This window comes from Oryzias latipes, chromosome 12 (genome assembly GCF_002234675.1).
Source record: "Oryzias latipes chromosome 12, ASM223467v1".
NCBI lineage: Eukaryota > Metazoa > Chordata > Actinopteri > Beloniformes > Adrianichthyidae > Oryzias > Oryzias latipes.
Window position 1 is genome coordinate 3,565,112 of NC_019870.2, and position 112,220 is coordinate 3,677,331.

At 40.5% G+C, this 112,220-nt stretch overlaps 1 protein-coding gene across 3 annotated transcripts; it reads right to left on the reverse strand.

Moving 5' to 3' along the window:
• Positions 1 to 28,959: 28,959 nt before the first annotated feature.
• ap3b1 (adaptor related protein complex 3 beta 1 subunit) lies at positions 28,960 to 111,726 on the reverse strand. Of its 3 annotated transcripts, none has more exons than XM_011481458.3 (27): positions 102,131 to 102,621; positions 99,994 to 100,069; positions 99,500 to 99,574; positions 96,013 to 96,108; positions 94,308 to 94,468; positions 92,216 to 92,282; positions 83,896 to 84,078; positions 82,336 to 82,491; positions 80,533 to 80,630; positions 80,395 to 80,449; positions 80,210 to 80,281; positions 78,184 to 78,246; positions 77,974 to 78,106; positions 77,791 to 77,900; positions 76,774 to 76,950; positions 74,078 to 74,264; positions 70,517 to 70,647; positions 70,018 to 70,168; positions 68,381 to 68,549; positions 63,539 to 63,671; positions 60,945 to 60,993; positions 60,585 to 60,688; positions 47,092 to 47,320; positions 41,252 to 41,336; positions 39,827 to 39,924; positions 38,025 to 38,163; positions 28,960 to 29,657 (listed from the first exon to the last, which is right to left on the reverse strand). In XM_011481458.3, the coding sequence occupies exons 1-27, from the start codon at positions 102,292 to 102,294 to the stop codon at positions 29,504 to 29,506; spliced, it is 3,315 nt and encodes a 1,104-aa protein (XP_011479760.1). In that variant the 5' UTR covers positions 102,295 to 102,621; the 3' UTR covers positions 28,960 to 29,503. The 3 variants fall into 3 exon arrangements, with proteins under 3 accessions (XP_011479760.1, XP_011479761.1, XP_020563141.1); XM_011481459.3 differs by lacking the exon at positions 102,131 to 102,621 and adding an exon at positions 111,420 to 111,726 and having other exon boundaries at positions 29,256 to 29,657; XM_020707482.2 differs by lacking the exons at positions 28,960 to 29,657; positions 38,025 to 38,163; positions 39,827 to 39,924; positions 41,252 to 41,336; positions 47,092 to 47,320 and adding an exon at positions 59,661 to 60,212 and having other exon boundaries at positions 102,131 to 102,630.
• Between the last annotated feature and the right edge of the window lie 494 nt (positions 111,727 to 112,220).

Sequence of the window (112,220 nt, forward strand, 5' to 3'; positions counted from 1 at the left end):
GGCTGTCTGTCTGTGCGCGTCCCGGAGGAGGGCGGGAAACAAACAAAACGGAGACACGGGAGACAGAACGGGGGGGGCTGAGAAGTGACCAGACAGGTGAAGGAGAAGCTCAGCTTGCAAGTGAAATTAAAATGAGGCAGAGGGACGGTGGTGGTGGTGGGGAGAAATCAAAGTTGGGGAAAAAGAAAAGCAGGAATGATCCTGCTTTTCTTTTTCCTCCTCCACGCAAAAGCCGTAATTCACTTTGGGTCGAGTGCAGAACGCTTTAGATTTGCATTAGTTTCACTTTTTCTTCACCAATCTGTGAACTCCTTGTAGCACAATTCCACCCTTTATTCCTCTTTTGCCACCCAGGGGTAGGGAGGGGGGGGGGGTGGATTTGCAGACTCTTCTGAGCACAAATCTGTTTCCGCTCCGGCTCCGTTTATCCCTGTCACTCCGCCTCAGTGACAAAGCTGCGAGACGAGCTGTAAAACATGCTTTTGACACGATGCAGAGGCGCCCCCCCCTCGCCAGGCTGACAGACAGTTCAAAGGGTCGTCAGGCTGACAGTAAACACACCACGGCTGTCGCAATTAGCAGCGGGGCCTTGGATTCGCGGCTCAGCCTCAAAGATGGCGCTCATTGCGTTAAGTGTGCGTCAATCACCCGGAGCAGCAGCAAACATGGTTGAAGCCCACTGTAAAAACGGGACAGTCAGAAACAAGTCAAAACCTGGAAAACCCATGAGCAGATTTGCTTTGAATAAGGAAAAAAACATCTGCAAAGAAATGGAGTAAAAAAACAAAACAAATCCCAGACATGTTTTAATAGTGGTGTAACTTAATTGATGTATAAATTGGCATTCCTGTGATCCAACCAGATCCACCTATCTGCCATTTACTAGTTTGTTTGCACATGTATTTAATTTACACTTGATTATATTGCAAGAAATCCAAGGAATCTGAGAACTTCACCTGTCAGTAGGTATTTCTCTCTGAGTCCAACTGGTTGAAGGTCGGTCAAGCGGATCCTTCAAAATGAACCAAAATTGACTGTGAAGTGTCTTATCAACAACAAATTATGATGTGAATCAAACCATTCTGAAAATAAATTCTTACACCACTAAAAACGATATTTTTCTTGCCAAACAGATAATAGGATTTTTTGTCTTGAAACGAGGTTCTTTTCATTTTCATTTTCAAGACTCTGATCATCATTTTGATCAAAGCGTTCCCAGACCCTTTTTTAAAAGCATTTTTTGTTGTCTGCTCCTGATTCACAACGATTTGAATAAATAATTACTCAGAAATGCAATCTTAAGCTTAATTTTGTTTCCATGTGTCCTCCATCGTGAGAGAGATGCCACAAAAACACCATTTGTGTTGGACTGGGTCTTTACATTTTGGCAGTGCAAGTTCCAATGAAGCAGCAAAAGTTTGAGAACAGCCACAATGATTGGATCACAGATGGATATTTCTCCATAGACGGGCATTAGCACTGACCCCCCTCCCCCCACACCTCCACCTGCTCAGCTCCACACCACCACCCCCTCTCCAATCTATCCGCCTAATGAATTTTTACCTGGCACAGACTGTTTTAAACTCCATTTGGACTTGTGCCTACAATTACCTCCTCAGAGTCTCCAAAGTAACCGCGCTCAGCCTAATTAGTATGCATTATCAATTAACAAACTTAATAGCTGGCAGATTGATTGGATCCTCGGTAGAAGGGAGCAGACCTGGGCAGAGTGAAACTCAAAATGAAAAATCATCTCCCTACGCGCCGCTCCCGCTCACAGCGTTCAGATATTTCTGCCTGCGGAACGTTTTTACTCGCAGCGAGGTGTTTTTTAGCTTCTGAGGAAGAGGATGTGAGCGTGGAAAAGGATGTGAAACGAGCGTTCAACCTCTTTTTAGTTTTATTAGTTATCGTTTTTACTGTTCAGTGTCACAATTGAGCCTGTTGACACAAACGCAAAGTCTCCTTATGATCAGATTTCTTGAGTTATCGCATTATTAAAGTGATCATGTAAACAAGATAATCGGATTATCTGAGCCTACAGAAAGAGCCCAAAGTGGAGCCGCTGCTCCTCCACATCCAGTTGGGCTTCTTCTGGACGCCTCCCTGCATGGGGAGGAGTTCCGGGCACGTCCCGCTGACCCAGGACGCTCTGGAGGGTGTAGAGCTGAATCCGAACTGCTTCTCTCTATCCTTACATTTATCCATGCAGGGGGAGAGATATGGAAAAAATTGTGTTTTCAAATTTGGACGTTAAGACTGTTTGATGACATCATCAATAGGCGCCGGCTCATCTCAAGCTCAACTCAGTGTAAACGCAAACTAATGCGATGTCTGAATTCCTTCACCACTCACTACTTTGTGGACTATGTAGCACGCTCGCCATTTAGTGGTGCTGTCTGAATCTACAAAAATGTAGAAATTTCCCAGAAGTCTCTGCGAAAAACCAGTGTGCATCAATGCTCACTATATAGGGGAATATAGACCACGAAAAAATCTATGTACATATTCTGTCATGGTGCCTCTGTCAGTTCTCCTCCCCCTCCCCTCTCTGCTTGGCCACTGATTCATCCCAGCTGCGTCCACTCAACTCATCACCCTGCCAGACCTTCTTAAGGAGCTCCAGGACCAGTATTCATCGCCAGTTCCCTGATGGTGCTAGTCTGGTCTTCTCACAGTTTTCATGCTATGTACCTCCTGCTCTCGCCTTACATATGTTTATCCTGTTTCCAGGACCTTCATGCCCACGAGTGGACGCCTGAATCCGTGACTACCCAAGCTGAACATCATCCGAAGCTACCTACCTCTCCGCGGAGCTTCGTCATACTTACAGCCACGCCACAAGCCTTTGCCGAACCTCAAGTCTCTCTCCGGACCCACGGCGACTCTCCAGCCTCGCTGCCTCCCTGCCACAGCATAAAAATATCATCGGAGCAATAAACCTTTTACTTAACCTTTACTCATCTCCTGTATTCCTTCCGGGTTCCAGCATCTGGGTCTGCCTAGCGTAGCTAGCCATGCCATGTTTCAAAAACCATCAATGTTTTCATCTTCAGACCTCAGTGGATTCATAAATAGTCGTCTCAAAATGCTCATATCAATTATATTTTCTCTTCGTTAAATAAAAAAAAAAGTAGTGAGCACGGTGTCCGAATCGCTTTTAAAATCCAGGACACTAGATGGTTTTTTAGTAGGTGGGAATTCAGACAGAGCCTAAATGTAAATATAGGTGCTTTAGCCCTTGTGCTATCTTAGATGACCCCACCCTTACATTGAGGTGTTCTCCCTACCATGACAAAGGTGGATAAAGGTGGAAAGATTTCATGTAATCCATGGACACCAGTGAAGATCACAAATCATTGAAGAAAAAAGGTTTAGCGCACTGTCTTGTAGGCTCCACATGACCCCATTCCCAACGTTAAAGTGTCTTGGATAGCACAAGGGTTAGAGCACACCCACGTGAAGGATGCTGGGAAACCCAGTCCTGAGTCGCTATGGCTCCTCCTTAAACTTTCGGACACCACTACAGCTTCAAATACTCCTACAATTGGAGCAATAGCGAGGAGCCAGAGGGGTAGGGAATTTCTGACTCAGGCTAGCCTGGGAACGTCTCGGGGTCCCCCCCCCCCAGAGGAGCTGGAGGAAGTGGCCAGGTAGAAGGAAGTCTGCTCATCTTTGGATCGATGGATGGATGAATGGATAACCAAAAACATCTGAAACCTGAGAGGAACCACATCAGATTTGTAACTGGTCTCCATGCTTCTATTCTGAGGTTTATTTCAGTGAATCTGCACATTTAGAAACTTAAGACTGTTTGTGTTTTTACACATCTTTAAACATATTTTCCTCTATTTAACTCGCATATGAAAAGCCAATTCCCTCCAAGAAATTCTCTCAAGTCGCCACGCAAAAAAAAAACTTTAAATGGAGCAAAATTAACCTTTGATGCCTGAATTCATTTGCAGCTATGAAAAAAATAGCTTTCATGAAAAAGCAGTTTGGTGCATATTTGCATCAACAGGCAGAAGAACACTAATAAGGTTTATGTTATTTTTTTCAAATCCAAGTTTAATTTGAAACGTGAAGTTTTAAGAACCAAAAAACATTGAAAAGTTTAATTTCATTTCCATAAAATTGATGGATTTTCTTTTTTTGGGGGGGGGGGCACCTAAGAAATGTTCTAATAATTGGGGATAAACTTCATAATCTTCAGTAAATAAAAAAACAGACTCTTCTGTATGGGGTGACAGTGAAGAGGAAAGACTGTCCTCTCACAGAAATACAGAAGAACCAATCAAGGTTTTTGAAACATTATTTGGTGAGAAAAATCTGACAAAAGGGGACTTTTCTGCATTAAAGTACGTCAACAGTAGTTTTATTCTATATTTGGACAGTTCAATATGTCATGAATGAGAAAACGTGAGCAAAAACCCTAATAATTCTGTCTGAATGTTACAGAACTGCGACCACCTGACCTCCTGATTTGCGTGCTAGGTGCGGTGCTTGGATTTAACGAGCTCACGTGTTGTTTGGAAAGGTTGCCCAGCCGCCTCCAATTGCACGATGGGGTTTCGTCACGTATGTCCGTTCATTAACGCGAGGCCTTGCTCCCTAATGGGCCTGCGCTCGTGAAAGAACATTTCCTGTAATTTAACATCAGGAGCTTGATGAAGAGGAGAGCCGGATGATGGATGCCGCCTGGAGAAAAAATGAAAAACACAGCTCCCGGGGAGACGGAAGCAGCGGCCATGGATGGGAGGAAACGGCAACCAATTTGTCAAGAGGATGAAGATGGTGGTGAAAGCCAGCTCTCATCCTCTGGACGTTCACGTCGCCATCAAACGGGTCTGTGTGACATTAGGGTGGCAGAATGGACGCCTGCCCTCCTGTTAAAACAAACTAATGAAGGGTTTGGGGTTTCTGAACTTACATTTAAGTATTCAGTTTGTGTTCACACTCGTCTCAGTCCTCCCCCCGCTGCAGCGTTCAGCCGTTTCCCTGCCAGCATAACATTCATAAACGAGTCACCAAAACATGTTTGACAGAGTTGCTTTAGATGCAAATTGGCCGATCCGTCCTCAGCTTTAGGAGCATCATAACGAATCCAAACACTCACCTGATTCCAATGCTCTAATAAACAAAGATGCTTATTTACATAAATATCAATAAGAAGACATTATGACAATTACCCGCCCTATTGGTCACCAACTTTATATGCTTGAAAATATACTTTATTTTCATTAGGAGGCATGAAATGCAGTCATTAGAGTATTAATTAGGGCCACTATAAACAATTATCTGGGTTAGTTTTTCAGTTATCCTGTAATGGGTCATTGCTGTGATGAAATCAACACCACTGTGACACAAATTGCAACACAATGCCACTTAGGACACATCAAACTGGGCGAGTTTCTGTAGCAAGAGAATGTACAAATAGAATAATGTTTGGGCTTTTATGCGGGGCTCCTGCAGCAGAAACGGCCCCCCAGCACAGCAGCAGAGGATAAAAATAAAACAATCCATTACCTGCTGCAAACACGGGCTCGTCCGGACGGTTCACAGCGCAGCCGTGCCGCGGCAGAAATCCGCTGTAAATGCAGGGAAGCAGCGAAATTGAGGAGTCACATGCAATAAGTGTCACCTCAAAGTGATGGGTTTTAAGGGGGGGGGGGGGGGGGGGGGGGTACGGTGGCCTGAGGGAGCAAAGTGGGGCAGATTCAGCAAAATACTGCAGCAACTTTGAAGAAATGAGAAAAAAAAATCTATCCTTTAAAGTAAAAAAACAGGTTGTTAAAATGTTGACTTTAGCGGGGGGGAAAAACAAAGAAAAGTAGGGAAATAAGGAAGTCCTAAGGGGCAAAACTCAATCAAAATTCCTTAGGAATTCACAGATTTTCAAGGAAAATGTGTTAATGTAAAATAAAAAATAAAAAACCTTTTTAGTGTAGAAATCATTTCAGAATAAAAGAAACGTTTCTTTGTTTTTGTGATGGCATTATGATGTACTTTGCTTTCCATATTACATTAGCTTTAGATTCCCGGCCACCAATTACCTCAATTTTACTTTGATTTTAGAAGCTCAGTCCAAAGTTTTAGAATTCCTGTCGTGGGGGTGTTGGTTTGGCGTTGTAGAAGGTTTTAACGCGTTTTGGAGACTGAACGCTGTTGTCTTTACGACAGATAGATTCTTGGATCAGTCCATTGTTTCAACAAAAATGTGCTTTTATGGTCATGTGGCATTTTTCTGAGGATGGAGGACAAATATAAAGAAAAATTAAGCCTAAAATTGCATTTCTGAGTATTGTTTTAATTCAAATTGTTGTGAATCAGGAACAGATGTAAACATATAGTTTGAAAAAGATCCTATTTTTGACAGAAAATATGCTGGACTGTTTCACCGCTAATGTTAGATTGGAGGTGTGAGCGGCTTTAAGCTGGGGCGATGGGAAGTGGGGGCGGAGTTGATCAGTGCCAACGGTCCCGCCCACAACATAGAGGCGAATTTCTAGTGAACGCCTGCCGCTCTGCAGAAACTATGTCCAAAAGAACAGCTCAGATTTTTATATTTGAGATTAAACGGCAGAATCCTAATTAAATGGCCACTGGGAACGTTTTGAATGGAATAGATCAAAAGATGATCAGAGGAAATAAACATTTCTTTTTGTTTGCCGATCCAAAAGGACATTTTTTTTAACTTTGTGGCAAAAAACCTTCTAAAGCTACAAATTGGATCTGCGCTCAACATGTCAGGTTCCCAAGATAATATTTTTTAGAGATTTTTTTCACTTTGTTTTCAAAAAAGTTTGTTTTTTAGGCATTTTTAAATATTTTTATGCTGATTTTGCTTTTACTTTTTTCAAATATTCTTTAGATTTAACAGCTAAGTCTCCCATCATACCTTGAAGTACTTCTCTTTTTACTCAAACCAAACGATGAAGAAAAACAGAAAGAAACCGATCTTAAAAAACGTATTATTCCAAATATTTTTGCAGAAAAACATTCAATAATTCCTCCCTTGTTTGTCTTTTTTGGGTCGCTAGGCAGACACAGTTTCAGGGCCCCAAAATAAATCTGTTTTTGGCACTTTTTAAGAAATATTTGCTGACTTTTTCAGTCAAATTCAGCATTAAATGATCCGTGAGCGATAATGCCCGATGAGGTGTCCATTATCAGAAAGCAGAGGACGGTTCTGTTGATGGACACTTCAAAGGGCATAATCCTGCATATACCATGCTCATTTACAAACAAAATAAGTATTAAATCCATTATTAGTACTTTAATCTAGTTTTTTTTTAAGTTTAAATTGCTTTTTCACAAAATGAGCACTAATTGATATGTGGTTTGATGCGTCGTCATGGTAACGGCCTAGACTACAGCAGCAAAGGAAAGCGATGTACGCTGCCCGTCACGACACGTAAAAAACAAAACAAAAAAAAAGGATCATTTCAGAGAGATATCTCACGTCTTAGCAAAACTTCATTTCAAAGAAAAAAAGTCTTCAATTGTTTGATTCATCCCAACGTCTTTATTCCATCTTCTTATATTCTCTTCTCTCTTTCTCTTTAAAAATCATCAAATTAACTAAACAGGTCAAAGTTAAGCACAAAATCACGTCTTTTTACTGTCTTGCTGTAGTAATATAGTGTTAAACAAGGTATGACGACCTAAGCTTGCTTTTTATTATTATTATTTTTTTAAATGTTAACAATTGTAAGACCAACTGGCGTTTAAGCTAGTGTAGTGATCAGCTCTGTGACCGGACCTTTGTGGTAAATCACTTTTTAATCCTGCAGCCAATCAGAATCGAGTACTCACCTGGACCATGGGATGTATAAGTAAGGGTTAATGGCCGACGAAGTGTGCGGTTATTACTTTTAAACGCACGCCTCGCGAAGTGCGTTAAAAAGTAATAACGCACGCTTCGAAGGCCATTAACCCGCTTATACCATGGTCAGTTACAAAAGCAATATGTATTAACCGGGTTTTAGTCCTTAATTCTTGTTTTTTTTCCCGATTTGGATCGCTTTTCTCACAAAAAGCGGGATATGTTACATGATGTGGTGCGATGCGCCGCATCACGTAACATATAGTCCGCGTCACGCAGCACCACCGCTGCAGTCAAGATTGGGCGATATATATATGCTGATCATCCCGATGGGTTGAATAAAGCATCAGTTCAGAGAGAAAGTTCATCTCTTACCGCTTGTTTTTGTCCAGATGATGAAGCTAAAGGTTGTTTTAAAGAAGCCGGCGCAGTGATACAAAACATTTCAGCTGGGTGACCGGAACTTCTTTTTTTACCTTGCGGTTATCAGGTTTTAATGCACACCCAGCAGCCAATCAGAATCGAGTATTCAACCAGACCATAACAGAGTTTTATCTATGTATTTATTTTGTCTGGGTGGATCATCCGCATCGGACGGATCAGGCTTCCGCGTCGTCCGTTGGTTTCTGATCATGGACACCTCGTCGGGCTTTATCCCCTACAAATAATACAAACTCCTTCTGTTTCTAAAGCAACAACAAACGAAAACAAACAGTTTAACAGCAGATTCCTGTTGTATAAAGAGAGAAACGACCTTTAAGCTTCACTAAAACTGAAACAGAAAAACAGTTTGATCAAAAAAAAAGTTAAAATACTCCAGTATCCCATAGGTAACAGCAAATAAAGAAGTTGCCAAAATCAGCTTTTTCACGTTTCCACATTTTTTGTTTTTATCTGACATCCTAATGGACTTTCTACATTTTTAATTTAGGTTTTCTTTTGCTTTGGTTGAAAATCAGTTTTTTGTTAGAATAAAAAGTGATTTATAAATAAAGTTTGTTGTGATAAAACATTTATCCAATGATTTATTTTAGCACATGAAGAATCAATATAGTTTTCAATGGCTTAATTGGAATACTTGAAGGGGTTTGATGATTTTGAACTCAATATTTTTGCTTAAAAATGTGTGATGACGTAAATTTTATTTTAAATTTGTGTTTTTTTGTTTTTTATTCTTATATTGTTAACAAAAAACTTTCAAAAATCTGATTTAGTTTCCATTTTCTGTTTTGGAGTCGAGCGATGATGACAGCAGAATTGAAAAAAACAAAGAAAAGACATAAGAAGATATTACAAGGTTATTGTTTAGAGTGTTTCAGTCTCTTTTTTTTTGTGCCTGGTGTGGGAAAAGGGACATTTCTGGACATTTACATTCAGCCTGATCAACTTTTCCCAGAACAGAATTGGCTCTGATGAAGTTTTCTTAGGATCAAACTTTGTGTCCTTTAGAACAAAAACCTTCAAGAATAAACACGGGATGATAAAAGCAGTGAGGCGCGTGAAGAAGTCTAAGCTGAGGGCCACGTGGGGAGGGCGCGCGCCGCAGTGTTATTACGGGCTCCTTTCCCCCCGCTCACTGATGTATATGTCGTTGTCCGCCGACTTAATTTTGATTTATAGTCCGTCCATAAATTAGAAAAATATGTTTTGAATTCCCTCCCGCGGAAACGCAGCCGTGATGTCATCAGGGGAGCGGCTGAGATTTAAGATGTCAGGAATACATATTGGATTAGCGCGCTTTGTTCCCCCGCAAAAAGCAGGTGTTTAATCACGGCTGATGGCTGCGGGGAAATGCGTTCGGACGCGCCAAGCACAAAAAAAGGAAAAAAGAAAACGCGCAATAAATCATGTGGGCCGCACTGTGCGCGCGCGCACCTCTGCACATGCGCGTTAAAGCAGCGGATCAGCCGAAAACTGATGAGTGAGGAGCGTTTCGGGAAGTTTGGGTTTTTTATTTTTTATTTTAGAAGCGCAGGTGAAACGAGGCGCGTGCGCTTGCTTCATGGAAAACGATCTGAGAACTTTGCGCATGGAGGTCATATTGCGCGCATCTTCTTGCTCCCCCTTTGCGCCCATCATCATCCTCGTCCAGAGAAGCGCACGCGCGGTGGTGGTGGTGGAGGGGCGTTAGGGAGAGCAAACATTTTCAAGGTCACCCGGTGAAGTGGAACCAGGGAGGAGAGATGCATGGAGAAAATAGTGCGTCTTGACACCAGTGCGGCGGTTGATTAAAAGCCAAAGTAATGGCTTTAAACGCACGCGGCGAGGCTCCGCGAGGCTTTTCCCCCCTTCTCCCTTCAGCAAATTACTTAACGGTGCAGTGATGGAAATAAGGCTGTAATGTTTGGTAATGGAAAAGAAACCCCCCCCTTTTTTTCTTCTTTTTTTTGCTCCTCTTGTTTTCAGACATACACAAAATAAATTGGCCGAGCTGACAACCGTGGCGCGCGGGTTTTTTTTCTCTTGTACCGTGGGAATGTTTTTTTTCCTTCTTCCTGAAAGCTGCAGCACGAGCTGTGGAATTATGGAGCACAAACACATTCAGCAGAAACTAAGTGCGCGCGTGCGCGGGTGGCTCAACAGCCTGCAGCACATTATATCCCGAAAAAAGTGCCAACCATGCGTGCGCGCCCGTGGGAACGCCGCGACCACACAGAGTCTTTCTTTCTAAATATTGGCTGTATTGGAAATGGAAATTCAATCACTAAAAACAACAAAAAGGCCTTAATGATTCCGCGCGCCCCCCAGCATTGCTGAGCTCAACGACACGCGCCAAGTTGTGTTTAACAAATGAGCTTATTGGTTCCATGACCGGATGTGACGCGCGGTGTTTCCTCTGCTTAAGACCGACACTCGCGCCTCAGGAGCATGCGAGCGCGCGCGTCCACAGAGGTGACCTTTTGGGCCATCAATCCGCTTCATCCTCCTCTCCTGAGCACGTGATCTGCCCGTGTTCAGACCCCACGACAAGCCTTTATTATGTTTTTGGTCGCGCAAAACAATCTCATCGGACATCATTGATGTTACAGATGTTCCAGTAATCAAATTATTGGCCTGTGAAGGGCCCCGCTGTCAGCGCGCGCCTGATGAATTACGGGAAAGGTCACTGCGCGCGTGCCGTCTTCGCTCAGGTGGAGATTCAGGAATCCTACCCCCCCCCCCCTCTTCCATGTAACTTTCTATCTGCAAATAACACGATTTTGTGCTCCCATGAGCCTTTGCGGCTCCAGGGAGAACAGCAGTGAAGCAGCTGAAGGAAAAATTGATGCAGAAATGTTGATTTGGATGAAAAAATGAAAGAAGAAAATGTCTCTTCTCCTGGGATTGGAAGGCTGACATAACGGGCTTCTCTGTGTCTTCAGTCTCTATTGTTGTCCAAAATCTAATAAAGAATAAAAAAAGTCATCAATATCTTTGGATTTATTTTTTTAAAGTTAATTTATTAGAAAAGAGGAATAAAAACCTGTACAGGTCTCAGATTTAAAGGATGGACTGAGCTGAAGCAAAGCTGATCTGTTTAGCTTCTTGTTTTGAAGAAAATTTGACTTTTTACATCTGGATTTAGCTGCATAAACTAAAACTGACCATAAAAAAACATGACCTTTTTAAATGTCACCAGTCTGCAAAATCTGAACTATTTCATTGGTGGAAGGTTTAAACTTTTTGAATTACACATCATCATAGCAACGGTTCATTTAAAAAAATAATATGCTAATAGGATTCATTTATGCATTTTAGTTATTATATAGAAAGATAAAAAAGATTTAACTTCAGTTTAAAAACTGCAACCTAAGGCTCCATGAAGACACATAAATGTAATAGAACTAAAATGGTTGCATATAGAAATTAGAAACATTGTTAATTTTTGTAAGAATTTAAAAGCCAGATTTTGGCTAATTCGCCACAAAAGCATAAATAACAAACATTAAAGTGAGACTTTGGGATTCTGGCTGGGTTTTGGTCCGTCAGCCCAAACGGCTCCTTCAACACTAACGGCTACAGAAAACTTGAAAACTTTTGGTCTGATCTGTTTTTCTCTGATTTCTTTCAGTTGATATCAATGTTTGTTTACATTAAATAAGTGAAATGTTAAAATTTACAAACGTGATGAGAAGGGAATTGCTTTAAATTGTCCTTTTACACCACTTCAGTTGTAAAGTGTTGCTAAATTTTATAAGTAAATGCACATAAAAAGCTCGCTGAGCTCATTTTAACTGCTTTTGCAAAAAAAACCAAAAAAAACTCTGATCCACGTTTTATTCGACATCAACAGAGAAGCTGTTTGGTGCTGAAAATCTATTTAATTATGACAAAATGAAAAAAATAAAAAAACACCAAAGGAAATGTAGTTCAGCCACCAAAAACAATTCCTTCAGACAAAATCCTATAAATGAAAACACACTTTCCACAAAATATAAAAACATCAATGGTTCTAAAAAGGGCAGCAAAATGCAATAAATAAATGAAATTTAAGAAAAGCAAAAAGATTTAGGAAGATCTATAGAGCAGTGTTTCCTGTCTTTGAAAATACGCTGAGATACTGTAAAACAAAAAATACCGCCAAAATAAAATGTAAAAACATTACTTGTGTAGTTTTACAGTGCATATTGTGATCTCCAGAAAAACAATTAACAGTTGCTAAACTGTTGAGCTATACAGAGATAAATTCACTTCAAACAGGAAAAGTAGCTTAGTTTAAATCAATTAAGGCATCAAAATAAATTATCCCAGGTTTGACCCCTGCAGGCCTCCGTATTTTCTATACCAGCATTAAATGGGTTTAAATGCTTACCTGGATAGAAATGACAACAACACAGAAGTGATGAATTTACACTTTGATGTTTTTACTGAAATAAAGCCTGACAGATTTTTCCTTTATCCATGTGTGAATGATGCACCTTTTATAAACAAATAAATAAGAAATCAATTTTGCGTTAACAAGTTTGTCTTTGTTATCAACTTATTTTACATTTGAATTGTAGATTTAAAAAATGTTCACTCTGCAGAACTCTGTGATCTTATGATGCAAAAACCTTGTATTCATTTTCTATCCTTTCTTAATCTTTTTTAAGATGTTGTTTTTTATTTAAAAGCAGAATATCTGAAAACCCAAGACTGAAACGAAGCGTTTGTGTTCAAATCAGTTAAAAAAAAATCATAAATGACAGAGAACAATGCTATAGCCCCCACTGCAGATAAGAAGCAAATATTAGCGTGAGACCAAAAATAATCATCAACGATTATCTCATATTATCAGGAATCTTTTTATTGCTGCCTAAGGAGTTATTAAAAGCATTTTATGTGAAGCGCTTTGTACTACAAATGTTGAGAATGTACGTTATAAATAAAGTTTAGTTTAGTTTGTTTCCAAGATTTGATTTGATTTGAATTTGATTTGAAATGGTTTATTTCAAGCAAATAAGTAGAAATAATACACAACAGCAATATAAACATCAGTTATACATTCATACAGTAACTAAACATACTTAGGATAATTAGACATTAATAACTATTGCTTGAAAGGGAGTGGAAGGAAGCGAATTTATATAATCCCACCCCGTTATACTGTAACCATTTTATTACATGATTTATCAATATCCGAAAGAAAAGAAAGAGAATCTCAAAAACCACCTTGGAAATAAAAAACTATACTTTTTACAGCATTTAAATGGAGAGAGTGAAAACGTTTAAGTGGTTTTAAAAATGAATTTGGTTTAAGAACAAAGAAATCTCTTTAAATGATTTTACAGAACAGGACTTTTATGCCCAATTGATCTAATTCCTATTAAATTTCTTTTAGTTTTAAAATCTTAAATATTTAGATTATTGATGGACATCAATGCGTTTTATAAGCAACCAAAAGCGAAAAAATGGGCCCCCACTTCCATGTTCTATAATGAAGCTGCTATTTTCTTCCTTTTTATTATTATTTATTTATTATTGTGTCAATCCCTTTCCATTTGTTTTTTTTTTTTAAACAAAATTTCATTTTTTTCTAATTTGTTTGATTTTTTTGTTGTTTTTTTTAATTGTTTTTCTACTTTTTGGCTAGAATTTGAATCAGAACAGAATTTAAATGTTCTTGGGTTCTTAAAAGTTAAAATAAAAATTTAGCTCAATGTTTTCACAAAAAGTAAAAAATAAAATAAACAAATAATAATCAATTTTTTTAACTGTAAATATGAAAAAAAAATGGGGAAAATTGTAGTTTTCATGATCTCGTTTTGATTTTTCACCAACAGTTTATTGTGTCACAGAATAGAACAATAATGTTCAGAGAACACATGTGATCCTGTTCTTAAACAGGTTCTGTGCATCTGTTTGGGTCTAAAGTGTAAGTTTATGGCGGCACAGATGTAACCGTGGAGCCTAAAGGAAATGTCAAAGTGAAGCTCCTGCAGCAAACAACAGCTGTTCATCTGTTCTCAGTTTATTTTTAGGCAGCTTGGTTAATTGCTGCATATCGTTCAGCATCTTTCAACTGAAAGTGTGAATTTTTTACGTCCTGGAGGCTTTCTTTGTCTTTGACACAAGTTTTTACTAACTTGGAGTGCAGTTTAAAAGTTTAGATATGCTAAATATAACCCTGTAAAGCCCACGACATCGAAGAATTGATAGAAAAAAATTGTTTTTTTTCTCTCGGAATTATTACATTTTTTTAAAGCCTTTAATGAAATAAACAATACAATATCATTTTTTATGAGATATAGACAGTATCAGTAAGATCAATTGGATGATTTTGTAAGTTTTTGTTCACAACAACGTTAGTTTGAGATGCAAAAATATTAAGATGAGTGTTCAGGGAAATAAAATTAACCTTAATTACCCACTGTCTCAAATTTGATCCAATGTGGAGTAACTGTATTACAAAGAAATAATTATCGACAAATTCCCCTTACCATTGCTGAGAGCTTTCTGTTTGCATGTTTTCCCGCTAGATTTCTGCCCCTACCACCCAGTCCTGCTCTGAAACCATTTTTTAACATGAACTTGCTAACCCTAATTTTTTTCTGTAGTTTAGGATATTCATGTTGTAAACTGACCAATCCGATGTTGCAATAAAAGTAGGCGGTCCTATGTTGAGCGTTCAAAGTGTTCGGTAAACAGGGTGTGGTCCTCCAACAAGCTCCCTCTCGATTGGCCAGAGTGGTTACCATAGAAACAAACCAATCACGGACAACCAAAAACGTCTGATTCCAACATGGCAATGGTCGAATCGCTATAAAATGGTGACTGAATTGACTTAGTTTGGTTGGAACAGTTTTCTATGGGTGACATCACACTCACTCAGTCCGGTTTCCAGATACAGTCAAGGGTCAGAAGATTTCCCCAAACACCTTCCAGTTGAAAAGCTGGAACGTCATCATCCAATCAGTGATGTCGGATTTCCTTTTTTTTGTTACATTTTTTTAACATTTCATTTTTGAGCTCTGGAAAGAGTTTTTTTTTTTTACGTCACAAACATTTCCTTTTTGTTTTGTTTCATTTTGTGGTAAACTGTATGTGGTTGATTTAGAAAGTTTGTTTTGGTTTAGCTCGTGCTGGTTTGCGGCGCCTTCCGTCCGTGAAACCAGGGTTCGACTCCGGGCTGCTCCCTATTCCCTTCTCTACTTCTGTGCCAGTCCCAAGCCCGGTTGCTTTGAGAGGGTTGCGTCAGGAAGGGCATCCGGCGTAAAACATTGCCAAGTTTACCATGCGACTTGTTCGCTGTGGCGACCCCTGATGGGAAAAGCCGAAAGAGGAAGGAGTTTTGGTTTATGTAACTTTTTGGTTTTTTTGGTCGCTTTTTTTAAAAGTCGTGATCTTTTTTTGCATTGAGCGATTTGTTACTGTGATTTGGAGGTCCGGTCCACTGCTGTTCTCGGCATAAAGTTTTGAAATGAGCGAAAGCGTTTTCTGAGATTTCATGGAAGCAGCCATTTTGAAATGAGCAGGAAAAGCTCTTCTACTGCCCCTAGTGGAGTGATGATGAACTACAGGCCAGATAACATGGACCAGGTTATCTATAATGTGTTTTCAGGGAAAATTTGTATCCTGCTAATGGGATAAGAGTCAGAAATGCATATATTAAATATGATACATATAGTTATGTAGGGTTTTTGTCCATTATGGTCATTCTATTTTTCTTTTTTCAGGAATCGTTTTTGCAGATGGAAGCTTCTCGGAGAGGGAAGGTAAAGGCTTGCAGGGGGGGGTTGCTGTCACTCCAGGCAGCATTAATCCAGACCCAATTAGGTGTCAGAGTGCTGCTGCTCTTTGTTTGATGACAGCCTTGGGCGGAGAAAACCCTAATCAGGAGAGTAAACTCCGTTATATTTCAATTTGGGAGGGCGCTCTTCCGCTCCGGGAGATTGTGGCACCGGTGATAAATAAAACGCCCATTTACTCCCCCATTCGCCCGCCGCCACAGACATCCTAAACGCTTCTCGCCACCGGGCCTGTAATCATGGCCTGCATTTGGACGCCGAACATAAATCACACAATTGGAAACGCCACGATTAGGGGGCCACCGAACAAATGCGGCGTGAAACCCCGTCAGCTTATCCGGTATCATCGCCGATGGAACCAAATGGGACGGCCGCAGCCCCATCCAGACACAAACTCCTCCTAACAAGATTACGGCCTCCTCTGGTGTAATCCCCACACATTATGACACATCTGCTATTAACAAACGGGACAAAGGTGGCCGCCCGAGTGGGCCAGGCCTTCAGCTCCTTTCAAATGTTAACCAGCATGTTCCTGAAGCCGTTTAAAGTGCTAATTGGCTGATTGAGTCCATTTATGTAATCCCCTGGTCCCCCTGCTGCCCTCAAACCCTCCACAGCTCCAGTGGATTTGGGTGAAGTGCGGCGCATGATCTCTATTCAAATATTTCCACATGACAACTGCCCGCAGACCACTCCAATTAAAGGCCAGTCACTCTCCATTTGAGCTGCCTCTATAGATCACTGCCGTGTGCGTGGAGCAAACAAAGGGATTTCCCCCAAGCATTTAGCTCCCCAAGAGTGACCCGGTTCCACCCCCCCAAAAGGTCATCTCTGGGGATTAGATGCTGGATTTGGGAGGAGAATTGAAACTGCCCCTCTCTGTTTCTTTCTCTTCATAGGGGTGTGCGTGCTCGACACTGCTTAAAATGAGATGCGCATTTAAATCTGAGAACGGCGTCCACCGCCTGTGGCCGCACGCTGCCAGGAAACTGGGCCGCCCCGCCCCGCCCCACTTGCCTGGCCTGCCCGGGGTCAATTTCGCGCCCTTCGGAGCTGCTAAGGCAGCAGCAGAGGCCAGCTTTGATTCTCTGCATCTGCGATGTCGGATTCATCCGGTCCACGCCGTGGAAGAGGGACGACTTTAAATGGAAAATTAGCATTCAGACGAGAGGCGAGCGCAGTACAGCGGGACAGAGGAGCAGTTACAGATTATGCATTCTCATATGAGGGAGGGAGAGCTGCAGATCGCTGCACACGACGCCATCTGCATTCAGCAGCAGCAAACACGAGCTGCACTCTGACAGACACACTTCCTCCACAGATCAACTGGGAGTTCAGTTTCTCTTAAAACTTTTGTTTATTGACACAATTTTTTAAATACCCACCAGTTAAAACGCTGTTTTAAACATGTTCTTGCGGCATTTTTCTGACGATGGAGGACATGCATAAAGAAAATTGAGCTTTAAATTGCTTTTCTGGGTATTTCTTCATCCAAATCGTTGTGAATCAGGAGCAGATGAAAAAATGCCATTTGAAAAAGACGTAAAAACTAAGCTGGGCCCCCTGCTCTGCTCCATTCTGATGCATCCACTGTTGGACGACTATGTAGTTCTTTGTTTTCCTCGTCTGAGCGGGAATCTGGATCAAAACTACGACATTGCTCGCCATTTTCTTCGCACCATTAATGTTAGCTCTGGGTTATGAGGGGCTGTAAGCCAGTGGGAGAGCGTGTAAATACATAGCTCTCATTTATGGGTGCGGGATTGCTCCCCGCCATCGGTCCAGCCCACAATTTAGCGGAGAATTCCTAATGAACTACTGCTGCTCTGCAGAAACTATGTCCTGCAGAATGCAAACACGGCCCTGAAACAAAATACGAGCAGTCGCAGCACCTAGAATGAAACTGAACAGGTATTTTTTCGATTGTTGGAGATAGACACACGGATAGATAAACTGATTTGATGATAGCATGGTTTCTGAGGGACACCCCAAACTTTCAGCACCCAGACTCCTCCCACACACCTATATGCACCCCATAGTGGGCGGGGCTAAATCCGGGCCTGGTCTGATGAATCCATCACAAAGTTCGAGGGGCTTGTTTAATACATTGGAGAGAAATAGAGATAGATGGATGGTTATAGATAGATAGATAGATAGATAGATAGATAGATAGATAGATAGATAGATAGATAGATAGATAGATAGATAGATAGATAGATAGATAGATAGATAGATAGATAGATAGATAGATAGATAGATAGATAGATAGATAGATAGATAGATAGATAGATAGATAGATAGATAGATAGATAGATAGATAGATAGATAGATAGATAGATAGATAGATAGATAGATAGATAGATACAAGATATGCCTTTATTTAGTTAATAACTGCAGAAGAAATCATTCTTATTTTGAAAAATGTCTACGTCTTTAATCAGCCTCAATGGTTTCAATTGTTGGCCCATTAAAGAATGACTCAAAGCTGTTTGTTTTTGGTCCTTCTGAGTTTTGAGATATAATAAAACATTTATTTTTACATTGAATATTTGCAGTTTTAAGGCTGTTTTGACATCATTTCCTGGGACTGAAAGTGACTAAAAGACAACACGGAAAGTGATGCTAAAGCAGAAAATCATGGAAAAACTTGACACATAAACTCTGAGGAAAGTCTGGCGCTGAGATGTTTGATCCACCAACATTTAGATGACGAGGATGCAAAGAGTAAACAGCCAAAGACGGAGGTCGCTTATTGTTAGAGCGGCCCCTCTAAACATCATGAATAATTCAGGAAAATAAGAGGCGAACAAACAGCTAAGAAGGAAATGATCAGGTATGCGGGGCCTTGTGAGTAAGCAAATCACGACAAAAGGCAAATTTGATCTTCTAAATGGAGCCAAATTCTTTGAATGAACAATGGCTTCATTGAAAAGAGAAGCTGGAACGCGCTGGAGCACTCTCCCCCTGATTTCCAGCCTCCGCTCGGGCTTTTATGATCATTGAGAGGCTGCTGCAGACGGAGAGCGTCCCTCCGCTCTCGCACAGCTTTATTGTCACACACAGGTCTTCATTAGGAGCATCAAGAGACCCGGCGAGGGGCTTTTTTTTCTGTGTGTGTGCGTGAATCCATGTGGTTTATGCGTCTTTGGCACCACTAATTTGCCAACATGTCAGATGGAGTCTGCTTTAGTGCAAGCCTTTATGGGGGCAAAATGGTGGTGAATGGGACAGTGGAGCACTTTAGCAGCACTCACCTTCTCCTCACCCCTTTTAACTTATTAGCTTATATTAACTCATTTTAACTTGTCAACAGGGCTGCATCTCAGATAAAGCGGCGTGCGGATGGCTGCAAATGTGTTTACCTTTGCAGGAATCCGCACACTCCAGCTTTTCGCCTCGCAGACGCGATTAATGAATCTCCAGTTTGACTGAGTGATCACTTTTTAATGCACTCGAGTGGCTCTTAAAGTGCAATCAAATGTTAATTAAAGGCCAGTGATGTTTTGTTCCGCCTCTAAAAGCAGACCCGTAAATGCCCCCTTTTCTGCTTTTATTTTTGAATCCACCGCAGAGGAAACACAAGCAGGAGTCAATTGTCGCTGCACCTGCAGGGCAGCCCTTTCTGAGCCAAGCTTCTGTGAATAAAACTTAGAAAAAACTGCAGGACAAATCAGTAAAAGCAAGCTTTCATTAAAAAAGGCACAAGGATTTGGGTTCTTGCTCTTTTGCTTAAAGTAGATCAGCGAGTAATCCCATCAAACCGCAGCAGAAAGCCTTTTATTTTGAGGATTTTTTGATTTATACTTCTTTAATTATGGCAAAAGTAGTATTAAAAATGTCTACTGCTATTACAGTTTCCATATTAGGTCAGATCTTTAACATACATATATTTACAGAACAATAAATTCTTTATTATTGATATTAAAAAATACTTAAAAAAAGAGATAAAATGCTAAATAAAATGAAATTCTATTTAATTAGATTTAACTTATGTGTAGAAAACCTTTGGTTTTTACAGTGTATTTCTAAAGTGCATTTTTAGCGGATACAAAGACTAAATGGGTGACAAACTGGAGCCACACAGTGAGAAATAAGCAAAAGGAAATAATTCAAAATAAAATGTCTTTTATGACGATAGAAAGACTGAAACAGTAAAGGGCATGAGTCCGCTGTAGCTCCAGTGAGTGTGTGAGGTGTAGTCTGGGTGCAGGGGAGGTATGGGCTGCCGGTGCCTCACCTGCCACTCTTTCATGCATTGGAACAGGAAATACCTCCTTTTTTAAAAATTCTATAAAGCATTCAACCCATTGTTTTCCTGTTTCTCTTATTTCTTTCTTTATTGTAGTATCTTCCGCCAATTTTTTGGCGCTTAACTCCTTCTAGAATTTTTCAGCTGTTTTAACCATTCAACTATTCAAATGTTCAGCTCTTTCAGCTTTTCCAGCTGTGACTTTTGCTCCTTCAAATCCTTGAACTTTTCAGGATATTCCAGGATTTTTTTTGCCACTATAGAAATACATGGGTAGTCCTTGGTGCAGAAGCTCGCTGGTTCAAGACCCGGGCTCTAACATTTTTCACAAACATATTTTTTTGTTATTGTGCTGTTTTCACTTTATTTATGGTCAACTTTGATCATTTCTTTCTTCTTTTGTTTTGTTTTTGCAAATTACTAATTTTCATTTTCATTCAGCAATATAATATTCCACCCTGCCTTTTCTTTTGGAAATGCAGCTCCTTCTATTTAAAAATGTATATTTATTTTATTAGATTTATGCATTTTTAAGCTGCACATCACTGGATATCACTGACTGGATGGTGATGTTTGAGTTTTTTGAAGAACAGGGAAGCAGAAAGATGTTTTGACTGAACTTTGGTAAAAAGTTGATTTAACTTTGACAGTGGAATGAAATATTGTCTGCTGGAAGAAATCACCATGCCAAGTAACTTCCTGTTGAAAAGGCAAACAATCCAATCAGTGATGTCCTGCAATACCTACTTTTTCCACATTGTTTTTTTTTACATTTTATTTTGATTTATGGAAATTACTTTTGTTTTCTAAAATTTTCCCTTTTTAGTTTGTGTCTTTTTTGGGGGGGCTGTGTTTTTTTCCTTCTGAATTTACGTTTTGGTTTGTAGATTTTTATTTTTGATCTTAAATATGTTTTTGTGTTGAGTGATTTGCCGTTCAGGGCCCCCGTCTCAGCAGGTCAAACTGACTTGGCTCTGTGCCTCATCAGTGACGAGGATCTCTCTTAACCCTAAATAATCCTTTTGTGTTAAACTTCACTAGTGTATTTCTGAGACCTCTGTCTCATTAGCAAGATCCAAACTTTCCCATGGCAGACAACTTGGTCCGTGTTTTCTGCCCCGTAGTTCATCATCACACCACTAGGGGCAGTAGAAGAGATTTTCCTGCTCATTTCAACATGACTGCTCCTATAAAATTTCAAAAACCGTTTACAGCAAATCGATTCTATATGTAATAGTCACACCCTGGTAAAAATGTGTGGATCAAATTCAATGTGTAAATAAAGTCTAATCTCCTCTGAGTGGTACGGTCCGGTATTTTGAGCGTTTCCGTTATAAAACAGACCCATTAAGCCGGAACTGAACCGTACAACTTTTGGGCCACTGTTGGTTGTCAGTCCATAGGAAAATGGAACAAACCGGTTAGGGCGGAGCTACTATGACTATACTATACCCTGATTGGCTGAAGGTCATTACGACGAAATATTAAAATTTTTGCATCTTATCAACTATCATTGTTGAGAGCAAAAACTTGCCAACTCACCCAACAGATCATAACTAATAATATCTATGTTTCAACATACAAAAAAGGATTTGTTGATGTTTGTTGTTCATTTTAATAGTACAAACCCCATTTTTACACCTGGCAGGGAGCAAACATTTTCTAACAACACGACCTGAAATGTGTGATCGATGTTTTTGAACAGGGGTGCGCTTACTTACCCCCCCGTTTCTGCTGCACCTCATGCGGACTGCAGTTTGATAAATGTGGGACACAAAAAGGAACATGACAAATCAAATCAGCACAGTTGAATGTGTCTGTTCCCCTAATGAGGCTTTGATTGAACACTTCAATGTGGGAACATGCAGTCATTAGTCTGCAAGCTCTGCAGAAGAATCTCAAAGAATCTTCTGCCCCCCCCCTGGTCCTAAAAAACTCCTCATAAAACAGGAGATGCAGGAATAGCTGTGAAGCACTAATTTAAGCATAATGGCCACAATTACTGCCCCCAGGGGTCCTGTGCTGGGGTTGTTTTGGGAGCAGACAGCTGACTGGTGCAGGTTTGTCACCTTCTTCCTACATGTCTTCACATCATCTGGCAGCTCTGGGTTTCTCCAGTCATTGAAGGAAACACTACGCAGCTGTGCCAAAGGATTAGCTTCATTAGCGGGGAAATGATCGACTGTGGAATCCGTTTCAACGCTCCAGCTTTTATTAATCGGCCTCGGAAACGAACGAAACGGAGCTGCAGACGCAGAAGATCAGGGAAAAGAAATGATTCACGACTCGAGCCTCTGTACAGGGTTTGGCCCGCACGAACGCCGCAGTTTTGGTTGTCCGAGCCCGTGGAGGGTCGTGGAGAAACCCGACCCCATCGCTGAGAGCTCTCTGTTCACTCGCAGTCCCACTAGCTTACGGCCCCAATCCCAAAGTAACATGACCACTGCAACAAAAATGGTTGAGCAATATGGGAGCTGTCCAGCCAGATGCCACTATGGAGGGGAAAAAACCCAAAGACGTTGGTAGATCTATTTGTCTGCAAGCGGATGCATCAGAATGGAGCGGAGCAGGGAGCTCATGGCCCATGCAGCACTTTTTCTACGTCACAAATGTAATCCTTTTAAAACAGCATTTTTTTCCCGTCTGATTAAGAACGATTTGAATGAAGAAATGCTCAGAAAAACACTTTTCATAACATCCCTCTTTGCAAAAGTTTGGATGGCGTTTGTTTTCGTGGGCGTTAAACGACGAGGCCAACTCTAGGATGACGTAGTAAAATGGGCGGCACCATGAGGCGGAGCCTCAGAGATCCAGTCGTCTTACTTCTGGGTACGAAAAAAAACTTAGAAAGGCTAAAGGGAAAAGCATGACATGGGCCCTTTAAAGGTCATGTGGAGCTACCTAGCTGGCAAGTGCCAGCAAGTGCACGGCAAATGGGTTCAGATTCAGAGTTTTGCACTTTCCCAGCATGGATGTCAGATTGGGGGGGGGGGGGGGGGGGGGGGGCTCTCCATGGTGGGGTCGGACAGCCGTTTCCTCCACCAGAATCTCCGTCTCTCCACCTGAACAGAGGCAGTGATGACTGCCACTGTGCTGCAGCCGAAATCAAGCTGTCACCGCAGAGAATCGAGGAGAGGAGAGAGCCCCCAACCCCCACCCAACAGCGGGGGTGGATCTCTTCCTGTGTTTTCGTCAACTTTCAACCATTTTCTGATGACTTACAGTGACCTTGACGCGAGTCTCCGTGTCACACCGTTACCATGACGCCGTCATCATGACCTCACACTGAGCTGGTCCAGCTGCCACAGACAAAACTACTGCTAACCAAATTCATACGCCAACCAGGAGAGGATTTCCATTGAAGCTCCTTTACAACCGACCGACGACTGTATCTGAGAACTGGACTGAGCGAGTGTGATGTCACAAATAGAAAACTGTTTACATCTGGCTCCAACCAAAGGAAGTTCCGTTTTTTTTAGCGACATGGACGCTGCCATGTCGTAGCCAGTCAGTAAGCAGTGACAGCGTCTGTCTGAGGCAACGTTTCTATGGTAACCACTCCCACCACTCCATCAGGAGTGAGCTTGTTGGAAGGCCACACCCCTAACACTTGAAAATGGGCTACTCAGTATCTGTCTATCAAATGTTTTGAACATTGGACCTGCGGGCCAGAAGGCTCCACCCAGTTTTAATTGAAGCATCTGATTGGTCAACTTATAAGACGAATAACTTGAACTACAGAAAAAAGAAAAAGGAGGATTAGAAAGAACCTGTTAAAGAAAAATGTATCAGAGCAAGAATGGTTCTTCTGACCAATGACTGAGTAACAGCTGTTTCTCTATAGAGAGGATTTGGTGGGTACTTCCTGTTTGGAACGCCAGCAGGGTCGGGGTCACTCAGTCCAGTTTTCATTTACAGTCAATGTTTGCAAAATACCATTTAATTCAGAAAAAAAACCCACAGAAAATATGAAAATGCCTGAAACTAAATTCAGACATGAAGGGGTTAAAACCAAATTTTGGTGACACGTTGTTGATCTACTTTAACTGTTTGTACAAAAATCCACACTCAATTAAACTTCAATGTTTACAATTATAGTAAAACTACAAACGTCTACTTAATGTCTACTTAAATATTTTACTTTATATAAGACTATCAGCTGCTAATGAGACAAAATCTGCTTAAATACTGAGTGGCTAACAGCAGAAACCTGTTCTTTTCCCCTCATTTTAAGGCCCTCTCGTCAAAAAAGGTGAAGCAGATTTAGTTAAGCTTCAAACGCCACAAAGTATCGTCCGCCGAATCGCTTTAAACATCTTTCTATCCACTGCACACATCCAAAATCTGCTCTGGCCAACAGCAAATACCCCAAACCCTAATAGAGATGTTTACATTTCCTGGTTTGCATCAAGCTTTTGTAGTAATTCCCCAAAGCGGTGTTCACAGTGGGAGAAACAGCCGTTCCTCTTTCACTGCAAACATCAGCACTTTCAGTCAAGCGTGAATGCACTTCTGTTGAGTAATGACTTTTTTTCCCCCTGCCTTTTCATTTCCAGGTGATCAGGAGGAGAATTCAGCCGGCCTCTTGGATCTACAAACACCCTTCCGGTTCAATTCCCCTCATTATTACGGATCTCGGCTTAAGAAATGGCTTCTTCCCTTTGTGCAACATGAGCACTTCAGAGCACAAGCTTCGATTTTGACTTTTGTAAAAATCTTTTCAAAACAGCCATAATTGAGAAAGAAAAAAAGGTAACTTTCTGGTGTTTTTCCCTTCTTTGATGTCCTTCGATGGTAGTCTTTCTGCCATCGGGATTTTTTGGATTGAGGGCGAGGCTATGATAATTGTGATTTGTAGCGGGAAATTTCCACAATTTTATTACTTATTAGAACTTCAAAAGATCACATAAATCTCCACACGAATAAATCAGGAAAAAAATAAAGATGGAAAAGGTAAAATAAATAAAAAACAGTTTTATTTTCATGCAAATTTCAATACAAGTCATCCATGTCTCTCATAAAGGACTGTATTAGCGTGTAAACAATCGTACCGTGATTTGACCGCACTAATCACTACCTGACACGTCATCAATCAAATAGTGTGACGTCATCATTAGTCGCAGGCCCCTGAACATTTATTGCAGGTGTAGGTACCATAACCGTTCGGCCTGGAACTTCCGTTCGGGGTCCTGGGACGAATGCTGACGTCACATTATGTGATTGGCTGTCCGTTGGTCAGATGACGTGTCAGACAGTGATTGGTCTGGACAAATTACTAAACCACCATAGAAGACGATATTATGAAGTCTGTTGTAAACAAACAGAGCTCCGACATAGAGCGAGATTGTCTTCCAAACGTGCCTTTATTATTGTTATGATTATTATTGAATGCATGTTCGCTTATAGTTTTTTTAAATCCGTGCGCCCAGTGCTTTATTATTGGCAGAACGGACCCGGAAGAACAACATTTAGCCGTGCTGACAACATTTTCAGCTACGGCTTAACTTAAACTGGAATAACAGGTGGATTGTGGCAAAATGTCTTTATAAAAATGACAAAGAATATTGTCAGACAATTTATGAGGGAAAATAACTTTAGGTTACAAAAGAGAACGTGAAATACAAATTTGTAGAGCCCGAGTAGATCTGGACGCTACGTAGTTTGTCCAAGTGGAGCTACCGTAGTGTGACGGTACCTTCAGTCGAAAGGACCCCCAACGGAAGTTCCAGGCCGAACGGTCATGGTACCTACACCATTCCTCTGTATTATCCTAAATGCTTAATATCAATTTCTTTACTTTGCAATTTTGTGTCGCTGTAGTTTCTTGTTGTTGCACCTGCGCTCTCTTGATCATACACGTGTAACGAATAGTTTGAGTGATTAAATGAAAAATTTCCCGTGGATCGGTCCGAATGCATAAGTATGCGTGGGAACATCAGTTGTATTGTGTACATGTTGTGGTCATTTTTGTGTTGTGGTCATTATTGTGTACATGTTGTGGTCACAAACATACCACAGGTATGTTTGTGACATTTGTGTGGCCCCACCCCCTTTTGGTTTAATCTTACTTATAAACCTGACTGTATTGATTGTAAACATCCAGCAACTTGTTGCCTTATGCTGCTTGACGGTTCTACCCCCCCTCCTCTTTAATCACCCTCCTACTACCCCCCCCCGGGCATCCCTCTCTCTTCTTCCCTTCTTTTCTTTTCCGTCCGGTCCAACAAAAGACTGTTACAGATATGAGTAAGATGAATAAAGTTTGGCCTAAATTACAAAAGGGGTTTATTCAAATATACACCTAGTGTGTCAAATGTTTCATACTCCCTATTGTAACAGTAAAATATGTCCAACACAAGTGGCTTTCAGCTCTCATCTGTCTGCTCTGCTGTTGGACAGGACAAGTTAGAAAAAAAAAAGGAAAAGAATAGAATATAATAAACATTTCCTTTTACGAAGAAGTTGGCGTTGCAGAAATAAACATGTCTTCAAATGTCTTGTAATACGGTCGTCCTCTGCTCCTCATTTGTTTATATCATCATATCCTCACCTATTGAACAATTACTTTTTAATCCAAATCCTCGTTTAATAAGAGGATTTTTTTCTGACAGTTTTTTTTTTGTCGAGTCAGGTGTGAGAGCAACTTGGTGAGGTTTGTATATCTGAAGTGTGCAGCCATGTTTGAGCGGATGCTGTGCGTTTGTGTGCAGCGGGAACAGCTGGCTGAGGGAATGAGTACAGAGGGAGAGGTGATGGATGCGAGCCGAGCTCCTGTGACAGACGAGCTAACAGGTGTTCACCGCGGCCCGCGGAGAGACGCTATTTATGAGGCGGAAAAGACAGCCAGACGCAGAGCTCCGCGCCGCACGTGCAGCTGCCGGGCGTCACGTGACCCCGCAAGGAGCTCCGCAGCAAGGCTGCCGTCAGCAGCACGTCGACTTCCTCAAAACACGCAGTCGACTCCGTATTTCACAGCTTTACGATGCAGCTTTACGTTTATGGTCTCCTGAGGATGAAAACGACGGAAGAAGAGGTTCTAAAACAAACTACGATCAACATAAAACACCTGAGAGGACGAGGAAATCATCCAGACTTTTACGATTTAATGCACCAGCAGGGATGTTTGTGTTGGATGAAACATTAAGTTGTTATAAGTGTTTTTTTGTTATGAATAACTATTTCAATCATGAATAAAACAGTTCTGAGGGAGACGCAAACTCCATTTTCCTCACCTGCTTTATCCCTTTTTAGGGTCGTGGGGTTGCTGGAGCCTATCCTGGCTACGGTAGGGGCGGAGGGGGCACACCCTGCCAATCTGTTGCAGGGCACACAATCACACACACATGCACACTTAGGGCCACTTTAGACCAGGGATGGGCAACTCCTGGCCCTGAAGGGTGGTGTGTCTGCACGACTTCATGATATCCCAGCCCTGCTCGTGACTGCATTACCTGGTTCAGGTGTGTCCAGCCAGTTGGAACATGCCAGGGGATGTTGGAAAACATGCAGGAATGCCATCCTCGAGTTGCCCAAATCCAGGCCTCGAGGGCATCAAAGGTCATTATTGGCTAAAAAACACCTGTTCCGGGTAATCAGCGGCAGATAAGGCGGGATTTCTAGAAAAAGCAGAAGGACACCGGCCCCTCGAGGCCTGGATTTGAGCTTCAAAGCTCATTCACCTATGAAGCACGTTTCTGGACTAAGGTAGGAAGCGTCCAGAGAAAACCCACACACGGACGGGGAGAGCAGGCAAATTACTCACAGTGAGGGTTCAAACCTCCTCGCTGTGAGGCAAGAGGCGCTAACCACTGCACCACTGCGCAGCCCTGAGATGCAAACTGAGATTTAAGGCAAAAACATGTTTTTATTTTTATTTTCTAATGACTTGTCAGACGTCTGCAGCCGGAGGCTCCAGAGTCTCGTGTGGCTTTTCTTCATCCATGGTGGTTCTTTGGTTTAGAAGAAAAATGCTCAGGATTTGAATAAATAATGACTTTGTAGTTTTTTTTTTAAACCTTTATTCAAAGATCAGTCTTTTATGTTTAACAGACAAGCGAGGACAACAGTGCAGGGATGGGCGACTCCAGGGCCGCTGTGTCTCCATAAATCTAAGCTCATCATCTGGTTCAGGTGTCCAGCATGTTGGGAAACAGGCTGCGGCCCCCTCCAGGCCTGGAGTTGCCCGTCCCTCAGAGGCAAAGTCAGTCTGAAAATATAGAATTGCATTTACACGTTGAGATTTAAACAACTTTGATTCCATTTTGTATTTTGTTTCGTCTCATGAGTTCAGTGAGCGTTTAAAGAAACGTCTTCATCTTTCGCCTCAGGAAATCGTCTCGTCTGGGTTTCCGTTTCCTCGGAAACAGCATGTTGCGTCACTTTTTCGGGTTTGATTTTCAGATTGCCGCCAGTGATTGGAAGCGTTTTTTGTTTTTTTCTCCTTTAATAAATGGAAACGTTTGTATTCCACTGATTTGATTTGTCTAAATAAATAAGTATAGAAATAAAAAACGGAAAAACCTCTTCGTGACTTTTGGTTTCCATCGTTCTCTGTAGGTAGAAAGATAGATGACTTTATTAATCCCACAATGAGGAGATTTCATTTATCTGTGGCAGCAGAAACGACATTCAGAAATAATCTATATAATCTATAATATAATAATACAACACAAACTAAATTGCATTTCCAGTTTTGATCAAGTTTATTGTTCAGAAAACACAGATTATAAAAGTGGGTGGAGCCTGTTTTTTTCCAGCCTTGAAGACATTTTTATAGACTTTAAACAAAAGCTTTGCAAAGGAAAATAATTTATTGGAAACTCATGTTTTTCCTTAATAATTAACAGGAAATGTCAATTTGAAAAACCATGAAAGCATCTAATTTCTTGTTTAGATGGATAAACATGCGAAAAAGGTTAATATCAACTCTGTATGTTTTATCAGGTTTTTCTGCGTAATAAAGTAAAGTGGCACGTTGAATTTTGAAATACTTTTACTGGAGTCAAAATGATCATATTTATTCCCACATTTCAGAACTTTTCTTTAAATAAAAATAAGTGTTTAGTTATTTTTTACGCTGCTCTTCAAACCACAGATCATCCCTGCTGGATTCTGGAGGAAACGGTGGTGAAAATCCAGCATCTGGGCTGAAACATGGGAATAAATATGTGAGATCTTCATGTTCAGACTTAAAGCCACTGCAGCGGTTAAAGGCAGCACGCTCTACGCCTGGGCCAGGGCTCGCGTCAGGTCTCGGAGCAACATGGACGCCATGACGGTTTTCTCGGTGTTGATGGTGAGCAGGACGGCGGACGAGTCCTTCAGGTCCAGAGAAACCAGAAGCAGAGCTTTGCTGCTGACTGTCCGTCCGGAGAACCTGGAGAGAGAAGAGTTTCTGTCAGACGGACGGAGGGAGGGAGCTCTGGTGGACACGTCTGCCCTGGTTTCAGGGTTCAAACCCTTAGGGGATGCCGGGAAGTGCAGGTCTGAATGTCACATTTTTAAAGCTTTTCATTCTAACATCAACACGAATGAATCTTAAAAACTATTAAACCCTCATTTTAGATTTAAAGGTTGTAGACTCGTACAGTTTTAACAAAAAATGTCTAAACATTTGACACAAATGTTTTAGAACAAAAGTATTTAAAAGAAAATGAAAGGAAGAACCCTCTTTAGCTGATCTGCATTTCATTTTATAATTTATAAATATATATATATATATATATATATGTAAATAAAGCAAGTCAACTGTTGTTTTCTGTGTGTTCGTTCACAATTCTTCAACAATTTACTATGATTCCCTGAAAGTTTCATTTATGTATTTGTTCACTTCATGAAAATTGTTGATTGTCAAATATGTTTACATGTTTGTTGTACATTATCGTTGTTCTTTAAAGTACAAAAATAAATTAAAAATAGCCTATTCAAATGTCTTCATTTAGAAAGAAAACTCTAAAAAAACGGCTAAAAGTGTCGTTCGTAGTGATGTCGTGCTTCCTAAAACTCATAAATCCACACCCGGGCAAATTCCCCAACACCTCACCTTGTAATTACCCCGAATTAGAGACGGAGGGCAAATGATGTGGCAGGAAATGTGTGGAGTATAGCAGCAGACAGTCTATTATCCTGCAGAGCGGGGCGCCATCGGGGGGCGAACACGCCCACTCCAGCCGCTTTTATGGACTGTCACAGTCCATGAGAGTGTGGGGGTCCTGGGACCAGCAGAGAGGGGGGGGGGGGTGTTTGAGCGCCAGTCCCACCAGCTCCCTGTGGACCACCAGTCCCCCGTTTCCTTGGAAACCTTCCGCGCAGACTGGAGGCAAATCTGGGGCGCACATGGTCCCCATTGAGAGCGCTAACAAGAGGCGGACAGAGGCTACGACCCAGCGTGACCCCCCCCTTATGTGACCCCCCCCCCCTCCTCCAGCCATCTGCCTGCATTTAGCATGACATCCCTGCAACAAAGCCCCCCCCCACTGCCCGTTTAGGCCTGCTGGACGGTCACTGCAGAGGCCTGCGGCGGCGTGCCGTACACGTCCACCAATTAACGCTTAAAGAGCGCGGAGGGGGGGGGGCACACAACGTGTCTGGCTGCATCTCTGGGGAGCTTCTAAATTACCATCAACAGAGAGGAGGGAGTTTATCAGGGAGCTCTCAGGGAGGAAGAGAGAGTCCTCCTCCGGCTTAATTAAAATATTAGCCACTTCAGCAGGAAAACCGCCGCTGCTCCACAAAATGACAAATTTAAAACAGACACAAGAAAAAAACTAGTGGAAGAAACATTTTGTCAGGCTTTTAACAACTTTGGGAGAATAAAAAGCCCCCCCCCCCCCAGCCCCCCTGAGGTGTCTGTGTACTCCCTGTGGCTTCGCTAATGGGTTTAGGATATAAATCTATCATTTAACCGGCGGTTAACACCAGCCTGAGGCTCCTCTACGCCTCTTAGAAGACCTCAGTGAGCGCCCCGCCTCTCCTGTGCCACTAGGGTTTGGATTTGATGTTCCGACGCGGGCGTGGATCCAGCAGGGTCACCGGGTCACCGGCGTCGGGCGCTTCGCACTCACGACCGCATAAAAACGAATCGAAAAGCGGAGCTTGACCCCTGGACTCGCAGCAGGCGGACTGGCATCCGTCGTCGGGGCCGCGGCTCAGCATCGCTCTCCAATTATCCCCGATTCTCCTCAGTGCGCAGACCCTCTGCGTGCCATCTGCCTCCAACCCGCCGCGGCGTCACCTTGACATCCACTCGCACGCAGAGAGGACGTCGGCACCGGGACGTCCGGGTCTCCTCAAATTCACAAAACGCTGCCTCCTGTTGTCCGGATTCCCTCACTAACCCCTGAAACACTAAGTAGGGCGAGACAAAGAATTTAATTCTGTCACTGATAACTAATCCACCTTGTATCTCCTAAATACTCTTCTTCTCATGCTGCCTTTTTATTTTTTTCTGTCTGACTTTATTGCATTTCACAACACTAAGTCACTTTGCTGCACCTCAACTTTAAATTGTGAATTGCAATAACTAAGGTCATTATTTTGCTGACCTCTTGTCCAGGTCACCATTCTTAATCTCTTGATCAGAACAAGGAAGTGAAGAATTTAACCACTTCTGATTGGTCAGACTGATGACGTGTGACTAAGCCTCCAAGAATGATTGGTGGAGACAGTTAAAGGGGCGGGACTTTTCCAAAAACAGCTGATGCTACGGCTAAATCGCGGTACGGTGATTCTTATCAAAGTGTCTTTAATAGAATCAAATAAACACAAAGAAAAAAGTATTTTATGATCTTTCATATTCCTAACTACTCAGTGTTTTATCATGGCCTGTTTGGATGAACACAGAGCTGATATCCTGGAGATGTTAAATGTTTTTAGATGAGTAAATGGGTAATTTCCTACGGCACACCTGACCATCTCCCACGGCACACTAGAGGCACACTGGTTGAAAAACACTGATCTATAGTCCCTATAAAGAGCCTTAAGTAGTGAGTGAGTTCAGACACATGGTTACTACATTTTTTTCCTTTTTTTTTTAAAGCAAATATGACGCCACTCATCAGCCGAAGTAAAAGCCTAATAGATGTGAACATTTTACCAAGACTATTTATGTTCTGATGAGGAAACCTTGAATGATTAATTAAATATATATTTATATTTACATCATATTTCCAAATAACAAATTGTTTGAACGCAATGCATTGTGGTCTATGTTTTTTCCAGACTATTGAGCATTGATGCACACGGGAGGAATTTCCAGGGCTATGAATTTTAGCATCATAGGTCCGGACACCAACTTCTGCTTCTGGTCCAGGTGGACGGGAGGACGAGTCCTTCATGGGGGCGGGGTCAGCGGGGCCCGAACCCAGGCAGATGGCCCAAGCCATTAACCCAAATTAGAAGCAGGAACAGAATGAATCGAAGAAAAGATGAGGAGAGGACGGACTTGAACACGCAACCTTTTTTTTTGGGGGGGGGTCTGCTGGAACAGTCAATGCAGACTAGTGCTTCATTATCTGGAGAATAAATGATTAAACTCAGAACGGAGAGGAAAAAATAATAATTTAATTACAATCTGGTGTAAAAGAGAAAGAATTTTTGCTTATAAATCAACGAGTTCAGTTTTTTTTTAAAGGGGGGGGGTTATGAGGCCCTAACCAGAAAGCCTGGCAGTGCGTTCAGAATCTGATCAAATTTGCTTTCAAACGGACTGAAAAATAGAGCACATTTATTCTATTCCGCCTGTTTAGACATAAACAAGAACAGCGTTTTCTACATTTGCTTTCCTGCTTGATTTATTGCCATCCTCCTTTCCAGCAATCAATTTCTGTGTTTCAGTGGCACAACAACCCCCCTCCCTCACTGCGCACCGCCCCTCCTACCCCACAACCTCCACCCTGTTCCAGTGGCTGGTTGGGAAAAGCAGTGCTGCCCCCTGCTGGCCAATGAGGGAAGAGCGGGGAGTCTCAGTCATAAACCGTTGGCCCTGGTTAAGGCGAGGGGGGGGGAACGTCCCCCACGGCAGAAAAGGATGGAGGTGACATCACCTTTAACGCGGAGTGACCACCACAATCAGCACTCAGTGGGTGTATCCGATGTGATCGATTGCTCTGTTGTCTGCACGGCTCGTGTTCAAACCCATCGGAGAAGCAGGAACTCCATGGTTACTACAAAATAAAAGCACTGAAACTTTTTACTCAACTTTGGCTGGATAAAAGTTTTGTTAGACGCTCTTCTACGGTTTCAGAAACCAGTGGTGGAGATAGAATATTTTATTTGGGAGGGGTGGCAAATGACAACAGCAGAGTGGAAGGCCATTACAAATGCAAGGATCATTTTTATTATTTATTAAAACAGCAGTTTGTAGCTGAGGTGCTGTTACAAAATGTAAAAATACGTAAAAACCCATTCGGGTCGACATGCAGAATAAAGGGGCGTGACAAATAATTTGAGGGGGCTCAAGCTTCCGTTTGACTGCTTTTGTTATCTTCGCAGTGCTTAAAGAAGCGTGTATTAAAGATTCCTTAATCTTTGTCAATAATCATCCTAATAATGGCTTAAAACTTTGCTCAGGGGGCAGCTGTCCCCCCCTTCCCTTTAGCTGCACCCATCCGTCAAAATCCATCATGATGGTTGGAATTCTTTTCTGCACATAAGAAGGTCTAAATATTAAAGGTCTACAGTATCCTACAGACTCTGTATTGTTATTCAGACAAGCGTTTAGTATTTGTTTGAGTTTTTACTGTATCTTATTTATTTTTGTCGTGTTGTTTTTTGCATTTTACTTGTACATTGTAAAGCACTTATATATAAATATATACATTGTTCTCAGTAACCATTTCCAGTGTTGACATTCAACTACCATTACTGCTTAGCTTTAACTCAAATAATGCAACGGCGGGAAATTCTGCGGCGCAAAGACCATAAAAAACGCTGCTTTAACCCGCGAGCGTCAGAATCAGCAGATTCATGTTAAACGGTCGAGGAGTCACGGTTTGTCAAAGGGAGTTATTTAGGGGTGCGTCTCCGGTGTTAAAGGGTCACTAGGTGCATGGATGCTAAGCTTCTGGAAAATTTATAAACACTTGTAAAATACAATGTTTATGATGAGGTAAAAGTTCTGTATAACCAAACCTTTCACTCAGACTGCGGGAAAGGGTACTTGTCTTTTTTATGTCACAGAACGTTTATTTGTCTTTGATCTAAAGTAAATAAGTTAAATAAATAAATCAAATTAAAAAAAAAAATCACTGTAATTTCATAATACATGCTTATTTTAGTGCTTGCACTTTTTTTTAATACACTCTCTAATCTAGGCGTCCATTTATGGCAAAAATCATTTTTTATCCTAAAGCTGTTCTTCCATCTTTCCTTTGCTGTTAGTCAAAAACAAACTGCATCCACTGCTGTCTGGCATATATTTTTTGGAGACGAGAAACCTACTTTCTGTTTGAAATTCTGACATTTCATCATAGAAGAAACCATGGAGTCACTCCTCAGCTTAAGCCTCTAAAGGGGCGGCTGTGGTGCAGAGGTAAAGCAGTTGACCTCTGGATCACAGGTGCGGTTCCCGTCATGTGTCGGAGTGTCCTTGGGCTCGTCTTTTGAAGTCCAGTTGAGCAGGAAATGTTTTCCTGCTAGAGAGAAGTCCTTCCTCCCACACTGCTAACTGGTGTTAGCATTACTATTTGACGTAAATGGGACCCAACGTCTTCTATTAGGCTGAGCCTGTCCCATTATAGTTTACTATATTTAAGTATTTTCTTGTTGGTGAAAACAAACCCTTGTTTTAGGAACAATCCTAAAAACTGGTTAAAAACTGTAAGAACCATTTTTTTTACTCACATTTAAACAAAAACATGCAGACAAAAATCAGGAAAAGCATTTTAAAAGAGCGTTTATCTCTCCTAGCGCCATCTAAAGCTCAAGTTGAACAATTACAGATATGCAGAGTTGAAAAAATCTCCATAAATACTTGTTTTTTATACAAGTTTCTTGCATAAATATTGTTTGATTGATCTGATAACCAATGAAAAACTACCAGCAGTAGTTTCAGGTCATAATATTAATATAATATATAACATAATATAACGCAATTTTGTATGTTTATTATTTTTTATGTATTAATTGTTTTTTGCAGCACATTGTTTTCTGATTGGGTGTTGACCTTGTCAATCAATCTCCTCTGTAACATCTCTGCTGTACAAAATGCTTTCAGTCTGACACATTTTCTATCTCAATCAGATCTTTGTTTTCTTTCTGTAATACTAGACTTATTTTCATGTCTGTCCGAGAAAAATGAATAAAGTGTGTAATAAGGGGTTTTACAGCCTTAAAACATCTAGAATGATTGTAAAAAACATTTATATTCCATCCTATCACGGATGTCTACTTTGCAGATTTCACCAATCGTGGATTTTTTAGAACCCTTTGAGAAATGAGAAAGCTCGGTATTTTATCATCCTCCTCTGTCCAATTTTGCATCCATGTCATAATTTGTGATCACATGGAGGATTTCCTGTGTTTTTCTTTTTGTTTTCAAGGTTTGGGGCCGGGTGTTTTAATCTAAAACCAAAACAGAGATTAATAGCATCAAGGGATTTGAACGGCTGCCTATTCTGATCAAACTATGGGCTTATTGGAGGCAGGCTTCTCCCACCAGCTAACATTGATTTCCACTCGTTCCTCCAAGCTCTTGAGCAAACGCCTCTCTCCCGTTTTCTTTACACTTTTTCACAGATTCTATTTTTTATTTTATTTGACTTTGTGTTGTTGTCCCCCCCCTCCCCCCTCGTTAAGCCTAACTCTACAAAAACAAATAATCAAATGTTCACCCGGTAAGAGTCCAGGGGCAGAGACATGCAGAGACAGACGAAGAGGAAGGGGAAAGAGCTGATGGAGAGACGGATGGAGGTGTGGACACGAAGGAGGAAACAGAGAGAGAGAGAGAGAGAGAGAGAGCGAGCGAGAGGTGTAATTATCCATCAGGTGTCCGGGTGTGCGTGACAGAGGAGGAAGCTCATTAGCACACTCTGTGTACACCAATTACACAGGCAGGCTTCTCAGGGCATTCCCCTGGCATGTCTGTGACGCCGGCGGAGACACACAGACACTTCCACGACACAGGAACACAACTCAACAAAAAAAATTCACACAAGAAGAAAGCCGGGCTCACAAACACCAGACTGTGGCATCCACAACTCCAGTTATCAACACCCCAGAGAACAAACATCTAAAATACGAGTCCAACTATGGCAAGCAAATACGCCCAAAATGGTCGTGCAGTACAGTACAGACCAAAAGTACAGACCTTTGGTCTGTACTGTATAATGGTCGTATTGATATAAAACTGCCAACACTGAATGTTTAAAAAAAAAAAAAGGGAAAAAAAGTCATAACTACCTCAAACATTGTTTTTTAGTTGGGATGCAGACAACCATGAATTTATCTTTAATATCTATCAATATCAAAAATGTACAGAGAGCTTAAATCTACTTTTCTAAACAAAAACACTGCAAAATTGGTCCAGTCCAGTAATTTCTTTCTAATATCACATTAGTAGTCTGATTATTAGAACTGGGGGTGTCAAATTATCGCATTAGCTGCAATACAAATGTTTTTACTGTTTTGATGTGTTAAAATAAAGCCTTCTGGACCTCACGCTTTGTTCTTGTGTTTAGTTTTGTTATTTCATAATTGTTCAAGATTGAAAAAAATACCTCTTGCAGGTGTAAAAGTAAAGGTTGCAAGTCTGTTATATTAGGTATAACTTCATGAAGCCAGTTTGTTTTTAGTTTAATTGTAATTTAAATGAAAATATCTCAAAACGAGGGTTTTTACAGCAATTAAAATTCGATTAATTACATTTCATGATTAATAATCACCAAAAAAAGTTATTAGAATATCTGATATTATATGTGTGTGTTTTAGTCTTTGAAACATCTTAGTGAACAACAAAATAAATATAACATGTATACATTTGTGAGCTGTCAATAGAATGAACTTCTCCTGATAAATAAATGTAAAGTTCAGCTGACACTTTCAATGGAGCTTTTCTTGCACTGAACAGGTTAGTGTTGCATTAAATACAATGCTTTTTTTATTCTTCAATTAAAAATTGAACCATGCAGCCCCAAAACTATAATACTGTCACCGCTGTGTTTAATGCTTATCCCTAAAAGTAGCATTTTAGATCAAAAAGTTACATTAAGGTTATATTCTTAGACATATTTGTTCAGGCCATCTTAAACTATTTCAGATATAACAATCGCTAGATATCTTATATTTATTTAAGATGATTATTTAAGTTTATTTACGGTGAGGTTTCAGGATTCTGTCCTGCCAAAGAATTAAAGAGGGAAATTAGCCTCGATTAAATTAAAACTCTACACATTAAATGTACATATCGACATGACAACTATTGATATATGATATTTATGTTTAAAATATACATTTTAAACATAAATACAAATAAACGTTTGAATCTAAGCATTCAAACTAATGCTTAGATTCAGTTTTACAGTCAAATAGTTGAACTTGATTGTACACAAATATTTTTTTGTTGTTAACATTTTCCCGACCTTTCCACGTGCCTCTGTTTTTAGATGCATCAGTGAAGCTTTGTGGCTTTTAGTAAAAAAATAAAAATAAAATCATTGTAAAACATGACATATCGAAAACTGTGTCATTAACCGACTCAACAGGAAGTAGTAAAAAAAAAACAAAAAAAAAGGAGCGAACGAGTCACCTGAGCATGTTGTCCTGGCTGGATGACACCGCTCCGACATTGGCTACAGACAGCACCTGCTTGCTGATGGCCTGGCGGGGGGTGTTGGCTGTTGCCATGGTGACGGTTGCCGAGGTTTCGTTCATGCCCTGCAGATTTCCTGAGATGCACAGTGTTCACCACATTAGCAGAGGAACGGTGCAAGTTTGAAAGCCGAAGCCGCAGTGAGTTTTTGTGTAAACATGAGGTGGTCGATGTGAACGCAGAGATGAAATGCCTTTAACGGTTGAGAGATGGCGTCCACATACCAGGACATCCCACTGTGGGTTTAATTACCACTGTAGTTCATCCTGTGACTACGAAATTTTAAACAAAAAGGCCTATCAAACAAGAGCTCGGGTCTAGAGAGGTTAAAACATTCCTAAAAGTTTCTTGCATAAATATTGTTTGATTGATCTGATAACCAATGAAAAACTACCAGCAGTAGTTTCAGGTTATAATATTAGAATATATGGCTATTTACAGAGTGACTTTGCTATATACCGGTTCACCGTTTACAGTCTTGCGAATTTCTTTTAACGCAATTTTGTGTTTTTATAATTTATTTATGTATGTATTTATTTGTTTGTTTTTTGCAGCACATTGTGTTCTGATTGGCTGTTGACCTTGTCCACCGGAACTCTTCTTCCGTTTATGCAATCAACATAATTCCAACGGATTCTGACGTAGAGAAAATTGACTCTGCAGCGTAATGCAACACTTTACATTAGGAAAGTACCTAATGTGAAGTAAAGTGTTGCATACTGGGGCAAAGCTGCTTTTCTCTGCATCAGAATTACGTTATTTGTGTAAATGGTTGAAGAGTTTGGTCATTTAAAGACGATGTGTAATTTAGCTGCCCCTGGTGGTGACAGCACATGTGTTAAAGGGTTAAACTAAGAGAAAGGTAAATGAGAAGTTCTCTAATGAGGATTTAGGAGACACTCCAGAGAGCACTGATGGCTGAAACATTGTCTGACATCAAGTTCCTTAAAGTAAACAAAACTTCTTATATTTGTGTTTTAACGTATTCAAAACATACCCACAATCATCTTTTGATCTATTTTCAAAGCGTCCTAAGTGGTCTTTCCATTATGATTGTGACGCTTTTAGCCAAAAATCTGAAAATCTGCGTTGTTTTCTAGGACATAGTTTCTGCATGAGTCCAAGAAATTCACCTCCGAGTTGTCTGTTGAGACTGAGCAACCCCGCCACCTCTTCCCCTCACCATTGCTTAGGGCTCTCTTCTTTACAGGCCTGTCCCGCTAGCTTACAGCTCCCTCACACCCCAAATCTAATATTACAGCTGCAACAAAAACTGCGAGCAATACCGTAGCCATCCAGCCGTAGAGTTTTAATCCAGATTCCGGCTCAGAATGGAGCGGAGCAGGGAGCTTGTGGCCCACCGGGCATATTTTTAACGTCACAAATATGAAATATTTATTAAACGTCTTTTTTCATCTGCTCCGGATTCACAGCAATTTGATAAAAGAAATACCAAGGAATGCAATTTTTCTTTTTAAATAAATGTCTTCTATTATCAGAAAAAGTTCTGGGGTGGGTCTTTAAATCATTAAACTATTAAAAAAAATTTCTTTAGTTGATTTTACTTTGTAAGAAATAAAAATGTATTTTCTTTCCAACAAAGCACAAAATTAACAGTACATTTAAGAAAGAGAGAACTGTAAAAGTATAATGAAGTGAAATAAAATTAGAGCCTGTTTATCCTGGGCTGTGACAAAGATGTCTAACAACTGTAAAACTCTGGGCCAATCAGATCTCACTTTGCTCTCTGCTGAAGTCAGCTTCTGTCATGGTGAAGGGCATCAGCAGCTCTCCCACGGCGGGCTGGATGGACACGCCGAACTGGTCCTCCTTGGTACTAAGCAGAAGAAAAAAACAAACAAGAGATGCTGCAAAAACCATTGAAGTACAATTAAAGGAAGATTTATTTTTTTCTCCTCTTAAAGGAAAGACACTATTGCTAGACCAAACTCAGAAACATCACTTCCATCACAAATAGTGAAAATACTTTTTTTCCATCAGACAATAAACCTGGAAAACCGTATTTTTCTGGACCATCAGGCATCCTTAACTCTTTAAAACTGGAGTTGTTACCAGCGTCGCCTAAATAACACGCAATCTTTGTCTCTGTCTGTTTATGGGATCAATGTGGAGAAAAACCACAGACATCGTGTTTTTACAAGCCGCTTGACGCTTGTCTGAAAGTGTATTTATAAACCTGACGCTCCCGTCACGTGTGGGAGGAGCTGGTGTCAAAGGTTTTTTCTCGCCCTCCTTAGGAAAGACACGGAAGATGCCGAGAGACCCGGTGTCTTTATTTTGAAAAGCACCACAAAGGCGTCAGCAAACTACCGGTGCTCGATGTGACGCCATTTTTAAAGAGCTGGGTGCTGATACTCTGGTGATGGGAAAGGTTTTTAGATCAGTAAGAATTTACCATCTCCCACGACGGTCGAGTGTTATCGTCAGGTCCACGATGTTAAAGTCGGCTTAAATCAACATAAGTTGACCAAAGAGGAGAGAATCCTGATTCCCTGTTTAGATCTAAAACGCTCTTAGAGAATTGCGTCTTCAAGAACTGTTTTCTTAGTTTTAGCATCAAGACTGGTAGTTATGACATAAAACCTATAATGAATAAATATTGTAGTTATAATAATAGAGCTAATGGTAATATTTTCTACCTATTAAAAAACCAAGATGGCTTTTTTGTTTTAACACATTAAAACAGGAGTCATTCTTGCCAGATAAAGAGAACTTCATTCTTTATTTAGATCCTAGTCGGTTTCGCAGGCTTTTCTTCTGTTTTATGGTATGAAATGTTTCTCCTCTGATTGCCTTGCAAACCGAGCTCTGTGGCATTTTGGGCCGGATTGATTCCCCCCCCCCCCATCTCAAACTGATTTTCTGATAAGATTATTGATCGGCTGAGCAGCGGTGCCAATGGCATTCAGCGGGCTGATTTGGGCCGCGGCTGATTACTGGAGGAATAATTGTTATTCCAGGGAGCTCGGATCAATCGTGGCTGATGTCTCGCCCGGGAGTACCGGCACAGAGCGGTTCGGAAAAGGCAAATTAAGAGGTAAAAAAGGAAAAAAAAACAAACAAAAAAAATGAAGGGAGGAGAAAGGAGTGCAAAGATCATGTACAGAAAAAGTGATACCAGGTTGTGCGCTTCGTTGTCTTACCACAGCTGGAAGTTGGCTGCTTGTGTCGAGTCGCTAAAGTCGACACCCATGGAAACCGTTACCGACGCCCCCGGCTCCAGACGCTCTGAAAGAGGAAAAAAAGAAAAGGAAAGAGGAGTGAGTGACAAGGGCACAGCGTGCAGCAGCTACATCACAAAGCAAGGCCGGCGTACGGCAGAAATCCATCCTTCAATCTTACACTCCACAACTCTGTGGCCTCGCTGCAAAATGAAGCCTGTTTCTAAAACAAGACGATCGTCAACAAAGGCATCAGAACAAGGAGAGACGGGGGGGGGGGGAGGCTAACAGAGTGGAGAATGTGCAGGACGGGGAACTTTACAATAAAAAGATGGCAACCCCCCCCCCCCCCCCCCCCCCCCCCCCCAAAACACACATCCCCCTGAGTTTCTCCATCCAGTGAGCAGATCTATTACACTGTTAAACCCTTTGCTTTGGTGGAAGACAGTAAAGACTCCAGAGAAAACCCTGAAAAAGCAGAAACGTCTTTGACTCCATCTGACCGTCTGTTTATCAGGCTCAGTTTACCTCCACGTCCTCCTCCAGTCGTTCAAGTCCCACTCCGATCATCTTATGATCCATTTTCAAAGCCTTCCCGTTTTTTTTATTCTGATTATTTTTTAGTCAAATACGTTTTCTAGGACATAGTTTTGGCAGAGCGGCAGGATTTCATTAGAAATTCAACTCCAAGTTGTTGAAGCAGTGCAATCCCGCCCCTCTTCCCCTCTCCGTTGGCGAGTCTCACACTTTTACACCATCTTTGGCTAGCTTTGGAGCTGCCGATAAGTCTAATCGTGCATGATTTTTATCTAAAAAAACAAAAAATGTGATTAATATTTGTGACAAACATCTTCATTCAAGTAAAAGCTCCAAAAATGAAACATAAACAAGCTTAATACATCAACATTTTTGTTTTCCAGATGGCAGAAAGCCTTGAGTTTGACATTTCGTTACCAAATCGAGCGCGTCATGGTAAGTGCACGGCAGCTCAGTTTCTTACTTGTCAGTCAAAGCAGCTGCACCCTTAACTAAGCACAGGTGTGACCCCTTTCATTTGATTTAAATGGCTGAGTTGAATGAAAAATTGCCCTCTATATGTTGTAATCAGCGGGAGAATTAGCCATCAATCTTAACAGAATGTCAACAGGCTTATTTTTGGTGTTTAACTGAACATTTAAAATGCATCTACAGTACAGACCAAAGGTTTGGACACACCTTCTCATTTAAAGAGTTTTCTTTATTTTCATGACTTTGAAAATTTGTAGATTCACACTGAAGGCATCAAAACTGTTAAAATAACACATGTGGACTTATTTACATAACAAAAAAGTGTAAAACAACTGAAAATATGTCATATTGTTGGTTCTTCATAGTAGCCACCTTTTGCTTTGATTACTTCTTTGCACACTCTTGACATTCTCTTGATGAGCTTCTAGAGGTAGTCACCTGAAATGTTTTTCACTTCACAGGTGTGTCCTTAATAAGTGTGATTTCTTGCCTTTTAAATGGGGTTGAACCATCAGTTGTGTTATGCAGAAGTCAGGTGGACACACAGCTGATAGTTCTACTGATTAGACTGTTAGAATTTGTATTATGGCAAGAAAAAAGCAGCTAAGTACAGAAAAACGAGTGGCCATCATTACTTTAACAAATGAAGGTCAGTCAGTCCGAAAAATTGGGAAAACTTTGAAAGTGTCCCCAAGTGCAGTCACAAAAACCATCAAGTGCTACAAAGAACCTGGCTCACATGGGGACCCCCCAGGACAGGAAGACCAAGAGTCACCTCTGCTGTAGAGGATAAGTTCATCTGAGTCAGAAATGGCAGGTTAACAGCAGCTCAGACTAGAGAGCAGGTCAATGGCACACAGAGTTCTAGCAGCAGACACATCTCTACAACAACTGTTAAAGGAGACTGTGTGAATCAGGCCTTCATGGTAGAATATCTGCTAGGAAACCACTGCTAAAGAAAGGCAACAAGCAGAAGAGACTTGTTTGGGCTAAAGAACACAAGGAATGGACATCAGACCAGTGGACATCTGTGCTTTTGTCTGATGAGTCCAAATTGGAGATTTTTGGTTCCAACCACCGTGTCTTTGTGCGACGCAGAAAAGGTGAACGGATGGACTCTACATGCCTGGTTCCCACCGTGAAGCATGGAGGAGGAGGTGTGATGGTGTGGGGGTGCTTTGTTGGTGACACTGTTGGGGATTTATTCCAAATTGAAGGCATACTGAACCAGCATGGCTACCACAGCATCTTGCAGGCTATTCCATCCGGTTTGCATTTAGTTGGACCATCATTTATTTTTCAACAGGACAATGACCCCAAACACACCTCCAGGCTGTGTGAGGGCTATTTGACCAAGAAGGAGAGTGATGGGGGGCTGCCCCAGATGACCAATCACTGGACATGAACCCAATGGAGATGGTTTGGGGTGAGCTGGACTGCAGAGTGAAGGCACGGGGCCAACAAGTGCTAAGCATTCTGGGAACTCCTTCAAGACTGTTGGAAGACCGTTTCAGGTGACTACCTCTGGAAGCTCATCTAGAGAGTGCCAAGAGTGTGCAAAGCAGTAATCAAAGCAAAAGGTGGCTACTATGAAGAACCAACAATATGAAATATTTACAGTTGTTTCACACTTTTTTGTTAGTTATATAATACCATGCGTGTTAATTCACAGTATCGATGCCTTCAGTGTGACTTTACAATTTTCATAGTCATGAAAATAAAGAAAACTCTTTGAATGAGAAGGTGTGTCCATAACTTTTGGTCTGTACTGACTATTTGTTATGTGGTGTGGCGCGTTGTCCCTGTGACGTGCCAGCACGCCGCTTAGCTGGCTGAGCCAGCTTTTTTTAAGGACGCCAGCGCAGCGATATAGAACATTTAAGCTATGTGACCGGAACATTTTTAGGCGTGCATTATCACTTTTTAATCCACACCCAGCAAAACATCAATGAAACAAAAAGAAAAGATGCAATAAATTAAAGATATTAGTTGGTTTGCGGTGACTGTCAGATTTCAACTGGATATTTTGAAAGATTCATGATTAAAAAGTGAAGAGGAGCAGAAAATACAAACGCCCTGTGGCATCAGTAACATTTTTCTTATGAAACCCAAACCCTGTCGTATATCATCCTTCACCTAACAAACAAAAAACAACACAACATAAAGCTTTGTCTGTATTCATCCCCTGCAGCTGATCAACACTAAATCCAGCCGCCCGCCCGTGGCAGCAGAGCCTGATCGATCCAAATTACCCACCGTTTGGCTGCTTGAGTTCCTTCAATGCCCAATCAATGGCCTGCAATCGACAGTTTTAGCATGCTCCGCCGCACGCCGCCTCTGTCTGACTGGGCTTGTGTGGATGTATGCTCACGCACGCTCAGAGGAATCCTTTGAAGGAGTGCTGTTCGCCCACTGTACTCAGATCCCAATCAAATGCGGCGGGTGGAAAGAAATGGAGAAATATGGCGTCTGTTTGTCTGTGCGGATCAATATTAATAAACGGGGATTAGATGGAGGAATATTGCTTGCTTTCTGCCGGTGTGAATGGGACAAGGCTATTTGCTGAGCCGACGGCTTGAAGGTTTAAAAGATTTTTAGGACTTGATAATCGTTTTATACTCGTCAGAGAAAACCTGGAGTGATTCTGAAGGAGCAGAGGTGACCTCAACTGCTACCCAAGGAGTTTCTATTTGGTTTTTGTTTAATTTTCAATTTTTCTTTGTCTTCATTTATTAGTCTTATGTGCAAATTTGACCAAAACAGTCAAATTATTTATTGTTGAAGCAACAACAGTTAAATATAGAAGCTTCATCAATGGTTTATGTTTATAAAACGACTCAATACACTTCAATTCTCTTACTGATGGAACCACAAAGCAAAAATACGACTATATGATTAAACTTAAGAACATTTTGGTTGATATTTTTTCTTTTTACCACAGAACCTTTTGCTTTTACCGAGCTTTTCTTTCCTAGACCTAAAGTTCCAAACAACTGCTAATCCACAGGAGGACTAAGGGGACAAAGACGATATCATCAACCAAAAAGGTCCTCATTCTGTTGGAGTCTATGTCTGATTTTTCATGAACCTTAAATTTGTTAACCATCATTTGGTGAGCCGGTGAAACAAAAAGGGAAAACAGAGCCAATAGGTTAAACCCAAAGGACAAGGTGCGATCCTTTCCTGGAGGTCACTTCCACCTCAGTGGCGTCAAACAGAGCCGTCAGAGGAATCAACTGTAGTCGGACTGTTGAGATGAAAAAACCAACCAACCCATTTATCACAACATTTCCATCCATTTTCTAAATGTATAGAATCCTTTTTAGGATCCCTGAGTTGCTGGAGCCTATCCCAACCACTGTTGAGATCAAAGGTGAGGTAAGGAGGAGCAACGTTTCTTCTTATTTAAATGTTTTTCCCATTAATGATGATGACCGTTTTGGAATTAAATTAAATAACCACAAAATGAGATTAAAGGCAGATTTTAAAGTTTTAAAGAATTTCTTAGATTCAATCACGTTAAAATTCTGTGATCCTTTATGTCTTAAAGTTATTTTTTTCTGTCTTTTCGTGTTACGTGTGATGTATAACTGAGTCTTATGTGCTGTAGGTTATTTTTTTATGTTTTCCTTTTTATCGAAATCAAATCAAATTGTATAAAATATAGAAGATGTTTTACGTCATGGAAAACTTTTTCCATGAATAATACGCCTTTAATGTTGAAAATGTACTATTATGGGTTTTAACAATATTAAATGTTTTATAACTATTTTTTTAACACAAGAAACTCCTGCTTTACGTTTCTACTTTCTGACAAATATTTAACTCAATAAACAGTTATTTTGTTATCAATCGCAACCTTTTTGAAACGTTTGGTAAATATTTGAATTTTTTTGATAGTTTGCTCATTTTTCTTTACTGTTCTTTTTTTTGTATAAATAAATGGCTAAAAGTGTTGCTGTCTTTGATTTTGCAAAGAAAGCTAAAAACAAGACATGAAAACTGTCCACATCGTGGGTCTTATTGAGACAAATTGCTGTGATTGTTGAAACTTGAGGGATGCAGCAACGTTTGCAAATTATTAACAACTTCTTTGGTCTTGTTTTAAAAAAAAAAGGTAAATAGATAAAGAATAAACTTATTTGCATTTGATATTCTTTTCATGGCAAACTGTTGAGATGCTGGTCATTTTTGACAAACGCTTGAGTGGAAAATCATTGAAAATGTATAAACGATAAGTAAAAATATTATTCTGTGTGTAAAGTATTTTCAAAATAATTGCTTTAGTTTGTTCTGAACAAATGTCCTTTTATGTCTGTGTGTTGAAAGGACAATAAAACATGGCTTCAACCAAACTGTTGTGGATTTTGACTAATTCAATTTGCTTTTCCATTTAATATTTGCTAGAATCGTCTTTAGATTCTGCCTTTTAGTTTAAAAAAAGTGTTTATTTTCCATCTAAAAATGCAGAAAAGATCACTTTTCTTCCAGATTCTGTGACTTACATTGGAATTTAAAGTCACCGCTAATGAATTCTCAGCAGTCTCACCATAAAACCCTTATTAGTTCAAATAAAACCTCTCAATTACAAGATTTTGTAGACAAAATTTGCTTATAAATTAACTTTCATATAATTTCCTATTAATTTATTGGATGATATAATGATGGCATAATCATATTGTGGATTATAACATAATACTTTAATCTATTTCAGTGGAAAACATCTACAACCTCATTTTGAAATCCTGCAGCTCTTTTGCAGACGATGCAGGATCAGCCCCCCACCAAGTTCCAGGTGGAGGAGATCCACTCACCAATGGTGTTAAAGCAGTGGACGTTCAGGCTGGCCGGGCTGCGCTCCCCTATATGGATCTCCTCCAGGGCGTGGTCCGAGTTGTTGGTCAGTATGACCTGCACCGACACCATGCTGGGCTGGTACAAACATGGCTGTCTGGGGAAATGGTACTTGGCCGCCAGCCCTTTTCCCGTCATGTGGTGCAGCAGCTCGTAGGTTTTTACCGGACCGAAAGACGGAGACGTGACCTAAACAGACAAACCAAGAAAAAACACTCAGGACTGCAGGTTAAAGGATGTTTGTTATTCCAACAATCTTTTAAATCAATAATTTATCGTTCAGATAGGTAAAACGCCAACAGGAACCTCCACGTCACCTGCATTAATTATCTAATCATTACCTCTGGTGGGTATAAAATGAAGAAGAGGCAGGAACAGGTTTGAAGCTCATGCGTCACAAACAGCCTCTAATGAACAGAAAGCAGCAGCGCCTGCCCGGACCACGCCGCCTCTATATGGGGGGGCTTTTACCTTTCACTGCATTATCGTTGAGCAAAGACAAAGGAAGCTTTAGTGTCATGTTTTCTCCCGAACATCACACTGCAAACGTGAAAAATATTGGCACTGGTTGGGGGTGAAAGTCTCCTGTCAGTTCTCATTAGCTGGATCACATGGCTCAGACGAACACGACGCTGCGTGCGGCGTGCTGTCGAACACAAACTGTCACATGTGGAAAACAAAACCAAAAAAAATAAATACACACTTCACGTCTTTGTGCCACGAAAAACCCCACAAAAGTAACTTAGAACAGCTTCTGTAGCCTTTAACTAAAGTCAAAGGCCTTCTCTGAGTGACGGCAATAATTGATTAAAGAAGATGATTTCTTTTTCTTTTTAAACATATCTTTACAAAGACTCTTTCTTGATGGACACTTGAGGGCACTACCTGTTATTCTGGGGCAAATAAATAAAAGAAAAAGACAAAAATAACCATGTAACTTTTGAACACATGTCATCGGGCGATCATCATTAAATGCATTTATGTTTGAGCCCCTATTGAAGTAAAAACTGGTGCTCACCGGTTTAATAGACCACATGAAGATGAAATTTACAAATAACATTTTTATTTAAAATAAAACTGTGCAATATTATTAAAAGTCACAAAAGACAAACAGCCCTGAAGGACTTGTGTCCTATGGGTATACATGATCTGAGACAGACAGCAGCGTCTGCTGTGCTCGCCCCATCCTAGCGCTTGTAAGGAGGTCAAGCAAACATTTGCTGTCGTGGCGTGACTCCGCTGAACCCTCACCGGCGCCCGTCACGCCAACGCCAGCCGGCGAATTTATAGGGCCACTTTTGCATGTGTCAGAGCAGTCCGTGTCGATAAAGCTGGCTGTAATGTTTGCCACCCCATCGCAGTAGAGATTTACCTCCCTGACAGAGACATCCTGCCTCAAGGTCCTCTTGCGCCTCGCTCCACACAACAGGACAGGGCATCAAAATGCTTATCATCACCAATTTGACACAGTGGACCGTTAAAAGCCTGACACCGGCGCCCACACGAGTCCCTTCAATCTGCCGCCGTCCTGCGGAGCGCTCCATAACACCTCAAGTGTAAATAAGAGAAGAGGAGGGATGTAACCTTGACTTCTCTGCCTATATTTTTTTCTCCTTCAGGTCCGACTCGCAGCTCAGAGCCCGGACTGGAAGGAGGAAGGTGACAATAAGCGAGGAAGTTGATTGAGAGGCCCTATTATGCATCAACTTAAAGGAAGCTACTGTGATGGATGACTCAGACACCAGTCACCTTCAGAGCCCGGACGCACCGTTCCCATCATCCTCTCTGGCAAATGACCTGAAAATCCAGCTGACATATTCAAAAGGGCTAACCGCCTCGTGCGGAGCACAAGAAGGCCAATTTAAAAGGCAAGAAGTAAGAGATTCATGGGCATATATTAAAAATCCATTTCTGTTTTTCAGACATGAACTCCCTCAGACATCAGCGACAGGGTTTCATTACACTCGACAAGACTTGGGGGAGATTAAAGTAAGGGACATGTGTTTGACTTTAGGTCCTAATTGTTCCCTTCAGTCAGAAGATGACAATTAATTGAGGAGCATCACGAAGACCTTGACTGCAAATTGAGTTAAATAAATGTTAGTAGTGGCGCCTAAAACTCCTTTAATGTAAGAAGAAACCTCTCCAGCACATTCAGCCAGAGGTTAGCAAATTTAGGCCAATTTGTCGGTAAATTAGATATTAAATAAATGAGTCGTTTTGAACATTTTTAAATAAATCCTGTTTGGATTTATAGAAGAAGACTGTTCAAAGACAGCGGTGTAACTCCATGCATGATTGGAGATAAAACTTTTAATATTTCCATTGACCATATTTATGAATGATACTGAAACACTCGTCAATTTGTCCACAGACTGAGATGTTTTTTCCAAACAAACACGCCAATTTTCAGCAGGTAGTTTAGTTTAAAGACGCACAAAATGCTGTTTTGGGGGTTTTGAACACGTTTTTATCATAATGACGAACATGTATAAAATAATTTAGGAATAAAACTGCATTTCTGAGCATTTCTTTAATCATGTTTTAATCGTTAACATTAACATTTTTATTTTCCTCGTCTGAGATGGCATCTGGCTCTAAACTGTGCGGCTTGATACCCCCAATCGCTGTTTTTTTTTTTTTTTTTTTGCAGTGCTAACGTTAGCTTCGGCTTGTGAGGGACTTGTCACTAACGGGAGAGAGAGTAAACAAAGGCATGCTGGGAAATTAGCTAACTTCCGAGCCAACGTTCCCACTCTCAACCCAAAAGCGAATTTCTAATAAGCTCCTGCTGCTCTGAAGAAAATACTTCTTAAATATTACAAAAGCTTTTGGATTTTAGCTAAAGACGGCATAATCATAATTAAGAGACCACTGGGACCGATTTGAAAATACATCAAAAAAAATGATCGGACTTTAAGGAAACTGAACAAATAATGACCTTTAGTAACTGGACGTTGATTTAATTTGATGTATTTCAAGCATTGTGGTCAAAGCAATAAAGAATTTACACATATTTATCAAACTCATTACAGAAATGTTGAAATGCATAGATTAAAAAGACATAAAATAAAACAAAACAAAGAAGTCACTTTAATCCCATTTGCTAAATTAAATACAGTGATCATTAACTAAAGTCAAGTAGAGCTTAATTTGGTGCTTGAAAAGGAGCAGGAAGAAGCCAAATTATATAATCCTGAGTTAATTCATTTTATAATTTTACAGTTTTTGTAATCCGGTTTTTGATCCGATAGATTTCAAGTAACAAAATGATTGATTGTCTTCAGAAAACATTCATGCATGATTTCAGTAAACAGTAATGGTAACCATTATGTAATAATCATTGATTATCATTAGAACACATGATCACATTAAACCAGTAATTATTGCTACACATTGCAGATCAAGTAAAGAAAATCATTAGCTCATTGATTGTAATTTAAACACTTCAGTAATCATTATTGCATATTACAATGTAATACTCATTGATTGTAATTAAAAGAGCTGAATCACAAAGGCTGTAAACTTTTAGAAAATGTTTTGTGTTTGTTCTGTTTAAAGGCTGGGCAACGTTAACTGAAATGTTTACATTTTAACGCAAAAGATTGTTTGTAGAAAAATAATATAATTTTTCTAAAAATAAACAATAAAAATGTGTGTTTTTAATTACTGATGGCCTGGTTATGTTGTTGTTGTTTCTCTTTCGGCTTTTCCCATCAGGGGTCGCCACAGCGAACGAGTCGCATGGTAAACTTGGCAATGTCTTACGCCGGATGCCCTTCCTGACGCAACCCTCTCAAAGCAACCGGGCTTGGGACCGGCACAGAGGTAGAGAAGGGAACAGGGAGCAGCCCGGAGTCAAACCCTGGTTTCACGGACGGAAGGCGCCGTAAACCAGCACGAGCTAAACCGGCTCCCTACCGAAACATTTTTAATGTCAAATTTAAATAAAGCCTGCAAATATCTTCTTTTAATTAACCTTTTTACTTCAAAACTACTATGTTTCTGAAAATTCTGAATCATGTAAAAATAACTTAATAACTTATTTTCAACCTTCAAATCTAAATGGCTGAAATATTTCAAGAATATTTCAGATAAAACAACAAAAACGATAAATCTCTCTTCTGTGCCGTGTTTCCTGTACATAATGCGTTCGGTTCGCCAAATATACACAAATCTTCCATCGTGATCAGATCTTTTTCATTCTAAAATATTAGACTTATTTTTCGATGACTGTTTGAACTTAAGCAAGATCTACAAGTGGCGAAACGAGGCCGGGTCTTGGTTATCGTTATCGTCACAAGGAGGAAACACTGGTGTCTCAGAGATGGAGTTGTCTTACTTCTGGATTGGAAAATATTTCATAAAAAAAGGTGTTATTTTGTGTGCCAAAGGTAATATATTATTATATACATGGTTATTGTTTACCTTAAAAGGCTTTAAGAATGACATGGTTTAGGCACTTGAATACACAAATAAAGACGTTTAACTGGTATAAAACTGATAGAACACACAGATGAATCGTTCATTGAAGCCTAAAACAAACTTAGACCATAAGAAGAAAAATCAAAGATAAGCTTCTGGTCTTCTTTGTACTTTTGCATTTGTTTCCTCTAAGAATCAACTCATGCAGTTTTAATTGCTCCTAATGTGGAAACAACCCGTTTCAACTCAACATGCCAGAGTTCTCACAAACTGTGTTTCCATTGACTATGAAATTGAACAAAATGGGTTTGCAATAATACATTTCCCCAATGGAAACACGACAATAAAAGAAAAAAAAAGAGCTTGGAGGAGGTGGTTTGTGAAGTGATGGAAACTGCGATAGAAACACTTTTTTCCAAGTTAAATGAGTCAAGTGACCAAAACCGGATAGCAAAAATAGTCCGTAGCCGCCGTGTAAGGAGTTCGCCGCTCCACGGCCTGAAGAAGACGCTGACGTCTCCCTTGATAGATGATGATGAGCGCTAGTGCCGTGGCAGAAATTTCAATACAGTAAACCCTTGTTTTTCGCGGGGGTTACGTTCCAAAAAGAGCCCGTGATAGGCAAAATCTGTTAAGTAGAAACCTTTATTTTTTTCTTACCATTAATATACAATTAAATCCTGTATTATACATTGAAAAGAAAGAACAAACCATTTTACAGGCTCTAGCATTTGTTTCACGAATAAAAGTACTTTAGAAACTTTTTTCCAACAAATAACTTCTGCACTGTACTGTCAAATAATAATTTTAATCAGAAATGTGAAAAGAAGGCTTCAAATCGCGGAGATTAGCCCCGCCCACCGCGACCCGAGTATTGGACTAAACGGGAGAAAATTTAAAATGATTATGAAAAAAATACAAAGTAAAGTTGGACAAATAGTGACTCAGGTGTATTTCACTGCTCTACAGACTGAGCCGCTGCATCCCGACTCCGCTCTACAGTGTTTTCTTCTTTTTAGCTGTGTTTGTTCGGGAGAAGAACATAATGATAGGAAGTTGTTGTCGCTCTTTTTTCTATGGGTTTTAGAGAAACTCGAAATTGCAAGATGATTTGCACGTACGTGTTGTAAATTTGGCAAGCTGATTTACTTATGTGTACATATTAAACTGCAACGTTATTGACGCACAGGTAGAGAAGAAGCGGAGTGACTTTTTAGCCAATCAGAATGCAGAACACAATGCACGATGCAAATCCGTGAAGTAGCGAAACCGTGAAAAGTAAACCGCGTTATAGCGAGGGATCACTGTACATCTGATGTCAATCAAAGTACTGCTCACATCCGTCGGTATGTTTTTGAACAACTTATCGCGTAAGTTGGTTCGTGTTCATTTGCATTTATAAATAATTTGTTTTTGGAAACCGTGTAATTACGAAATTGTTTTCTTTTGACATTTCTATATGAATGATTTTGAAACTATTTTGAGTATTTTATGATCATTTGATATTGGAAAGATTGATCCTAGTAAAACAGAAGAGTCAGGAAAAGAACAAAAGGCAAAGTGGACGAATAACTAAGAATGAAAAAAAGGCTGTTTGTCTTTTGGCTGAATTCCTTCATAGAAGGTCAGCAAGGTGAACAGAATGAAGTAAGATGTCTTCACTGTTTCAACCAAAAATAAAACTGCCTAAACCGAATCCTAAAGTATAGGCAATTCCCACTGCATGTATGTGTTGAAATGTTTACATGTGATGCTAGATGTTAAAAAACTGATTTGCATGCCTTAAAAAACATGCAAAAATGTAAATTTTAAATCAAAATCGATATTTTCGACACATGGCTTTGATAAGGCTCTGTCTGTACCACAGACATTTGTATAAGGACGACCCAGACCCAGACATATCACATCGACTTAAACTGAGACAAATTATCTACAATCAATAACTTCATATACATTTTTTTAAATCATAAAGAAATACATATTTTCCTTTATTTTCAAACAAGAAATTATAATATTCATGTAAACTCTAAACATTTTTTGCTAACTACTTAATCCATTTAATACAAAAAATAAAACCAAATAAAACCAATGTATTATAAATTCAAATTGCATGTAAATATTGCAAAATTGGGGACATGATTAGGATGCATTATTGTTAGGAGACGCCTTAATTTGTTTGGTTTCATGTCATCTGCAACCAAAACTTTCAGAAAAGGTTTGATCGCGTTTCCCTCTTAATCATAAAGTATCTCACTTTCCAGCCGGTGTATTGTACCACGTTTAATGTTTTTTATATTTTGAATCCCAGTACTTTGTATTCGCTTTAGGGACAGTTTTGGGTGTCTTGTTTTCTCCGTCTGGCTCAACGTTTCTTTTCATCCTCGTTAAATATTTTGCCTTTCTGAAGTCTTAATTAAATATTTCCCGCCCTCTGTGTTTGGATATCGCAGTCACTGACGTTGTCAGTGTCTTCCGACCGACCATTTAATAACTGACATCAACTGCATGATCCCAGGTAGTCGCCCCCACTATTCGAGAAAAACTGCTAAGCCTTTGTTTCATCTGCCTTTCGGGTGGACATGGGCAGTCTGCCAGCGAAAAATAGGGAAACTTGTACTGAGCACAAAGTAGAGTATAACAAAGTATAACAAAGTAGAGTATAACAAAGTATAACAAAGTAGAGTATAACAAAGTAGAGTATAACAGAGTATAACAAAGTAGAGTATAACAGAGTATAACAAAGTAGAGTATAACAAAGTAGAGTATAACAGAGTGTAACAAAGTAGAGTATAACAAAGTAGAGTATAACAGAGTATAACAAAGTAGAGTATAACAAAGTAGAGTATAACAGAGTATAACAAAGTAGAGTATAACAGAGTATAACAAAGTAGAGTATAACAGAGTGTAACAAAGTAGAGTATAACAAAGTAGAGTATAACAGAGTGTAACAAAGTAGAGTATAACAAAGTAGAGTATAACAGAGTATAACAAAGTAGAGTATAACAGAGTGTAACAAAGTAGAGTATAACAAAGTAGAGTATAACAGAGTATAACAAAGTAGAGTATAACAAAGTAGAGTATAACAGAGTACAACAAAGTAGAGTATAACAAAGTAGAGTATAACAGAGTATAACAAAGTAGAGTATAACAAAGTAGAGTATAATAGAGTGTAACAAAGTAGAGTATAACAAAGTAGAGTATAACAGAGTATAACAAAGTAGAGTATAACAGAGTGTAACAAAGTAGAGTATAACAAAGTAGAGTATAACAGAGTATAACAAAGTAGAGTATAACAAAGTAGAGTATAACAGAGTACAACAAAGTAGAGTATAACAAAGTAGAGTATAACAAAGTAGAGTATAACAGAGTACAGTATAACAAAGTAGAGTATAACAGAGTACAACAAAGTAGAGTATAACAGAGTATAACAAAGTAGAGTATAAGAAGGTGGAGTATAACAGAGTGTAACAAAGTATAACAAAGTAGAGTATAACAAAGTAGAGTATAACGGAGTATAACAAAGTAGAGTAAAACAGAGTATAAAAAAGTAGAGTATAACAAAGTAGAGTATAACAGAGTGTAACAAAGTAGAGTATAACAAAGTAGAGTATAACAGAGTATAACAAAGTATAACAAAGTAGAGTATAACAAAGTATAACAAAGTAGAGTATAACAAAGTAGAGTATAACAAAGTAGAATATAACAGAGTATAACAAAGTAGAGTATAGCGTAAAAGTGCTGTACAACACCATTACCTATACGTCGTAAGTGCGTGCGACTTCCAATAGACTAACAAACACTTAATGATAAATTTGCCACACGCAAAAATGATACGTTCTATTTTTAATGACATCCCTTAAAGTAGCTGTAGGAGCCTTGAAGGGAACTAAAGGCACACCTGCGTTCTTGGAAAGATGCTGCCGCTCGTGTCTACGACCCTTTACAGGCCTGCACAACCCAAACCCCACAGTGACTAAGGTTTTTTTTTATTCGAGTTGGAAATTGTTAGCATCTGTAACCACCTCAGGTTCCTTCTGAAACTAAAAACAATTAAGTGGTATTTTTTTGGGCTGTAAACTTCTGCCCAACTAAATCTATGGCTTTCTCTAATACCATCTTTTTAAAAATGAGCTTTGACAAAACTTCTGCTTCCACTGAAGAAATGGTTTGGTATCAGAGCCATGTAGCTATCGGAGGTGCAGACACGAGCTCATAATTATGTTTAGAAATCTCAAAAATGAAGGGTTATGCCCTCAATTGGAGTGTTTGCATAAATCCACCAGCTTGTTCGAGGCGGGTTCACAGCGTCTCCATCACAAACCACAACAAAAAACCCATCAACAACACGAGACAACCCTGTCATCTGAAAGATGAAATGTAAGCCATGAAATGTAGCGCATAATTAAAAAACCTAATTAATGGCAGACAAAGGTGCATTAAAGCAGCGACGGCGTGCGCTGCCGGCTGGCTGCTCAGACCCCGCCGCTGACTGTCCATTTCCTGGCGGACGTTTATTCCCATTTAAAAAGCAATCTCTGCCGTTTGAGTGGCAGCGGGAGGTTTGGAGGGCAGGAGCCGCTATATTCGTGGCGCTGGAGGTCCTCCTGCTGATTCATAATTAGACGTGAACCCAGAGCGCCCACTCCGGGGGAGGTCACGGGGGGTGAGGAGGGAGACGAGCAGGGAGGAGGGGGTGCGCTGGCGCCCATCTGATGGACACCAAATGAACAAATTATGATGGCCCCCTCTGGGTGTGATGGGGTCAAACGCCCCGCGCCCCGCCACTGACAGTTCAATTTCCCCCCAACGCAGTCCCATTCGCCGACCGCTAATTATGAATGAAAAGTTATCAGCCTGGGCCACCCCGCCGCACACGCGGACAGCGGTCGGGGGAGGTTCGGGGGGGGGGAGGCGGTGGGACTTTAGAAGCATTTGCGAGAGATCCTAATGTCAAAATGTTATTAGAGGGAGCGGCAGCATGCAGAAACGTGGGGGAGAGGAGGGGGAGAGGAGGGGGAGGCGGGTCAAAGACAGTGACCGGGGTTAATCTAAATGCCTTTGATAACCATGCAGTAATTCTCTAAAAGGGCCGAGCGCTCAGCTGAGACAGACTTGCTGCCTCTGTGGGCAGATTGCTGAGAAATAGAAATGACACCAGGGCCAGAGCGTGTTCGTGTGTGCAGGTATGAGCTTCAGTGTAGGCATGAAGGGGGGGGGTTATGTGAATAAAGGTGAGGTTATTTACCCTTGTCTGTGAATCCCCAAACCCCATCGTGTATTTATGCATAGAATTGACTCTAAATCAGATGTTGATGCGCAAAAAAGTTCCCTGTTCTAATCTGCATTTCTATTCCCCATTACCTCCTGGCCTTCGTCTGAAGACGAGAGAACGACTAACAAGACTGGAGCCGCATAAACGCTGGTCTGAGAGCAGATGTCAATCGTGGTGACTGACAGGCGGGCGGACTCCGAACGGAGACCAACGGACGCCACAACAAAGTACAGAAAGCAGACCTTAGAGCCGAAATGTGGAGGGAAAAAACTCACAACTTTGTTGTAACTTTCCTCACTTTGACCTTCTCAGTAACGGAATAGTTCACCCACAAACTGAGAAAAAGGTGCGTTTTTTTGAGGATAACCTGGTTACCAGAGAAATCAGAGTACGGGGTTTCATGCATAACAGGTTTTCTCTGTTATCTTCTAGGGGCATCAATATAGTCTGATTTTGATGAAAACCTGAGAAAAATGATGTTTTGTAGAGTTTTTAACATGTTCTTGTGGCATTTTTCTGGTGATGCAGGACATGAAAGAAAATTGATATGAAATTGCATTTGAGAGTATTTCTTTATGAATCAGGAGGAAATGAAAAATGCCATTGGAAATGGAACGCATTTGTGTCATAGAAAACACTCGGAGCGGGCCACAAGCTCCCTGCTCCGCTCCATTCTGATGCATCCTCTTGAAGACGACTAGATCCATGAACGTCTTTGTTTTCCTCGTCCATTATGGTTTAAGACTCCAGTGACGCTCGCCGTTTTGTTGCACTGGAAATGTTAGGTTGGGGGTGTGAAAGGCTGTAAGTACCGGGAGCTCTCAGCAATGAGGAGGGGAAGGAGGCCTGCCGACAACTGAGAGGGGAATTTCTACGGAACTTTTGTCGCGCTGCAGAAACTATGTCCTAGAAAATGGCAGAGGTTTTTTTTTAATTTTGGCTAAAAACAGCATCATCGGGATTAAAAGATCACAGGGAACGCTTCGACGAAGTGTGTCGTGTGCGTGTAGAGGGTCTGATCAGTTTAGTAATCAATGGAATCCTTTTTATTCCTGTATTAAGATCATTTAAGAAAAAGGAAACCTATAAGTATTTTTTTTTCTTATGATAGAAAGAAAATGTTACATTTAGATATTTTTAAAGGGCCTCCATCATGCTATTAAGCCTTTGATAGTAAACCATTTCCACATGAACGATAATATATGACTTTTTGCACACTAAAGAATGATTTTTTTAATGAAATACGAGTTATTTTTGCAGATCAATTTCCAACCTGGAAGTAAGACGCCTTCTGCTCCTTGTGCATCAACCTAGTGATGGATATGCATATTGTGCTCCTATAATGAAAATGTTTTGTTGATCACCGCTAGCTCCACTGTGAAAGTAGGTGTGTGTGTTAGCTTGGGGGCGGGGCTGGCAGCAGAGACTCTTCCTGGAAGGGGCTGTTCCTCACTTTGTGATGTCACAATGTGAGAACCCGCTTGTTTTTGTGGACTGGATGGGGCTGGTGGTCAGAGAGCAGGTGTTTAGAGAAATCCCTTAGACCAGCAGTCCCAACCCCGGGCCTCGGACTGATACCGGTCCGTGGATCATTTGGTACCGAAAGAATAAACAACTTTCATTACTATCGTTTTATTTATTACGGAATCTGAAAGATGTTTTATTTTGAAAAATTGCCCGATTGTCTGTTACATCCGTCTATGTCACTCTTGACACAGGCCAAGGCGCTTTTCTCATTCACGTGATAGGTAACCGCTAAAATAAAACCCAGGAGCTAGCAAAATGAGTAAAAAACAAACATCGTTGGAAAGTTTCTTTGCCGAGGGGAAAACGCCCAGCCAGGAGACGGAAGAGGAGCCTTCCACTTCCAAAAAAAAAAAAAAAGCTACATTTGATAGACAGTACTTCATTTTTGCAACATTAGTGTGGGAAGGTGAGATGATGACATCTGTGCGATGTACAATGTTGTGCATGTCAAAATAAAAGCTCAGGTTTCGTGTCGTCACGTTTCTTCCTTCTTCATAGTATTGCTACAAATATCCCCCGCCTGCATTCGATCGACCGATCCGTGAAAGTTTGAGTGACGAAAAACCGGTCCGTGGCGTCAAAAAGGTTGGGGACCACTGCCTTAGAGGAATGTGTGAAGTGAGGAATGAACAATCTCATAAAAGCTCAAAAAGTTTATTTTGCACAAGAAAGGCCCTTTAAAAGAATTGATGCATTTTCATTTCCTTAAACTTGAAGTACATTATTTTAATTATGGAGACATGAACAGTAATCATCACGTCAGTGATTTTGTTCTCTGTAAATTCATGTGAGAGTTGGTCCACAGTATTGTGTGTCCATCCAAACACCATTGTCGAGCGCCAAGAACTGCCTTATCCAGGTTTAGTTTGGTCACCATGGTAACGACTAAAAACTAGACAAATTAATAATAATAAAGTAAACATTTTTTTGACTTATTGTAATCTTGAAAATATCTTTTAAATTTTCGTTTCCGTTTAGAGGGTAAAAATAAAACAATAAATGGGTTGTTTTTATTATTATAATTGATTTTTTTAAAGGAATTCTGGAACAACAAAAAGACACAAACTTAGGCGCCAAAGCAGCTGTGTGTTCCGTTTCCATCCTGTTCGATCTGCAGTTTAAGAACTAACCAAATTGCAAGAAAATATAGGAAATCATCAACAAAAGAGGACATTAAATGATCTGTAACAATTTCATCACTGTACGATTAAGGATGCTTGATTAAATTCCTAGTCACTTTACAGTATTAGCAAGTTTTATTGAAAATTTTATTAAAGTTTAAAGAGAATTATTATTTTTATTATTTAGTATTTCATGCCTAAGTGGGTTATCATTAAGATAAAATTGAAAACTGTTACAGGCAAAATCCTTCAAATTTTCCTCTAATTGAAGCAGCTGAACGGTATAATTTAATTTCTTTGACTTTAACAGCTATAATGATGTGATTAAACCCTCAGGAAAACGGGAGCAAGGATAGAACTTGTCAGGAAATGTTACTTTATCAATCAGAAAATAATCTACAGAAACAAGGGGAAAGACACTAAGAAATAAATCGGGAAATAAATTTAAAAAAGAGACTTTTTAAAGAATTACAGGCTTAAAATTGGAGCCATGTTTCTTTCCTTTAAGGTTCAACAGAAACTGCACACAGTCTTCACAACTGACTTTTTCCCCAACAAAATAGACCCAGTAAGAGCAGAAAAATAATGTGGACATTTTCCTCTCAGGGGACGGCGAGAGACGGAAAACACCCGACATGAAGAGGCGATGGCACGGCGAGGAGAGAAAGGAGCCGTCACAGCCGGAAAGGTCAACCATCAGACATAACCCAACATGGAGACACAAGGGACGCTGCTTCTGACAGAGAGAAATGAAAGGTGACACAGAGGAGGAGAGCGATAAGAGGCAGCGAGTGGGTGGACTTACAGATGAGACGCAAAAATAGAGTTCAAGGGTGTGGAGAAGCGCAGGATAGCGAGATGCAAGAAAAGGCAGACTATAAGAGATACAGGAAGAGCGGCTGCAGCGTCCTGACTGGCTATAAATATAACAAGGCAGAAAAGGTCAATAGTTGGTGTCTGGAGCAGAAATGTTCCACGAGGGAAAGGGGCTCATTTCGCCATCCCAGAGTCATGCCAACAAGAACAATCGACTCTGGCCACATGTTGATGAAGGAAGTGTCATCTTCCTCGCCCAACTCTAACAAACACGTGTGAGGCGTTCACTGACCTGCACAGCGGAGGAGACGTTGGAAAGAGAGAGGCCTTCGAGGTCGGACAGCAGGCTGGAGGAGATGACTGAAGGCTTTGGAGCGTTTGTGACTACAGGAGAAACTAAACAACAGGAAGCAGAAAACATTGGAGTTTCTGCTTTCCTCAGAGTCCAACCGATTTGTAAAAATTCCTAAGAACAAGGCTGGTTCAAAAAATGCTCTTTAAGACGGTGCAAATGTGGCCATCGCTTGACGTAAATTACAAAACGCCCCAACAAGTTCAGTTTGATTGGATTGACATCTGTGATATCAATAAAGGAAACCAAATGAGGACAGATTGAAGTTGCAGGTGAGTAAAAAAGAAAAAGAAAACTCACAGTCATCTAGATCCAGTAGAGACACCTCCTTCTTGGACTTTACTGCCATCTACAAAGCAAAAGAAGACAATTAACAGAAAAGGGTTAAAAATAAATAGATAATGTAAAATTCAACTGTGAATTTTTTTTTATTAATACCTTGAATACTCATTTCTGATTGGCTGCAGAATTTCCAATAAGTAAAGGATAATTTATTATTGCCAAAAGGCCAAAACCCATTAATTATGGAAACATTTATGCATTTTTAATTTTATTTTTGAGTCATTTGATCCAGCTGCATTGTGAAAATGAAAAAGCATTTCTGTTAATCCTTTTTATTTGTCAAATTAGACATTTCTAAATGAATTTTGCAACACATTTACTAGAGAACTTTTTGAAAATGAAATGTCAAATACATTTTCTTTATTATTTTAAGTAAGTGATAGAAAGAGTGATGTTGAGGAACAAAAAGAAAAAGCGCTTTGGTGGGTATATTTTTAATTTTAATTTGAAGTCAACGAATCCAGATTCATTTTGAAAATGAAAAAGTATTTGCTGGTATTGACTTATTTTTAGTTATGCTACAGAAACGCTTCCATAATTATTAGGTGAATTCACACACTAAAATAATGAAAATGAAAAAACTTTTCATATTAAAATATGACATTATAATCACTAAATGCATATAATAAAACAGTAAATACAATAAAACAAAAAAAAATTACAGAAAGGTATGTATTCAAAATGTTTGCATGTTTTTGATGGATATTAAAAGACTACATTTAAAAGTGCAGGTGTCAGAGGTAAAAAAGTAGAGATGAGGACAAGAAGAGATCAAAGCGTTTGCTAAAGCACAAATTTGACTAAATAAATAGTATAATAATAAATAAATAAATAAATAAATCACCAAAATGTATAGATACGGAACCAAATTAAGGGCTGGCAGTCATGTGGGTTTATAATGAACCAACATAAAGCCAGGAAGTCTTGTGGGTTTTATCAGAGAACTTCGGTTTCCCCACAGTAATAGTTAGTGATTGGCTAGTGACTGATAAATATCCCCTCCCTGAATCGCCACCTTATCGTGGTGGAGGGGTTTGCGTGCCAGAATGATCCCCGGAGCTGGGTGGTCTTCCAAACCAAACTGGTCCTGGGAGACGGGCCAGACTAAGGGCGATTCAAGTTCAACTATGACCTATCGCCAACCCGGTTGCTTGTGAAGAATGCCCTCTGGATGCTTTCTGCATAGTGAGGTCTTTTGGCGCCTGACTGAAGACTGTGAAGTTCTCGTGTTCTGCACAGCTTCATAAGGTCCAAAGCACGACAGGAACCTGCCGTGATGAGGCTGTGGTAACTGAAGACCAGCCATTGCACGGGAAAAAAGAAATTGGTTGACGCCAACAGAGAGGCTCTCCAGCTGAGAGATTCCTTCATGATCCACTTTCCTGCAGAGGGAGCAGACCCATGGGAGCTCCATATCCAGAATCGGGATTTCTCTCCTCCAAAGACCGACCCACAACGGCTCTTTTGAGAGCCACCCACAAAACCTTAGAGAGCTTGATTCTCTCTTCTTTGTTTTTCTTTTTTTTTTTACACTTTTTACTCAAAACTTTTAAAGTACTACGGGTGCTTCCTCAAAGTCCATTCATTTCAGAGAATGGACACCTCGAAGGGCATTATCCCTCAATTAAATGACATTTAACTGTCCTTGTGACGCATCCATCTGAAAAAAAAAAATAGAATTTTTATGGTCAGTGGGGCACACCGCACTCCTCATTGTTCCTCTTACAGAAGAACCCCAATCAGGAATCAGTTGCATCAGGAACCCCTATAATTGTACTCTTTGTGTTTCACCGTGAAACAGCAAAACAAAGAGCAGCGGGACAGAGAAAACAACAAAAGCACAAACTTTGAGGCTGCGTCTCGTCAGATTCTCACTGATTGAGACTGGGAGGAGGAGTATACGTAGAAGCCAGGTAAGCAAAGGGCAGCCTGAAAAGCCACGCAGAGGAAAAAGTAAGATGCATAATTCATAGGTCACTCACAGATGACACAGTGTATAAATGAGAATTTCATAGCCCAGACATGCAAAGTCAGTTGGAGAAACAATGTGATGAGCACAACGGGTAGAACATAATTATGAGGAAACAAAAGGCTGAAGGAGGACAAAAAGAGGAGACGACAAGAAGCCGAATGATGTCCCAGAATTCTGATTCAACATCAACCTCTTGATACTCTGGAGTTTATCTGGAAAAATGTCAATCACAACTGCAACCAAAGGCTGATTGGTGTCCATTCCTCCTTTTTTTTTTTTTAGAGAAATTGATCAATTCTGATTATTGGAACATCATATTTTCCTAAGAAAAATACTTGGACAGTTGTAGTAGAAGGATCTCTGGTTTAGACTTTTTGCACAGTTTTTAAACAAAAGCTTTTAAAAGTTTTCCGACAACATTTTTCTCTATATTTTAGTGTTCATGGTAGTTTTAGGGCTTAATCTAAAGTTTTGTCAGCTAGCCAACACAAATACTTCACTCCAAATAACCAAACTGAGCGTCTATTTTTGTCCTGAAACTGGAATTCAACAAATGCAGTCAAATGCGTGTAAACGTCACCTTGGGTTGGGTGTTGGCTTCTGCCTTCTTTTGGGGTGCTGGTGAGTCCGAGCCAGAGTCGGACTCGGACTCGGAGGAGCTTTCAGTCGCTGAGCTGCTGGCCTGATCCGCGTTTCCATTCTCATCCGAGTCACTGCGACACAAACGAAAGCACAGCAGGGATGCGTTTCAAACGGGTTTTTGTTTTACAACAATGTCTGCATGCTGCAGAGCTGAACGGATCTCTGCTGGTTATACCAGGAAAAGCTCAGTGATTAAACTAAATTCAGACCTTTTTATCCCTAAAAGTCTAGGGGGGAAACATTCTGTTCTGAGAAATATTGCTATAGTTTAATTAGCAATACCGGTATTGATTTGAACAAATTTCAAATATTCATATATTTATGGTCCGGGTGAATACTCGATTCTGATTGGCTGCTGGGTGTGGATAAAAAAAGTGATAATCCACAGTGTTAATGTACATCTTACAAAAAAAAAAGTGGTCACATAGCTTAAATGTTCTAGATCACTGTGCTGGCTTCTTTAAAACTCATGTTAGCTTCATCATCTGGACAAAAACAAGCGGTAAGAGGTGAACTTTCTCTCTGAACTGATGCTCTTATGTTCAGCATGTGTATCGTTTTCCTTTGCCGCTGCAGTCAAGGCAGGTTCCGGTAAGCCATTACCATCACAACGCATCAGCACCATGTAAATGGTTTAAAGGCCATTTAAAACAAAAACAGTAAGAATAAAGCACAAACAAATGTTCCGGACTTCACAAAAGCAACCATCCGACCCCAAAGGCTGCTGCATTGTCCGTTAATTTCTGAGAATGGACACCTTGTTGGCCGTTATCCCTTACATAAGCGACCTTTTCAGTTCAGTATCTTGATTGATTGATTGATTGATTTCAAGCACTGAAGTTACAGCAACAAATAATTCACAGAGATTTATCAAGTTCATTACAGAAATGATAAAAAGAAAAGACACACTTCAGTCACATATGCTTGACTAGTTTTGTGTTCCACTTAAACTCTCGACCGCTATATGGCAGCGCAGCAGACGGAACCTTTTTCAGGAGCTCTGTACCGAAACAGCAAGAGCTGGTGAACACCATGTAGAGGTAGATGTTCTTGCAGTTGTTATTACAGAGCTCAATGACACATAAACTGCTCAGTTTGAACTGAAGTAGATTGTCGTGTTGGAGAGCGTTCATCAGTTCTTCTCTCGTTTAATCCAGCAGCTGCTTGCCGAGTCACACACTAAAGCAGTGCTGGAAATACTCTTGACCATACTATAAAGGAAATGTGTTGGTCACATTCAAGAACTCCTTTTTTTTTAAACAAAGAAAAGTATTTTGTTGCGGCAACCAGGCAACATTGAGCATAGAAAAAATATTTCATTATTTATCAAAAGAAAATTTTCTACATTTGTTTTATTCAATTCTGTCCATGTGAAAGGTGTATTAGTTTTCAGACTAAGTTTTTTTTTAAAGTCATAGTCTTAAAAAACTTGTGCTATTTTTTCTCCGTTACAGTCTTGGGACATATTAGAATTCAAAGGTCCCTCGAGTTTAATCGTGGTTATCCCCTGCAGACCTGTAGATTTTTGTCACTGGGACTATTTTTTCTTTTTCTTTATTTTTTTTGCACCGTGTTCTATGTCCTGATAGGCTGTTGACCACGTCAATTAATCTCCATGCGGAGCCTCCTGAACAGAATATGTTCAGCTTGATTTTGGGTGGCAGACAGGCTAGTCTTAGTACTTAAAATAACTGCTGATCTACTGGGAATTTCACCCACAACCATCTCTACAGAGAATGGTCAGAAAAAGAGAAATTATCCAGTGAGCAGCAGTTGGTACGTATCGTATCGCCATTTTCTTGCCAATACACGGCCCCCTCTTTATTTCATAATTTCTAAGAATTTCCCTAAAAACCAAAAACTAATTTGATGCAGGAGCACTGTCAAAAGTCCTCTGGGCATTTGGAACTCTAGTTGAATAAAAAGTCAAAACCTTTCAACATCCGTCTTTTGTTCTCAGAGTGAAAACTTCAGCTTCCAGAAACCCTCGAATTCATTCATTTGAGGGTAAAAACTCATTCGTTTTTGTTTGTGAAGCTAATTTAATGCCGCATTCTCACAAAAAAAAGAAATTCAAAGATTTTTGCTCCCTTCTTTGGCTTACTCCGTCCCTCTTCAATTTGTTCCAATAATGAGTGTTTACTCCGCCTGCCTGGGATTTTCAGCCGTTAAATTAATGAGGGGAATTGTGACGGTAACTGGCTTTTTAACTTGGGCGATGATGAAAAGCCAGTATTAATTTGGCCTACAGATTTCATTTGCTCCGAACAGGAAAAAGTGATATAAATCACTGTGGGCCTGATTAGGCCCTGCCTGAAATGACTGGGCCATAATGAGGGCATTATGCTGTGTTTGTTGTGGAAGCACTGGGGTGAGTTGCTCTAATTACACAGCATACGTGTGTGTGCGCGCGTTTGAGCACCGGGGCGAGTTGCTCTAATTATACTCTCTAATGGAGAGAACAGGGTCAGCCGGCGGCCTGTCACACAGCAAAATCAGGTACATTCTGCGCGAGTTTGTGTGTCTGAGAGCAAATTAGGCAGAGTGCAGAAGAATCTAAATTTGCCAGTGTGTAAAGAGAGTGCGCGCGAGCACATTCAGTAGTAATGACCTAAATCGCATTCACTGCTAACACCCGGCTGCTAAATGACCAATCAAAAGTCATTATCCATTAGCCATGTAAATGTGGGCTTCGCTACTGGAGGAAAATTCTCCTTGATTAGCTTGTTAATGGAACTCACACCAACCATATTTTAACGGCCTGGTCAGCCTGGAAGTGAGCGTGGGCTTCGGACGAGAGAACGACTTGGCAGGAACACAGACTAATAAATGTCAGCAGCCAGAAAAGCTCGCAGGAGATTATAGCTGACCCTTTTGTCTTAACGGTTTTCTCTAGAATTTGGCCTAAACTAGTATCTGTTCTTCTACCGTTGCAGCTTTGTAGCCACTGTGAGGACTGATCTAGAGTTTTACAGAGCGGGTGTTTTGTGGATGAGATCACATTAGGTCTTAGTCATTTGTGTGGGAGGTTGACCCGTACACCTGCTGTGGATTTTTGCGTTGTTGTCCTTGAGATGAGCAGGCTCATCTTAGGAGGAGTGCAGGTGCGTCTTGCAGGATTGTCGGCCGCCTCAAGGATCGTCATTAAAAGGCTGTGTGCGTGGTAAGTTTATCGTGTTTGTAAGTGTTTGTAAGGCTAATGGAACTTGATTGAACTTGTGTTGTGCAGGTGATGCTGTTCTATGGCGCCCTTATGTCAGACTCGTGGGCCACAAACGGTTCTAAAGTTTGAAGCAAAGGACCGACCCGGGAGCAGATGCGTGGATTGTTTTCCACCTCATAGGAGAAAAAATAATATGGAATTTGGATAAAAACCGGCTTCAACTTTGATGAAAAAATAAATATATATAATTTAAAATGGAACACTTTGGAGTTTTTAATTCAAAGCGTATTTATTTGGGTGCTGATTGTCCCAATAGGTTGATGTTCCTCAAGGAAAAACCTAAACCTAGAGAAATGCTGCTTTCACAGGCAGTTGGAATGATCGGACAAAAGCCAGTCCGACTCGAAAAACACACAGAAAGGTCAGAAAAACAACAAATCTTCTGCAGCTATACAAATATACCTTTTAGGGATTAGTGTCATGATATTTTAGGTTGTAAGGACACAAAAGCCATGGCAGTTTGAAATAAGCGTGTCTTCATGACCATTGATGACCCCTCGTTCAGGTTTTAAGTGGTCACATCTTATTTTTAAATTAAATTTGGTCTTTTTACAAATAAAAATAAAGCAAAAAGCGTCTGTGTGACAGAAGCGAGAGCCAAAACCCAAAAACCAAAAACCTGCAAGTATAATGTAAAGTAGAGTAAATCTTTATTTATATAGCACTTTTCTCAGAGAGCGACTCACAAAAGTGCTTCACAATGTTAAAACAACACAAAATCAGTAGTGAGACCCAAATAAACACACACAGGCATATTAGTAAACAAACAAACACGCAGAAGTGAACACAAGTAAAAGTCAGCTAAAAGCTTGAGCATTAAAATGATATTATCATGATATTACTTCACTTGCTCCAAAAAATACTTGATCACATTTTGCTAGGAATATTTCGGAAACAGTGTTATGTCTATTTTACGGCTATAGTATTATTTTTTAATCATATCAATGACTTTTATAAGTAACATAATCTGCATATATTGTGGATACTTCATTGCCATGTTGATTTCTAAAAGTTATTTGTTACAAAATAACTTAAGTATTTCATCTTTGTCGTGTGCTCTATTGATATTTCAGGATTCTTAATTCTGTCTGATAAAAGTTATCAACCGGATAATGATAAATGATGTAATAAAATGGTTACGGTAGAACAGGCGTGGGATTATGTAAGTTCGCTTCCTTTCACTCCCTTTCAAGCAATATTTATTAATATGTCTAATTATCCTAAGTTTGATACCGTCATTGTATGAATGTATAACTGATGATTGTATTGTTTGTGTATTATTCCTATTTGATTGCTTGAAATAAACCATTTCAAATCAAATCAAATCAAATAAAACACTCGACTGAGTCAAATCTGGCGCAGAGACAGTTGATGTTGAAATCTGTTCTTGGCATAAAAGCCGGAATCAAAGGTGAAACCAAATTAGGAATGTTTGAAACAGATGGAGTTGAGTGTTGTTGGAGATGACCCCCTGCGCTTCATGGACAAACACCTGTGTCATTCACTACATGAGAAGAAGAGGCGGGAGAAACAGGTAACATCTGCTCTCGGGCGTACCTGTCAGAAGCTGCTGGCTTCCTTGTCCTTTTCTTGGTCTTCTTCTTCTGCCTTTGCTCAGATTCAGCATCGCTGGAGCTCTTTTCTGATCCGCTGGAGCTCCCTCCAGAACCACTGGAGGTCTTCTCTGACTCCTCACTGCTTTCCTCCTCGCTCCCACTGTCCGAGTCTGCAATAAAAACAATAATATACCATCAAAACTAAGTGTTACAGCCAGCTCCTCAACTGTTTTTAAGGAAAATTAGTGTAAAAATAAACTTTCAGTACAAATGTAACCATCTTTTACTGAAAACAATCCCATTTTATTGATTAAAGTCTAACTCTGACCATCTTTTGATCTATTTTCAAATCATCCCCAGTGTTTTTTTTTTTAAATATGTATATAAAATCTATATAAAATATAAAAACGTGTCGTTTTCTAGGACATAGTTTCTGCATAGCGACAGAAGTTCTTTTAAAATTCACTGAGTTGTAGGCGGGAGTGCCACTTTTTGACGTCCCAATTTGGCAAACTTAAAGTGTAATGAGTGCAATGATGCATGTCAAGTTAGATCTTTAAATGTTCAACTTATTCAACGCTGTGCCAATAGTCTCGCCCACAACTCAGAGATGAATTTCTAATGACCTCCTGCCGACCTGCAGAAAATAGGTCCAAGAAAACACGTTTTTTTAAGACTAAAAACAGTATAATCCTCATTAAAATACCACAATGAACTCTTTTAAAATAGATTAAAAGACGAATAGAATGAGTCTTTAATCACATTTTATTCTGTGGTTGATCGTTGTTGTGATCATTAGTTCTTAAAGGGCTTAAAACTAAAGTTAGATTTCCTCAAAATATATTTTTCTTTATATCATAAGACCTTTTCCACGTTATGAGCAGCTCACAGCGCTTTATAGTTAAAAACAAAAGTGAAATTTCCAGTCGAATAAGCTAAATTTGCTATATTATTGCTTGACCTACACACCAGTTGGAAACCAGACAATGACAGATAAGTCGTTTGTTGATCCACATTTAATGATCGGCATTAATGGTGGATATTTATGCAATCAAAACCATCTCGGAAACTTTTTGTGGACTTTGTTTATGTAAAACAAACTTAAGCTTCTTCATGTGGACAAAAAGAGGCGCTAAGAGGTGAACTTTACCTCTGAAATGATGCTTTTTATCACTAAACTTATAAACCACTTTCCTCTGCTGGTTAGTCCTGAAACTCAAGATGCAGGTTCTGTTACCATGACGACGCATCACACCTAGTCAGCGTAAAAAAAACGTTAAAAATAACAAGATTAAAATACTAATAATCAGTTTAATACTTATTTAATTTGCTAGTGTATAAGCGAGATAATGCTCTTTGAGGTGTCCGTTATCATTAGTTTGTGGCGTTGTCCGTTCATTTTTTCATTATCCCTAATGTAATTGCGTTGTAAAAACAAAAACAGTGATTAGTCAGACTATCCCACTATTGAAAGGTTTGACACCGTTACCCAACGTCGTTCATTTAAACTTTAAAAAATGATTTCACTTTAACGTATTCTGACTCATGGTGAAGGGGTTGGAGTGGGCAACTCTTATGGTTTGTACCGTTTATCGAAGCCAAACCTGCCGGGTTAAAGAGAGAGGAATGACAGCCAACCTTTACTGCTGCTGCTGCTGCTGCTGCTGTCGTCTTCGCTGCTGGTGCTGCGTTCAGATCCTTCCTCTTCCTTTTCTTCATCATCTGAGTAAAATTTTGCATCTGATTTCGGCTGTTTAGCCTTTCCAAGTGATGGTGCCCACTCCTTCACCTTAAAAGACAGAAAAACAAAGAAAAAAAAAACATTTTTGGAGAATTATTTGAAAATCCAAATGAGCATCGCTAGATTTTTCATAGCAGTTTAGACTTTAACACCTTCTCGAGGATGAAACTACAAGATTTTTTTCAGAAGTTCTTCATTCTTTTTGGCAATTGACTTGTAAAATCTGCAACTGACAAATACTTTTTTCACCTCACTCTAACATTTCATGTAGTCATTTCTATATTTTTGCTGGTCTTTGTTTTGTTTTTGTTTTTATGCTCTACAGGCAGCTAGAATGCGTAAAAGTGGCTCATACATGCAAGTTCTTCTGGACTTTCAGCAAAGGCGATTCCTCACCGGTTCAATGACCTCCACGTTCCTCACAGACGGGTCGGGGGCGACGGCCGGCCAGTCGGAGAGCTCCTGGTACCCAGAGGCTTTAACGTTCAGGCTGTGGGAGAGCGTTCCCAGCTGGAAACGATCTCGATCTGAAAGAGAAGAAACATTTTGGACTCAAGTTTGGCTGCAATTATCACGGTTCTGGACCAGAAACCTTGAGGTCCATCTTCTCCCTTTATTGAGGTCCATCATGTCGATTACATGAGCTCCATAAAGTTATCATTAATGATGACATTCTGATGACATGACATCCCAACTGGTTCCACTTAAGCAGGACTTTCCACACAATTCTGATCGGTTCCTGTGGCGCCAACAAAAGACGCTGCTCTGGAGCAGACATGACATCATCGTAACCGCCAACATTCAACGCCAGTCATGTCCTGGTAGCCAATGGCCTCAAAACCCCCCTTGTAAAATTAAAGGTCAATTCAAAAACACTAAAATTCTGAATGGAAACTGTAAGTTGAGAAAGCAAAACAAAACAACAAAAAAATTGAAGAAACAAAAAAGCTGTTGTAACAGATAAACATTATTTTTCTCTATTTCTTAATCAGTATTAAGTTTATAGTTTTTCCTAATTTAAGTTTCAAATTTAGGATTTTGTTTTCAATTTTTTATCATTTCATTTTAAAATTTTACAATCTGGTTTTTGATTCACTTAAATCTGACCCTAATTTGACCCCATAGACCTGAACATTTACACACTTTGTAGAGAAATGTATCCACTGTTGGAGAATGAAAAAGACAAAACAAAGATCTGCTCACGATCAAAGCAGGTCTATGTTCACGACACGGAGGAGATTGATTGACAAGGTCTACAGCCTATCAGGTAACAGGAGACAGGTATGCAAAATTTATCAGAAAAAAACAGCGAGACTGTGAAAGGCGGTGAACTGCAATATAACGAGGAAACACTCCATCACAAATCACTTTAAAAACATCTTCTTCGCTGATTATAATGTATTTCTTCCCAAAAAAAACCTGTATTTTATAATACAACAACTTTTTAAAAGGTCTATATCGGGGGGACCCACAATTTTTTGGTAACTGGAGCAGTTTGCTCATGAGGAGTGGGCTAAATTACCTGTGGACAGGTGCAGAAGGCTCATTGACAAATACAGAAACCGTTTAATTGCAGTGATTGTCTCTCAAAAGGTTGTGCAACAGATTATTAAGTTATGGGTTACCATCATTTTTGTCCAGCCCTAATTCATTATTTTTTTTTTTTAAATAATTCTGTTAATCAACAACTCAAAAGTAATGGCTGATTTTGATGATTTCATTTTCAATAAATTTTAATTTATTGTTACTTTTGAACGTTTCAAGCCATTTCAGTGAGCATTGTGGACTTTCTTTCTTTAACTGAGGGGTACCAACAAGTTGGTCTACCACTGTATAGTGTTTTGAGACTTAAACACTGTTAAATAAACATAGTATTACTAACTATTTGTACATAAAATTGTTTATGTACTGATAATTCAAAAAACTACACAGTAAAAGTACACAAAATACTTTTGTATTAACAGATGAGGCGTTTTATTACAAAAACAGGAAGCAGTGACTGTCGTTTTTCATATAAACCGTGCAATGGGGGCAAAACGGCAATTCTAAAACGCGGCTGGCTCATTGAGTTCGGATCCATCGGACTTCTGCCGGGGACTTGATGTGCCGACTTTCTGATGACAGACAGAATTTTGCGCTTAGTGTATTTATACACGCATGTGCAGTGACGTCTGTATCAGAGGATGTCCGATTGGCCGTTCTGCATGTCAATCAAGTCCTGTACTTCTCTGTGAGGATTTTGATTCGCTGATGGATTCTTTATAAGTATATTTTTATTTCTTGGGTTATTGATTGTTGCTGCCCTGCGATCTACCCTCATGTCCTTGAAGATCTACCCGTCAATCACGATTGACGTATAATGAGCACTCCTGGTCTATATCATGCTTTTCTCCAGCCTCTCTGAGTAAATATATATCATAATACATTAGCTTTGGAACATTTAAAAATAATGTTTAATAAAATGTGAGTTATTTTCGCAGGTTATTTCCTATCCGGAAGTAAATGACTCGATCTCTGAGGCTCCGCCTTTCGCTCCTTGTGGGTGCCGCCCATTTCATGACGTCATCCGAGACGTCATCAAAACAAACATCATCCAACTTTTGCAAAGATGGATGTGCGTATTGTGCATCTCAAATAAAAACGTTTTGCCAATCCCCGCTAGAATGTGTGCGTGTGTTAGCCTGGGGGCGGAGCTGGCAGCGCAGACTCTTCTTGGAAGGGGCTGTTCCTCACTTTGTGACGTCACAATGCGAGGACCCACTCGTTTTAATGGATGGGGAGAAGCTGGTGCTCAGAAAGGAGGGTTTTAGAGGAATACTTGTTTTTAGTGAGTAATAAACATAAAACACTTTATCATGCAATGGGCCTTTAAGTCATTAAGCTTCTCAGAAAGACCTAATTTATGCTCTACAATTGTTAAAAATGTTTAAATAAAAATGTTAAATGTTAAAAATAGTTTCCCCGCAATATATTATGGTTCTCCTCTTGTGGTCTCGCTGTTTTGTGCATTTTTTGTGCGGTTTTACATGCTTTTTAATTTTTTTTGCCATGTTCTGCATCCTGATTGGCTGCTGATCTCCATAATCGATCTCCTCCGTGTCGCTGTACAGAATGCGTTCATTTACATACGTCCTCATCATGATCAGATCTTTGTTTTCATTCTATGAAACTGGACTTTTTTTCCATGAAGGTTTGAACTTTGAGAGTTTAAAAGAGACAAATAAAGTGTGAAAATGTTCAAGTAGATAAAGGAGTTTTACAGCTTTATAACATCCAATTCTACTCCAGAGATTTCACCTATTGTGGGTTTTTTGTGGAACGTAGCTCCTGCGATAAATGGGAGAACTCTGTATTAAGTTCCCCTGTGACCACGATGTTCAACAAAGACGTTTGGATTCTTTAAATAATGTATGCGTCCTCAAACGTGTTTTGAGAAAATAACACTTTTTAAAGTGACTTTTGCAGGTGCTGTTGAAATCAGGGATCTGATGACAAAAAGATAGAAAAAAAAAAGACAAAACCTTCACTTGTGATTAAGAATGACAGGAGAGTTAAATGTGTTCCATAAACAGTGAGTAAGTGGAACTGCCGGTGAATTTTAATGCTCCTGGAGGCAGTTTAATCCCCTTTTTTTTTTCAAGGAGACAGAAAGTAGATGAGGGAGGCTTTCTTTCTTCCACCTCTGAAAATGGTTAGCCTTAACTCAATAATTTACCCATCTCATTAAATCAGGGGAAAGGTGTTCGACCCAACTGCCCTTCAAACCGACAGACACACCGGAATAATAACACTGTGTCCTCAGTGCACTGGAAATGAAGTCTCCCGTTTGAAGTCATGCATTCACAGATTTGATTCTAATTTACATTAAGACGCAGAGAAAGAATAGAATTTCTCTTTGAAATGTTAACCAGCTTCAAAACCAGCGTCACATGCGGGGAATGTAAGCGTGTGATGCACCTTTGAAGGCCGACTCCAGCACCGGAGCGGGTTTAGGGGCCAGTAAGATGCGGCGGGCGTACTTGTTGAGGGCGCCGCTTTTCTCGCTGGGTACGATCAGCTGCCTGATAAAGCGCGTGCGGTCTCGGATGTCATAGTTCTGGTCGTATTTGCCGAGGTTCAGGATGTACTGGGTCAGCAGCTTGGTCTGAGAGCAGAGAGAGAGAGTTCAGATTTTAAGAAACCAACATCATCGGTTATCACAGTTATTGTAAAAAGCTGTCCATCCCCAGCAAAGACAGATTGTGTTTTGTGTTCTTTCATGAGAACTGGAAAACCGAAACAAATCTTCAGTCTGAATACACCCAAGGGTAGTCTCGGTTCGTCTCGGACTGAACTTCTGTTCGCTCTGAGACTCCTCAGTCTGAATACAATCCGTTGCCGAAGCAACTGAACCAAAACAGCCACCGTAGCCGACGTGAACAGAGCAGGAATGAAGCAACAGATGAGACGCGGACAAAAATAAAGCAACGATTGTCGTGTCATCAAACAGAAAGAAAAAAAGAGTCAGACTGTTTAATTGTTAAAACGTCTTTTTTTAACACCACTAAAAAATGCTTCTTACATGCTTTTTTTTGACATTTGTTACGCGGCACGCGACCGACAGGCGCTACTCTGACGTCATCCCAGAAAAGAATTCTCAAAACAATGCCATGACAGCACAACGAAAGGACACAGAAACTTTTTGAAATGTGGTCAGACTCATTAAAACAACCTTTAATGTGATCCACATCGCTTCTCGCTGTTTTCCTGACAATCTATATGTCAGAAACACTCATCAGTGTACCTTCATAGCCGTCTTCTTGCCAGAAACTACCCTGCTGCACGCCTCCACCGGACCAAAAAAAGCAAGTAAAAGGCCTGATGTTGATACAGACTCCCAAAACTTGTGAGTGAAAAATAAAGTTTGAATGAACTTCAAGGACTTCCATAATTTCTGAGTCTAGTTGCTTTGCCCCGCCCTCCGCCCGTCACCAGATAATTATTCCCCCTATCTAGTGTAGAGTTATATTAATAATCACAGTCTAAAGCAGAGCTGAAGAGTTTCGCTTCTTCTGGCTTCACCCTGATGCTCTAAACAAATACAGACGATTGTTTTAGAAGTTATCTGGGTTATATCTTACTGTGAAGAGATCTTTGCCCCTGATCTCTAAGCATTGGGCCTGTGAGCCCTCCCCATGGCACATTACGAGGAGCAGGAGGTGCGATAACGTCAGGGAGGCCAGCGTCTGGGCTCATAAACCCAGTTTATGGGCCAGCATCTCTCCATCTAACAGAATGAGTCTGCAGACACCAAAGCTGCCCTCATCACATTAGGGATGCAACATTTGCAACTCTACATTAAGCCATGAAGTTCAGTGTCCTAAAGTTCTCGAGCTTCTTTAAAGCCAATTTCCCAACGCCAAAGTAAAGCTTTAGCCACATGCACCTGCACGGGGGTGGGGTGGGGGTGGGGTGGGGTGGGGTAACCCTGCCAGGGTTTTGGCTTGTCCAGGTCCGTGGAGGGTCGTAGAGAGGAGGGGCTACATCTTGAGGGGAGCGCAGGTGTGTCTAGCAGTTCTCTTGAGGCTTGTACTGCCACTTCGAAGAACGTCATTAAAATGGAGCGTACCATTGTCACGGGGGTGGGTTAAGGTATCGTGAAGTCTGTGAATGTTAACACTTCCATTAGCCATGCACGGGGTGTGCACGTGACACCTAAATGCCTGTAAGATGCCCACACAAACTATGCTCGAATTGTCTAACTTACTCATTTCTAACAGTCAGGCATTGCACCCTCATCACGTATACAGCACTAATGGTCTCTTACCACAATTCGCTGCATTTTAGGGGGGTTGAAAAATTAATGAAAAATGCGTAGGACACCTCTTAGTCTCACCTGCTTCACGCCCTAAAGTTACGTTCACGCCGCCCTCAGCAACGCAGGTTCAAGTGGCCACTTTCAAAGAAAAGTCTATGTAAACATGCGTAAATGCGCATCTTGGGCTTCCACGTTTAAAACTCTAGCTTTCTCACAAGCGTTTATGTATGTAAAAAACGAACAGCCATTAAACATGGATTCATTGAAACTTAACCAGGTTGAACCAATCAGGGACTCAGCTTTGGTGCTGGATGTATGGATGACGTCCCCTTTAGTTTCACGAAGTGCCAATTGTTTGAAAATTGAGAAATGAATAACTTCGGTTTGGGTTGGGCCAGAATTCTATGACACCAAGTCTTTCATATATCGGAATGGAGCTGTGAAAGAAAAGGGTTGGAGCAAGATTCAGGAGATTTCCACCACTTCAACATTTTGCACCAAAGCTCTTCCAACAGTAGGAGGCGACATGCGCTTGTTTCGGGTAGCGACAGTTCAGTGTGAACACCATGGGGCTATATGCATGTTCAAAAATGTGCGTTAAGCAGGTCGCATGCTTCATATGAACATAGCTTTACGTGTTGTTTAAGGGTTCGATACAACCTGCTGCTTGCACCACGCCCTCAGAACAATCCTTTTTGCTCTACGGGCTCACTGAGCAGTCTATGACCTTCCTTTGTTGTACCAGACATTTGCATGCCCCGTAGAGGTTTGCCCATTTTTTTTCCCCTGCCAACAGCCCGTGCCTACCCTTACGGGGCAGTTGTAACTTAGGCTTAAAGCAGATTGGCGTCTGCACCTGCTTGGAGTTAGTCAAGTAGAGTTTGGCAGCCAGGTTGACGGTCTGTAACTTGACGATGTCCTCCTCGGTAGTGAAAATTTTCGCCATCTTTCGAAGCACATCGGGCGCAATCTTTGGCACCCTGTCACAGTACTCGCCCATCAACCACAGGATGCTGGCCCTCGCCATCGGCACCTACAAGCAAGAACAAAACAGCGGCTTGACCTTGATCTTTACAAGACTGAAAACCGGAGCAGTGCGAGTATCATTTAGGCTACGTTCACACTGCAGGTTGAAACGACCCAATTCTGATTTTTTTTACCCCTATGCGACCTGTATCTGATCTTTTCATGACAATCTGAATGACACAGATTCGATCTTTTCAAATGCGACCCAGGCCACTTGGGTATGTGGTCCTGAATCCAATATGCATCCAATCTTTTGAAATGCGACCTCCGCCTGAACGGCCAGGCCACATGAATCCGACCCGTACGTCATCGATACGCTACAAACGTCATCATTCTGCGTTGAAGTTGGCGGGAACGAGAACATAAACATCAACCATGGTGGACGATGCTGCTGAGACCAGTCAGTGGAAGAGAAGCGAGGTCACCGATTGGATTCATATTTGGGGTGACCGCTCTATTCAGGCCAAACTCAAGGGCTCTTATCGCAACCGGGCGGTTAAAAATTCCAGCGAAATGGCCGAACATCTTCTTAAAATGAAAAAGATTGTAATTGTGCTGCTCCTTTGTGAAAATAAATGTAATAATGCAAAAAGAGCTCCACTGTTGACAACACTGTTGTTGACATCCATTGTTAATGTTAGCTACTTCCACAAACAACGAGTGACCTCGTTGAGTACTATTTTGCGCATGCGGGTCACTTCTGGGTCATTACACGGTCACACAGGAGATCACAAAAATTCACATTTAATTGGAAAAGTGAACGGCCTTGCAAAATAATCAGATTTTTTCAAAAAATCGGAATTGAGCATTTAGCCCTGCAGTGTGAACGTAGCCTTAGAGTGTTTACAGTGATGTTGTCGAAAAGCTTAGCCATGTGTTTGATGATCTCGCTGTGCTGCGTTGGCTGGGTCTGAAGCAGCTTCTTGATGACCACCACACTTTCTGCGACAACGGTTTCTGAAGACACAAAGAAAGAGCTCACAAACTGCATCAGAACCAACAGTATCTGCACTAAAGGGATGGAGTTTACCGTCTCTGTTGGAAAGCAGTAGGACCAGACCGTTGAGGCAGGTGTCCGTCACTTCTGAGATGTTAGTGGCACACCTGCCGATGGCCTGAATGGTGGCGGCAGCAAACGCTTTGTCCTGACTCTTTACATATGTCTGAACAAAGATCGACCCGGGTATGATGAGTCCAAACACTAATACGTAAAAATGTGATTTCTTTATACCAAACAAACCTGAAATTCCCTCAGAATGGTGGAGATGTTGGCTTCATTGGCCAGATTGGTCAGGATCTCCAGCTGTAATTATGAAAAAGAGGATTTTTCTTTTACAAATTCGGTGAACAGAACTGGCTTCACCTGCCTCCAGTTTTAAAAACAGCCACAAACATTAAATAGTTTGGCCCCTCCTTTTGATCCGTGTTGGATTTCCAGCATTCCAGCATTCTCTTACTGCATTCCCACCGACCAAGTCCACTCGCGTTCAAGCGGCCACTTTCAAAGAAAGGTCTATGCAAACGCATGTAGACCAGAATTCCAGGCTTCTGCGTCTGGAACGCATGTGATCGCTACAAAGGTCCAGTCACAGGCTCTACGTACAAAGCGGGTGTTCATTGATCGCACACTTAAAGGATAACTAGTAGTACTTTGTCACGCTTAGTCGCGTCAAAGCAGCACAGTGACCAATCGGGGGACAGTGACACGTAGGTCGCGTCCTTTTCAAAACACAGAATATCCAACTGTTGTAAACATGATCACAAAGGAGAAAAATACTAATTACGTTTTGTGCCCTACTGGATTAAGATGAAACCAAGATAAACCTTTGTAGGAAAAGAGCTGCGAAAATAAAAAGCCTGGAGGAAGATTTGCATGAGATAGGCGGCGGACCAGCGCTAGGAAACAATAAAAATGTAACAAAAACCATTCCTGCTCCAATGTATTTAACATCTTTTTGATCAAATTTCTTTTCAGGAATTTTGTAGTTAGTCAAATTGTAAACTGGCCAATTAGATGCCTCAATAAGAGTAGGTGGAGCCTGCTGGTCCATACGTCCAACGTTTAAACAGTTTGACAGATTCCGTGTAGGTGTGGACTTCCTATGACAGGTTGCCATAGAAACAATGACGCAGACCGACTTGGATTGACCTCTGTTTACTGGCTCCAGTAGGGCTGGGCGATATGGCCCAAAAATAAATCTCAGATTTTATATTTTTTAAATTCGATTTCTGATTTTTCCCCCGACCCCCCCACTTAAGGAAAGCAATAAGTACAAACGACAGACAACTTAAAGCAAATTTTGCTTTGATTTGATCAAACGCAAGACAAATGTAACCCCCATTTCTGGGATGAATAATAAATAAATAAACACACTCTTGGAACCAAAGTCCTAGCTGTGTTTTAAGTCCCACTTTGTAGTCTAGACTAAAAGGAGACAAACATTCACCTTGAGAGTAGCACCATTTTCGAAAGGATTAACAATTCAGCTCAAACCTGGGGTCTATGGTTTTAATTAAATTAATAAACCCCGTCTTCCCCATGTCTTTGGCTATATGCAAAGCGACCGCTTCTGTGATTGCTCTCCACCGTGCCCCTTTCGGTACCCATCGGTACCCATCCCGTCCTAGGGATGGGTACCGAGACCCGGTATTGAACGAGCCCCGGGGCAACATTCTTCAAGACCTGACCTCAACGGTTCTGCTATCGGTACTGGAGAACTCGCATTTTTTGTGTACCACAAGATATAAACTTGAGCTGAGACGGTGTGGGATTTTTGATCACCGTGGTGATGAAGCGATTCGCGGTCAACTTCCCATTCTCACCGGTAGCCATGCTGTCACTTGCTGTTTCGTGTGTGCTATGATGTTCTTGTTTGTCGCTTGCCACACCGCCGTGTGAAACTAGCGCTACGGAAGTTCTGGGGAGCCATAAATGTGCCATTACACAGAAACTCAATTTAGTTATTTTTTAAATCGCCCGTAACAAAAAAATTCAAATTCATTCAATCGATTTTTCGCCCAGGCCTATGCTCCAGCGTGGGGGCGTCCATACCACAAAAAAACAAAATAGTACTGGATTGTCTTCATTTGGTTGGAGGAAACCAATATCTGTGGATGACGGTCCAGTTCTCAGATAATGGTTTGCAAAATAAATAAATGTTCTTCCTGCCGCTTACTTTAAAAACCTTCATCACCCTTTTATCGTGCCTTTCTGACATTTATTCTGAGCATTTATTTGCTCATCTGTGGACAAAACGAGCAGCTACCTTCAAGGTCTTTATGTGCGTGGGGTCAGTGGACCTCACGTAGAAGCTCTTCATGTACGGCTCAAACATTCCCTGGAAGGACACGAGACGTTTAAACACATCACATCCAAAAAAACACACCAAAAATACACGCATCACATCAAAAAAAAAAAAAAAAACACAGCAGGTCTGACACGCAGCCTTACCTTCCTCTGAATGGACATGGTGGCAATGTTCTGCAAAACGATGTACTGCACCTCTCTGTGCAGAAGACCAGAATGAAAACACGTTAGGAGTATTTGTACGCCAAACCTTCTGCAGAAGGAAAAAAGTGTGAAGGCAACCTGTGGCTCCTCAGCAGCCGAACAAGAGACTTGGTGACGACACTAACTTCGTGTTTTGGCGCCAGGTGCCAGTAAAGTTGAGCAACAGACATCACGACCTAAATCAAAGCAAACAGCACATTATTACAAGATTTTATCCTTCAGTTTGGATCAAAGTCCTAATTAAAAATAAAACAAAACCATGGTCCCATCCATCTTCTGATGACCCACAATAAATATAACTCCAGCATCTCTCTGGCCTGTATGAAGGCCCTCTAACAACATCCCACCATCAGGGTCATTTTTCAGCAGAGCTTTAAATAGCAGGATGGCGTGTGTCCGTCGTTTCAGGCAGAATGAAAAGGTTCAGCCATCTATGAAGATGGAAGATGTCACTGTGCCGACGCGAGGAAAGACACAGCGTGTCACATTTTAATCAACGCTTTCATTTGGGAGCATTTTTCCTCCCGCTGCTCCCCGGCGACGGAGACCTTGAGACTCCAGTGTGATGGAGATCCGCACTTTCACAGTTTTCTTTTCTTTTTTTCTTCTTCCCCCCACTGTGACAGGTTGTGTCCATGTTGTATTTATACAAGACAGCGTACTCTGATCGCAGTATTATAGAGAGAATGTTGAAATTCTCCATGCAGGACAAATTCAAGCTTTTTCATAGAACATTTTTAAGCTTTGACATCATTTTTACTATATTCCAACATTGGAAAATCTAAATTTGGGTAATGCTGTATAATAAAATCTCTTAATTGTTTAGTGTAATGATTAATTGATCAATCAAAAATGCAGTTAAGTTCAGCTCACGATTTATTAAAGTTAAAGTTAAAGTACCATTTGCTTTCACACATAGGAGTGTGAAATTTGTTCTCCGCATTTGACCCCTCCCCTGGGGGAGCGGGGAGCTGCAGGCACAGCCGCACTCGGGAACCTTTTGGTGGATTAAACCCCTCAATCCAACCCCTTAATGCTAAGCATTAAGCAGTGAGGCATTGGGTCCCATTTTTAGAGTCTTTGGTATGACCCGACCTTCCAGTCACAGGGCGGACACTCTACCACAAGGCCACTGAGCTGGTCTATTAACATTTACACATAGAATCAGGCAAGTTTAGACAGTTTGCACTCAGAACTGGAAAAGGCCATGAAAAGTGTCCTTTTCTGCTTATTTTCTTTAAGCACTATAACAATTCTTTGGGGTAATTCTTCAAGTATAAAAAAAATAAAGGAAAGGGAAAACAAAGACTTCTAACAACTGTATAACTTAATTCATTTTGCAATAGAGAATACAAGGACAGAACATTCTACTAACTTTCTACTTAGAATTTGCAGAAAGAAGCGGTTTTGGAGCGGAAATGACATCACCATAACCTCTGTCGCCCAAAGTCAGTCAAAAAGTCTGAATTGAAACTGGAAATTAAGAACTAAAAGCAAAGAGGGAAAGAAACAAAGGCTGAAAATACAAAAGGCTATGACATCGTATTAGGGGCCACAAACAAAAACAAAATAAAATAAAATAAAGGTAATATAATGAGATTTAAATTTACAACTTAAATATCATAAATGTATGACTTTCTTGTAAATTTATGAGATTTAAAGTTCAAGTGAAACCTATAGTCCAGCAAGTAAACGACATGCAAACCGACTAAACTCAATATGGTCAAACTGTCTTGGCTTTAAACAGATGAGCTGAATGTTTCTAACACAACGTTACAAACGTTCAAAGTACATATTTCTCCCAAGGTCGCTGCGCTTTTTCGTACATGATAGCGAGCAGAGGCGCGTTCTCAACAGAAAAGGGAGTTCTCATGGGCTCACCGCGGTGTTCCGGCTCTGCAGCAGAGGTTTGGTGTTCCTCAGCAGGAGTCTGTGGTCTGGATCCATCATGTACGGTTTGGCTTCGGTCGGACCCTTTTTCTCCTCCGAGTCCGAGTCATAGAAGGTTTTCTCGTTGTTCTCATCAAACACGGCATCCTGAAAGACAAATCAGGATGCACTGGTCCAGACCAACATTCTGAGGATCTCTACATTTTTTTGTGACGTTAAAAGAGTTCCTGCCATTTAGAAATATTATTTGTTTGGAATTTCTTTTTTGGCCTTGAAATCACAGATTGTGTTTATTGGATTCACAAAACAGCATTACAGCCCAAATTATTTTTTCTCTTTTTGCTTTTGAAAGTTTATAAATTTGTGCAAAAACCACATTTTTCAATTAGAAACACAGATCCTAGCTGATATGAAAGGAAACATCCAAAGCTGGAAGATGAGTCCACATTGCTGTTATCACTTGTAGGATGTACAGGGTTCCCTCGCTGTATCGCGGTTCACCTTTTGTTTTAGTCATTTTTTCGGTGGAATTTTCCATGTTTCTTTTATAAATTCATCATTTTACTGTCCGCCAAATTGTCTGTCCTTTCTATGAAATTTAAGTGTTTGTTTTCTTTGAAAACTGGGTTGTAGATCTTCTGACACATGTGGTGTATATCTGAATAAACCCCCTTTTGTAATTTAGGCTAAACTATATTTCTATTGATTATTGTTGGAGGGGGGGGGGCAGAAGGATGATTATAGGGGAGGGAGGCGGGGGAATCATGAAGCATCATAAATTATCAAGCAACAAGTTGCTGGTCAGGTGTGGATGTATAATAAATCTAAAAGGGTGAACTTTGAGGGTTCAAACAAGAGAGTAAAGTGTGAAAGGAGGGGTTTAACATCCTTAAAATATCTAACCCCAACGTAACTCCTGTGATAAACGAGGGAACACTTTAACTCTATTCTGCTGGAGGTTATTTTATAATTTAATAAACTATTTGTTTTACCACGACAAGTTTCTCAATCTGCCCTCACAAGTTTATTATTGTCATCAAAACAGTAAAAAAAATAACAACATATGCATATTCTTTAAGCTATGATGATGCCACTCTGAAAGTTTTGCAGGGTTTTAAAGATTTTTGAAGGTGGTGTTCCCTCTTTTATCGTGAGAATTCAGTTCTAAAAAAAAAAGGTCTTTTTTTTTATTTTTACAATGGTTATAGATGTGTTAAGGCTGTAAAATACCTCACTCAACGCTTTTCTCAGACAGAAATCCACATTTGCACACTTTTCTCTTGGTTAAACTCTGAAAGTTCATAGAAAAATAAGTGTTTTAAAATGAAAATAAGTGTCTGACCAAGATAAGATTTATGTAAATTTGGTAAATTCTATACACAGAGGAGATGGATTGAGAATGGCCTACAACAAATCAGGATACAGAACACAATGTATTAAAAAATTGTAAGCATAATTCCATTGAAGAAATGTTGCACAACAGCAAGAACGCAATAGATGAACCACGATACAGCAACATAAGGCACATCTGCTGGTACATCTGGGCCTCACCTCCTTCCAGGGGCTGGTGAACTGCGTTCTGGCGTAGCGCGTCAGCATGGAGATGATGACCACCTGACCCCACTCCTCCACATCCACCAGCAGGTTGCACAGCTTCCTGTAGTTCTTGTGAATCAGATCGATGCGATCGGGGCAGACCTCCTCGAAGGCCACCACAACACTGCCGGCCACAAGCTGCAAAAAAAAAACAAAAAAAAAACTTTTTTTTCTCCCCCTCTCACTTAAAAATATGAGCTAACAAACTAATAAAGAAAAAAGGTTGTGAGGTTTTGGGGCAATTTTTCCAAGCAAATTGAACAAACACCTCGTCTCTTAAACAAAGCAGAATTATAGGGACTCATGAGAAATAAAGCGCCGTTTAACAGACTCAATCCTCGTTTCAAGTTGGACGATAATTGCAATTTCGGTAAACACGATGCCAATTTAGCACTCTGCCTACAACACACACACACACACACACACACACACACACGCATCCAGTCCTCTAAGTGGTGAGTTGATAATTAGAAATAAAAACGGCTGCACTTACATTTTTAAGTTTTCTACAATCCCGTAAGTGAAAGAATTCAATCACTTAAAGAGTGTTTTACTCAGTATAAAACACTGGATTGATGAGGAAAAAACGAAGAGGAGGAAGCTGCAGCTGAGAGTCAATTATTAAACATTTTATTGGTAGGAGGGAAAAAATAAAATAAAACATTTGGCTGTCACCTACATACACACACACTGCCTGTTTCCAAGCCATCTTTCCTCAGACTGAGTGACTGGCATGTATTAATATGCAAACAGCAATATTCTTAGGCAGGCGAAGGTGAAGATGAGAAAGGGAGCAGAATCTAGTCTCCTCAATTAAAGCTTTGTGGCCACTGGAGGCCCTGTGGGAATCCAGAGCTTTTGCCTATCAGCGCCGTCATGAGCCCGCATTGATTGGGCGCACATAAGATGCTTGTGTCTCAAGATTCACTGAGAAATTTCCCTCTAGCAACTGTGGAATGATTCATTTTGTTGACCGTCAAGAACAGATGGCAACAATTGAAGATGTTACATTGGTGTTTTTTGTTTTATTTAAATCAATTCTAGATTATGACGTGCTTTAAGGAAGTGCCAACACCATCACATCCTGCATTTCCATCTAGAATTACTTCAATTTGATTTTGATGACCACACTAAGTCTTCTTCAGGACATCTAAACATTTCTGGACCATTGACTGTATAAGAAAACTGGACTTAGTGACTCCTCCCCCTGGTGTTCCAAACAGGAAGTACCTGCTGGCTCCAAGAATCTAAAATCCCACAGACTTCTATAGAGTCTGTTACTCAGCCATTCTATTGGTCAGAAGAACCATGCTTGCTCTGATTCCTTTTTAACATGTTCTTGATAATCCTCTTTTTTCCTCTTCAAGATTTTTGTTTTGGTTCAAGTTATTCCAGTTATAAATCTGATCAATAAGACGCCTCGAAAAAATTAGGTGGAGTCTGCCGGCCCCCAAATTCAAAACATTTGACAGATTTAGTGGCCTTCCAACAGCCTCCTTCCTGTTTGGCAAGAGTGGTTACCATTGAAATGATGACTCATATGGACTCCGACCAATCACTGCTTACTGACGACATCTTCCTCCAAAATGGAGGCGTCAATATCGTTAAAACATGGCGTCTGAACTGACTACATTTTGTTGGAACCTTTTTCTACAGGTGACGCCACACCCACTTGCCCCAGTTCTCAGATATAGTCAGTAGCAACAAAAGAACAGGAGGTTTTGTGAGACAATCCGCTGTTTGTTCAGTGCAAAAATGTAGCGGTTAGACACAGTGCGTCACAAATTTTTGTTTAATTTGCAGATTTGTTACTGATTAAAATGTGACACTGCTATTTTAGAATATTATTTATTCGCTTCTAATCATTAATTATCGTGAACTTTAACTTTTGATGCGATTCATCATGCCATGAAGTTTGTTGTCTTAAATTGTTGCATTGTTGAATAGTTTTCTTTGACATTGTGTCCTGTTCAGGTTTTCCACCGCGTTGGCACGGTGTTTACCATCATTTAGCATCGTTTCATCTACTGAGATCTTGGTTATTTGCGATGACCTGCATGGAAATACGAAAGTGTCCAGCATGTTTTCCACGTTATCCCTGGTTCGGCTCGTCACCAAGCTCTACAGGAGCCTTATAATGGTGGTCACCAAATGCAAGTGTGTTTGAGCAGGGGAGGACTGAAAAAAATAGAACATGCGGAACAGAGTTCCCCAAAGAGCAGGGTTGAGTTAATTTTGCTCTACATCACGGGTGCCCAATCCCGGTCAACAAGATCAACCATCAGTTATTTTCTGCCCTACCTTCACTTCTTGCTGCCAAAAAAGATCAGGTGTGTCTACTCAATCAAAATAGGGAGACTCCTGAGGAGATCACCTCAATAGATGGGTCCAAGAGTTCCTGGTCCCGGGCCAGGGTCCACTTGTGTGTATTCACACTAAAAAATTTGTTCTGGATTATCGGTGGAATCAGACTCTAATTCACTTTAAGCAAACCAAATGTTTCCGGTCTGAATACTAGTGATGGGTTTTGCTCGAAAGCAGCAATTCTAAAAAAATGGCGAAGAGTCGACTCTCAAATGATCGGAGCTGATTCTTTACTTTTACTTTTATGTTTTTGTTTTGGCCCTGCGTGTTCTCTGCCTGCTCATTCACACCAAAAAGTGATTTGCACGTCAGGGGCGTCGAGCTTCAATGTTAAGTCCACGGTACAGAGGCGATCTGAGGTCCAGCAGCGCAATTACCCATTACCTAAGGGATTACCTACAAAATCCTCCTCCTAACCTACAAAGCCATTCACCCCCCCTCCATATCTCTCGGACCTCCTTCAAGTCCTCACCTCGACTCTTTATCCCCACTGCCCGCCTTGTCACTTTGGGGGCAGGGCATTCAGTCGCTCTGCCCCACAACTCTGGAACTCCCTACCCACTGACCTCCAGATTATGGACTCCTATCTCTTTATCAACAGCCTCAAAACTAATCCTTTCAGAAAAGCCTACTCTTACCGACTGCAATGCATTTGCCTTTTGAAACTTTTAATTTAAAATCTTCTAAATTTGAGCTTTTACTGTTTGGCGACCTTGAGTTCCGAGAAAGGCACCTCATAAATAAAATCTATTATTGCTATTATTATTATTAATGTGAGCGCCGGACGCGACGTGTTGGTCCTGCAGCAGAGCGATTTGAGCGGCGCATCAACCAATCAGGGACTTTGCTTTGAGAACATGACGCATTCAGTGACTCCAGTACGTGGAGGATCGATCCAAGCATTCTCATCTTGAACATTCATCCATTCTTTTAACCCGCTGTATCGCTTTGGTGGTGGGGTTGCCAGAGCGCGTACCGGAGCTGGAGCGAGCACGCCAAGCTGCGCCGACCCCCAGGAGGCTGACTACCAACCAGGCAGGGAGCCACTGCGATGTGGGGAGACAACCTGCTCAGGCCTCCTGAACGTTATGATATTTTTCTTATTTTCATTGAGAGAACGAGTTGAAGGAGTCGATTCTTTCTCGGGAGTCGAACTGAAAGATTCGGCTCCCGAGAAAGAACCGAAGTGCCCATCACTACTGAATACAACCATTTGCATTCATCGGAGGTGGTCGCTTGAACGCAGAGGATGCTGTGAACGCAGCTTTACAGCATAAAAATAATAATTCTACTTATTGCTGGTAAAAGGTGATGTGGAAAGCTTTGGAAAATTCCATACATCCATTGTTATGCATTTTTGTTCAGCATTCAGCAAAGAAACAAACACATTCCTGTATTTTTGTTGACGTTTTTTAAGCAAAAACCATGACGTTAAAGCAGCCGGTGCTAAAATTAGCCCATAAGCCATGTTCATGCCTGTCAGTCCTGCGTTGTGCATTCTTTACCAACTTACCCCATTAGGTACAGCTCCAAGGTAAACTACATGCACCATCAACAAAACTGACACACCAATCTGGGGGTTTACACACCTCCTCCCCCTCCACCCCCCCCAACCATATTATCTACCCTGCGTGACAAGCCGGTAATGGAAAAATCACACTAAGCAAATGGTTCTTCTAATAACAATAAATTTCCTATAAAATTATGAAGGGCCCGAACCGTTTCCTTGCATCTATTTTGCTATGAATTCTAATTAAGGTGCCACAGAGGCAAGGAGTGCTGGGTCATCACGTCAGAGACAACGCGCGCCTTTGTGATTGATGGCACCGTGCGGGGTCGGCCTCTCCTCACTTGGCTCGCTTCTCCCATCTCTTCCTGCACCCTCCTTTTTTTTTATCCTCTTAAATTAATGGGCATCTCACCTGGCCCCTAATCATTGTAGCATCCCCCACCCCCTGCTCCGCCTCTCTGTTCTCATTTCAATTTTTCCACAGAACGAGCGGGGGTGGTGGTGGTGGTGGGGGGGGGGGGGTGTAGTAGTAGGATAGGAGAGATCGATCATTTATCTTGTAATGGCTGGATAATAGATCCATCACGGTAAAACAGCTGCACAAACTCCTGTGTTGTCTCTGTCATCTGGCCTCCCCATTTCCTGCTTAAAGCGTCCTGCCTATAAGCAGCCCCCCCCTGCGTGTCACAGCCATTTAACCGAACAGCCTCTAAAGGTGTCAGGTGGCTCAGAAGATGCCGCGGACTGAGCAATAACCAAATGTTTCCTTTTATTTATTTTTTTGAAACTTCAGCCTAATTAATGGAGCATTTTGAGACGTCTGCTTGAGGCTCACTTAAATTAAGGAGCCTGGAAAAGCAGCATTTATGAATCCTGAGTGCCGTAGACCAAAGCAATAAGCACGTTTTATTTTCATTAAATAATTCCATGTGCTTTTGTTTTGGCTTATATCCTTTGAAATCTTGATATTAATCGCCTGCAAATAATTTAAAATGTCATTTCCCAGATTGTTGTGAAAAACAAAGCATTCCGATTTTTACAGATTTTATTGATTTGTGTATTTTTGCCACATTGTGGGCAGCTTTTATAGTATATATACACAGAAGCTGTAGAATAGCAAACATAAACCTATAGAAGGAAGTAACTGAAATGTATGAATATATATCAAACAGAGACACTAAAAAAGAAGAAAGTTTTAGTTTAGCTTATATCCCTTTCAAAGCACGAGTTCTGCTTCGGTTCAGATGTGATGGGACCTTTGGATTCGCGAGTCTCTTTCCAGCATCTTAAAGTCCCACTCCAAGATTTGCTTCTATTGTAAAAGTGTTCCCAGTCATAAAGACACGAGACAACATTTCTGCAGAGCAGCAGGAGCTCATTTGAAATTCACCTCCGAGTTCTCCAATTTCCCATCAACCCTTCGTTTACACTTTTCTCCAGCTAGCTTATAGCATGTATGGAACATGGGGCCGGCTTGCTTGAAATATTGAGGTTGTAGACCGCTCGGTTAGACCGTTAATGTTCACGCACATTTTTCAAAATGGCGTTCTGTGAGGGGCAGGTCGTAGTAAACATTCATACAACGTGTAATGGTATGTAAAGGTCCAGGTGTGCCTGGAGTTGGATTTTTTTATTTTTTCATCCCTCCCTCAATTCCTGAGCACCTATTAGTGCTGTTCGTGTGATACATGTGCGCTCCTTTAAGCGCAGCCCGACAGTTAGAAATCAACCAATCAGAGTGTAGTTATCGGGACTGTGGGCACTTGCATGTCACCTGCACGCCCCTTGCTGCATTTGCGGGCACATAGGTGTGCACAACTTGGATTTACCTCATGAATATTTCACGATACACTTACCACATGCAAGACAGTGGTATGCTCCACTGTTTACGGCGTCTCTAGAGGTGGTGGTATGAGCCTCAAGAGAACTGAAAGACTCACCTGCGCTTCCTTTGAGATGTGGCGGCTCTTCTCTAATACCCCACATGGGCCCGTACAACCCCAAAACCTGCAGCAGCTGTGAGGGTCAACTCCCCGTATGACTACAGCACTTACGACCACACCACCGTAAATCAGGCTGGTCTGATCTCAGAAGCTCAGCAGGTTTGGTCGGTACTTGAATGGCTGATACTAAATGCTGTAAGTCAGTGGTCCCCAACCACCGGGCCGCGGGACACTTGGCACCGGGACGCATAGAAAGAAAAAATAATTTCCCTTTATTGTTTTTTTCGAAGAAAAAAAACGTTTTATTTTGAAAAGTGACCGGATTCTCTGTTACATCCGCCACACTTAACGCACGTCAAAGTCGCGACACACCAAACATCACGTGATACACCCCGCTAAAATGAAACCCAAACAACCAAAATGAGCAGAAAAACAAACTTCTTTAGAAAGTTGCTTTGACAAGGGGAAACGGGCCAATGAAGGGACAGAAGAGGAACCTGCACCCACTAAAAAAGGGAAATCTGCCTTTAATAGGCAGCGGTAAACGTGCCTTGCGTTGTACCGGTCTGCGGTGACAAAAAGGTTGGGGACAACTGCTGTAAGTTACTTCTAGCTCATTCCTGAACACTTATTTAGCCCGTAGTCACACTGGTCAAACGGGGAGGGGTTTCTTCCTCTTTTTCTACTGTTTACTAGCCCATGTCCCCCACCTACAGTTGGATGACTCTTGGTGTGAAATGCCAAAGCGGTGTAAATCTGGTGAGGCTTACTCCAGGTTCTTTCTCTTACAGCTCTTTTCAGATATGTGAAAGACTTGGTGTCGCATAACTCCAGTCGGACACAAACCGAAATTCTTCATTTCTCCTCCATGGTCAATTTTGAAAAAGGTTGGCACGTCTGTGAGATAAAATGGACGCCAACCAAACATCGCTACCAAATCAGAGTCCCTGATTGGTCAAAGTTCGGCCTGGTTTAACTTTCAGCACGTGTTCCATGTCTGTTTGTACGTAGAGCCGGAAAACAGTTGAAGAAACTTGTTTAGCAACACGTCATGCGATAGTTTTGAACAGGGAAGCTCTAAACACGCATTTGCGAGCATTTAAATAAAACTTTCATTGGTAGCGACCACTTGGGGGCGGTGAGACAATGTTTTTGTTTGTTGTTCCTTTGTTCCTGTATTCAGCCGAGCAAGATTTTTTTTATCCTTGCAGTCGCTTCTAATTTTTGTCTTCTCTACTGCTGCTCAGCGAAAGAGCAGAGGGAGGGATTGTTTGAAAGACAATCTTTTTATGGAGGATGTTTTGATCTTTGAATGCTTTTGTTTGCTTTTACTGCACAGAATCCTCAAAATGACATTGGTTGTGAATTAAAAAGCATAAAAAATATGATTGGACCCCTTTTAAACATATAAAGAGTTTGTTTTCCATTGCTCTGAAGTAGTCGGTTTGTTTTTCTAGACTCTTTTAGGGTCTGTGGTCCAAACAAGAAAGAGCTGGCTCTGAAGCCAGTTTGGTGGGAAAATGGTGGCTGCAGAGCACTTTTTTTTATTTGCATGACTGGTAAACGAATCAGTTTGTAAAGTCTAATGAGTGTCCTTTAAATTACACGTTTAGCCTTAGCCCATCTTCTGCTCCAGGGGTTCCAGCACTCCAAGCTTAATCTCAGTGGGACTCAACATAACATCATCACAGCAACATAAAAATGCATCGCCTGATAGCCATTAAGGATGCACTACGTTTAGTTGTTTTTTTTGTTTTTTTGTCATTTATCACCGACTGATGCGCTTGTGTGTTTGTGTGATGATGCTGCCCTTTCTCTCTGTCCCCTGCCTCCCAATGTGGGCTCCAACGGGGGAGAAGTCATTCGTCTTCGTTAGCGTCGGAGGCTAAATATGCTATGCATCTGGTACTGGGCTTTCCATCCCCCTTGGCCAAAGCTGCTTTGTTTTGTTTGTGTAATGATAGGTATACTCTATGAATACATAATCACACCAAACCATGCAGGACTTGCACGGACAAACACACACCCGGCTGCATGCTGGAGCCGGAATCTGCATATTTGAAATTGGCATTTAAACACCCTTAGTATTCGCTGTGACCTCTCTAAATGAATGTGCTGCCGGCTGCCTTCTAATGGGCCGTCCGCTTTGTCTCCGAGCCTGGCCTCAACACAACATTTCTGAATCTGCGTCATTTGAGTCTCTTTTTTTTTTTTTTTTTTAAAGAAGGAATAGTATTTGGCCTGTGAGAAAATTAAGCTGACACTAGCATCAGTGTGAAAATTCCCTCCAAATGGACACTTAACCAGGAGCATCTGAAGATGTGTGGGTTTAAGTGGGTGTTAACAAACCATGGCATTGCTGAATGAGCTGTGGGATGAAGAGCTGAGAGGGGAATTATTTGACTGGGGCGCCCTCCAGTGGGGAATTTCCTCGCTTTAAGGAGGGGACAGGACTTACGGTGCTCTTGTCTTTGAGGAGTTTCTCGATCACTTCGATCAGCTGCTCCTTCTGGTCTGGATCCAAGCTGAAGGCAGCAGAAGAGAGAACGAGGAAACAAGCTGTGAGCCGCCGAAAGGCAATCATTCCCAAAGGGAGCAGCAAATTAGATCACATCATCGCCACCAAAAACTACCGTTTACAGTCCCCAAACTTTAGCTCACATGTTAACGTACTGAAGTACATGAATATTTGAAATATCCGACTTAAAACTGAACTCAAAATATCCAACATATGGATATTTTATATGAATATAAGACCACTGAAAACTGTTTTTTTTCTCTTTTCTTTGTTTACCAACCTCTCTAGGGAGCTGCTGCTTTCTACTCACGTTACGTTAAGAGTCAAGCTACGATACAGTTTCAAAAAAAAAAAAAAAGAGTCAAACTATGAAGTAAACAAACAACAAATGAAACAACATACTTGTTTGCTGTTGTCAATCAAGAAGGAAAAAACCAACAATCAGATCAAGAGTATGTGTGAGACTTTTTATCGTGCGTACTTTGGGCAGCTTTTGTTGTATAGCGTTTGTGTTTTTTTATTTCTATGATTGAGTGAACTACTAGTCTGGATTCAATAATGGCTGACTCGTGAGAGGAATTAAACGAGATTAAAAAAAAAATAAGAGAAGAAGTCAAATAACATGAAACGTAATACTGAAAATTAAAAAAGAAGAATATAAAAAGTGAAAAATGATAACAAAAAAACAAGAAAAAAGTAAAGATCACCAAAAAACATGAGATGCCCACTCCGATAAAAATTGTGTTTTTGGTGTTTTTAACACGTTCTTTTGGCATTTTTCTGATGGAGGGCATATAAAAATAAATGTCTGCTTTAAATTGCATGTCTGAGTATTTCTTTATTCAAATGGTTGTGAAACAGGAGCAGACGAAAAAAATGCGGTTTCCTCGCTACATTCTGACGCTTCCACTTGCAGACGCCTAAACCAAGAAACGCCTTTGTCAGAGTTGCTTTCAGCAAAGTTTAGGATGAAGGATTTGGGCCGACTTAAGCATTTTCCTGGAATTGATTTTGTCCAGTCTAATGGATGTGTGAAAATGTCACAAGAAACATGTGTCAACAAGATACTGACACGGTTCAATATGCAAAATTGCAAAGCCAGGGAAACTCCCTGTGACCAGAAACTATGCTACACAGAAGATGCTGCTAAGATGAAGGATGTGAGGCTGTGGGTAGCCTAATATATCTCACAACATGTACGCGTCCAGACCTATGCTTCGTGGTGAGCAAGTTATCACAATATTTGGGTGAACCAACAGAGGAACAATGGGTTACAGTGAAACATGTTTTCAGATATCTCAAGGGAACTACAAACAAGGAGCTGTGTTTCAGGAGAAACGACACTGAAGGGTTGGGCATAGGGCAAAGCATCCAGCTCAAAACTGTGCGGCTGGATAGCCCCAGTATTACTCGCCATGTTTGTTGCACTGGTTAAGTTGGGTCGGGGTGTGAGGGTCTGTAAGCTAGGGAGAAAGCGCGTAACCTGCTCAGTTTGGGGTGATGGGAAGGGGGGACGGCGTTGCTCTGCACCAGCACTCAAAGGTGACTTTCTAACAAACTCCTGCCGCTCTGCAGAAACTATGTCCTAGAAAACGACAGGTTTTTATGAACATCATCATAATTAAACGCTTTTACAACAGATCAAAAGATGAACGGAGTGGAAATTATTTACTCTCTTTCGGGGTTTAAATAAAGTTTCATCATTTTAGAAATGTTTATAATTACTAGATAATTTGCACCTGTATTGAACTATTCCAGAGTTCAAACTACACAAAGAGCTTAAACAGATCCACCTCCTGTAAAGAAGCAACGCCTGGCGACAGTAAATAAACACTTAACTGCTCGTGTTCTGTTCAGTCGTTTACTTCAGTTATTCGTTCATCCCTGAAACAATCTCAGAAACACTCAAAAGAGCCCGGCACCTTCAAGTCAGCATTTACAGGGAGAGGAATGAGCAATGGGTTACAGGAAAGCTGAGGAATGAGCAGAAGTCGGTGCAGACAGTAATGTGTGCCGTGGATTTGTTCTGTACCTGTACAGCTTTTGGATTGCATGAGCAGAAGTCTTCCTCACGTATGGAGACAGGTCAGTGGCAGCCTCTTTGATGGCCAGCATCATAATGGGTACAATTATAGGCACTCGAATGCTGGACAAAACCCTTAGAGCACTCGCTCGGATAAACTGGTTTGGATCCTGTCAGATTAGAAAAGAAAAAAATTATATTATCAACAAAAGCGGGTTAAAAAGACCACTGTTTTAGATAACTGATCTGCATGCATGTAGTAATTCATCGTTGTCATGTAATTAATTGATACTTAAGGATTATTAATTCTGTCTGATAGAAGTTAGGGGAGAAAAAAAAAAGAAAAAAAAGAAGTTAGGAACCGGATACTGAATAAAATGTGTAAAATATGTAATAAAAGTGGTTACAGTAGAACAAGGGTGAGATTATATAAATTTGCTTCCCTTCCTCTCCCTTTTAAGTAATCTTTTGTTTCAATGTCAAATTATCCTAAGTTTGATACGTCTGTGTATGAATGTATAACTGCTGTTGTATTGTTTCGTGCATTATTCTTGCTTTGATTGCTTGAAATAAACCATTTCAAATCAAATCAAATCAAAATTTGAAGTAGTCTTAGTACAAAATCCTGAGGAACTCCAAACCTAATTTAAGAAACATTCCTCAACTTATTTTGAAAGTATTTTAACTACGGGTAAAGTTGCGTTTTAACCAAAAGGAAAATAGCACGTACTTACAATAACAAAGAGAGAGTTTAAGGTTGTGGCATGAAAGCAGAAACAGTTCCAAGAGGTTCACTTTTTTTTGGGACATTTGCGCTCAGTTTTTTATATATATATATATATATATATATATATATATATATATATATATATATATATATATATATATATATATATATATATATATATATATATATATATATATATATATATCTTTCAAGAAAAAAACTATTTAATAAAAAACTTCCTATATTTTACGATGCTTCAGCTTAACACAAAACCTGATTATTTAGAATGGATCAGTGCCGATGCAACTAAAAAACCTGAAACGGTTCATGAAAGCTGGGTTTCACTATCATATTACTGAATAATTGAAATTTGACCCGATTCAGGATTTAATTGACATATTTTTCAAATTTCCATTCAAATCCAGTTTTATTTTGTAATGAAAACATTTTTTAAATAATTAGAAATATAAACTGAGCAAAAGTAAAAAGTTTTGGCCTAAAAATCATTCGTTTTTTTTTACATGGAAAAAGTAATTTCTTCAAAATAAAAATATGAAGGTATAATTTTTGATTAGAAAAACCTTTCAACAAACTTGATAAATCGATATCAACTGTTTAAAAAAGACAAATTGGATGTCAATTTACAGCTTTTTTTTAAAGCTAAGCCCAGCGGATAATCACGTTTTAAGTAATCTGCTCAATTAACAAAACAGGTCCTTATACAGAGCCCTGAGGAACTCCCACACTTTTGTATTATATTAGAAAAAAATATTAAATCATAATTTTAAATTGAACTAATTAAGCTGTGTTTATTTTTACACAGAAACTACAGAAAAACATTAATAGATTTGTCTCTTTATATCCCTGATTATACCTTTGAAATGGGAAAATAACCATCTGACCTGGAAGACCGGATGCTGCGGTTGTCTCAGTTTTTTTTTTTTAATCGTTAGAAAACGCGAAAAGACTGACAAAAGTTATAGCTACCTTAAGTGCCCGCTGAAAGGTGCTGATGGACAACAGAGCCAAGTCCTGCTGCTCCTCTGCATACCTCACCAGGTACACATACACAAGTTTCTTTAACTGCAGACAACAAACCACAAAAGGGAAATCATGAAGTAAAACAACAAAACATTCTTGCAAAGCAATGTTAAAACTTAAAAAAAAAAGTTTTTATCCCTTTAACACAGGAAATGTCACCAGCAAACACCTTAAAGGTCATGTCACACAGCTACTGCGTACATTTAGCACCGATGAAAACTGGTCATTTCTGAATATGCGTGGAAAAAGTGAGAATAGTTGTGGTCTCTACGTGAAATTTTCACAGTAGTATCACGGATGAACCACGGAAAGACCTACGAATTAACTGCAAAAAGAACACGCAAACCAACGTAAAAAGCCATACAATAGGCAAAATTAAGTGATTATTGCGCTGTTTATATGCAATTCATAAGTGATTTTTGCATTATTTACGTAATATAGATATAAAGTTATCAATCGCGGTACATGTCCGTTAGACATACGTGGAACGGTTGTGGAAAGCCACAAATTTGAGTATCTCGCAAAATGCACACACAATTGCGTAAGATTTACACAATAATTGCTGATAAACTACGTGCGCGTGAACTGCACAATTCTCAACCAACCATAAACCTTGAACAGCAAGAAAAGCGAATTCACGTAAAGACCCGTCAGCCGTAATCGACGAATGCAATAAAAACCCTTGTGAATTACGCATATATCACAAATGACCGAAATGTCGTACGTGGAAAATGGGAAACATGTACACAGTGGCTGTGATAACTCACACTCTGACACACCGGAACCATTTGAGTGTTTACACGATCAATCAGCTGATTCAGACACAGAGAAAAGTGGCTTCTCTTTTTAGCTTTGCACTGATCTGCAACACATTACTAACACAGAGTCTTTAATGTCACGCAAAGCTGCTCTTCTCCTCTTCAGGATCTTTTGGAATTACGTTAATTGCGTAAACAGTTGAGTTAAATAGTCGCATGAAGCTAAAGCTCCAGTGTTAAAGGGCTAAACAGCAAATCATTTGTTTTTCATTATTATGAAGTTTAATACAGTAAAAGGGTTTTCTTGTATTTTTTAAGAGCTTCCGATTTAATGCTCCGTTATTTTATTAAGACAATCGTGATTTTTCTTTTTCTTTCTCTTTCTCTTTTTCTTGGCTTTTGTGCCCTTGCAGCCCCCCTCGGATCACAAGGACACCTGGAGTAACAGTGTTTGCTGACAGGTTAAAGTGGGGGGTCAAAGGTGATTCACGTCAGCCGCTCGGGCAAAAGAAACTAAGACAATTCCTGCCGACGAGAATGTGGACTTCCAGCTAACCCAACAGGACGGAAGGGGGTTATGAAAAATGATGCTTTCATTTATGAGCCAAAAATGTAGCTTGAGGTCAGGGGTAAGGTTACCTTTTAGGTACAATCACTTGTAATCAGCGCCATGCTTTCTAATCCAGCACATATTGACCTGCAGAGCTGCTCCACCGCTCTCAATCATCATTGCGGTCATTACTGCGTGGAATTAATGGCATTACTCACTATAAAAAACAGACACAATCTATCTGCCCTCAAGGATCCGGCCTCTGTGACCACAAATCACCCTCGCCAGCTCACCACAGAGAACTGCTAAAACGGCGTTTAAGGACGGTACAAGTGAAACTTGTTGATGGGATTTTTCAGGGGGGCCTTTTTGTTTTTGTTTTTTTGTACTATTCATATAAAAATTTGCTCAAAGCGTACGCAAACGAGCTAAACAGGGATTAGCAATCGCACGTACATTCATGTGGACTGTGTGGTGGTCAAATTCGAGTGCAGAAAATGATTAAAGAAAATAAAGAGCGCTGATATCAAGTCACGCAAAGCTGTCAATAAACTACAGGCACTTGTGCCGTTATGCTTCGGCGCTAATTAGCAGGAATCGATGGCCGCTCACGGTGACAAGAGGCGGGGGTAGAGGGGCCGGGAGCAAAGGAGGAGGCCACTTTTTGTGAGAAAACATTATACAAGAGAGGCCGAGAAGACCTCACACTACCTTAGCAGCTGGCGAGGATGAGGCAGGAGACTGGAGATGTGACTGTGGACTCTCTTCGCCCAATTACAGCCACCCACCTGCTCCTCTTCCCCGCCTCGGCTGCATGCCTCGTACTTGGCGGCCGGCCTCAGTCCCCCCTCCCCGCCCGCATGCTGCCCCTCCTGCTATCTGATTATTCTGCTGCTGCTAATCAATATTCAGAGGCTCTCGGCATGGAGGCCCTTCAGCAGCAGCTGCTTCGAGTCGAGTCTGCTCGGTCTCTGGAATAAGCTGTGCGGGAGGCAAACACAGCTGGAGGTAGGAGAGACTTTCATTGATGCTGCCGCAACAGTTTATTATAAACAGCTAAAAAGTTCTGCTGATGCTGATCAATAATTTAAAAAATTGGATCTTAGGGCTGCACAATGTGAGAAAACTCGCGATTTGCAATATTAGTGATCACTATTGTGATGACAGTATAACTTGCAGTACTTGAACAAATAGCTACTTTAGAGGCCCCTCCTGCTTTAAGTGCAGCAGGTTTATCCTCCAGTTCTGTCTGGACCGTTATAATCGTCACGTCTCGCCGCTTCATCGGCCAAACGCTGCACGGACAAGTGTACAGAAGTGTAACATTGTCTGTATATTAAAACTGGACTGAGCGAGCGCGACATCACCCATAGAAAAATGCCTAACTTCCAGCTTCAGCGAATGGAAGCCAATTCGGTCGCACCTCTTTCCACGCTATGGAGGCCGCCATGTTAGAGCCAGACAACAGAGATTGGTCAGAGTCGGTCTGAGTCAACGTTTCTACGGCAACTACTGTTGTCAACCAGGAGTGGGCTTGTTCAAAATCCACACCACATCCAGGGAGCTCCACCTACTTTAATTGAGGCATCTGATTGGTCAGTTTATAACTTGAATAACTGTTGATAAAGAAAAAATATTGTGAAAATAAATGAGGATTAAAAGAAGATGTTATTTCTCTATAGAAGTCTATGAGAAGGAGGTACTTCCTGTTTGGAAGGCCAGTGAGGAGGGATCACTCAGTCCAGTTCTCTTAATACAGTCAATAAAAGGAAAAAGCTTTTTATTTTTATTTTTTCCTCTCAGCCTGGTGGAAGTAGCTCCTCTTTCCTAGATGCTTTTTTCATGTCTGGCCCTTGCGAGAAGCGTGCAGGCTAACCTGACTCCGAACAACGGAAGCACAAGAAACCAGAATGCTGGGGAAATAAAGTCTTGTTTTTCTCAAAAATTTATCTTCTAGATCAACAAATTCAAATTAATCGCTAAAATCGATTTGTCAAATACACACAAACTGAACCAACAAAAGCCTCTGAATGACATCAGTCCCTACAGTCAACCATAGAAGAGGAAATCCCACACATAGTCATTCACCGCATGTTGTGTCACAGTAAGGAAGTATTTCTCTTACCTCGATGTTCTTACTCGCAACGTTCTTCACAACAGCTGGAAACAACTCGGATGCATTTTTCCCTTTAGAGATGAGCTAAAATGAAATTTTAAAACAAAAAGACAGAGCAGATATTGGCAATTTCAGATTTAATCTGGTTTTATAACACAAATCCTAAAGGAGCTGTTAGAAATAATGCACTGCGAAAACAGGCCCCCTAGAAATAAGTGAAACATTCTTTTTTTTTTAAAAGGGGGGGGGGTTAAGAAAAATCACTGAAAATTCGCATTCTAAGGAAAAAAAATCTAAGACATATTTTCTTAAAGATTGTGTTGCTGTTGAAAATCAGTTTTTGCAGTGTTTAATGAAATGTTTAGAAGACAAATCACAAACTGTTTTAGGGATTAAGAGTTCAGGGACTTCTAATGTAGAAAAAATGTTGTCTCCATGCATTCCAGGACATTCCAGGGCTCCAGTGCATTTGTTCCATCAGTTTCCTCCCATGATGCACTCACCCCAACAACCCTCTTCATGGCCTCCAGTTTGAGGGACTCCTTGTTGCTCTCCAGCATCTCTTTCAGGTCTTCATTCCTGAGGACAGACAAACACTTCTGGTTTTAACCGGTTGGACAACATTCTCATCAGTTTTGACCGTTCTCTGGACGGTACAATGAACAATGACTGCAACGGGGAGTTCCTGCCCAACAGCTTCACCATCTCCTCTGTTAAGGCATTACATCGCGCTCGTTCTTCAGGAGACACTGAATGCCTTCAACAGCAGCTTATGGCTTTGCTCAAGAGCACGGAATGACATTTTTATGACACAGACAACTTCATCCAGACCTATATTTGTTTGAGGCATAACATTTCTCAGTTATGTTATCACAGTTTTTCATTCAAATGACAGGTGACCATCACATCTCCAGGTGTACGGTGGCCTTAGTGGCCGTGTTCCAACCCCCTCGTTTCTCCGAGGCCCACCAGGGGTGGGGGAACTTTTTGACTAAAGGGTTCTAAAATTTGACAGGAGCAGATGCGTGGCGCTTTTAGGTAATCCACCTGACGGGCATGTCCAAAGTCCGGCCCGGGGGCCAAATGCGGCCCTCGTTCAAATTTCTACCGGCCCACAGTCTCCTGTCATAAGATCTATAATATGCGGGCCCCTCCGGCACTTTCTTCTGGCTAAATTACGCTCCACACTATTGTAAACCTGGGGCGACTTGACATTCAGAGCCTTAAGGGCCAAACTGATTCATTTGATTCTATGATCGAAAGCAGTGGTTTGTGCTTCTGAATAAGTTAACTATTTGTGTTATTTAGCTTTTTACGTGATTTAAATTCAGAACATTGAGCACTTAATAGTGACTAATGCTTACCACTTCATATGAACCCAGATTTAATGTTGACAAAAGGCTTTAATAACCAGACTCTCTCTTTATTCTATTTCCTGTTTTCAAATATGAAAGTAATTTTGGTAAAAATGTATTTAAAGACATTTCTGTTCTATGTGGGGAAATAAAAAGTATCTCAAAGTATCCCAAAGTATCCCGAATCTGGCTGTCTTTAGAAAAAAGTTTTCCAAGGGGTGTCCAAACAAAAAAACATTGAATCTGGACAAAAACATGGTGTAATTTTGATTGAAAATTATTAGCTATGTTAAAAAACATAGCTAATAATTTTGATTGAAAATTATTAGCTATGTTAAAAAACATAGCTAATAGCCCCCCCCCACACACACACAGACACAATTTGTGGCTTTTGTTCACATTTTAGTCTCAAATGCACCAATGGGTTGATGTCCCTCAAAGAAAAATGCAAACTTAGAGAAATGCTGCGTTCGTGTGGCATTGGAATTTACATTTCGGACTCAAAAAACACACGTGAACGTCAGAAATACAACAAATCTGCCAACACTACATGATGCAGCACAACTTCCTGCAGATAAAACAAAAGGTAAATATATTTGTACTCCACCATCTATGGGGAATTGCAGGGAAAATAAAACATTAATAAGGATTATCAGCATAATTTAATAAATTAAATAGTATAACGGGCCGCAGGTTGCCCATCCATGGAATTGACTCTGTAGAGTCCTAAACAGCAGCCATGGCGAAGATGCAGAATAAGTGGCTTCATATACAGGTGTGATTTAAAAAGTTTTAGTCACAGCTGCCCTTATGGTTAGACTGAGACCGTCTGCGAGCCAAAAATGGGCAAAACTGGAGGAGGCGGACAAAGAGCGCGCACTTATTGCGTGAACAGCACTAACAGGCGACTTGTGCAGCGCACAAGTTTGGTGGGGGTCAAACAAACGGCCGATTTCCCCCATAGCAGCTCTTATGGGGTATATAAATGTTCTCTATGACCCGTTACCGCAGCACACCCCTTAGAAACAAAATGCACACGAACATTTTTGCTCTACAGCCTTACCGATCGGTCTACGACCTTGACATTTCACCTGTGTGGCATCATTTTTCGCTCACTCTCAGCCCATTTCCACCCCAAGGGCAGTTCTGTCTAAGCCAAAAGGCACCAGGGAAACAGTAACACACCAGAATCATCAATATCGTGGTTCATTTATCAGAAAACGATTCTGGCAGAGAAGCTTGCATAGATGTTAGTACTCGTACATTCAGGAAAATACTGCAATACCCGGCTTTGTGCGTCTCCTTTGGTTTGCCGTTGGTGTGTGTGAGGGCCTGCTCTTCCTGACTGAGCTCAGGCTTCAGAGTGAGCTGTAAGCTCTCGGCAGAAGCCAGCATTGTCCTGACGGCTCCAGCCGCCTCAGACCGTAAAGAAGGGAAGCCGCGGTCCATACCAGCCGCCGTCCCCGCAGCGACTCTCCTGCAAGAGCTGGCTGGAAGTCCACGGATGGAAAGCTCAGCTCGTCTTCCCCCAGCGCTTTCTCGAATCAATCACAGCTGCTCAAAACTGGGAACTAAGGACAAAAACTGCACAGGCTGCACTGTGATTTGTGTCATTCACTTCCTCCCTTCCTCTTCTGCCAAAAAAAAAAAAAAAAAAAAGTCACAAGATACCCTGTCAACTCACAAACAGCAAGTCATCCTGATCCCCGAGGGCAACACCTCCTTCTCTCAGCTGGACTACGCTCATTCAGATGTTCCTCCTGCTCTGGAGATCCGGCTTCCTTACCTGCGTCCCTCCCTTCCTCCCTCCCTGCCTGGACATGTGACTGTGGTCACTTCCCTCCAGGGGAAAAAGGAGGCCCTTATCTCCTCCGGTGGGTAAACATGGAGCCACTTTTCATCACCACCTCTGCGCAATCACTAAGCGCATACCAAGCCTGGTTTGGCTGAAGAGGCGGGCAGGACAGGCCTCCATCAGGAGATAAAAGGTAGTGGGAATAATGTAAGGAAACAGGAGCAGAAAAACCTGCCTCCTTCCACTTCCTCTGGAGGGTTTGTTTGACCCCCACACCAACCCTCACTGACTCACAGGTCGATTTCCACGGCACAGGTTTCTCCTTCCCGCTCTGTGAGGAGACGTGTCTTCTGGGGGAAAGTTTATCCAGTTTTTAATGCCGTCCAGTTCTCGTGACCCTACAGTCTACTCACTGTGCAATTCGTCACATTCTTGATGTGAAAGAGGGAATTCAGACACATTCTTCTAACAATCTGACTCAAAGAAAGAACAACTGTGTAACGAGTGGAAAAAATAAGATTATTGCAGCTTATGCATCGGTGTGAGTTTGTCGATAAACTATAAAAACCCTCGAAAATCAATTAAAGTCCAACTCGGATCATCCTTTGATCTATTTTCAAAGCATTCTCAGTGGTTTTCATGAGAATGATTATGCCGCATTTAGACAAAATCAACAAACACTTGTGTCACTGGGACGTAGTTTCTGCAGGGCAGCAGAGCTCATCACGGGACTACTGGTTTAAACGCTCTACCAATAGCTCACAACCCCTCACACACCCATCCTAACATAAGCGCTGCAACAAAAATGGCGTGCAATATCGGGGCCATCCAGCTGTCCAGATTCCGGCTCAGACGAGGAAAACGAAGAAGTGCACGGATCTACGCAGCTACAAGTGGATGCATCGGAATGGAGCAGAGAGCTCGCTGCACTAACTTCTACGTCACACTTAGAATCTTTTTACAGCATTTTTTTTGTCTTCTACTGATTCACATAGATTTAAATATAGAAATTTCTCATTTCATTTTAATTTTCTTTGTATGTGTCCTCTATCATCAGATATTTGCCACAAAAATATGTGAAAAAAAACGCTGAAAATATCATTTTCATCAGAGCAAGTCTTTAAAGGGTCTATATCCTGAAAAATCTACTTTTTGAGTATTTCAGTGTATTATAATGTTAAATGCTCACAAAAAACAACCCCAAAGCGACATTTTGATTCGTTCACGTATTTTCTGAGTTTTTCGCTCCAAAACCTGCTCTCCAAGCAGTGGGGAATCGTGGGTGTAAAGTTCCTCACCATGACTGAGGAGGCTGTGAGCAGAAGTGACTTCCATGCTGTTTGGCTGTTTGTGCTTGTGGTCAAATAATTAGGCTGTAATGCTGGAAAGGAGAATATGGAATCTGTGTTTGCTTCTTCCTCTCTGAGACTGTTGGAGACGTGCAGAACGGACACTACAAATGTTTAAACGTGGGCGCATGCGGCTTGTATGTGTGTATAAATTAGCTTAAAACGTAAAGGATGCGGCTTGTAATCCGGTGCGCTCTATAGTCCGGAATTTATGTTGTATTTATGAATATATAATATATATAGATGTAGTTTACTTTGAAAGGTTTAAGAAAAGCTTTATAAAGGCCCATTGAAGCAAATGATGCACAATTACAAGAGCTGCTCATTGGAGGGCAGTATTACCCAAAATAAGAAGATACCATAAAAAGAAGCAAAGAAGAAAACATGAGATGATTAAAACCAATAAGTGACTGAACTTTCTCATCCAAACACTTTAAAAACATTTTCCTGACCTTTGCTTGATCTGATCTGTGATAACTTTATTTGTTGTTAATTTTTATAAAAACAATCATAACATAGACAAACTGAAAAAACCTCAACATTTTCCTTGTTAAGAATAATTTCTTTAAACAAAACCCAATTCCAAAATGGAGTAAAAGCAGACATTGGCTTTTAGAGACTCGTAATACCGCCCTTTGCCAAAACTTCACCCAACAAATGTCAGAAAGAAAGAAAAAAGATTTTTGTCAATATTTGTCATCTCATTGTAGGCCATCTTCGTTTAAAGTATGAGCAAACTGAGAAGAAATTTGATGGACTTTCTAGACTTAATTCTGATCTTTATTTGCCTTTTTTTTCCTATGAAAACCCATCAAGAACATCCACACAAAGGTTATAACACATACAAACATACATCCAAGAGAACAAATCTCCACAATAAGAAATTAAAATTCCTGATAACAAAAACAAAAAAAGAGATTATTGAGGCAAAAAGAGCTTTTATTGTAGAGTTTTCTGCTGTGACTTTTCAGTGCAGGAAACTGCATTTCTGACATGAGCTTCAACAGTCTTCTGCTAACAGACGAGAGCTTTTTCTTCCCTTAGCTTAAAAAAATCAAAGTGAAAAAAACAACTATGACCCCGACCCCCTGACCAGTCATGTGAGACAGTTTAAAGGTCTATTTTCAAACAACTTGAAACTCTGCCAAACAAAAGACCAATGTTAGAAAGGTTTCAAACCAGCAACTGTGGAGAAGTTTAAAGAGGCTGAGGTGAATTTCAAAGTAAACGTATTTCCTGCTGAACAGTGAGATAACAGCAGGATTAGAATCAGAATCATAGCAGGAACAGTGCCTTTTCTGGCAGCTAATCATCAAAATATGAATTGAAGGACGAAAGAAGTCTTAACTGGTGATTTGTCGCCACCTAGTGGCATCTTCCTGAAGTGAAAATTAAAGATTTAAAAGGATCAACTGAGGCTTCAGTTTTTACAATTAGATCAACAATAAACACAATTTCACACTTAAAAATGTAACATGTGATGTTTTAATATTAAATTCTAAGGAAAAACCTCCGTTTCTTTCTTTTTCAAATGCTGAACTTTTTTTGGACATTTTCAAAGCTATGATTTTAAAAACAAAAAGATACATTTACAGAAAAATAAAAACTAATGCTCCAAAGTCTTGCATCCCTGAAAGCACAGCACTCCATCACATTAAGATGCAACCAAATAAAAGAATTTGTAAACAGCGCACATGGACTCAAAAGCCAGTTTTTCTAACGGGTCAAAAGTTTCTTAGTTTTTTATTTTGCTTTAGTACGTCTGATGGCAAATGTCTGCTGGAAGTGTGTAGCAGTGAAGAATCTAGCACTTCCGTGTTGAATCTGTGCAGGTTCAGTTCACAGATGCAGCACGGAGCTTCTAAAAACTGGAAAAAGGAGACACTAATTTGATATCACATAAATATTCCAGAGAAATTCAATTACATCCTAAACTCTGGTCACAAGAACAGAACGTTAGACTAACAGTTTCGTTCAAATGTTTCCAACTTTTCATGAAACCGTCTCACAGTCTTCTTGCACTTTCTGAATCACAATTTTAAAAAATCCACAGATATATTTCTGTGTAACTCCTTAAGAGTTGCACTCCAATCATCTTTTAAACTATTTTTAAAGTGTCCCCAGTGGTCTTTTAATTAAGAGATTATGCCGTTTTGGGTCAAATTTCTTTCATTAGAAAGTTGTGGCTGTTGGGACGGGGCATTTCCGCCACCTTCTCCTCTGAGAGCTCTCTGTTTACATTCTCTCCCACTAGTTTACAGCCCCTCAAACCCCAATCTAAAATTAGCGAAGCAACAAAACATGGTGAGCAATAGAGGAGCAATCCCGACGTACAGTTTTGAACCAGATGTCAACTCGGACGAGGAAAACAAACCACCCAGCGTATTTTTTTTACATAACAAGTAAAATCTTTCTCAAACTGATATTTTTCGTGTGCTCCTGATTCACCTTGATTTAAATAATTTTAAATCAATATTGATATTATATATTAAATAATATTTATACCGAAGGATTCTTGATTCTTTTTTTTATTCCGTCTGATAGAAGTTATGAACCGGATAATGATAAATCATGTAATTAAGTGATTATATAAATTCGCTTCCTTCCACTCCCTTTCAAGCAATATTATAACTGACGACTGTAATGTTTTTTTGTGTATTATTCTTATTTGATTGCTTGAAATAAACCATTTCAAATCAAATCAAAATAAAGACACTCAGAAATGCTTTTCTAAGCATTATTTTCTTTATACATGTCCTCCATCATCAGAAATTTGCAATAAAATATGTTCAAAAAAATAAATAAACACAATTTTCATTGGAAATACTATGGCCAATTAGTTCCAGAACCAGAGTTAAGGTGAACTTCCAAACCTGCAGAACAAAGAGGACCATCCCTGAAGCCCATCTCAGTGCAGACCAAACAACCCCGCGTGAAAACGCACAATGTCCAAACACACACACAACATTTTCACAGGAATCGAGGAAGACTTACAACAACTGCCCGATCACTGAGAAGATTTGTCCAGAACACATTAAAAATGGCAGCAACAACCAAGAATTTCAAAACTTCTTCTCTAAGAGTTCTGGTAAATCGCCTGTCCATCCTGGGGGAAGATCCCTCCTTCATGTGGGCACCCCTGAGGTTTCTTCGTTTTTTCCGGAATCCGGTTTTTGGGGAGTTTTTCCTTACCGCGAAGGGGGGTCTAACGGCAGGGATGCCAGTATAGCATAGTCAGTTTGTTAGTTCATTTTAGTATTTTCCTATTGAACTCTTTTTATTCGTGATCCTTTTAAGTTCATGTTTTACTTCGAAGTCCATTGAGACGACTGTTGTTGTGATTTTGGGCTATAAAATATAATTGAATTGAATTGAATTGAAAACAAACGTTATAGTTTTGGTCATTTTGTTATTAACAAAACATGTTTTTTTAACCTTAAGTGTGAGTTCAGAACATAAACAGCCTGCAGACGGATGATCAGGCGTAACAACAGTAAAGGCTCAATCTACTGCAACACAACAAATCAACAGACAAACTAAACATATGATCAACTACCAGAAAAGTCAACGCTTTCCACCCAAAAACAGCTAAAAGTAGCAAGAATGACAGCAGGTAAAAACAAGAGGCAGAGCCTTATTTGAGATGTAAACAGATGGGAGAGAGTTCAAGTTTACCAAACAGCCTCAGTTTTCAGACTCATTAGACAAAAGAAAGGTTGATGAGGACGGAGCGCACGGTCAGATGATGAAGAAGCAACATCTATATGAAGAAGAAAAAAAAACTTCAAATGGCTTTTTTTATTAAAATGTTTGAAGTCAGAGAAACAAGTGAATTGATCGTGAATATGCCAACGATAAAGAACTTCATTTAAAAAATAAATCAAAATAAAGGACAAGTTAAAAGCCTGGCTCTTAGAGCGACCTTGTGACCTCTAAAAGGCCGTCTGTGTTCGTTAAGGTCCTCATTCATAAAAACTGGACTTTGAGTCCAGTTTCTCAACTTCAAGACAGTTTTCTTCTAACAATCATCTGCAAAACTAGCACAAAGCTGCAGCAGGTGAGAGTAGGAGACTCACCTTTCTCAGGCTGCAGACCGGTTTAAGGTTAGAAAATATATTCAGGCACCAGTCCGAAAGGGGTCAAAGATGGCGCTGAATACTTTTTACCTTCTGGATTCTGAAAAAACCTAAGTAAAGTACTACTGCAAAAAATGTACTTAAAAAAAATCTGAAATCATTTGTAGTTTTTTTTTTTTTTTTTTTTGCAAATGATAAAGTTGTTTCTGATTTGTAAAAATTCAATAAAAGCAACATTACAGTTTTGTATTTTTCCATAGAATGCCACTATAACACGGAGAATTCAACCCAGGCTCAGATTATCTTTCGGAGCAAAACAGAAGGAAAACCTGATGGAGTCTGCAAAAGACCTGCGACTGGGACGGAGATTCAATTCAGGATTCAATTCCCAGGGGGAATGAACAAGCAGGCAATTGAATTGGTGAGCAGTTAACACCACCTTGGGCAAGACCCTTTACGAGACCCTTAACACTACTGCCTACCAGCATGAATGTGCATGAATGTGCATGAATGCTCCCGGTGATGGTCAGAGGGACCGTAGGCGCAAACTGGCAGCCACGCCTCTACCTTCATACCAAGTATGAATGAAGAGTGAATGAATAATGGCCACATTGTAAGCTTGGAGCGTCTGTAAAAGCCAGGTGTTAAGGCCCGTACACACCGGGACGAATATTCGCCAGCCGTTATTCGCCAGCGTTTTTCGACACGTCTTTTGTGTTCACACCCAGGCGATTTTCGCTGACGATGAGCCGAGCGAACATGCAATTTCATTCCCTGACGTTAGATGTAAAACACAAATACCCCTGTACACAAGGTGGCGCTGCGCAACTTTACGCTTCTTAAAGTCGCTTTTTACTCAGAAGAAGAGAGCAAGTATTTACGCGCTTGTCAGAATCATACAAAGAAAACATGAATATTTCCAGCACCAGTAGCTCCAGTTCCAGCGTTGAAGAAATTATTGTTCTGTTGAATGATGAAAGACGCCGGAAAAGACGGCGATTTTGGGTACATCCCATAGTTACGAGAAGAGAAGAACATGGGGAGTTTTATCGACTGGTACAGGAGCTGAAAATGTAACATGAGCGTTTTCGGGGATATTTTAGAATGTCCGTCAGTGAGTGCATCTTCTTCGTCTTATTTCTTCCCGGCAGTGTAGACGCTACTTGGCGTATATCTTCTTCGCCGTGACGTATGTGTGCTCCGCAAGACAGTTTGATGTTTGAGCGCCCCCAAGTTATGTTTTACTATAACTTCAGAAGCTCCAGACACGTGTGCAAAAGCGCCATTCTCATTGGTCGTATAGTTTTTGACGCGGCGAGTCAAACCAAAAAAACGAACCCGAGGCGATTTTTTAAAAAAATGACGCTTTTACGCGTGGCGTTTTTTCACGCCGGTGTGCACACTCACATTGGTGCCCTTTGTTTAGTCACGAGGCGTTAAACGTCGGCGAATATCGCGCGCGAAATTCATCCCGGTGTGAACGAGCCTTTAGATAGCCGAGTTAAAGTCCAGACGTGGATGAAAGAACTGAAAACTGCTGTTCACAAATGCTCTCCATCCAACATCAGTGAGCTCCAGCTGCTTTGCAAGGAGGAATGGGCAAAAATGTCAGTGTGATATTTACTGATAGAGACAAACTCCTACAAAGTTAACTTAAGGTGGCTGAATAATTTATTTGCTAAAAAAGTTGAAAAACATCCAATAAATTTCGTTCCACTTCTTGATTGTGTCCCACTTCTTGTTGATTCAAAAAAATTAGTTGTATATCTTTATGTTTGCAGCCTGAAATGTGGCAAAAGGTTAAAAAGTTCAAGGGGGTTGAATTCTTTGGTATGGCGCTGTAACTTTAGCTATCAAAAAACTACAGACTGATTTCCATACAAACAACTCTTTATCAGTGGGACCTCGTCACACCAACTCCCCAGGCTTTAACTGGCTTTCCCAGAACAGAATAGAAAGATTTTCTACTCAAACAGGACCTCAGATCGATCGATCAATCAATACATAAATGTTTACTTTTAAAATGTTTGTGGATTTTTGTGGCTTAACCAAAACCTTTAGAGTCAGACTGATGAAGATTTAATGAAGCTAGAAACTTTTCCAGATAAAAAAAAACAAACATTAGGATCAGGTCACATAGCTGACATCAAGATGCACATTTTCCCAAACTCTTTCCTCCTAAAAAGTCAAACTCCAGAAATATGTTCACTCGTTGTGGAAAAGTTACAAAGATGACAACAAAAACAGGCATCTATGTCTGTATTTTCTACCATCAAAGGAAAAAATGAATAAAGGTTGATAAAACACATGCGGAAATTAACAAACATCAGCTCGTTGGACAAAACCAACAACCACAAAACACCAATAATAAGTAAGTGAAAAGCAGATAAAAAGCAACCAAACGTGTCTTAACTTTGGGGAGGGGAGTCAAACATTTCATGTTCACAAAATGTTTTGTTTTATTTTAAAACTGTTCACACAGTGAATAAGACAGTTAATTTAAAAAAACAGCTGTTATGCAGCAAGACAGAAGAGGACAAGTGTGCTCAGGGGGTGTAATTTGTTGAAGCACCCTTGCATATAGAAGTGTGTAAAGAAATATTTCTCAAACAAATATAAATAATTTGCAAAATCATACTTCCTGCTGCAAAGTTTAAGAACAGAACCACTGATGGTTAAATGAAAAACTAAAACTTTTTGAACAATAAAAGCCCTGTGGACTGATTAGATGGAGTGTGTGTCTCACTACATCCTGGATACAAACAGCTGGTGGTAGTGTGATGGTGTGGGCTCCGTTTGCTAAAGGAGCTTGCTGTGGGACGTGAAACCGTACATCCATGAAAATATTCAAGACAACCAAAGTCGTCAAGATGAAGCACATCTGGGTTTGATTTAAAAGAAGAACCAAATCCACATCTAAGGGTCTGAAAAGTCCAGCCCTGAAAGGGATTGAGATGTTGAGGCAGGACCTTCCAGAAGCACTGAGTAACCGGACCAAAGTTCCTAAGAGACCAGAAAAACTCAGAAGCAGTTGGAAAAAATAAAAATATGTATTTTTTTTATTCTTATTTGTGTATTATCGATATTTTATATTTTATTTCATTTATTATATATGTTTTGTTTGTTTTTATTTTACGACAGTTAACTTTTTGTTCCTCTTTCATTTGTTTGGTGGTCGGAAATATTTCAGTGTGACAAACTAGCAAACAAACAGGGGGGGGGGGGGGGGGTTTAAATGGAAAATTTAGCATAAATCTCCAGAAGCGCCGGAGGAGCTAACAACAGTGTGAAGCAGCCCCGTTAACTTAAAGCCAGCGCGGCGGTGAATGCGTCTCCAAAAGCAGCGAGTCTTACTTTTTAAAGTCGGCGCTGAACAGCCCGAAGGCGGCCCCGCTGCTGGAGGTGGTCGGGGTGGTCTCCTGCCCCGCTTCCACCGCAGTCTCCGCTCCCGTTTGGTCATTGTACCCGACTCCCGACGACATGACTCCGCAGCTGTACGAATCTCCGGCGAGAAAAACTTTATTTTATCTTTCCTTCGAGCAACAAAGTCGTCAAAAAGACTTTAAATGTCGCGGCGTGAAAACTTCCAGCAGAGATAAACTTGTTGCAGATTTCGCTCAACTTTTTTTTTTTTTTACACGCAGAAGCGGAAGTGTGAGTTGGACAAGTTGGTGTCACATGACTGAGCTTTTGCAGCCTCCTTGTCATAGATCTCCTACAGCTAGATCGAAACGTTGATTAAAATAACCAATTTCCTTTGGATACGTTTAACAATTTCTTTACATTAAACCATAATAATCATGCAAATATAAATCTAGAATAAAATGAATAAGCTATACATGTCATAATTTTGAATCAGTCTACAAGTTATTTAGCTGTACAATCTATTGTTTAAATGTCTATATTGTCAAGACAACAGCAGCTCCTCTGTTCCTGCCAAAGAGAAGAAAATGAGCAAAAACTGTCGTAGTAGTTCCAAAAATCTGTTCTATGCAACTAAAACGTGTTTTCTATTCATTTAATATAATAAAACACCATTTGAATAAAGTGGATTCAAACTAACTTAATTTCTTAAGGCTGCAGCTACATAAAGTTTAGAAATACAGTTTACTCCCAGAGACCAATGAGAAATTTAAAAATAATAAAGAAAACACA

Coding starts and splice junctions, on each gene's coding strand:
- ap3b1 (XM_011481458.3), bottom strand. CDS start 102,294: ATGGACCGCGGCTTCCCTTCTTTACGGTCTGAGGCGGCTGGAGCCGTC. Junction 92,283..94,307: donor GCAATCCAAAAGCTGTACAG/GTACAGAACAAA, acceptor TGCTGCCTTCAG/CTTGGATCCAGACCAGAAGG. Junction 77,901..77,973: donor ACTGCTTTCCAACAGAGACG/GTAAACTCCATC, acceptor TTGTGTCTTCAG/AAACCGTTGTCGCAGAAAGT.